The sequence below is a fragment of the Culex quinquefasciatus genome, chromosome 1, assembly GCF_015732765.1.
Source record: "Culex quinquefasciatus strain JHB chromosome 1, VPISU_Cqui_1.0_pri_paternal, whole genome shotgun sequence".
Lineage (NCBI taxonomy): Eukaryota > Metazoa > Arthropoda > Insecta > Diptera > Culicidae > Culex > Culex quinquefasciatus.
In genome coordinates, this window is record NC_051861.1 from 111,094,033 (window position 1) to 111,238,211 (window position 144,179).

The 144,179-nt window shown below is 33.4% G+C and overlaps 2 protein-coding genes and 1 long non-coding RNA gene across 3 annotated transcripts; 1 reads left to right on the plus strand and 2 right to left on the minus strand.

Annotated features, from left to right (window-relative positions):
* Positions 1-12,768: 12,768 nt before the first annotated feature.
* LOC119765379 lies at positions 12,769-20,184 on the plus strand. Its single transcript, XR_005276683.1, has 2 exons — positions 12,769-12,807; positions 19,479-20,184. It is a non-coding gene; the product is annotated as an uncharacterized LOC119765379 (long non-coding RNA).
* A 3,409-nt stretch (positions 20,185-23,593) lies between these two features.
* On the minus strand, positions 23,594-32,484 carry LOC6052107 (activating signal cointegrator 1 complex subunit 2). The gene is made up of 5 exons (XM_001868396.2): positions 32,284-32,484; positions 32,144-32,221; positions 31,929-32,086; positions 30,622-31,874; positions 23,594-24,296 (listed from the first exon to the last, which is right to left on the minus strand). The coding sequence occupies exons 1-5, from the start codon at positions 32,302-32,304 to the stop codon at positions 23,647-23,649; spliced, it is 2,160 nt and encodes a 719-aa protein (XP_001868431.2). The 5' UTR covers positions 32,305-32,484; the 3' UTR covers positions 23,594-23,646.
* Positions 32,485-40,581: 8,097 nt separating this feature from the next.
* On the minus strand, positions 40,582-111,995 carry LOC6052104 (probable G-protein coupled receptor B0563.6). Its single transcript, XM_038266627.1, has 9 exons — positions 111,170-111,995; positions 72,939-73,707; positions 72,721-72,874; positions 45,020-45,169; positions 44,691-44,935; positions 44,409-44,601; positions 41,419-41,513; positions 41,197-41,349; positions 40,582-41,141 (listed from the first exon to the last, which is right to left on the minus strand). Exons 2-9 carry the CDS (start codon positions 73,092-73,094, stop codon positions 40,740-40,742), a joined length of 1,548 nt encoding a protein of 515 aa, XP_038122555.1. The 5' UTR covers positions 73,095-73,707; positions 111,170-111,995; the 3' UTR covers positions 40,582-40,739.
* Between the last annotated feature and the right edge of the window lie 32,184 nt (positions 111,996-144,179).

Consider the following 144,179-nt stretch of genomic DNA (forward strand, 5'->3'; position numbering starts at 1 on the left):
TTTCATTGTTTTCGATTTTTTGTTGTGTTTTGTTCGATGAAGGGTCGTAAATAAAGTTCTAATCCAGTTTAAGGTGTTTTGTTTTTCAGCGTGTACCGTTGACAGCTACACTGTTAGACAAGATTAATGAGAAATGATTACAACTCGACTCTTCTATCAATAGAGCTTTATGACGTTTCGCATACACACACTAGCGCACCATTTGATTTTGCTGTCCGTACAAAATTTAACCTCAATCTTTTTCGTGTACGTACACGCAATACATGCGCACGTAGATTACTCTATGCTCAAATTATTGTTTTATTTGGCAATTTAAAACACAACAAAAACCATCTATGAGGTGCTGTTGGTGGCACCGGAAATGGTCCGGTTGGCGACGTCCTGGGCCGTGTTGATGGCGTTCTGGGCCGCCTGCTGGAAGGCGTTGCTAGCGCTGCCGAAGATGTCCCAGATGTTGAGCAGCTGCGGGAACAGCTGGAAGATGCTCGGAACTTGGCCCGACGTCTGGGTGGTGCTGTTGAACAACCGGCTCCCGACACTGGTTCCGAAGCCCCAGCCGAACTGGGCCTGGACCAGGGCCACCAGCTGGCAAAGGGCGAGGACGGTGACGATTTGCTTGAACATTTTGTGTTTGTTGAGCTTTGCTGGCGTTGAAACTGATGGGTTGATCAGCCAGAAGGTGCTGCATTTATAGTGAACCAGTCGTGAATAGATTAAATTTGAGCAAATATTGTTTGTCTCATTTCCTTGCACGTTGACTTATTCAGAGAAAAAAACATGTGACCAAATTTGAATTTCCAAACAACTGCTTTTACAAGAACAAAAACAATATCTGTTGGAATGAATTAACTTCTCATTTTATTTGACATGCATTTCCACAACTCAACATTTTGTGGTCATTTTATTTGTTTACAAATATTTTTTATAAATTGTTTTTCAGACTCTTGCCCAGTGCAGCACTGTAATTCAACTCAATTTTGAGTACTTTTTACTTAAAATCAAGACTTGAATAAAGTTGGTTTTAAAACATACATGTTTATTAAAAATTCAAAATTGTCTGAGTAATTTCCACTCATGTAAAATTATCTACAATTTCTAACTTAAAGCGATCAAAACATTGTGCAATATACAGATGTTTGAATACAAATGAATTCCGATTTTCGTAAAGAGTATCCAGTATCCAGTTTAAAAAAAAACACTCTGATCTGAAATCAAAATCTCATGATATTCTTCCACTCCTTAATGAGGAAAAGATTTCTCAAAATTTAATAAAATCATCTCAAAAGTGAGAATTGAGTAAAATGCCCCATAAGGCTTTCTAGTCAGAAATTTACCAACACATTCAATGTATGTTTACATGGCATCTGGACGTTTGTTTGCATCAGATTTCCTATCTCTAGCAAAAGTTTGTGGTTTTTTACGAATTTTGGACAGTTTAAATTGTTTTGATAGATGAATATTATCAATCGGCAATAATGAAGTTGTCAATACTTTTTATAAAAAAAAAACTCTGTTCTCTTTTCAGTTGTATGTGTAATTATTCAATTTAATTGATCGACATTTTTTCTGGTTTGATTTAACACACGTTCACAACACGTTGAGGACACCTCGGCCGGATATCGAAACAAATTCAACGTCGAGGTGCAGTCAAAGAGGACGATTCCATGCAGTCACCAGAAGTATTCTGTGAATTGTAGAAACATTATCCGACGCGGCTGGATGGTTGATTAACTTACGCTACAAATCCTCTGAGATTTCAACTCAAGTTCTCTGCCATAATCACACAGATTCAACCAGTATTCCAGTGCAAAACTTGCCGAAACGTTTCAGCCGTTTTTTTACCAAAGGACTTTTTGTTTACTTTTTTCAATAATGTCAAAGTCACGCAAAATTTGAACATTTTGCAGTGTTGCCGAAAATTAGATGAAACGAAACGAAACTATTGGCACTACGCCCCCCGGGGCATGGCCTTCCTCTAACGTGGGATTTCTGCTCCAGCGCCTCTGACGAGACAGGAGAAACGAAAATTAGATATTTTTGGTCAGACAAGGCATAGGTTGCCAAGCCGATTCAAACTGCATCGGCCAATCTGTTGAACTTGACAATCTGTAAGCTTTATGACGTTTCGCGTACGCACACTACACTCAAAATCAGAAGTATCCCTCAAAAGAATACTTTCTATCGTTTTTTCAAGTTCACCCGGCGTCACCCTTTCAAAAGGGTATGTCAAAATCAATACAATTTCGATACCCTTTTAAAAGGGTGACGACGGGTGAACTTGAAAAAGGATAAATACTTTTGACTTTAAGTGTAGCGCTCCATTTGATTTTGCTGGCCGGACAAAATTTAATCTCACTTTTTTTTTCGTGTGCGTACACGCAATACATGCGCACGTAAATAACTCTATTGACACTGTGACGAGCAGTTCATAATTTTTGGGTTAAATCATTTTTTTTTCACTGGTCCTCGATAGTCTTATTCGAAGTAGCGACTAGATTTTTTTTTTGTGACTAAAAAATTCATTTGAAAATGTGCGAATCACTCCCGAGTATTGTCCGTTTCTCTCGAAGGTACACGCCGCGCGACATTTCAGAATGTGCCGCAGACATTGTTGCCAGCGATTTTCTGCCCTTTTGGTGCAATAAAAATCATTCCCGGCAACAATGCCATGCAATTCGAAGAAGAAGATCAACAAAAACAAAACGCGCAGTATGGGATTTGACAGCGCGCATTTGCCGAAAGTGCGGCGCGTCGTTTTGAGGCTGGTATGCCGCGTTCTTTTTCTTGAAAAAAGGATACTTTTTACTTTGAGTGAAGTAGCGACTAGATTTTTGCTATTTTGCTGAGTAAATAGTGATTATCAGTTACAGTGTAGGTTCGATTTTGACGTAAACTGCTCGATTTTGAATTTGAGTATAAACAAGTGAACATAACCCGAAAATGTGTTATTCCAAACGAGCGTGTTACGTAGAAATGAACTTTTTGGATAAACGTGTGAATGACAGTTCTCGTGTCACAAAATCTCAAATCAAATCGGTTTGCTGGCAGGAAGTGAAAGGTAATGTTTTTTTCCAATATTTATTTATTCAGTTTTAAAACTTTATAGGGTATTTTAACCATTAGTGGACCCCCTAGTAGAGCCGAAGCACATTTTTCACAAATTTTCAATATTTTAAGCACTTTTTCATAACCCTTTGAACAAAATAATGGAATCTGAAGTGTTTTGAATAATATTGATTATTTGTTTCATCAGTTTTTTGTTTTTGAGCAGAAAAATAGCCATTTGAAACAAAAGTTTTTTTTGCCTGTTATGGACCCCCTTTTCCTATAGTGGACCCGGGTCCATAATCCGATTGTGGACCCGGGTCCACTATAGGCAAACTGTTATTTTTATACCTAATTTAACCGATATTTGATGTTTTGATGCATTGTGTAGGTCTAATGATAGATATAATGAATAAAAGATGGATTTTGCTCACTTTTCATCATGAACAAATATGTTTTGTTAACAAATTTGGCTTTAAACAACAAAAAACCTAACAGACATTAAAACACATTTATTTCCGAAAAAGATCAGAGAAAACGTTTCAAAAACCACTGTAAACATACAAATCAAGCAAAACAATACCAAAGGGCCGTTGTGGGTTTGTAAACAAAGAGTGTGTCCTGCTCACGCTAGAGGATGTTTACATCTGGCATGAAAGGGATACACTCTTTGTTTACAAACCCACAACGGCCCTTTGGCATTGTTTTGCTAGAAATAATTAAAAAAAAGTAATTTTGATGCATTTTTTTTCCATATTAATTTCATAAATGATTGACCGAAACTAAACAATAGATTTGTTTACAGTTGCTGATAAAACCACGCCTGTTTATTTAAAAATAATGTTTTGTTATTGATTAATTATTATAAAATATCATTTCAAACTGCAACTATGATGCTTCAGTTAAGTACCATTAACTATAGTTAAGATTAATTATAAATTCTTTCAGCTTCAGCATATTTGGTACTTTTAACATGAAAACAGCTAAATTTATACTCATAATTGAAAAATATGTGTTTAGATTGATTACAACAAACATTTATTGTATGTTTAAGAGAAACTTTTGCTTAAATACACAGTTTTCTTTATTTTTGTAAGTTGAATTAACAGGGGTCCACTTTTGGAAAAGTTTGGATTTTCGTTGTCCTATATTGGACCCCCCCTAATTTTTGCTCGAAAATGAGCAGTTCTTCGCTTTATTTTAGTAAAGTTCCTTAAAATAACATTATTTCGACTTGCTGAAGTTAAATAATCAGTCAAAAAATGATTGAATAGTTAATTCAATCATAAAATATAAATGCAGTTTTGTTGTGAAAATGCTAGTGGCCATGACTGATTTCAGATATCGAACTCAAAACACTTATTTTGGCTGAAAGGACACGTCAATGTCAGCCAACATTGTTTTAAATTATGCTGAACATGCCAAATAAAAGATTTGTAGACAAAAACACGCTTGAAATTGTGATTTTATTGATTTTTTCATCAAAAACCCTTCAGAGGGTCCACTATAGGAAAAGGGTCCACTAATGGATAACGTACCCTAAAACAATATCCAAAATCAGCATGCCCTCCAAATCCTGCAACGCCGGCGGTGGCGGCGTCATCCGATGCTGCGGCCCGTGCCGCAAACGGTTCCGTTCCGAGCTAGTCACCGCGGACCGTTCCGTCGCCAGCGTGCTGCTCGCGTCCGACCCCACAGAATCCGGACTTTTTTGGTTCTGTCCGGGGTGTCGACCCAGGTTGACCGTCGAATCGGGCGAAGATGAAGACTTTCTTCCGCCGGAACTTTGGCTGGAGATCTTCGAGCTGCTGGACGGGGCGTCGGTTCTGCAGGTGCGGTTGACCTGCCACCGGTGGAGGGAGATTGTCGATGGGTCGCGCTGGTTGCACGACCTGTTCTGGGTTAACATTGAAACGATGAAATTGGATTGGTGTCACGAGCCGGATAATCTGCCACCGGCAGCGAATGTAACGATGCATACGGTTAAGATCTTGAAGGTCGACTCGTGGTGGCCCTGGTTCGGTTCTGGACTGCTGAGTATAGCGTTGTACGGTTGCGAAGTGGCGCTTTCGACACTTTTGGAGATGTTGAGGGGGGCGCCCAACCTGAAGTGGTTGAATCTTGGTGACACGGTTTACAGTTCCGTTGAAGCGGGCGTCGTGGACTTCCGGCTGGAAAGGTTGACGCATCTGAGCTGCCGGACGGTGTTCAATGTCTTTGGACAGATTTTTACGGGATTGGAGGATCTTGATGTGCAACCAGATCAGGAGATCTTCAACGAAGAAGCGCTTTGTCTTGTGGTTCAGTCGTCCCAGAGAACCTTGAAGCAGCTGACGTCCCATCTTACGCCGTACATGCTGAACCAGATCACCGGAATGAGAGAGCTAAAGCTGGACAAATTTGACCAGGTGGGAGGGCAAGCTTCGGCTGCTCAGTTTAGCCAGATGCAACGATTCATCAAAGATCTCACCATCATTGCCACCGGCGAGGAACTCAACGAAGTCGGCACAAATCTTCCCCGACTTGAAGATATCGATGTTACGTTGAAGTCAAACGGGACAACGGGGAATACCTCCTTTCTGGAAGGAATGCCGCAGCTAAAACAACTCACGATAAGATGCAACCAGCAGGAGCTTATTTTCGGCCTGTGCAAAAGTCCACACTTGGAGTTTCTCTGTCTTACAAAGCTACGAATCGGAGTAGATAACATGCAGCGCTATCTACAGAACTGTCCAAACATCGACAGTCTCATTCTGAGCATCTGCACCCTGAGCAGTTGGTCCGACCTCTTCGCGGCCCAGATTCCAACACTGCGAAGTCTACAGCTAACAAGAATCAAAGTCCTTCAAAGTTCCACCAACCTGAACAACCAACTCAACCTCACCGAGCTGGACTTCTACAATTGCGACATCCCCGAAGACATCCTGAACCCGCTGATTCTGCAGTGTCCCCACCTCGCAGAGCTATCGTTTCGGTACGTGGCCACGCTCACCGATCAAACGATGGCCATCGTGTGCCAAGAGCTGCCCCTGCTGCGGCAGCTGACCGTGATTGACTGCTGTTCCATAACGGACGCGTCCGTCGAGTTGATCACCGCAAACGGTGGCCAACTGAGTAGAGATCCTAAATAGGGAGACTGGTCGAAGTGAATTTGACGTACCCAAACAGACACGAGTTTGACGTATCCAAACGAGCATTTGCCTTTACGCCCAGCAAAACTTATCAGTGTTGCCAAGCTCAAAACATACGTTGCCAGATCGATTTAGCAAGCTTAGACCAGTCTCCCTATTTAGGGTCTCTACAACTGAGCTGGTTGATCTTTTCCGGCTGCGAGCGAATCTCGAACGCGGCCCGCAAGCAGATGGAGGAGTTTGAACGATCGCGCTGATTTGCACTGAACTAGGACGTTTAAAATAAAGTTGAGTTGATCGTTGAAAGAAATTGATGTTTTTATTTCAATACAAATCCCGGCCTCGGCATCGTTCCTTCGATGGCACCGTCGACGAAGTGTTGAATAAAACCGGGGGATGGCAACCCTATTCCGACCAAAGCAAACTGAAAACAGTCGACATTGGCACGGTTGTCAAATGAGAGCCCACAACAAAAGCACCAGCTGTCAAATGGTAGCCCATAACAAATTGGTCGTCAAAACAGTGCGCGCCCGTACACTGAGAATCGGCATTACACATTTTCCAGTTTGCTTTTACACATTTGTATGGTACTTTTGAGTTCAACCGAGATAACACACTTCGTGTAACCATAGTAATATGTGCAATACTGATTCTCAGTGTTTATTTTCTGAACTCCCAAGATGGCGTCTTCTTCGCTACCCCTACTAGACTTACTAGAATTTAACTAGAATCTAATGGCCTATCTACAATCACTTAGCTTAGAAAATTTCACTTAGCTTAGGAATTTGAATCAATGGAAATGAATCTGAGTTTCTACAATGGAAAAGTAATCAAATTAGAAACTGACGTTTGGTTTGGAAAATTTCAAAATCTACGGTAAGTTGACGTTTCCATATCAAAGGTAAACAAACAACTGCATAGCAACGTATATCAGCCCAGCAAGTTTTCTAAGTTGATTGTGGATGACGAACGTAAGTTGCAGACTTTCCTAAGTAACTACTTTACTTAGATGTTCTAAGCTAAGTGATTGTAGATAGGCCATAACACGAAAAAAATAGTTTCCCGTATATATATACAGCAATTCCATTTGAAAAGAGCCTAAACCAAAAAAAAAGTTCTCCGATCGGGCTCAAAATTTTTCTGGGGGTTCCTTGGCCAAAATAATTAGACCCGTATTTTTTTGTTTGGCCATTAGGGTGGCCTACATCGTGCTAGGGTGGTTCAAAAAATGGCAATTTTCGTCATTTTTCGCAAAAACCACTTTTTTCTAAAAATCATATCTCCGCGCCATTTCATCCGATTTTAGCTGTCTTAGACGCAAAAGAAAGGTGATGAGTTTGGCTATTTGGGAAAAATAGTAAAAAGTTCCAAAAATCTAGCTTAACTAAGCATAAGCATAAGCATAGGTGCCCACCCGCAGTTGCTACTCCGTTATTGACCAGGACCTCCAGAAGTTACATCCACGAGCCGTGGAAGATAAGTGGGTGCTATCTTTCCTCGCTTCGCAACTTCTCAAAGGCCCCTATCATGCTGATCAATACCGGCGCCGGCCACGACCAGTGGTAGGGTCACGGGGAAGTGGATGGGAATGTTAGTCCGATACTTGAGTGATAGAGACCGCCCAATCGACTGCTTCTCCGACAAAGTATCACATGAGTTTTGAGGGGTTAGTAGATGGGTATGAGGTCAGGATTCACGAGTGGCAGTGATGTGACCATGAGCATTTTGTTTATCGGTTGAAATTTTAAATCTTAGGCAGCCGGCTGCGGAAAGATAAATAATTGATTATTTAAAAAGTTTGTTTTAATCGAACGCGTGCCAACCGAGCGGTAGTGCTATGGGCTGGACTTATCAGTATATTTTTACTGTTGGTACAATTAAGATAACGCGAGCAAATGTCAAAAATAGTAGATGAGTTAATACTAAAGCTGCCAGTTGGAATAAATTATTACGATCAACGAATATAAACGAAAAGAAAACAGGACACCACGTAACCGATTGTAATGAAATTAAAACAATAACTTAAACGAACTTAACCGGCGGCGTGCCTTCCTATCAACGATGATAAAAGAAGGACTTATAAATTTAAAATATAAAGACTCCAAAAAATACGTTGCATAGTAACCGCGAAGTCCCGCTACTCACAATCGAATCCGAAAGATAGCTATCTAGAATTTTAAATATAGTATTAATTCGACCGCGATCCTCCAGAAATTCTTCGTCGGCGTGCCTTCCGATCAACGGTGATGTAATAAGGGCTTTATTCATTAAAATGATTTTATATCATAAGCCTTAAAACATATTCGTCGGCGTGCCTTCCGATCATCGATGATATAGAAAGGACTTAATCCAGCAATACGACTTGCTTGTCTCGAAAAAAAAAAATCGGATCGTTTCTATCGAAAACTATGTAAAGAGAACAAAAATAAACTCATTGACCAACGAACGCGCGAACTAAAAATAAAGAAAAAAGAAGAAGAAGAAAAAGAAGACCAATCACCCCATGCACACAAACAACGACACAAAAGAGATGAAAACAACACGAATCAGAAGAAATCCAATCACCCCATGTACACAAATAGCGACACAAAAGAGATGGAAAATAACACGAAAAAACAGGACTGCGCGTCCACACAGGCACCGCACTACTGATGCCATTATTTAATTATACTGACCAATCACCCCATGCACTCGAACAGCGACATAAAAGAGACGGAAAATAACACGAAAAAACAGGACTGAGCGTCCACACAGGCACCGCACTACTGATGCCATTATATAATTATAATGACCAATCACCCCATGCACTCGAACATCGACATAAAAGAGACGGAAAATAACACGAAAAAACAGGACTGAGCGTCCACACAGGCACCGCACTACTGATGCCATTATTTAATTATAATGACCAATCACCCCATGCACTCGAACAGCGACATAAAAGAGACGGAAAATAACACGAAAAAACAGGACTGAGCGTCCACACAGGCACCGCACTACTGATGCCATTATATAATTATAATGACCAATCACCCCATGCACTCGAACATCGACATAAAAGAGACGGAAAATAACACGAAAAAACAGGACTGAGCGTCCACACAGGCACCGCACTACTCGATCATATTCCCGGCAGTGTACATGCGTTTTGTCTACACGGACAATATTTCGAAGTTATTGGAGAAAGCAGATTGGACCAAAATACTGCCAGCAATGAAGGACAACGGGTCCGACGGGATTATTCTGTGGGGAAGCTAAAAAATATATTGATGACATATTAGGACCGATCCTCAAATCTATTCAGGAATAATCGTCTCTCTAATAAAGTATAAACATATCTCAAATCTACAGGTCCTCTCCAAACAAGAAAATACACCTATTTATCCCAAACTCCACCATCAACCACCCAGATCGACTGAACTCCGGTCATTAAATCACGTGCCCAGAGAAACCAATGGCAACCAACCAACCTTCCAAGTGCTCAACCGATTAATTGCCACTTACGCATATAGACCAGGGAATGCCCCCACGAAGCAGTGCTGCCTGCCAAAACTTATCGAGTCTATAAATAATCACTTTCCCCCAACCTCCAACCGCTAAGAACCCATATCTCACCCAGTTTCCGATGGTCGCACTATAAATAGAACTTCTAGCCGTGGTAAGACGACTCCGAGCGCTCTTCTTACACGCTCCAGTTCCAAAAATCTAGCTTAACTATTGAAAAAGTCGTATGAAAACTTAAAATGGCGTTTTGACCGTGTCTGGACCAAAGAGCCTATGTCTGAAAATATTTTTATCGGATTCCTCGGAAAATTTCACATAACATATCAAAAAATTGGCGATGTCGAACCGTACGTTTCCGAGATATGATTTTTTGAAAAAAAAACTGCGTTTTTCGACGCGCCACGCGCAAAAACGGGAAAATGACGAAATCGGCAAAAAATCAACTTTTTCCACTAAAACTGCGATAACTTTAAAATTTCAGCGATGACCTATAGATGTTATGGTACCAAAAGTTGCGTCTCTCAATTACGAAAATTTTGGTACCCAGACATGTATAGGTCATCGCTGAAATAAAGTTATCGCAGTTTTAGTGAAAAAAGTTGATTTTTGCCGATTTCGTCATTTTCCGTTTTGCGCGTGGCGCGTAAAACGCAGTTATTTTCAAAAATCGTATCTCCAAAACGTACGGTTCGACATCGCCAATTTTGATGTTATGTGAAATTTTCCGAGGAATCCGATAAAATATTTTCAGACATAGGCTCTTTGGTCCAGACACGGTCAAAACGCCATTTTAAGTTTTCATACGACTTTTCAATAGTTAAGCTAGATTTTTGAACTTTACTATTTTTCCCAAATAGCCAAACTCATCACCTTTCTTTTGCGTCTAAGACAGCTAAAATCGGATGAAATGGCGCGGAGATATGATTTTTAGAAAAAAGTGGTTTTTGCGAAAAATGACGAAAATTGCCATTTTTTGAACCACCCTAGCACGACGTAGGCCACCCTAATGGCCAAACAAAAAAATACGGGTCTAATTATTTTGGCCAAGGAACCCCCAGAAAAATTTTGAGCCCGATCGGAGAACTTTTTTTTTGGTTTAGGCTCTTTTCAAATGGAATTGCTGTATATTGATATATCAATGAAATAACCAGTTATATTGAGGTTTTGCAGCGCTCCTGTGTTTCAAATGTAGGTGGCGCCAAAATGAGGTGACTTACCAAAAATCGTATTCCTTTCTGCTGGATTGAAGAACAAAATCGCTTATTTCTCATGGTTCCTTGCATCAATCTTAATGAAACTGGTTGCAAAAGACGAGAATATTTTTTTGAAAAAATGTGTGACCTTTTTCTTTAAGGGGTTACATACATGTATATCGGCAAAAAAGTCAGAGGTTAGTATGAGCACACACTTCAACTTTTTTTTAATTCTTTTTTCAGGGCATTATAATATACATTTTCACCTACTAGCAAAACAAATTTGAAGATATTTGGTTGCATCATTGCAGAGTTATAGCAATTTAAATTAGCAGTTTCAAAAAACGGGTGCCACGATATCTCAACACTGTCTTGACCAAATCGGCTAAAAATTTTGGTGAAGACTCGTTAAACCGATTCTGTGTGCATGATGCAACGACCTCAAATTTAAATCATTAAATTTGTCCAATTTTCGAACCTCACCACAGTTCTGACCATGCGCGCTTACGCAAGCATAAATAATTTTACCCGTCGACTCGCGTTGCGCGACAAATAATTAAGCTTATGTACAGGTGTGGATCATGAGTCATCCTCACCTGAAAAGCCCTTTATTAAATTTCGCCAATTGTTAGGCAATCAAAAAAATGGTTAAGCATTCAATTATGAATGTGCGATGTATTTCCACAGGGGAAATTGAGGGTGTGGCTTAACCAAATTCATTGGCATGTTTGTTCCATGGAGAATTCGACCTTCTCATTATTGACCAACATTTTTGAGAATGTTTGAGGAACATAATTTTGATATTCCAATAACATAATTTAAAGTTTCACGACAATGGTTCGAACCCATGACTTCCGATTTTGAGGTGTACCCACTACACCATACGGAAAGTCATGAAGAATTGCAGAGGTCTGCATAATTTAATTCATGAGGTTCATCGATGCTTCTCATCGAAACGGACCACTTTTAGTAGAACAAAATTTAGTAGAGTTTTCGGGGACTGACTATAAAAACCCCAAAATTCTTGAGGAGGGCAGTTAGTTCCAGTTCGTGTTCCAGTCCAGTTCCAGAAGACGCCCCAGACCAGCCAGACCCGCCAGCAGCCACCAGTAGCAGAGGCCCCAGTCCAGCCGGACTTAGCGGTGGAGGCCGCAGTCCACCGGGACTTAGCCGCTGTGAGCAGTCCGCCGGGACTTAGCCGCTGTGAAGAGTCCGCCGGGACTTAGCCGCTGTGAAGAGTCCGCCGGGACTTAGCCGCCGTGAAGAGTCCACACGGGACTTAGGAGTTCGGGTCTGGCATGGCTCGGCGAAGAGGTCTGGAGGACAAGTCTGGCTTCAACGTAGAGAATTGGCTTGACGAAGGTCTTAATGAAATTAGCAACAAAAAGTTGAGTGATGTGATCGTGCGCGTAAAAGTTGAAAGTGTTACCGCAAAAATGTAATCTTTAAAAAGTGTAATATACAAATAAGTGAAGTTTACTGATCTGTTTTGACTCTACAAGTAAATATCACAAAAATCCTGAAAGCCTAAACCGCTCGGGCCGTTCAGGTGGTGACTAGCGGAAAGCAACGCTGTGTGTGTTTGGAATCGCCATTATGATTGGACAGAACCGAGAGTTGAAAATGTGACTATGTGTGAAAGCTAATGAACAAAATGATTTCGCGAAGTAACAAACGGTTAAAATAGTGTAAAAAAACGTTAAATTGAAGAAAATGTTATGTGAGGAGTTCTAAGATGGAAGCAAATGTGCAGCAGTACGAGATGGAATCAAAACGGGCTCGACCAATGGCAGAAGCATCGAAAATTTCAAAACCGGCCAACGATGGACAACACTAGGGATTCAACAATGACGAGATCATCTGGATCAACTGGAGACGAAATTCAGCCGCATCGAACACCCAAGAAGACGACCATGGAAATCTGGCAGTTTAGGGTGAGTAAACAAAAGTTATACCGAAATTTGATGTAAATAGTTAAAAACACGCTTAAAAGGGTGCACAGCAACCAAGGAAGTTGTTGTCTTCTTATGCCAAAATTGACAAACTTACGGACCCAATCCTGCACAAATCTGATTGTAAAAACAGGCAAATTTTGTTGTAAATCACTTAGTAGACAGTACTTTAGTTTCGAAAATACTAAAATATCTGTAACAAAAATCTTGGTGCAAAAGCTCTTGTTGATGTGCACCGTTAAAGATGGCGAATTTGGAGATGACGGATTTAATCCAGCTTATTCCAGAATTTGATGGGTCATTAGACTCACTGGAGCAATTTGTAATATTAATAGATTATTATGCTGATCAAATTCCTGAAGGCGAAGATCAGAGTAAATTTTTAAATATTGTTTTTATGAAACTAAAATTTAAAGCAGCAGCACGTATTAACCGAATTTATGCAAGCACTTGGGAAGAAACCAAGGCAAACTTAATTAGAGAGTTTGGTATCAAAACTACTTTTGGTAGTATAATTGAACAAATTGAAACTCTGAAACAAGGACGGGATGAATCATTTAAATCATATGCAGGAAGAGTTCTTGACATAAAATACGAAATCATAAAAATTGATCAAAGTTACAACGAAAATTCATTTACAGCTTACTGCTTAAAAGCCACTTTATAGTTGGAATTATAAATAATGAAATCAAAGCAATTGCCACTAATAACCGTCATATGAAGTTGGAAAATTTGCTAGAATTTTTAGAAAATGAACGAATTGACAGAGAGTCTTTAAGAACTCTCGAACAAAGGTTACTTGCTAGTACTGAAAATTCAAACCTTAATTTTGACAGAAAAAACAGAAATTTCAGATACAATAAAAATACAAATTTTTATCAAAGAAATAATTATCAAGCTAACAAATTTTATGAATGTTATAAAACGAATACTGCAAAGAACACTTTTAAACGAACTTATACAAATAGTCGACGCAATAAAAATCAAATTCCAAATAATTTTAAAATGCAATTTAACGAATACATTCCACCACATGAAACATTAAAAATCAATTTCAATAATGATTCAATATTTTATGCAAATATTGCTACCTTGGCAAGGCCAACAAAATTTCACAAATTTATAATTGACTCCGCATCATGTAACAATTTTGTAAGATGGGATGTGGTTAGTAATATGCGTTTAACTAACATTGATTTCAACGATAGAATTTCCATTAGAGGAGTTCATGGAATAGCAGAAGATACAGTTGGATCTGTAAATATGATTTTAATTATAGGAAATTCAAAATACGAGGAAAAGTTCTACATTTTGAAGCATTTCGCTGATGATGCAATTCTTGGAGCACATTTTCTAAAGAAATACACCTTATATATTAGTCAAAGTTTCGACAACATAGTTTTACGAACGCCTGATACAAATAATATGCAATATAATAATCATGAAATGACCAATTTATATAGAATCAATGACATTGAAAATATAAACAAAGTAAATATGGCAGGTATTGAAGCAAATAGTTATGAAAATTTTAATACAAATTATGATGAAAATAATGGAAATAATTATGATAATGACAATCGCTACAATGGCAGAATCCAACCGTGCATTGAAGAGTATTATGACGATCAAATTGAAATTGATGATGATAACCAAGATTACCCAAAAGAGATGAATTTAGAAAATGATCGGGATTATGATGTGATTGAAAACATGAAGCATGAGAAACTTACAGGCAACGAAAGAATGAGAAAAATTATGAATTGGTTAAAACAGACCACTTGAAAGGTGATATCAATCAAGAAATTAATAATATTTTACATGATTTTAATGAAATATTTTATTTAGAGGGTGACGAGTTGACTTATACCAATTTAACCATGCATGATATTGAGACAACAACTGAAATTCCAATTAACAAAAGACAATATAGATTTCCTGAAGCCACCAAGAAACACGTTGAAGAGCAAGTGGAAGAAATGCTAAAATTAGGGATAATACGCCCAAGTAAAAGTCCGTGGAATGCACCGGTATTATGCATCCCAAAGAAAGACTTAGACGCCGAAGGCAACAAACGCTACAGAATTGTAGTGGATTTTCGAGACCTAAATACAATTACTAAACCATTTGTGTATCCTATACCGCTTATTAGCGAAATTTTGGACAGTATTGGAGAAGCTCGATATTTCTCAACCATTGACTTGAAATCAGGATTTTATCAAATCCCAATTAACCCGAAGGATGCTGCGAAAACCGCTTTTCAACATTTCTAGGACATTATGAATTTTTAAGAATGCCAATGGGACTGAAAAATAGTCCAGCAACATTCCAGAAGTTTACATTCACACTTATTTATGAAATACAACCAGTTAATGCGTTTGTATATTTGGATGATATTATTATATTCGGTAGAACTATCAAAGAACACAATGAAAATTTATATAAAGTTTTGAATGCATTGCATGAACATAATTTAAAAGTTGAACCATCAAAATGTAAAATTTTACGCAAAGAAGTCAGATATTTGGGTCATATTATTAATGAAGAAGGTATTCGACCAACTAGTGAAAATATAGATACAATCAAAAACATGAAAAGGCCGCAGACGATTAAAAATGTGAGATCATTTTTGGGAACTGTTAATTTTATGGAAAATTTATTCCAAACATTGCAGATAAACGTAAGCCACTTAATGCATTATTAAAGAAAAATGTGAAACTTATTTGGACAGAAGAATGCGAAAATGCTTTTGAAGAATTAAAAAACTATTTAATTTCAGAACCAGTTTTAGTTAGACCGAACTACAATGACAAATTTGTTTTGACAACTGATGCTAGCGATTATGCTATCGGGGCAGTTCTTACTAATGAGAAATCAAATGATCACCCCATCGCTTACGCAAGTCGTGCGCTTATCGGGGCTGAAAGAAATTATTTTACTATCGAGAAAGAACTACTAGCTATTGTTTGGGCAGTAGACCACTTCAAACATTTTATTTATAACCAAGATTTTATCGTTTACACAGATCATAGACCATTGGTAGCTCTATGGCATTTGAAGGAAACATCACCAACTTTGACAAAGCTTCGTTTGAAAATCCAAGGCATTGGATGTGAAATTCGTTACAAGCAAGGAAAGGAAAATGTGGTTGCGGATTTTCTCTCACGTTTAAATAATGATGAAGATCATGCAGATGATAAACAAGCATCAAAATTAGTAGCAATTACAACTCGTCAACAAGCAAAACAAAATAGACAAAATATTTCAGATAATCAAAACTCAACAAATACTCCAAACAGACAGAATTCATCTAGAAACAATACTAATTGGAATAATAATATGAATGGACTTCAACAAATTGACATAAATTTAGATAATGACGATGATAGCAACGATAAAACATTTACCTACAAGGATTTCCAAGATACAGATATCGATTTTAACGTTTTAAAATTTTCTAAAAATATTATACCATTTGAACAAGCCGAAGCTACATTTATGATATTAAACAGTGTTACGGTACACAAAGAATTGAGTAAATACATTGACCTTCCACATGGTATTAAGGATTACACCAAAGAAAATATATTTGTATTCCCGCAAAAGAAAATTTGGGGTTTAATTTTGAATGGAACATATCGTTCAGCAGTTAAGAATGAAGAATTTTTCGATGGTTTATTTGAAAGCTTTAAAGATTATCCTGATTTTGCTAAAGATGCATCAGTTATACAAATTATTTCTCATAGAATATTTAAAACAGAGTTGGAACTAAACTTATTACGATTTTTTGCAATGAAACTTTCAAAGTCATTTACACTATATGCAACAGAAAATGAACGAATTTATGTAAAGCCAGAAGACAGAGATCAAGTGCTTAACGATTTTCACGACGCACCGTTGGGTGGTCATGTCGGAGGTAAACGAATGATTAAAAGAATGAGTCCTCTTTTTACATGGGAAAATATGCGAAGAGATGTTTTGAATTATGTAAAGCAATGTGATTCTTGTCAAAAGAATAAAATATGGCCAGCAAATAAGATGCCAATGAAAATTACGACAACATCGTATGAACCCTTTGATAAAATTTATATGGATGTGGTTATGTTACCGATTTCTAATAATGGAAACAATTGTGGTCTTGTGATACAAGATGATTTAACAAGATTTTTGATTGTAGCTCCCATGGAAAACCAAGAAAGTACTACTGTTGCTAGAACTTTTGTCGAAAACTTTGTTTGTAAATTTGGAGCTCCTAAAGAAGTTGTAACCGATCGAGGTACAAACTTTGTAAGCAAATTATTGCAACACACATGCAAAATATTACACATTAAAAAGATTGTAACAAGTGCATATCATCCTCAAGCGAATTTAGTAGAGAGATCAAATAGAGAGTTGAAAGTTTATTTACGAAATTTTATTGGCAAAGATCCACAATGTTGGGATGAATTAATACCATATTTTATGTTTGAATACAACACTACAGGAAATTCATCAACTGGATATTCTCCCTATGAACTTTTGTATGGAAGAAAAGCTACTATACCAAGCACAATTTATAAAATCAATGATTCAGATTTAAATTATGACGACTATATTTGTTCAATGAAAGATATATTCAAGGATGCTCATGAAACTGCTAGAAACAACTTAATATTGTCAAAAGAAAAAGAAAGGAAATTTATGACAAAAAGACAAATGATTGGGTACCAATGTGGGGAGATAGAGTTTTGGTACAAATGGTACAAACAGGAATTGGTCAAAAGTTACAAAATAAGTGGCGAGGCCCTTATGATATCGTTAAATTTAACAGCGATCAAACGACCACTATTAAAAATGGAAACAAATTTGAAGATGTACATAATAATAGACTAAGAAAATATAATGATTAACATAACACTAAATGATAGTTCAGAATGTACCCGTATTAAAATACATTTAACATGTTTTTAACAATATACAATTAACATAATTTAAAATTAAATGCTCCAATACTAGATAAAATATTTTAAAATGACAATTACAGTACAATTAAATGGAATATAGATAAAAAAAATTACGATGGATGAAATGAATGACTTAGTATCATTAAAAACGATTATTAACAAAAGACTGTATGAATCAAAAGATAGGTTATAAACACGGGATTTTTTATGTATATTGAAAAAAAAAATATATGAAAAAAAATATATTGAATTGATATGATTGATGAAAAAGTAAAAAGAACGATGATTATCAAGAGAATTTAATGAATCAAAATATGTGATACAGAAACCCGATTTTTAGAAAAATAAACATGAAAAATATATGATTTATAGGTTGATGAATTAGTTGAAATAAATAAATAAATAAATGAATAAAAAGATTATTATCAAAGAAATGCGCAAACAAGATGAATGTTATGAATTGGGGATGAAAGATATTTTTTATAAATGATTGAATTGATGGGGTTTAAATAAGGAACAGATTATGAAAAGTACGAGTACTGAGCTTATTTTTTTTCAAAAGAAGCGATTATGAACAAATATAAACAAAATAATGAAGCAGTGATGAATCACGTAAAAACAATTAAGAAGCTGTTGGGTTGCAATTTTTTTGGGAATATACTAAACTGAGCTGATATGGGTTAACAGAGTATTAGAAAAACAATGACGAAATTTTTAAACTACAAAAAAAATAACACGACTAAGCAATAATGAAATGCAACGACAAGCAAATGAAAAAAAGTATGATTATTAAATGTTTCAAAAACAACATGTATGCAAGTAAGAGTGTGTGTGAGAATAATTGGACAAGGGAGGTGCACCCCAGAATGAATGTTGAATGTAAATATGTGTTTTAAAATTTACTTAACAAAGTATTAAGAATTTATTTTCAGAATGTTTTATGCTTATACGAAGGATTTTCAGGAAACCAATGGAAGACGATCAAGTAGACAACAAATTTCAACAAGGACGAATATGGAATTCAGCTCAAGGAAGGGTAAAATTTGTGAGTATATAGTGGGGAATCTAAAAAGATCGAAAAGGACGGTAAAAGTTCCGATCTAGGGATACAGAAACTGATAAAGCAACGCCAAAGGGATTAAAAAGTAGACAATTGTACTCTATGGGGAGAGTTTTATGTCGAATATAGCTTCAAAACAGTTGTAATCCATGGGGGGATTCAATATGTTAAAAACATTTCAAAACATTTGCACTTTACGGGGATAGTCAAATGATAATTAAAGGGAATGGAAAAAATAATGCTTCAAGGGAAAATCAAGGGATAAATACTGCTTCAAGGGAAAAACAAATTTAAACTGATAAAATTCAGTGGGAAACAATTCAAAAACAATTCAAATTCAAAAATTTCTACATAGATTATTGAACCAAATACTTTCGTGCAATTTAAAACACAAAGTGATGTACAGGTTTCATAAAAAGTTGGAAGAACAGAAAGGATATTTTAACATACGCAGTTTTGCAATGACAAGATGATAGGGTGTATAGATCAATGAAAAACTTTATAGAGTAATTTTTTTATTCAAGTATAAAAATAATAGTCGATTAGAAATGATTTTTTTTAAGTATTAAAAATAATAGAACTGATTTCATATAAAAATATCAACAAGATTTATAAAATTGTAAGTAAATTTGAATTTCAATTTTGCACAGAAATGAACTGATAGATTCCTGAAAATTTTAAAATATTGTTCATACGAAGAAAACAAGTAAGACATTTTTGTGGGAGAAACAAAATTAGAAACTGAAGTAAAATATGACAGAGACGGGAGACGAAACACAAGGATGATCGACGCGTTCGTATGCTGAGAAGTTCTACGCGTTCGTATGCAGAAGTTTGTGATGGCAAGATGGTGAGTGGCAAAGTCATGCGGGAAGTTGAACAGGTAACGGTGTTGATGTTGTTGTTAAAGGTCATATCAATGAGGATCAAGTCGAATTAAAACGCAATTTTTGGTAACGAGACATTCACGTAAAACAAATTACCAAATTGAAATGTGGAATTAAGCGAAGTAAAGATGATCGGAATGAGAAACATCAATTATGGAACAAAATTGCAAGTTGAGATCATACTGCACGTCTGAAACTATGGAAAAGGAGAATTTCATGATAAACAAATGATAACATCATCCGATGTCATTAATTTACAAAACCAAAGTTGAAAATTACACGAAAAGACAATTTCGGACAAACGACATTTCCTAAACATTTGGAAAAAGAATTACATCAACCGATGTCAATAATTTGAGATTGTCAAAGATACAAAGCATCCGGAAAAGTCAATTTTGGACAAAAAAAATACTGGATTTACGAACAATTCACAATACTCAGCAAGAGAGAAGTCAATGCACTCTCAAAATTGACCACAGTCAACTCACAGTTGAGTTATGAAGCATAATTCATGATGGAAACGACAATTGCACTAATCGACGAAATTCAACACCTTAGCCTCGAAAACTGACCAATTGACCAAGTCACTGTGGAATGAATAGCCTCACGATATAGACGATTGTTGATGGAAGACGACGACGATAACAACCAGCCGATCAACACAGTTCTACAACAACAACAAATTTTGCTTACAGTGGGAAAAATGCAATGATTTTTTTTTAGGAGAGATAATGAAAATTAATTTCAAATGCAAGTTTATTTAAATCAGTTTCAATGAAAATATTTTTACAAGAGAAGTTCAAAACAGCAAAATAATTTTACAGTAGAAAAATCAAAAGAACAATTATAATTATAAAGCAATTTACAAGAAAGCACAAGAAGAACAAATTGTAAACCGCGCGATCACTACACCCGACAATGTTCTTTCCATAGATGATCATTTCTTTCAGACGATCATCTAGCTGATAAGTGTGGGGGAGATTAACCGAACCAATGTTTTTTTAAATCAGTTTTTTATAGCCAGCCATTTATATTTTTTTATGATTTTTTGCAAAGTATTTTTTTTTTCACAAATCAAATTATTAATTTTGGGAATATTCTTCCAACCTACAAATAACTTTCGATAGATGTTCTTAATGCTTTTCAAGAATACAAACATCTAGCTGGTAAGTGTGGGGGAATGCAACGACCTCAAATTTAAATCATTAAATTTGTCCAATTTTCGAACCTCACCACAGTTCTGACCATGCGCGCTTACGCAAGCATAAATAATTTTACCCGTCGACTCGCGTTGCGCGACAAATAATTAAGCTTATGTACAGGTGTGGATCATGAGTCATCCTCACCTGAAAAGCCCTTTATTAAATTTCGCCAATTGTTAGGCAATCAAAAATGGTTAAGCATTCAATTATGAATGTGCGATGTATTTCCACAGGGAAATTGAGGTGTGGCTTAACCAAATTCATTGGCATGTTTGTTCCATGGAGAATTCGACCTTCTCATTATTGACCAACATTTTTGAGAATGTTTGAGGAACATAATTTTGATATTCCAATAACATAATTTAAAGTTTCACGACAATGGTTCGAACCCATGACTTCCGATTTTGAGGTGTACCCACTACACCATACGGAAAGTCATGAAGAATTGCAGAGGTCTGCATAATTTAATTCATGAGGTTCATCGATGCTTCTCATCGAAACGGACCACTTTTAGTAGAACAAAATTTAGTAGAGTTTTCGGGGACTGACTATAAAAACCCCAAAATTCTTGAGGAGGGCAGTTAGTTCCAGTTCGTGTTCCAGTCCAGTTCCAGAAGACGCCCCAGACCAGCCAGACCCGCCAGCAGCCACCAGTAGCAGAGGCCCCAGTCCAGCCGGACTTAGCGGTGGAGGCCGCAGTCCACCGGGACTTAGCCGCTGTGAGCAGTCCGCCGGGACTTAGCCGCTGTGAAGAGTCCGCCGGGACTTAGCCGCTGTGAAGAGTCCGCCGGGACTTAGCCGCCGTGAAGAGTCCACACGGGACTTAGGAGTTCGGGTCTGGCATGGCTCGGCGAAGAGGTCTGGAGGACAAGTCTGGCTTCAACGTAGAGAATTGGCTTGACGAAGGTCTTAATGAAATTAGCAACAAAAAGTTGAGTGATGTGATCGTGCGCGTAAAAGTTGAAAGTGTTACCGCAAAAATGTAATCTTTAAAAAGTGTAATATACAAATAAGTGAAGTTTACTGATCTGTTTTGACTCTACAAGTAAATATCACAAAAATCCTGAAAGCCTAAACCGCTCGGGCCGTTCAATGATTATTTAAAAAAAAAGATAAAAATATTTTTGTGTTTTTCATATAAAAACCGTTAGTTTTTGATTTTGGTATTTTTTTAAAAAGCAAATTTTAAAAATTGGGCTTCGTCATGCACACGGGATACATCTTGAGAGTCTTCACCTAAAATTTCAGCCAATTTGGTCCATCCCATCTCGAGATATCGTGGCACCCGTAAATCAACTCGGGGATTAAAACGCGAAAAACGCCAACATAGTTAGCGGCTCGCTTTGCGCATGGCAAAATTTATAACTTAAATCGTCTCTTACTCAGTTAATCATGAAATATCTTCATGAAATTTTTAAGAGTGATTAATAATCATCTTTTGAGTGGATTTAACAAATTTTCTGTGAAATAAAATTTTCTGATTTTCTACATGTATGTAACCTCTTAAAAAATATGTTTTGGAACACGACAAAAATAGTTTCCCCGTATGTATCAACGAAATAAACAGTTATATAGTTGATAACAGATGTGTTAACGTATATTCAACAATTTTTATTGATTTATGACAGACTTTCTTGGCAAATAGTCCAAACTACTATCTTTTTTCTACATTTACAGTTTTCTCATAGAAAAATCAAACAAATATGGGAAAGTAGTACAGTCATCCCACATATTCGGAACGGTTTACAGATCGACCGATGGTCAAAAAATCATAGAAAATCGATAGTTGAACATAGTTTCGCACGAGTTTCGCCGCCATCTTGGAACTGATGGACGCAAGACTTGAAACTGTCTTTTACTAGAGACCCTAAATAGGGAGACTGGTCTAAGCTTGCTAAATCGATCTGGCAACGTATGTTTTGAGCTTGGCAACACTGATAAGTTTTGCTGGGCGTAAAGGCAAATGCTCGTTTGGATACGTCAAACTCGTGTCTGTTTGGGTACGTCAAATTCACTTCGACCAGTCTCCCTATTTAGGATCTCTATCATTTACACGTTTATCGAAAGCAAGAATACATTTCAGAGTGTTTTTTTTAACAGATTGGAATTCTGGAGCGGAATTCAATTCGGATCGTTTACATATTCCGTTTCGAACGCAACAATCGATTCCGTGTACGTAAACGATTCGAATTGGATTCCGTTTTAGAATTCCGATTGGGTTGACTGGGTAGCTTTGAACGTAACGCCTACTCGGAAAAATACTTTTGCTATCAAAACAGAGATGGCGCACAAGCCAGAGTGGATCACGAATCAACTGTGGCAATTTGGACAGAAAACCTGCCGAGGGGCGAGACACGTCTAATAATTTGTTGTTCATCACTAATCAATCAACTATAGTCTGTTAAATAACGCTGATTTGACATTTCGCTTCCCACCTATCGTGAAATGATCTTGGTACTTGAAGAAAAGCCATTTTGACGGTTGCTTATTGGGAAAATGGCTAAAGAAAATGGAGATAGAAGCTTTGTGTCAATATTTTTCATGAAAAATATTTATTCAAAAATAATTAGCTAAGTCTTGCTTGTCATTTCGGATAATTCCAAAGCTTCAAACGGACCTGACTGAAGTTTTCAAACCCCTAGTTGCCCAACGTCACGCCAAATAAAAACACAGATATTCAATTTGACATCAATACGTATTTATTACAAGCAAACTTTCGCACTTTCCTCTTACGACGGAATCATCCCCTTGTTCCGCTTGAAGGTCGCCCCCGCCTTCCGGTTGTGATTTCCCTTGGCCGCCTTATTTTCATTCTTGTGCTTCCGGTTCTGCAACACGGCCTTATCCTGGCCCTGTCCCTTGGCCTTCCCCACCACATCCCTCTCCGGAGCTTGCTGACCTCCACCACCCCCACTTCCGGAAGGCCCTCCCGCACCTCCTCCCCCCCTAGCCTGCTGCTTGCTCCTCCGCCTCTCCTCATACCGCGCCCTAACCACTTCCGGATTCTCGCAAAAATCAAGCGGCTTCTTGCTCGGCTGAAACTCCCCCTCCTCCTCCCCCCCACCTTCCTCATCCTCCTCCTCCTCGTCCACCAGCGCGTTCCGCATCTCCTTCGTCAGCCGGATCTTCTTGGACTCCGAGTCGGCCATCGCGTCGAAGCTGTCATCGTACTCATCGTCGTACTCGTCGCACACGATCTGATACTCCTGGTAGCGCGTCCGCGTCTTCATCTCGCGCACGTGGCTTTTGTCGTCCAGCATTTCGCGCATGTTCCGCGGCTGCCCCGGCATTCCCTTGCCCCGCTTGATGACGCCGCGGACCGTGTCCCGCGTCAGCACGTCCAGCTCGTCGCCGTCGTAGATGTTGAGCCGTTCGATGCCTGGAAATTTCGGGAGGAGAGAAAAAAAAAGTTTTACTATGGACCATGTTCCGGGTTCACCGATTCTAAATGGCCAATGTGGCCAAATGGCCTCGGACACAAATTTTAAGGGTCGTAATCAACTTTCCGGCACGAGTAGGTGTACTTTGACACGTCGAATCAAATCTGGCACCATTTTTCAAGCTATGGACCATGTTCCGGATTCAACGGACCGGAACCAACGGACCAACTGGCCAAAATGCCCAAATGACGTCGGATACTAATTTAGGGACTAGAAATCAACAATCTAATCAGTAGAATTTTTCGATATGTCGCACTAATTCTAGAATTTTTTTTCATTGATGGACCATGTTCCGGATTGACAGGTTCCAGGTGTTCCCGGCCTAAAGTGGAGTTATCAACTTTCTCAAGTCAGTAAACTGATTCGATTCCACGCAGAAAAAATAAAGGTAATCACAACATTATGAATTTTATTTCGTGAACTTGATTCATGATTTTCGTAACAATGTTCATGATTTCATGAATCACATTCACGAGATCGTCATAAACATATTCATGGAGCCATGATTTATTTGTTCAAGAGTCTACAAACTTTATGAATTTTTGAGGAAAAAAAATGTTCATGAAACCAATTTTTTTAATTTAATTTTAACAATTTTGTTAAGTTTGACAATTTTATCTTTTTTTAATATTAAAAATGTTGACAATTTAGGAAGTTTTGTCCCTTATTGAATTTATGTCAATTTTGTAAAATTTCCAGACATAAATTTTCAAATTTTGGCAGTTTTGTAAATTTAGTAAAATTTTACAATATTGACATCACTGTAATTTTTTTCAAGTTTGTTAGTTTTGTCAATTGATGATTAATTATTTGATAAATTTGTCAGTTAAGTTCATGTAGACGAATTTTGATAACTTCGTTTATATTTTTTTTTAAATTTTGTTAATTGTGTCGATTCGGGTAATTTTGACGATTTTGAAATATTTTTTAATTAGTTTGAATTTGATTGACATTTTCATCAACTTTATTAATTTCGTGAACTTTGTCAAAATTATCTAAAGTCTCGATTTTTTCTAATTGATTCATTCTGAAAAATTTATAAATTTTGTCATTTTTGTCATTTTTATGTTTACAGTTTTGTTAGTTTTTTTCAATTTTTATTAGTAAGCTGACTCGATTCCACGCAGTAAAAATAAAGGTAAAACATTATGAATTTTGTTTCGTGAACAACTTCATTCATGATTTCTTGACAAGGTTCATGATTTCGTGAATCGCTTTCACGGGCTCGCTAAAAATATATTCACGAAGCCGTGATTATTTTTTTCCATGATCAGATTCTATAATAACTTTATGAATTTTAGAACTAACACTTCCATGATGCCATGAACATTACTCATTGTTTCCTGAAAAAATCCGATTTAAAAATTCCAGTTTATTTTTCTATTTTGAAAATATTGTAAGAAATTCCAACAATGTCAAACAAACAAATTTTATCAAATTTTAACAATTTTGTCAATTCTGTAAAATTTAAAAATGTTGACAATTTAGGGAATTTTGATGATTTTGTGAATTAATGACAATTTTTGTAAATTTTCTAGACCTATTTTTTTAAATTTACAGTTAAACCTCGCATAGTGCGCAGGCGCTACGCTTTGTATTTCTTCAATTACTCTGAAACGACATAATATTTTTGCAATCTTTTTCAAGCTGATTGGATATTGGAACAAGATGAACAAATTGCTTCAAAACGAATGCAAAAATATTATGCCATGCTTGAGAAATCGACGAAATACAAAGCGTAACGCCTGCGCACTGTGCGAGGTTTAACTGTTATGTCAATTTAGTAAAATTTTACAGTATTGACAGCACTGTTTTTTTTTCATGTAATTTGATAAATTTGTCAGTTTTGTCAATTTCGTCAAATTTGATTAATTTGAATTTTTTTTTATTCTGTAAATTTTGTAATAGTTTTCAATTTGGGCAATGTTCTCATTTTTGTCGATTCGGGTAATTTAAACGATTTTGGTATATCTTCTAATTTGTCAATATGTGATCAACTTGTCTATAATCTATGCTATGACATTTTTTTGCTAATTTTGTCAATTTTGTAAATTCGGAAAATTTTATAAATTTTGTCATTTTTTATCATTTTCGAAATTTTGTAAATTTGTCAATGTTGATAATTATGTAAATATCAAGTATATTTTTTTTGGTAAATTCTGTTAATTTTGTCATTTTTGCATTATTTTTTAAAGTTTGACAATATTGTCAGTTTTATCAATTTCGTGAATTTTATCAAATTTGTCTATACACTAAAACCCCCGATTACGCTCAGGCGTTACGCTTTGTATTTCGTCGATTTCTCTGAAACGACGAACATTTTTGCATTATTTTTTAAAGCAATTTATACGTCTTGTGCAGATCTACAAATTGATTTCAAAGATTGTAGAAACATTACATTGTTTTCGAGAAATCAACCTAACAAAAAGCGTAACGCCTAAGCGTAATCGGGGGTTTTAGTGTACAATCAATTTTAATTTTTTTTGTCAAATTTGTTGATATTGTTTCCATAGGTTTTGTAAATTTGGACATTTTTGATATTTTTTACAGTTTAGATTTTTTTATTTGTAGATATTTGGACAATTTTGCAAATTTAGAAAATTAACAATTGTTTTTTAATTTTGACAATTATTACAGTTTGGTAGATTCTGTCTTTTTCTGATATTTGGAATTTTTTATAATTATCCTAAATTGCCATGACAATCACATTTTTTTTAATTTTAGTAAATTTTGACATTTTTTCAGTTCTGCGATTCAGTCAATTTTGAATGTTTTTTTTAGTTTTAATTTTTCTACTTTCGAAATTTTGACATGTTTTCTAGTTTTATTGTTTTTGTTAATTTCTTAAATTTGTCCTTTCTTTTCAATTTTGAAATTCGTTCAAATTTTTTCAAATTTGGTTGATTTAGTCCCGTTTAATATTTAGTCTGCCAAGACGGAGTGATTGTTTTTTCATTTTCTAGTATTTTTTTTATTTTGATATTTTTGTCAATTTTAACAGTTTGCTCAATCATGACAATTTAAAAATTGCGTCAAATTTATCAATTTAGTTTATTTTTTTAAATTCGCCATTTTGTTCATTTGACAGTTTTGACAACGTTGAGAATTTCGTCATTTTTGTAAATTTGCTCAATTCGGCATTTGCGTTAATTTCGTCAATTTGAACCATGGCAGAGCTTTGCATGGTTTTTTGATCTTCCATTTTTCCCAATTTGTATTTTTTCCGTAAAGTTTGACAATTTTGCTATTTTTATTTTTTCGTCAATTTGACAACTTTTTTAATTTAGAAAATTCTATATTTTTTTCAAGGTTCTATAACTTCTGTTTTGAAGCCTTTTCAAATAATACTCTTAATTTTATCAATTTTGACAGTTTGAAAAAAAATATATATTTAATTTATTTTTGGTTAGTTTTGTCATTTAGTTTAGTAATTTAGTGACTAGATTTGACCATTTTGTCAATATTGTCATTTTTTAACCGTTTTGCTACTTTTGACAATTTTGTTTTTTTTTTGTCATTATTGTCAATTTTTAAAATGTAGACTATCTTGAATTTTTTTCTATTTTTTATTAGTTTTCTTTTTTTTTTTGGTAGTTTTGTGAATTGAGAAAAACTTTACAATTTTCACAATTTTTGTTTTTTTTTCTTCAATTGTGTCAATTGTGCTTTTTTGTGTTTATTTTGTCTATTTGTCAAGTTTGATAACTATGGCAATTTTATATTTAAAAAAAAATTGTATAATTTTTAAGTTTTTACAATGTTGTCAATTTGAAAAATTATGACACTTTTGGTATTTTTTTAATCTGTCAGTTTTGTCAATTTTAATTATGATAATTGTGTCAACTAATGTTAAATTTATCAACTTCTTCTTTTAAATTAATTTGACATTTCTTTTTAAATTTTAATAAGTTTTGTCAATTTTACTTATTTTTTAAATTTTAATGATCTTGGTTATTTTTGTACAGCCCAGTCACCGAATGCTGCTCGCTGGGCTAAAAAATTACGAGGGGACCACCGATGCAAAATATTTTCCTGATGAAATTTAAAAATAAAGGTTCCTCAAATTTATTAACCTTGCTTGCTATTCATATTTCTTTTATTGTGACTGGTAGTTAAATGAAATTTTGAAAAAAAGTTTGTTTATTCATTGAACTTAATTTAGCATCCATTAACCCCTCGATCATTTCGGTTTGTTTTGGTTTTTTGACGTTTGTCTGCTTTTTAACTGGGCTAATGCCCAGTTATCGAGCGCCCAGTTAAACAACGCCCAGGTACCGAACAAGTACTGTATTATATTTCAGATTTAAAAATTTTGATCATTTCGTCAGTTTTGTCAACTTTGATTTTGATAATTTTGACTCTGTTGGCAATTCAGTCCATTCCAGGTCCATTCAGAACCTTTTGTTAATCTGGATTTTTTTACAGTTTTGACCATTTCGCAAATTTTATCAATTTTGACAGTTTGAACAATTTTGACATTTTATTTATTTTTGGTTAGTTTTGTAATTTAGTTTAGTAATTCAGTCAATTTCGACCATTTTGTCAATGTTGACAATTTTGAACCGTTTTGCTACTTTTGGCAATTTTTTATTTTGTCATTATTGTCAATTTTGAAAATGTAGATGTAGTTTTTTTTGTTGATTTTGTTTATGTCAAATTTGATAATTATGGAAATTTTATATTTAAAATAAATAAATTGTCGGTTTTGTATAATTTTTCAGTTTTGACAATGGTGTCAATTTGGAAAAATTTGGCACTTTTTGCCTTTTTTAAAAATTTGTCAGTTTTGTCAATTTTAATTAATTTGGCATTTTATACCTATGTAATAAATTTTGTAAATTTTACTATTTTTGTCGATTTTGTAAACTTGAAAATTTTATGAGTTTTGCAAATGATGTCAATATTGCCAATTTCAATATCACAATTTAGTAAATTATTTTTTTTTGTAATATTGTCCATTTCGTAAACTTTCTCAATTTAGAAAAAAAAGTTTTGACTTTTTGTCAATTTTGACAATTATAATTATTTTGAATGTTTTGACAATTTTGACCATTTGGAATTTTGACAGTTTTTTTTTTTTCTATATATTGTCAATTATGACAAAGAAGTTGAGAATTTGGTATTTTTTTAGTTTGGTAATTTTCGATAATTTTAAAAGTCTTGCTATTTTTTTGTATCGATGTAGGTATTTTGTCATCTTGTTATAATATTTTTCAGTTATGATAATTTTGTTAATTTAATTAAATTTGAAAACTTCAACATGTTTTTTTTTAATTTGTCAGTTTTGTCCCTTTTGAATTTGATAATTTTGACTTTTTCAGACAATTATGTTTTGTTTTGTCAATTTTGACAGCATTTAAAATCTGGACTGTTTTTTTTAATTTCTTTTTTTGGAATTTTGTTCAAATTTCTTTTATTTTTTTCAACTTTGTAATTTTTATATGTTGTGACAAATTGACAATTTTACATCGTCGTTTGTGTGCTATCTTGAGACAGGTGTGCAGTATAAAGATAGAATGATAAGTTTGAATTTTAACAAAAACTGTTAATGTTGACATTTTTTTAATCTGGAATTATTTTTTAAATTTTAACAATTTTGTAAATTTTGGCAATTTAGACCATTATGTAAATTTTAACAGTTTTGATAATTTCGACCTTTTTTAATATTGTAAATTTTGACATGGTTGACATCTTCGTATTTTTTTCAATTTTACATTTTTGGATGTTTTGAAAATTTTGACAATTTTGAAAAATTTCACAAATTTTCAAATTGGATAATTTATCATCGTTGAAATTATGACATGAATGGTACACAGTAAAAAAAATCATGGTAATATTACATCTGGGAAGGGGTAGATCTTAAGTGTCAGTAAAAAGGTGTAATTTTACATCTGAATATGTGTAATTTTACCACTTTTCTGGTGTAATCCACTTTTTCAGTCTACATTGAGGTAAAATTACATCATAAAAGAGGTACCTTCAAAAAATACATCGTCGAAATTTACACAATTTTTTACTGTGTAGTTTTGACAATTTTGTCAATATGGAAAATTTGTTTATTTAATCGTTTTTGTCAATTTGGAAAAATTTTACCATTTTTTTAATTTTATCAATTTTGACAATTTATCCAGTTTTTTTAATTTTAAAATAGTGTTCATTTTTTTTTTAAGAATTCGAAAATTTTAATCTTAAACTGTATGTATTTTTTTTTAATTTCATGAATCTTCAAATTTCCAAATTTTAAAAATTCAATTTTCCACTCACCCGTCTCCACAAAGAACCGATCCTTGACGTCCGGCGGAATGTACGGCTCGGCCGGGTCGGCCTCCGCCAGATCCGGCGGCAGATTCCCCTCCAAAATCGCCGCAATCGCCTGCTCCGGATCGTCCCCGTATCGCAGCAGAATCTTCCTCACGTACCCATCCCCGAGGTGGGGCAACACGTCCAACACCTTCCTCACATCCGCCTCGACCTTCTGCTCGGGGGTCAACTCCACATCGCTTCGCGCCGCAGCAGGTTCCTTCGGAACGACGACGTCCTCCTCCTCCGCGTCACTATCGCTGCTGGCGTGCCCGATGGTCAGTTTGCCGTTTTCCTCCCCGCCGCAGTAAGCGCTCGCGACGAAATCCAGCTTAAAGTGGTCCAACCCGGACACGGTTTGCTTCAGCTCGTCCAGATCTTCGTCGAGTGGGTAGTGGCGTTGGTAGTCGCGGACGAAAATCGGTTCCGAGAGACATTCCGTAAGGATGCAGAGGAATTTATCGGCTGGGTTGAGCGAGTTTGGACCACCTTCGCGGACTTTTTCCAGCTGCAGCTGGACGATGGCGCGGAAGGCAGCTAGGAGGTCACGGCGGGCCGCGTTCAGGTAGGTCAGATAGGGTGACTCGTTGTCCATGGTGAAGACGTTTTTGAAGAGTAGGACGAGCGTGTTGTCGTAGAAGCCGCTGATGGACTGCTCGAGGCCGAGGTCGGCGCAGACTGGCCGACAGTCCGGGTAGAGTTCCACGAGGAGGGCCAAGGTCGTGCAGCAGTCCAGCGTGTACACGGCCAGGTCGTTGAGGGTGGCCGCGTTCGCGACCTGGCCCTCGATCCGGTCGGACTCGATTTGGCGCTGGATGGTTTTGAAGGTCTCCTGCAGGAACTTGACCGCCACGCTCAGATCCTGCACGTACTTTGGCTGCAGCTTGAACACGGTCTGGAGCAGGCGCGCGAGCAGCGGTTTATTGTCCGGGCAGCCGTAAACCGGAAGCAGCTCGACCAGCAGCGGAACCGACACCAGATAGTGCCGGTACAGCAGATCCCCGAGGAACTCTTTTGCGAGCCAGCACTGGTCGGACTCTCTCTGGGTGACCAGCCGGCAGATGACCTGGATGGTAAGCCGGTGCGCTTCCGAGTAGAGCGGATAGACGGTGGCCGCTCCGCGGACCACCCCTGCCAGGTAGTACGGGATGGCCGTTTGGGTGAACGAGATGACGGTTTCGATGGCGCCCCGGTTGTGGACCATCGTGGACCAGAAGCTACAAAAAATTTAAAATCTTAAATCTGACACAAACAAATTTCAAAATACTCACCGAAAGTGCTCCAACCCAAGCAGCCACCGGAGGTCCTTGATGAACCAGCCGGTTTCGGCGATCCACTGCTCCAGGGCGGGCCCCTCCTCGACCGCGCCCGCCTTGAACGGGAAGGGCACGTACCGGGTGAAGACCCGCGGTTCGGACCACTTTTCGTGCTGGGAAAAAAAAGAGTTAATTACTTTGTTGAAACAAAAGAATTTCAGAAATCTTACCAAAGCCGGGAGACTACGCTTGGAACCGCCCTCCTCCAGCTGCAGCGTCAGCTCGTTCAGTGGAAGCTTCTTTTCATTCTAAAAAAAAGTTAAATAAGTCAAACCCGGCATTGAAAACGACCTCCAAAGGATAAGATTACCTTAAACACTGTGAAAGCCATGATTTTATGCTGCAAACTTTCGCTCAATTCAATTAACACCACTTCATTGGAACGTAAGCAATCGCGGAAGCCAAAATCACCGACTTTTCATGAAAATTACGGCCACTTTTCACCTAAAAAAAATCTCAAAACTTCAGACAAAACCGCTTTTGTTTACGTTTTCCACCACGCAAGCAGAAAATTGCGAAACAGCTGATTCGGCAGAAAAGGGAGAAACGTCAAAGAGCCTAAAAAATGCCACAGTTGATTTTTGGGCGTTACGATACACTCTTTGGTAACGCTTGGTTGGAAGCGCGCGCCGCGCACAGGATTTTGTAACTCCTTCGCCACGTGGTCGCATTCACGTGCACGCTTACCAGGCGATCGCAATTTTTGAGATCGATGTCGCAAAAAGGAGTTCACTTATGTCATCTCAATTTTGAGATCAATTTCTTTTGTTTACATTCGCAAATTTGAGTCGGAGAATGTGCACGCAAAGCCGACATTAGTCTTTTAAGACTTCAAATTAGGCTTTATCGAACCTAACCGTCTTTTTAAGCCTAATGATGGGTTAGTCTTTAAAAGACTAGTTTCGTTTTAGTACGAAAAAGCCTAAATTTTAGGCTTTAGACTAGTTTCGTTTTAGTACGAAAAAGCCTAAATTTTAGGCTTTATGTTATCGTCAAAAAGCCTAAATTTTAGTCTTTTTCGAGAATGCAAGGGGATCAGAGCGGACATAATCCAAGATGGCGGTACTTGATTAAGACTTATTTTTAGGCCTAAAAAGACTTATTTAAAGGTTAAAAAGACTAATTTTTAGGCTTTTGCTGGAAATGGGAGGGGTCAAAGCGGACAAAATCCAAGATGACGGAATGGCCTATCTACAATCACTTAGCTTAGAATAGTTAAGTAAAGTAAAACTTAGAAAATGTACACAACTTACGGCCGTCATCCACAATCAACTTAGAAAATTTGCTGGGCTGATATACGTTGCTATGCAGTTGTTTGTTTACCTTTGATATGGAAACGTCAACTTACCGTAGATTTTGAAATTTTCCAAACCATACGTCAAGAAAATTACGACGCCCCATGTCAGACGGTGAACACGTGGCTGAGCATCTACTCGAGTTTTGGCTCAGGAACATTCTTTAAAGTACTAAAATTATAATTTTTGATGTTCCTGGAAGAATTTCAACTATTCTAAATAAAGTAAAATGATGATTTTGTGTTAATAATGCAATCGATGCCTCTCCACGTGATCACCGTCTGACATGGGGCGTCGTAATTTTTTCCTAGCCGTCATAGCATACTAAGGACAATGCGTACATTTGAAGGGTGAATCGATGATTCTGGAGACACCGGACGTCGATCCAATGCGCACCTTGGGGACAGAATGGACAAGCCTAATTCCTTCTGGAATGTGTTCATTGGACCATCCCCTACACACCTGTCTTTATTCCGAGTGAATCCATGTTGTCCCAAGACCTGTAGGAACGATTGAACGAAAAGCACAAAAATCCCATAGTAATTTACATGTAAACTTTGAACCGCTGGGGACAGGCCAATTCTCAACCAAATGGGCTGATATTTGGCATGAGAGTCCCTATGGGTATCCTCTACAAGGGGAACCTCGGTTTGCCTGATTCTGAGAACTTTTGGTTTTGGATGAAACACCCTAGTATATATGTATTTAAATATATTTAAATTTATTAAAATGAAAAAAAAAATGTTCAGAAAATCTAAAATTGGAGAATTCCAAAACCATAGTTCTAGCAATCAAAAAAATTAAGCTTAAATAATAATATATTGTTAACAAGTTTGCAGTTTTTTTTGAAAAGGTACAATAAACCAAATTTTCAATTTTTGCTTTTTGGGTGTTTTTTAATACCCCTGACTCAAGGCGGTTCCAAAAATACCCAAAAAGCAAAAAACTGGAAATTTGGTTTATTGGACTCCAGAATATAACTCCAGAAGTGTTGAATTTTTAAATTTCCAAATTTTTAAATTCACAAATATTTCTAATTCTCCTAGTTTGCAATTTTTGAAAAATAGTTTTGAGTTTTTTTTTTATTCATAACATTTTGAATTGGCTGGTACAAACGAGGGTACAAATATAGTTTTTTTTTGTTTTTCGCTAAAATTTTTGGTATGTTCAATTAGATTGGTGCGTTGGAAGTGGGAGTCGTGATTATTCAGGTTAATTTTTTGTGTGTGCTTTTGTGTCGCTATTCGTATGGGGTGAGTGCATAGTTTGTAAAGGTGGTGTAAACAATATTTGGAGCGAAAAGTGGTATTTTGTGTGTGCCTTTGGTCGTGAATTGTGTGTGTCTTAATTTATTGTTTTGTGATTTTCAAAGCCCTTCCTATATCATCGTTGATCGGAAGGCACGGCGTCGGGTGAATTGTGTTTAAATTTTTCGATGTTTTATTTATTTGCGGTGAAAAAGCCATTTCTATATAATGATCGAAAGACGCACTGACAATTTGGATCGTCGAGTTAATAGTGGAGCAAAATAACTGAGTGTGAGTGATTTTGTGTGCTAACCAGAAAGACCTTCCCATAGCACCGTTGCTCGGAAGGCTCGGAAGTAGGGATCTTCAGAGATTAAACAGTGAACGGATGGTTGGCTCCCACTGATCATTTTTGATTCATTGTTTAACTTCAGCTGATCTGTCAATAACGGAGTAGCAGCTCATTGGCAGTCAACCATGCTCATACTCATGCTCATGCTCAAAATTTTTGGTATGTTCTATTTTTTTTAGGCTAATGATTGCAAAGCAACTGAACTAGTGTAAAATGCATAGTGCGTCCATCCCGAGAATTCCCGGGATTTTTCCAAAACCGGGAAATCCCGAATCCCGGGATTTTTTAAATTTGGTTGTGGAAATAGATCAACAGTTGAATACTTAGTAATCGATACGAATTTTAAAGCATTAAAATTTGTATTTGACATATATCAGCATTAATTTGGCTTGTTAGGGAAAAATGTTAATGCTTTGCGCCTTAAATATTTTCTATTTAATTTAGAAAAAAGACTCAGTCTGTGGTATTATATTCACATATATTTATGTCTTTAAACATGAAAAAAATATTATATAAAAAAATAACTTTAAATCAATAACCGGCATCTGAAGCAAGTCAGGACAAAAACTAATTAAGACAGTTGTTTAAGCTATTTTTTTTGATAATGTTCTGATTGTTTTGATTGATTTCAACAGGAACACCGATTTCCAAATTCTCTAAAATTTCCTGTAACTATTAAGTCTGCAGTCCCTATTATCCCCACTTGGTGGTAGTGATTTAAATATATATATTTTTAAAATGTTTTATATATAAAACATAAAATTCTAAACTTATCCAAAGTGTTTCATTGCCCGGTATAATTTTTTTTCTTGTTGTTTTAGACAGTTTCAATGAAATTGTTTAAGCTTTTGTAGTCATGTTTTATAAATAAACAAGCTCTTCCCGGCAAACTTCGTCCTGCCTTTTTTTGGTTTCCTGACGTTTCTTGCTTGTTTGGTAATTCAGCCTCCTGTGATTAAAATTTAATTTCACGCAGCTTTTCCCATACAATCTGCAGATTTTCTGGAATCGGTTCCAGAGTGGCCAAAGTTGTAACTTTTTGGCGTAAGAACCTTCCTTGGGTTACGAACTCAACGCAACAAAGAGCACCTCGATCCGACGCTCCGTACGCTCCGTATTGAACTGATTCGCGTTCGAACAAATCGTCGAAATTTTATATATATATATATATATAGATTGGAGATAATTTTAATTATTTAATTTATTTGCCCATTCCTCAACTTTGACCAGAGCCGAGGGATACAAACTTTGAAAAATATTTGCATCGGCCTTATTAGTATCTTATCGTAAAAAATATTTTCAGATCTTTAAATTTTCGATTTTTACATGTTTAACCCTCTACAACCAAACCCGCCTCAAGACGGGCTTCGATCTAAAAAATCGCCCAAAATCCATTGATAACCATCTTTTGATCTTTAAAAAGCATTGAAATTAAAATACTTAAAAATAAAACATGAGATGTAAAGTTTGTCGTAGAACGGGAAAAATAAAATTTAAAAAAATGAGCAGTAGAGGGTTTAGTTTTAGCGTTTTTAGAATTATTGAACATTTGGCCTGCCGCGAGAAAAAAATTGGTCTCGTCCAGCCAAAAAACGTCGGAAGCTTCCAAATTTTCTGCAATGACCAGCAAATTAAATGTTCTAAATATTTCATGGGTAAAATTTACAGTTTTTTGAATACATTTTCAGCTGTAAAAATGGCCTTTCTGCCACAGCAACAAGAGCATTTGATGAGAGGTGGGAAATTAAATGTCAAATTAGCGATAATGAACAATATTGGTTCATGTACGCAAAGATTTGTTTCCTTTGCTCGACTCTCCCCGCAAACGTCAAACCATACAAAATTTGTACCATAGATGTGTCTTGCCCCTCGGCAGCCAATTGCCACAGTTGATTCGTATACTTCGCCGGCGTGCGCGCCATCTCTGTTTGGGTAGCGAAAGTAGATCCAAGTAGGCGTTACGTTTAACGGATTTGCACGTTCAAGAGGCTTGAATGAGTTTAGTGGAGCCTTTTACCTTTAAAGTGACATGCCGTAATACAAACACAAATTTAGTTGTTTAAGACGAATTTGCGAGTTTTTATTTGTATAATTCTAAGGGTTCATGCTTTTTGTTTGCAGTAGGTAGGATTAAATACATCGTAGTTTTACTTCTTCATCGAATTTCGCTGGGGACGCGCGCGCTATTTACATTTACATTTAATTTTCTCGGTTTTGTTTTGCAGTGTTAATGAAATTAAAATAATTCAACAATTCCTCTTATTCTCGTACCAATCAATGAACCGTCTTGCTTAGCGTCGAATATTTCTACGGGGTTGTTCAGAATTTGATTCTATGTGTTTCATTCATTGGTTTTTGTTGGGTTTGCTGTTACTTTTTGTTGTTTTGTTTGCTCCGATCATTAAGCTTGTTTTATCCTAACGTCAACGACGACTCCTTCTTCATTCTATTCTATAGAGCGATGAATTGAGAAATGGCACCATTTATAATTAATTTTATCTGTTTTGCTTCCGTTTCTTAATATATAATTTTCACTTAAATATGCGATGCTTCGCATCGCCATTTTTTCAACTTTATTTTCTCTTCTTTTTTCTGGGTAAATGTATAAATATATGTGTATGTAGAAGGTAAAATTTTGCCTCTCTCTTTGTTTTGCTTACTTTCTAAGAGTGTCGCACGTTTATTTTCATTTATTTATCCTTTTTTTCGTATAACTAACACGAGTCACTACTTTGAGTTACTTTTCAATGTTTCGACACTATTTACACAACACCGCCTTTTTAATACTTGGTACACTTTTTCGAGATCACTGCTAATTTCACACGATTTTAAATGCAATTCGAGTTTCGTGTGCCCGCGGGAAGCATTCTAACGCCAACTTTTCCCGCAGTTTGCTATGAGCGTGTAAGTTTTGTCCGTCGGTAATGTACACGCACATGCAAAATTACTCAGATTTCGTTGGAAACAAACCTACTCAACGATTAAGTTTGTTTGGCAGATGTCAGATTTGGCTGAATTTCAGCCGGTTTTCATTGGAAAAATACCTAAATCTGATTACTTTTGACCTTTTCAACTCGATCCTGAATAGATATGATTTTGACGAAACATGATTGATTTTGAGTGTGCGTGTAAAACTTTGCTGTGGCGTTTCGTTTGACAGCTTGCAGAAAGGGAGAGGAAAATGCAAGATGGCCGCCTATTAAAAACTAAAATTTTGAATTTCCTATATTACCATATTACAAAATGACGTAAAATAAAAAAAAAACTATCAAAATTTACTAAATTGTCAAAATTGTCAAAATTGTCAAAATGATCAAAATTAATAAAATTGACAAAATTGTAAAAAAAATCAAAATTGACAAAATTGTCAAAATTGACAAAATTAACAAAAATGACAATATTGACAAAACTGTCAAAACTTAAAAAATTGTCAAAATTTACAAATTTCACAATTTAAAAAAAAAATGCTTGATTTTCAAAATGGACAAAAATGACAAAATTAAATAATAAATTAATATTAAATTAAAACTGAATAATTTTTTTTTTAAATTGAATAAAATTTAATAATAAAATCATAAAAACTGTTTAATTTTTTAATAAAACTTGGATAAAAAATACATAAAAATTGAATAAAAATTAAATCAAAATTGAATAATGATTGAATAAAATTGAATAAAATTGAATGAAAATTCAATACAAAATTCATTAAAATTAATTTAAACTTTAATAATAGTTGAATAAAAATTAAATTAAAATTATATTTAAAATTCAATAAAAATTAAAATAAAAAATGAATAAGAATTGAACAAAAATTGAATAAAAATTCAATAAAAAATCAATCAAATTTTATAAAACAAATAATAAAAATTGAACAATACTTTAATAAAAATTTAATAAAATGTAATTAAAATTGGAAAAAATTAATGAAATTTGAATAAAAATTAAGTAAAAATAAACAAAGGATTAAAAATTTATGAAAAATTTAATTACAATTGAAAAAAATATTGAATTAAAGTTGAATGGAAATGTAATAAAAATTGGATCAAAATTGAAACAAAATTGAAAAAAAAAAATAATTTAAATTTAATTAGAATTGAATAAAAAATAATAAAAATTAAAAAAATCGAATAAAAATTTAATTAAAATTTAAAAAAAAATATAAATTTTATAAAAAATTAATAAAAATTAATTAAAAAAGGTTTTTTATCTTTTAACATAATTTGTTAATCTATAATAAAAAGTAAATAAAATTCGATTTTTTTTAACAAAGGTATGCTAAAAAAATAAGAACAGAATTTACAAAATTGATATACCCAAGTAAAAAAACACAAATAAAAAAAGGCAACATAAAAAATCTTAATTGATAAGAAATGTAATTAACTTAAATTGTCAAATTTACAAACATGACAAAATTGATAACGCTGAAAAAATTGACAAAATTAAGAAAATTGTGATAGTTTAGAAAATTGTCAAAATTTAATATTAAAGATGAAATTACAAAATATGAATAGATAAAAAAATACTAATATACTTGAAAGAATCAAAATAATTAAAATAATAGCATAAAACTAATTTGTAACATGACAAAATTGATAACGCTGAAAAAATTGACAAAATTAAGAAAATTGTGATAGTTTAGAAAATTGTCAAAATTTAATATTAAAGATGAAATTACAAAATATGAATAGATAAAAAAATACAAATATACTTGAAAGAATCAAAATAATTAAAATAATAGCATAAAACTAATTTGTAAACAAAAAAGGTAAAAAGGTTAAAAAAACAGCGCTGACAAAATTTACATAACTGACAGCATTGACCAAAATTGACACAATTAAAAGATATTACCAAAATTAAAAAAATAATAAACAAATTGGGAAAATGTTAAATATCTGAATAATATAAAAAAGAATTTAAAACATAACAAGATTAGTACAAAAAGCAAAAAAAAATCAACAAAAATAATTTATAGTAAAAATAATACTCAAACATCTCAAAACTCTCAAACTTTTCAAAAAAATCTCAAACTTTTCAAAAATCTTCAAATCTTTAGAATTTTCAAAATTCTTAAAATTTTCAAGTTTAAAACTTAAAGTTTCAAACTTCTCAAACATCTCAAAATTCTCAAAATACTTCAAATTTTCAAAATTCTTCAAGTTCTCAAACTTCTCGAAATTTTCAAGATTCTCAAAATTCTCAAAATATTAAAAATTCACAAAATTCTAAAAGTTGGCAAAATTGACAAATTGATAAGATTAACAAAATTTACAAATAGGGTCCTAAAGCCCTAAGTAAATGTTTATGAACAACGATTTAAAAACACGGTTAATACTATTCCAATCACTTTTTGTTATTTTAAGGCAAATAAAAAAGTTGACAAGTCTAAAATGTATTCTAAAAGTGGGTTACGCGGCGAAAGCGTGTAGTTTGACAGGCCGATATAGATTCTACGGTGAAAACGTCAGTCTATTGACGGTCGCGCAGTAGAGATAATATGTCGTTTTGAAGACATTTTTTAGTTGAAAAGTAAGTAAAATCGACAACATTATGGTTCTTTCAGCAGCTTCCGGGAAATCAAAATAAGGTTCCAAGAGAATTTAGTGTTGCAAAGTTGAAACATAAAGGAATTGACAGAAACAAATCAGTTCGTCGGCCATCTTGCCCTCCCCCAATCCCCCCCTCCCCTTTTCATCACATAATCATTGGTCTATCTACCTTCCCCTCCTCCCCCTCCTCCTCCCTCCGGTCAAACGCTAACCGGCTCCGGTCCCGCCCCATCCACCAAAAACCCTCCGTCGAAAACCGTAACCAACTCGCCGCCGTTCCCGTCCGGAAGTTCCCCACTGGAAACACTCCCGGACCGGCTGATGTGTCAAATGCTCGACGATCTCCCGTTGATGCTCGACCCCCCGGTACAGAACCCGGACGACGATCCGCCGGAGGTGGTCGTCGTCGTCGTCGTGGTCGCAGCCGCCGTCAACGTGACTTGCAGATGGTGCTGATGCTGGGGCGTGCTGCTGGCCGTGGCCGTCGTCATCGTGGTCGTCGGAGTGGCCGTCAGAAGGAGCTGGTGCTGGAGGTGGTGGAGGTCGGCGGCGCCACCACAGCCGGACGCCGGCGACAGGTGCGGACTGTGCAGGTTTGAGGAGGGGTGCAGGAGGGAGCCGTTGGCCGGGGAGGAACCGTTCGCGAGTCGGCGCTTCCCGTTCGATTGGCGGTGGTGGTGCAGGTGGCCGTTCAGGATCGATCCGGACGCGGGGTGCTTAAGGGGGAACTGAGGAATTTGAGGTTAGAGAGATTGGAAGAGAGTTGTTTTTGGAGCGACTCACCTCGGTTCCGCGGTTGTAGAGCGGCTTCTCGAACCAGGGCCACCGGATCGTCCGGAAGAGCGTGTTCCGGAAGTCCTCGCTGAACAGGCAGTAGATGTAGAACGTCAGCGAGTAGTTGATCAGCTCCATCAGGTTGGCTAGGGCTCGGAAAAGCTGGAGGAGAAGGAAGAAAAGAAGGTTAGCACAAGCTTCCGGGGAAACGTCAAATTCTGCGCTTCGAACCTGGAAGGAATAGCTGGACAGATGTTCCGGCGAAAGTGTCACGTGGAGAAGTGCCATCGGAGAGACGCAGATTAGAAAGAGAAGCGAGGTGCTGCCTACATAAAAACAAATAGATAACAATGGTCAGTTGGATGGTGATGCAATTTTGACATTGTTGACAATGTTGACAATTTTGTTTTTGTCAATTATGCCAATTTTGACAATTCTGACAATTTTGTCAATTTTGTCAATTTTGACAATTTTGACAATTTTGACAATTTTAACAATTTTGACAATCTTGACAATTTTGACAATTTTGACAATTATGAAAATTTTGACAATAGGGTCCTAAAGCCCTATTTAAATTTTTATGTGCAACGGTAAAAAACACGATTAGAAACCACTTATGATCACTTTTTTCATTCTAATGCAAACAAAATAAATTGACAAGACAACCTTTTTTTGGATGGATCAACTATGGTCCCTTGGAACAAGCTGTCAAGTAGAACCTTTTTTGTCAAGAAGAACCACGAGGTTATTTTTTAAAAATTGATTTAAAAACCATTTTATACTCTTTGTGGTCGTACAAAGGGTCATTGTACTCAGAAAAATAAGCTTTATCGTTGTGAACAAAATTTTACAAAATTGAAAAAAATAAAATTGTCTCAGTTGAAAATAAAATCAAAATTGCAAAAAATAGAAATTAGGCAATATTAAAAAAAATGAAATAAAAATAAAAAAAATACAAAGTTGAAATAATTGGCAAAGTGAACAAAACTGAATAAAAATTTAAAAAAAATATAATTAAATAAAAATACATACAAAAAATATTAAAAATTGAATAAACTTGAATAAAAAAATTAATAAAATTTTTATAAAAATTGAATAAAAATTTAATAAAAATAGAATAACATTTTATGAAAATAGCATTAAGGCCGTTGCAAATATTTTTTGAAGTTTATTTCCCTCGACTTTGATCAAAGTCGTGGGGGGGGGGGACTTAATTGATTAAAAATTGAATTTCAATTGAATTTTAAATAGAAATAAAATTGAATTTCAATTGAATTGGAATTGAATTGAATTTAATTTAAAATTTAAATTTAATCAAAACTAAAAAAAAATAATGAAAATTGAATAAAAATTGAATAAAAAATTATTTAAAATTTTTTAAACATTCATTAACCATTGAAAAAAAAAAATTGAATTAAAATAGAATAAAAATTTAATAAAATTTAAATAAAAACATAACAAAATATGAATAAAATTTTAATTAAAATTTAATTATAAAATGAATTAAATTCAATCAGAATTTATTTTAAATTGAATTAAAAATTTCATTAAAGTTCGATAAAAAATGAATTGAAATTGAATAACAAATTCATTTAAAATTGAAATTGAATAAAAACTAATAAAAATTGTATGAAAATTTAATAAAAATCAAATTAAAATCAATAAAAATTGAATAAGAATTTAATTAAAAATAACTGTAAATTTAATTAAAAATTCAAATTGAATTTAAAACTCAATTGAAATAAAATTTAAATTTAATTAAAATTCAATTAAAATTCAATTAAAATTCAATTAAAATTCAATTAAAATTGAAATTAAACTAAACCTAAAAAATGAATGTAAATTGAATAAAAATTAAATAAAAATTTAGTTAAGAATTGAAATTTTATTGAAACTGAAAAAAATGAATGAAAATTGAATAAAAATTAAATTAAATATTTAAAATTTAATAAAATGAATGAAAATTTAATAAAAAATAAATTAAATTTTTGAAATTTGATAAATATTAAATAACAATTTAATAAAAGTTGAATAAAAATTGAGTAAAAATTTAATAAAAAATAAATAAAAATTAAGCAAAAAATGAATAAAATTTTAATTAAAATTGAATAAAAAATTAATAAAATGGATTCAGAATAGAATTCTTAAATAAGTTATAATTGATTTAAAGTTTAATTAAAATTGAATTGATTTAAAATTGATTTAATTTAAAATTGAAATTGAATAGATAATAAAAAATAATAAAAACTGTATAAAAATAAATAAAAATTGAATAAAAATTATTAAAAATTGAATATAAATTGAATAAGATTCGAATTAAAATTGACTATGAAATTAATTAAGTTGAATTAGAATCTTGAATTGAATTTAAAATTCAATTGAAATAAAATTAAAATTGAATTGAAATTTAATTATGGTGCAGGGTTGTCTTCTTATTCCAAAATTCTGAAACAATCGGATTGTAAAAATAGTCAAACTTTGTTGCAAATAACTTTGAAGATAGTATTGTAGGGGATGAATAAAAAATAATGTCAAGAGTTCCCGTAGTTTTGAAGGTACTAAAATGTCTTTAACTAAAATTTCTGTGCAAAAGCTCTGGTTGATGTGTACCGTTAATTTTTTTTTTTAGATTAATCAAACCATTATTTAAAATCAATAAAAAAAATGATTAGAACTTATATTTGATCAAAAAAATATTTTTTATGCATAAAAATATTAAAATTAAGAGCTTTTATTTTTTTTCTTCGCTGGAAAGAATTTTAAAAACTGACAAAATTGGAATAAATAAGAAAATTAATCAATCAAGTAAACAATACTAAAATTATGATACCCAAATTACAAAATCTGTGAAATAATATTTAAAATTGAAAAAATATAATGTTGATAAAACCAAAAAAAACATAGATGACAAAATTTACATAATTGATGAATGAATCAAATTGACCAAATTTATATATAAACTTGCAAAATTGATCAAACTATCGATCACAAACTTAAGCTTAATTGTAGGACCCAATTGACAAAAAATTATAAAGTTGAACAAAACAAAAATATTAAAGAATCAACAAAAAAGACTACAATAGGCAAAATTTAAAAAATCAAAATGAAAAATCTACAAAACAGATAAAATAGACAATTTTTGACAAAAATTAACATATTTTTGGCAATTTTGACAGTTTTGACAATTTTGACGATGCTACCGGGCATTGGGTCAGTCTTACCAAGAAGCATCATGAGCCGCCGCTCCTCGGCAAACTTCCGCGGATCCTCGTCCTTGGTGTTGATCCGGGACAGCGTCATGCGGCGGCGCTTATCACAGGTACGACGGTACACGATCATTATCCTTAGGTTGAAGCCGGCGATTAGCACCGTCGGCGCCAGCTTGAACACGATCTCCAATATCACCTTGTAAATCTGTGGACGGAAAAATGGTGACGTTTCGTTACCTCTATGTTGACTTACCTTGGCAGTTCAACTGTCAACTGTCAAACGTCAAAGCTTACCGAGTAAAACAACGAGTCTAAAAACTTCATATTATCGCGCTTATGATACATTATTGTTCCATCGGATTGTAAGACACATTTGACGATCTCGCCGCGCAGCACCGACGGCAGGTAGATCAGAAAGGTGAGCACCGGGATGAGCACGACCGTGACGCGGGGCGGACAGATGCGCCGGATGTGGCCCGGGTGGCACACCGACACGTACCGCTCGATCGTCAGCACCAGCAGCATGATGACGCCGACCCCTGAAAAAAATTTCAAAATTTAAGTAAACATAAACAAACGCCACCAACCGTGTACGAGTGACAGCTCGCAAACGTCACTCTTACCCAGACACCCATTCCCGAGGAACAGCTCCAGGTGGGCGTGGTAGAAGGCCGTCCCAAAGTTGCGCCACCGGCCCGAGTCCCGGTGGATCAGCATCCGCATGCCGAACGGAATCGCAAAGATGATGGCGAGCAGGGCGGCCGCCGAGTAGCCTGCAAGAACAGAAGGTAAACAAAACAAAACAAAGCTTGAAATGGATTCGCAAATTGGCTGCTAATAATCTCCCCGCACCGCAAACATATTATGATTAATGGAGGCCCGATTCCTAACCTCAAACTGTAATCAGAGGGAGAGAGCTAATTTGTTTCGCAGGAAAATAGGAGAAGGAAATAGAACCCAAACAAGGCGCGCAAAAATGACAGCTAATCAATTCGATTCCGCGTGATAATCCGATTCCAAGAATTCCGTGAATTCATATTTTCATGGCGGCGGAGTGTTATTTGCTCTCGACACCTACTCTGCAAAAACGATGGGGCTTATCATCTTGCTTTTTATGAGTTTCTACTAGAGTGGAGAGGGGAAATAAGTCGAAAGTTGTGGGGCTTTGACATCTCTTGAAAGAGTTGAATTGTCAAAATTGTCAAAATTGTCAAAATTGTCAAAATTGTCAAATTGGTCAAAATTGTCAAATTTGTCAAATTGGTCAAAATTGTCAAATTTGTCAAATTTGTCAAAATTGTCAAAATTGTCATAATTGTCAAAATTGTCAAAATTGTCAAAATTGTCAAAATTGTCAAAATTGTCAAAATTGTCAAAATTGTCAAAATTGTCAAAATTGTCAAAATTGTCAAAATTGTCAAAATTGTCAAAAATGTCAAAATTGTCAAAATTGTCAAAAATGTCTAAATTGTCAAAATTGTCAAAATTGTCAAAATTGTCAGAATTGTCAAAATTGTCAAAATTGACAAAATTGTCAAAATTGTCAAAATTGACAAAATTGTCAAAATTTTCAAAATTGACAAAATGACAAAATTGTCAAAATTTGTCAAAATTGTCAAAATTGTCAATTTTGTAAATTTTGTAAATTTTGTAAATTTTGTAAATTTTGTAAATTTTGTAAATTTTGTAAATTTTGTAAATTTTGTAAATTTTGTAAATTTTGTAAATTTTGTAAATTTTGTAAATTTTGTAAATTTTGTAAATTTTGTAAATTTTGTAAATTTTGTAAATTTTGTAAATTTTGTAAATTTTGTAAATTTTGTAAATTTTGTAAATTTTGTAAATTTTGTAAATTTTGTAAATTTTGTAAATTTTGTAAATTTTGTAAATTTTGTAAATTTTGTAAATTTTGTAAATTTTGTAAATTTTGTAAATTTTGTAAATTTTGTAAATTTTGTAAATTTTGTAAATTTTGTAAATTTTGTAAATTTTGTAAATTTTGTAAATTTTGTAAATTTTGTAAATTTTGTAAATTTTGTAAATTTTGTAAATTTTGTAAATTTTGTAAATTTTGTAAATTTTGTAAATTTTGTAAATTTTGTAAATTTTGTAAATTTTGTAAATTTTGTAAATTTTGTAAATTTTGTAAATTTTGTAAATTTTGTAAATTTTGTAAATTTTGTAAATTTTGTAAATTTTGTAAATTTTGTAAATTTTGTAAATTTTGTAAATTTTGTAAATTTTGTAAATTTTGTAAATTTTGTAAATTTTGTAAATTTTGTAAATTTTGTAAATTTGTAAATTTTGTAAATTTTGTAAATTTTGTAAATTTTGTAAATTTTGTAAATTTTGTAAATTTTGTAAATTTTGTAAATTTTGTAAATTTTGTAAATTTTGTAAATTTTGTAAATTTTGTAAACTTTGTGAACTTTGTAAATTTTGTAAATTTTGTAAATTTTGTAAATTTTGTAAATTTTGTAAATTTTGTAAATTTTGTAAATTTTGTAAATTTTGTAAATTTTGTAAATTTTGTAAATTTTGTAAATATTGTAAATTTTGTAAATTTTGTAAATTTTGTAAATTTTGTAAATTTTGTAAATTTTGTAAATTTTGTAAATTTTGTAAATTTTGTAAATTTTGTAAATTTTGTAAATTTTGTAAATTTTGTAAATTTTGTAAATTTTGTAAATTTTGTAAATTTTGTAAATTTTGTAAATTTTGTAAATTTTGTAAATTTTGTAAATTTTGTAAATTTTTTGTAAATTTTGTAAATTTTGTAAATTTTGTAAATTTTGTAAATTTTGTAAATTTTGTAAATTTTGTAAATTTTGTAAATTTTGTAAATTTTGTAAATTTTGTAAATTTTGTAAATTTTGTAAATTTTGTAAATTTTGTAAATTTTGTAAATTTTGTAAATTTTGTAAATTTTGTAAATTTTAAATTTTGTAAATTTTGTAAATTTTGTAAATTTTGTAAATTTTGTAAATTTTGTAAATTTTGTAAATTTTGTAAATTTTGTAAATTTTGTAAATTTTGTAAATTTTGTAAATTTGGTAAATTTTGTAAATTTTGTAAATTTTGTAAATTTTGTAAAATTTATTAATTTTGCAAATTTTCAAATTTTGTAAATTTTGTAAATTTTGTAATTTTTTTGAGAGTTTTGATAATTTAGAGAATTTTGAGAAGTTAGAGAATTTTGAGAAGTTTGATTTTTTTTAGAATTTTGACAATTTCAAAAATGTTGAGAGTTTTGAAAATTCAAGAATTTTCATCTTTTTTCCCCAAAACATTTTTCTATGGACGCTCTAGAATCCTTCCTGCTCAATCAACGGAACCCAATATAAATAAACAAAACTAGAGGAGGAGGGTAGGGTGGGTCTCGATGGGGTGGTGGCGTCGTTGATATCAATGAAACCGTCAGTGAAATAGTAGAAACAATGTTGTGACTCCACCATCACACCACTACATTTATCATTGTAAATATTCATAAATTACCCATGCGTCCGTTTGTTATCTTTTTTTTATTTTTCTCCCTCGAGATTTTTGTTTTGTTTTTCGCTTTTCCGATTTGGTTGAACTTAGGTCAGTATCCGTCCGTTTCGGGTTCAGTTCATAACAAAAAAAAAAGTTGTATAACTTTGAATATTAGTGTAAAGTGACATTTCGTTGGAGATTTTTTGTTGCACACGCCTAATTGAAATAACAATCTTTTTACTACTGTTTAGTAGTGTGACCAATTTTCAGAAGAGTATTTTTTTTTGTTTCTTGTTCCAATTCAATCCTATATTCATAAAAATAGCAGCCTAAAAGTAAACAAACCTCCAACTCGCACTGTTCTTTAGAAGTTCACAGCTCAATCAACTTTTGAACTTTGCGGGGCACTCTGAATCTACCAATTCAGAGTCCATGTCAATAATCAGGCAGGCCTTGACTTGACCCTTTTTTTGTTTACTGCCTACTTGATTGCAAGAACACAGACGTAAATGTACACACGATAATTGTTTATTAGCTGAAAACGAGGCTTTATTGTTTGACAGGTTGGACGCCATCTTGAAAGTTGGGTGCTTTTCTAACTTTAAATCGCTCGACATGTCACTTTCGCTACCATGTGAGCTTGAACCTTATCCGGTTTTGCGTTGCAACCTTCAAAAAGAAAAACTCTCCATCCAGCAGCAGACGGTAAATATTTGTGTTCAATAAAAATGAAGAGAAACAAAAAAAAAACGCAATAAAATTCCGCCCTTCAACAGTGTCGCCTTCTTGCACTACAAGTCTCGTTACGTTTAGCGTGTAGCAAGTGACAGCTGCTACCCGCCTGCTGTGATCATCATCGCCGTCTCGACCGACTGTCAAAGCGAGAGGAGGGGTGGACGCCGTATCATCGGACATCTTATTGCCTGTGGCCTAATAAAAATAATAAACATACGTGGACCAACATCCGTTCTTGAGGCTTTTTCTTCGGTTGGACTCTTTGTGGACGTTGAACAAGAAAGGGCACACACACTATTATTGACAGTTGTGTGAAAATTTCAAGCTGTCACCTTCACACTCGAAAATTTTGGTTTGCAGTTTGACATAACGCTACACGCTGAAATTAAATTTTGACAGAAGGCAACAATTGGTCACACTCCCGTGTCCAGATTAGCCCTTTTGAATCGTAAATTTCGCCACCAAACCAAGCCGAAGGGTGGACAATTGTTTCAAACGCCAAAGCCAACCATAATTCGTTGCGAGAGTTTTCGAGATCGTAAATACATTCCACTGGACGCCATATTTTCCAACACTATCTCCACCACTGCACCAGCTGAGGAAATTGTAGCAATCAATCACTGTTTTACGGTTCCACTCTCCCGCTGTTTACAAGTAGGGGTACAATTTACCCATCGATGAAGTGGGTAAGAAGCGTGATAATTGAGGGTAATCAAATTACTTTTACTCCTTTTTTTTCCTCTTGTCCACTTCCGATGGAATTTTCTGGGCGCTATATTCTTCAATAAAGTAGTATCGATTCAATCAGACTATAATACAATACAATTTTTGAACCAGTCCTGATATTAAAAAATAGACTTCACTTGTCCGGAGACAACTGTCAACAAAAAAGTGTGCCGACTAAACCGGCGCCAGCACCAAATTTTACCCACACATAACCTTAAAAACACACACATTTTTTTGCACCCGAAACAAGCAGGTCCCGCATGACACAACAGTCATCATCACAGTAGGCCACGGCACGTCAAGTAAGAAAAACCAACTGATTTTGAAAAATGGCGGTGCGACCGGAATTTTAAGCAGCCTACTACAGCGGAGATTCGCTGATTTGAGTAGAACTGGATGCGAACTCACTAGTTGTAAGGACTGGCAGCTGTCAGAAGTACAAAACCACGTGCTCGGAAATTATCGAACAAAGGGGGTTTGAAATGTAAACAACGGTTTAACAAGCAGTGTTGATGTTACACGCACGATCAAAATCACTTAGTTTTCGTCAAAACCGAACCTACGCAGAAATGAGTAAATGGGACATCTGTCAGATTTGAGTGAATTTTACGCAGAATCCAACAAAAACGGAGTAAAATTCACTCAAATCTGACAGCTGCGAGTGCGTTCGAAATGGAGAGTTTTCGAACTAGAGATTCCGCTCTGTACTGTTGCTGCTTTGCGTAATTGATATTGTCTCGTCGATGAAAAATATGCTCGTGCCACTTTCTTTAGACACGCCAAATTGCTGTAGGTTTGTTTTCTTTCAAGAAAATTGGGTCACGTTTTTGTGGGTACTTTTCAGCAAGATAAGTAAAAGCAAAACATACACGTTTGTTGACTTTAGTGATTCCACTGAAAAGAAAACGCGTAATTTGACTACATTTGGAATTTTCCGCTTTCGTTTTTGACGTCACAATAGATATCGAAAATTTGAACAGTTAAACTGCGAAGTCAAACGGAAATATTTTGGCCATAAAACATTGTAAATGAAAAGGGCCTAACTCAAGTTATTATGTTTTAAAAGTTTTCTGAAAACTACAAAGAATTTTTTGGGCTGTTTTTTTAACTTCAAATTTTATTCAGATATCACGGAAAAAACAATGTCAAAATAAATTAGCTTTAGCCCCTTTACAAAAAATCCTCCTAACCGTCAAAACAGTTGCCAACAACCTTTCTTTGAGGGTTTTCCCGGAAAAAATCACCTCCACAAATGAGAGTGAAACCTTAGACCGGATTTTTTTATTGGTTGCTACAATTCCACCTCAATCAGTGCTGCACACGTCGGAAGCTGGAATGGAAATTTCAAACTCCAGACAGCAAGAAATGATGTGGGTTTCCCTTCTCGTTCGACGTGGTGTTCCATGCAAAGACCCTTCGGTGAAAGAGGATTGCTAAAAATATGTATGATGCAAAACAATTGCGTTGCGGAATCGAAGCCGGCGTGGAAAGTTTCCGCAGAACCCAAGACATCAAAGGAAGCTGGTGAACTTTGAACGGTTGGCAATACTTTCATTCATTTAAAAAATCTTTATAACATTCTTAAAATTCTTAAAATTCTTAAAATTCTTAAAATTCTTAAAATTCTTAAAATTCTTAAAATTCTTAAAATTCTTAAAATTCTTAAAATTCTTAAAATTCTTAAAATTCTTAAAATTCTTAAAATTCTTAAAATTCTTAAAATTCTTAAAATTCTTAAAATTCTTAAAATTCTTAAAATTCTTAAAATTCTTAAAATTCTTAAAATTCTTAAAATTCTTAAAATTCTTAAAATTCTTAAAATTCTTAAAATTCTTAAAATTCTTAAAATTCTTAAAATTCTTAAAATTCTTAAAATTCTTAAAATTCTTAAAATTCATAAAATTCTTAAAATTCTTAAAATTTTAAAATTCTCAAAATTCTTAAAATTCTTAAAATTCTTAAAATTCTTAAAATTCTTAAAATTCTTAAAATTCTTAAAATTCTTAAAATTCTTAAAATTCTTAAAATTCTTAAAATTCTTAAAATTCTTAAAATTCTCAAAATTCTTAAAATTCTTAAAATTCTTAAAATTCTTAAAATTCTTAAAATTCTTAAAATTCTTAAAATTCTTAAAATTCTTAAAATTCTTAAAATTCTTAAAATTCTTAAAATTCTTAAAATTCTTAAAATTCTTAAAATTCTTAAAATTCCTAAAATTCTTAAAATTCTTAAAATTCTTAAAATTCTTAAAATTCTTAAAATTCTTAAAATTCTTAAAATTCTTAAAATTCTTAAAATTCTTAAAATTCTTAAAATTCTTAAAATTCTTGAAATTCTTAAAATTCTTAAAATTCTTAAAATTCTTAAAATTCTTAAAATTCTTAAAATTCTTAAAATTCTTAAAATTCTTAAAATTCTTAAAATTCTTAAAATTCTTAAAATTCTTAAAATTCTTAAAATTCTTAAAATTCTTAAAATTCTTAAAATTCTTAAAATTCTTAAAATTCTTAAAATTCTTAAAATTCTTAAAATTCTTAAAATTCTTAAAATTCTTAAAATTCTTAAAATTCTTAAAATTCTTAAAATTTTAAAATTCTTAAAATTCTTAAAATTCTTAAAATTCTTACAATTCTTAAAATTCTTAAAATTCTTAAAATTTTAAAATTCTTAAAATTCTTAAAATTTTAAAATTCTTAAAATTCTTAAAATTCTTAAAATTCTTAAAATTCTTAAAATTCTTAAAATTCTTAAAATTCTTAAAATTCTTAAAATTCTTAAAATTCTTAAAATTCTTAAAATTCTTAAAATTCTTAAAATTCTTAAAATTCTTAAAATTCTTAAAATTCTTACAGAAACAAAATTGTCTAATTTGTGGTTTGGCCTGAACATTCAATCCTGAGTATTTCAAATTGACGGTGTAAATTTAATTTTTATTTTGATTGAAATTTATTAGGCGTGTTTTCTGTCAAAAACTGACAGTTCCAAAACACACTGTGCAAAAGTTTCCCATGATGTTTCCTAGATCGAGTTAAAGGATGCTCAAACTTCCTCCAAACTTCTTGGAAGGTTCCCAAACCCGACCGTCTCGGAATGTCGACCCCAAGGTCGACCTTCAAACAAACCAAGCAAAGAAAAAAAGCACAGTAAGGTTATGTTTCGCCACGTGTAGGAGGTGTTTTGCACTCAGAGGGAAAAAGCACGTCGCATTTCGGCACACTAGATTGCTGAATGGTTGCTTGGATTTGAATTTCTGCACCCAATTTTGAGCTTATTTCGGTCGACATAGCTTTGAAGAGGGGGAGCGATTTGTGCAAGGTTATGTCCCGTGCCAACTTTCTCAGAGGGAAGAGGGGAGTTGGACTTACAAGTGAGTTAAAGAGACGTAGTTTGCATTTTAAACGAGTTTACTTTGAAGATTTCGCCGGCGGCGGAAAGTGAACCCCTTTGGTCGACCCCTCGTGACGAACGGTCGTCGCAGCTTCCACCGCGCTGTGTAGTTATGCAAATTTCTGAAGGGGGTTCCGGGATAAAAAGCAACAGGAAGCTGACTTACGAGAGCGAGTGTAAATTTGCTTCTTTGCTTCCAGCTTAAGGGACTGAGGTAATAACTTTAAAGTTGACTGTTTGTTGAGTCGGTGTAAGGTTACAATGGGAATCGATTTTGCTGGAGTCGACGAAAGCGTAGAACTTGATTGTTTACTTTTGAAAAGGCGAGCTTCCGCACTGAAAATGTAAGCAAGGCTTTAAAATTTGGTAATATTCAAGGATAAACAAGAAGATCAGAGATAAATGAAAAGATTGGAAGACCCCCCGATCTGAGGTCAACGGAACAAATGTCAAACTGACAGCTGATTTTGAACTGGTTTCAAACTTCAAATAAGTATAAAACTGACAGCACTGACGTCAAGTTGACAGCTGAAAATGCACTGAAAATGATGTACACTTTGAATTTCCATATTTTTTCCTTGAAAAATTAACAAAACATTCCGGAAATTGTGTCAACAAAGGGACGTCGCTATTTCCCTTAAGCGATATTGCGTATATTTCAGCACCCATTTTCTGTTCCGGAAGCTGCCACACGGACCGTAGTTAAGGTCCGTTGCCAGCGTAATTTGTGCAAGGTTATGTGTTCGTTTACGCTCGTTGTTGGGCACATTATTGAGGTTAGAAATTATGACGATTTTTTTTGCGGGCGGATGAATGAATCGTAAAGTAGCGACCCATTAATGTTCGCAATTAGGTTGGGTTCGGCGAAAATTGCTGATTTTTTTTCTCCTGCTTATTAAAGCCGAACCTAACCTCAATTCCTTCAATCTGATTGTGTTCAAGTGTGAAAAGAAGATGAAGAGTGAATTTTTCCCACCGCATCGTCAATCAGTCACGAAATGAGATTAAATTAATTGCATTTCGCAAACGAGAGCTCGTTTCCTGGACACGAGTCACAGCAAGTCATGGAAGGGGGAAAATCGTTACAGCAGCTGCTGCCCGTAGTTGTCAACTGGGGAAAAGACAATCTCTTCTTACGGGTGAACGGAAATTAAGCGAAGAGTCATGGTTTGAAGAGAGAGTGTAGTAAGCCATGACATTAAAAACTACAATCAATTCGCCTTACAATTCAATAATAATAACAATATTTATCTTTTTTGACAGTTCTGCTGTCAATTTTCAGAATGGCATAACCTTAAAGCTTAACTCACTTTTTTTGCTATTTTCTAAAAATTGTATGAATTTAGTATTTTTGTATTTTTGTGTTTTTGTATTTTTGTATTTTTGTATTTTTGTATTTTTGTATTTTTGTATTTTTGTATTTTTGTATTTTTGTAATTTTGTAATTTTGTAATTTTGTATTTTTGTATTTTTGTATTTTTGTATTTTTGTATTTTTGTATTTTTGTATTTTTGTATTTTTGTATTTTTGTATTTTTGTATTTTTGTATTTTTGTATTTTTGTATTTTTGTATTTTTGTATTTTTGTATTTTTGTATTTTGTATTTTGTATTTTTGTATTTTTGTATTTTTGTATTTTTGTGTTTTGTATTTTTGTATTTTTGTATTTTTGTATTTTTGTATTTTGTATTTTTGTATTTTTGTATTTTTGTATTTTTGTATTTTGTATTTTGTATTTTTGTATTTTTGTTTTTGTATTTTTGTATTTTTGTATTTTGTATTTTTGTATTTTTGTATTTTTGTATTTTTGTATTTTTGTATTTTGTAATTTTGTAATTTTGTATTTTGTATTTTGTATTTTTGTATTTTGTATTTTTGTATTTTTGTATTTTTGTATTTTTGTATTTTGTTTTATATTTTGTATTTTGTATTTTTGTATTTTTGTATTTTGTATTTTGTATTTTGTATTTTTGTATTTTTGTATTTTTGTATTTTGTATTTTTGTATTTTTGTATTTTGTATTTTGTATTTTTGTATTTTTGTATTTTTGTATTTTTGTATTTTTGTATTTTTGTATTTGTATTTTGTATTTTTGTATTTTGTATTTTTGTATTTTGTATTTTTGTATTTTGTATTTTGTATTTTTGTATTTTTGTATTTTGTATTTTTGTATTTTTGTATTTTTGTATTTTGTATTTTTGTATTTTTGTATTTTTGTATTTTGTATTTTTGTATTTTGTATTTTTGTATTTTGTATTTTTGTATTTTGTATTTTTGTATTTTGTATTTTTGTATTTTTGTATTTTTGTATTTTGTATTTTTGTATTTTGTATTTTTGTATTTTGTATTTTGTATTTTTGTATTTTTGTATTTTGTATTTTTGTATTTTGTATTTTGTATTTTTGTATTTTGTATTTTTGTATTTTTGTATTTTTGTATTTTGTATTTTGTATTTTTGTATTTTTGTATTTTTGTATTTTTGTATTTTGTATTTTTGTATTTTGTATTTTTGTATTTTGTATTTTTGTATTTTGTATTTTTGTATTTATGTATTTTGTATTTTGTATTTTTGTATTTTGTATTTTGTATTTTTGTATTTTTGTATTTTTGTATTTTTGTATTTTTGTATTTTTGTATTTTTGTATTTTTGTATTCTTTATTTTTGTATTTTTGTATTTTGTATTTTTGTATTTTGTATTTTTGTATTTTGTATTTTTGTATTTTTGTATTTTGTATTTTTGTATTTTTGTATTTTTGTATTTTGTATTTTTGTATTTTGTATTTTGTAATTTTGTATTTTGTATTTTTGTATTTTTGTATTTTGTATTTTGTATTTTTGTATTTTTGTATTTTTGTATTTTTGTATTTTGTATTTTTGTATTTTTGTATTTTTGTATTTTTGTATTTTGTATTTTTGTAATTTTGTAATTTGTAATTTTGTATTTTGTATTTTGTATTTTTATTTTTGTATTTTTGTATTTTGTATTTTTGTATTTTGTATTTTGTATTTTTGTAATTTTGTATTTTTGTATTTTTGTATTTTTGTATTTTTGTATTTTTGTATTTTTGTATTTTTGTATTTTGTATTTTTGTATTTTTGTATTTTTGTATTTTTGTATTTTGTATTTTTGTATTTTGTATTTTTGTATTTTTGTATTTTTATTTTTGTATTTTTGTATTTTGTATTTTGTATTTTGTATTTTGTATTTTTGTATTTTTGTATTTTGTATTTTTGTATTTTTGTATTTTTGTATTTTTGTATTTTTGTATTTTTGTATTTTGTATTTTGTATTTTGTATTTTTGTATTTTGTATTTTTGTATTTTTGTATTTTTGTATTTTTGTATTTTTGTATTTTGTATTTTGTATTTTTGTATTTTTGTATTTTTGTATTTTTGTATTTTTGTATTTTGTATTTTTGTATTTTTGTATTTTGTATTTTTGTATTTTGTATTTTTGTATTTTGTATTTTTGTATTTTTGTATTTTGTATTTTGTATTTTTGTATTTTTGTATTTTTGTATTTTGTATTTTTGTATTTTGTATTTTTGTATTTTTGTATTTTTGTATTTTGTATTTTTGTATTTTTGTATTTTGTATTTTGTATTTTGTATTTTGTATTTTTGTATTTTGTATTTTTGTATTTTGTATTTTTGTATTTTGTATTTTTGTATTTTTGTATTTTTGTATTTTGTATTTTTGTATTTTTGTATTTTTGTATTTTGTATTTTGTATTTTTGTATTTTGTATTTTGTATTTTTGTATTTTTGTATTTTTGTATTTTTGTATTTTTGTATTTTGTATTTTTGTATTTTTGTATTTTTGTATTTTTGTATTTTTGTATTTTTGTATTTTTGTATTTTTGTATTTTTGTATTTTTGTATTTTGTATTTTTGTATTTTTGTATTTTGTATTTTTGTATTTTGTATTTTGTATTTTGTATTTTTGTATTTTGTATTTTGTATTTTTGTATTTTGTATTTTGTATTTTTGTATTTTGTATTTTTGTATTTTGTATTTTGTATTTTTGTATTTTTTTGTATTTTGTATTTTTGTTTTTGTATTTTGTATTTTTGTATTTTTGTATTTTTGTATTTTGTATTTTTGTATTTTTGTATTTTGTATTTTTGTATTTTGTATTTTTGTATTTTGTATTTTTGTATTTTTGTATTTTTGTATTTTGTATTTTTGTATTTTTGTATTTTGTATTTTTGTATTTTGTATTTTGTATTTTTGTATTTTGTATTTTGTATTTTTGTATTTTTGTATTTTTGTATTTTGTATTTTTGTATTTTTGTATTTTTGTATTTTGTATTTTTGTATTTTTGTATTTTTGTATTTTTGTATTTTGTATTTTTGTATTTTGTATTTTTGTATTTTTGTATTTTTGTATTTTGTATTTTTGTATTTTGTATTTTGTATTTTTGTATTTTTGTATTTTGTATTTTGTATTTTGTATTTTTGTATTTTTGTATTTTGTATTTTTGTATTTTTGTATTTTGTATTTTTGTATTTTTGTATTTTGTATTTTGTATTTTTGTATTTTGTATTTTGTATTTTTGTATTTTGTATTTTTGTATTTTGTATTTTTGTATTTTTGTATTTTTGTATTTTTGTATTTTTGTATTTTTGTATTTTTGTATTTTGTATTTTTGTATTTTGTATTTTTGTATTTTTGTATTTTTGTATTTTTGTATTTTTGTATTTTTGTATTTTTGTATTTTGTATTTTGTATTTTGTATTTTGTATTTTTGTATTTTTGTATTTTGTATTTTGTATTTTGTATTTTTGTATTTTTGTATTTTTGTATTTTTGTATTTTTGTATTTTTGTATTTTTGTATTTTTGTATTTTTGTATTTTTGTATTTTTGTATTTTTGTATTTTTGTATTTTTGTATTTTTGTATTTTTGTATTTTTGTATTTTTGTATATTTGTATATTTGTTATTTTTTCCTGAAATTTTTACATTCTGATTGTCTCTGTCCGGCACTACCTTTCGGTATTTCCTTTTCCACATCCACTTTAACCATATTATCTTGTCGGTTTGAGAGGGTGAAAAGGCTGGATGATCAACTTCACCATGGGAAAACCTCCCATCTTTTCTAGCGAAAGATGTTGTACTACACAATGTACCAGCAACAACAAAAAAGCAAGAATGAAATTGGGTTACCCCCGGCAGCACGGTTCCGGGTGTGTCTCTTCCCTTTTAAACGACGACAATTTAAAGTTACATTTGGCTGTAAATTGAGCATTTTTTGTTCTGCTTTTTAGCGCAGTTGACCGGAGGAAGTTGCGCCCTTCACGGTTCGTAAATTGCACTGTTTACGAGTGGTGTTTTGAAGCGTGACAGTGTTGAAAGTCGAACTATTTTGTAATTAGTGCATAGGTAAACAATACACGCAAAAATTGACTAATGAACTTATTGCTCTAATTTCAGACCCATGCAGCAAAAGCGCATTAAACTCACAACAAGCTTAATTCCGTTAATCGTGCAACTTTTTCCAACCTCTTTTGACAGCGAAAAAAGAAAGTTCGTCCAACGATTCCGCCATAAATATCTTTAATTGATTTGAATTAACATTAAGTGGATTCAATTTCTCTTCGACCCTACTAACATCAATGCGAAACTTTGCTCCAAATGCGTTTCTTCGCAGAACCATTCCATCCAAAACAAAGCAAAAAACGAAAAAAAGGAAAGGTCGTTCTGCGTGTTTTCGACATTCCTCTTCCGTTTTTTTTGTCGGAACTGTTGTCCAACACCCACAACCACATCCTTCCGAAATTCTTTTGAGCAGCTCATCAAAGCAGCCAAGTTTCGATTTCCGGACCACTCTGCGTGGCTTACTTTCTTTTCTACCCAAAATCTGACAGCTGGCGAAAATACACCGTTATCGAGGGATAAGTACTTTGTCGAAAAAAATCGAAAGCTGCATACGCTATGAGCTGATCGTGATGCAATCCCTCCCTCTCTCCCTCGTGCTGCCACTGGATTTGCTTGCAACCCAGCTAACGGTGTATAGCTTTGCCTCTTGATTGCAAATCCGCCCCCTGTTCTCTTTTAGCGTGTATGCACGAAGGATGCACACATTCCGGTGAAACTTTCAACAGATTGCATGCACTTTCCACACACGTTTTCTCGTTCGTTTCGAGGGGGCGGGGAAGGGTGTATCATCTCTTTCCGTAAGTTGGAGTATTTTTTAGGATTTTGTTTTGTAGGAAGGGATGCTCAAGAAATTTACAAAAAAAACCTTAATTTCTTGTAATTTTCAATTTCAATTTTTCAGATTTTTCTATTTTTGTAAATTAGTATTTATTGTCTGATTAAAAAATCTTTTACACTAAATAATAATTAATTATTAATAATTATTCTTCACTCGATAACGGAAATAAGGCTTTCTAGCCAGACATTCATTTTTTATTACCATTTCAAAGTGTGTTTTCAAGACAGCTGGGCGTTTATTTGCATTAGATTTGCTAACAAAATCTTTTTTGTCAGGCAACTTCTAGCTGATTTTTTTTAATAACCGCCCGATATGTCAGCCAACATAATTCGCAGGGCTGTGACAGCTCAAGTTCATGATTGTTTGCATCAGGACACTGTGACGAGATGTTCGTATTTTTTTGGGTTAAACAAATAAATATGAAACTTACTCCAAAAATAATTACCAGGTCAAATGAAAAATATGGGTTGATTTTACCCATTCTTTATTGAAATTGACATTAAAATAAATGTAATGACGAGTGTAAAATTTGCAGTTGCAGACTTGCCTAGATTTTATGTAAATAAGTCTAAATTATTTTTCAAGATATGAAATAGATGATAATTTTGCTTTACTGTTGTTACTTTCATCAACATCTTATTAAAATAACACATTTTTCATGACATATAATTATTCATGATAGATTAACAATATTGTGTGTGTTCATTGTAATTCAGCTTTATGCTTAAAATTCATATAAAAATAAAAAGTTTCTTATTATCACCAATCATTTAAGAAAGCAAATTTAAATTTCACTACTTTAATAAATACTATGGCTTAAACATTTTAAATATGCAAATTATTCGATATTTTTTGCGGGATTTTTGATAATTTTCAATACACTAAAATTTTTTAAATAATGAAATGAAAATATTCATGAGGAATTTTCAAAAACTTTTAACGGGAAGTTTCACAAATTGCTTTGTACATTATTAAAGTTATAATCAAACGTTTGCAAAATATTAATGAAATTACGAAAAAAAATATTTTTTTCGTCTGTGGTCCTAAAATTAAAATTTGTAATATGAATAAAAAATCCTTATTTGAATAAAAATACGTAAATCAGCATTATGCAATGCATCCTTATAAGATTACAATCGATTTTACAAGTTTTTTCTATAAAAATGTAAAAAAAAAACTTCGCCCCCCCCCCCTGATTTTTCAATAAATTTTTTAGGGGAGGGGCCCCCACAAAAGAAATAAAAAAAAAATTGCAATGGTCTTACTGTAGCTTAGTGTCTCTGTAAAAAAACTTAAATTTGTAAAAAAACATTGTATTTTTCTATTTTTTTATACTCAGGCCATTGCAAATATTTTTTAAAGTTTTTGTCGCCTGCCCCCCTTACCCTCAAAATTGGTCCGAAAAATAAGGGGCAAAAAAAATATATTTTTTTTTTCAAAACAAAATCAAAATGTTAATGAAAATAGAAGTCAATTCAACTAAAAACACTCTTAAACGCATTTTATCTGCATTGATAATCATATTTAGCATATTTGGGCTAGATTAAAAATAATTTGAATTTTCAAGAAATTTCAATGTACAGCACCGCATTATTTTTTTGGCAAGAAACACATTTTCGTCAATAATAAGGTATTTTGGATATCAATGATTGCAAAAATAACGGGAAAGGTGTATAATGCATTTTTAAACACTTTTTTAATAATTTTCCAATTCTTTCCAAGACTTATAAAGCATAAAATTAAAAAAAACGTATTTTAATTAAAGGTTTACTCAAACTTCAAACATAAAACGTCGAACGTCTTGAATTCCTATAGATTTAAAAAAAATATACAATATTTACTAAACAACAATACTCAAATTTTGAAGAAAAAAAAATAAAGTCAAAATAGAGCAATTCCAGCTCAAATTAGGAATTTTTCTGGTACTTTTATACCCGATTTCAATGAAACTTTGTAGACATGTTATCCTAGGCCTATATAAGCCATTTTTGTGTTTATGGAGCCAATTGTACTCGGAAATAACATATTTTTGTATTTTGCAATTTAAAAATTACAGTATCTCGAAGCCGTTGCATCGTATCAAAAAGTGATCAAAGACAAACTTGTAGAAAATTGGACGGGTTTTTTGAAAAAAAAAAAAAAAAAAATACACTGAAATAAGAATACACGCCTTCTATGAGATTCTTTTTATTTTTAAGTTTAAAAGTCAAATTTTTAGTCGTTGTCACGATTTTTTTCGTTCAAAATTTTTGAGGAAAGAGGCTAAGATGTTACAAAAAGACTGACGAAAAATGCGAAAATTTTTATTTTTATAACCGCTGTTTCTTCCCAAGAATTGTACATAGGATAATGGTCAATATGGAGACTTTTATGTAAAATTGTCTGGCAAATCGATTCTCACTATCGGCATTTAAAAATTTTGACGTTTAGATCACTTTTCAAAAAAAAAAAAACAGGTTTAGTAAATGATTTTCATCCATTCATCCGCATCCTGCATTTTTCGTCAGTCTTTTTGTAACATCTATGGCTATTTGATAAAAAATTTTGAACGAAAAAAAAATCGTGACATCACCTTAAATTTGACTTTTAAACTGAAAAATCAAAAAATCTCATAGAAGTGGCGTGTATTTTTATTTCAGTGTATTTTTTTCAGAAAGCCCGTCCAATTTCCTATAAGTTTGTCTTCGACCAATTTTTGATACGATGCAACGGCCTCGAGATACTGTGATTTTATTTTTAAATTGCAAAATAAAAAAAATATTCAAATAACTTACGCCTTTCTCAAATGTTATTTTCGAGTGCAATTGGCTCCATATACACAAAAATTCCTGATTTGAGCTGGAATCGCTCAATAGAGAAATGGGAAAATAAAAAAAAAACGAATTAAAAATAGATTGATTTTTAAGCAAACATCAAAATAAAAAAATACATCAAATTATTTAAAAAAAACATAAGTAAGAAAACAATCATGCAAAAATACTTATAAAACCCGTATATATCTTAAAGAATTAATATTTTCATGAATTGAAATTTGTTGGTAAAATATTTTTGGTATCAATAATTAAAATTTTCTAAAACCTCCTAATTTTTAAAATAGATGTCAGTATAAAATTTTTAATGGACTTAACAAAACTATTTTTTTCAAATTAAACACATAATTTTCCTGAAATATCGTTGAGGCTTAAATTCTTCAAATCTTTCAAATTCTTTAATATCTATATTATGGTAAATAACGGAAGCCAAATATTAGATGAAAATTACAGTTTAAGGTGTTAAAATGTCAAAATTGTACTAAATCAATAAAATCCATATTTTAGATACCGTGATCAGGGGTAACATTGGGTGAGAATAGGTCATACAAAAAAGCAGAATTTTGTATGATCCAATTTCACCCCCGATGACGGTAATGGAATTTTAGCCTTCTTTTGAAACATGGTGTTTTGTGAAAACTCATCTATTTTATGCAATCGACTTAATTTGATGCTAAAATTTATGATTTTTCAATATTATATAACTAAAAATATTTTAGAAATTTCCAAATACTGTTTTTATGTGAAAATGCGACCAAACATTTGCGTCGTCAATATTTAAAATTATAAAGTTTGAAAAGAAACGTTTTTTTTTATAATTCAATATCTTTTAGAAAAAAATGTAGAAAATTAGAGAAGAAATTGTTTGTTATGAGTAATATTCAAAATTACAAAAAAACTTGAAGCTATTTGAGAAAAACTTAATCTGAAAAATTGTTTTTAAGTTTCTTGAAAATACCCAGGGTTTCGCCCTTTTGAAAAGTTACCTTAGATATCATGCAAGTTGAAATATGATTAAAAATCTCGTAAAATGGTACAAATAAACTTTGGAAATTCGGAAATATATTTTGCCTGAATTTTGTCCTTAAACAAGCAAAATGGCGATGGCAGATTGTTTGAAATTGTCATGTCTATATTCTGACGTCAAATTCGAAACGCAATAATCTTGTGCATCCCTAACCTCAAAAAAACCATAAAACCGGAAACTGCAAATTCCCTCTCATCCTTGCACAGTTTCGACGTGTGACGTAACCGCTCACTCACTCGGTAAACTAGTTTTGCAACAAAATCTCCCCAGTTTTTTTTTTGCACTGACATTTGCGGACACAGACGAAAGACGACACCTCCTTCTCCAAAAAACAGAGAGACCGAGACGAGGAGATAAACTTTTCCATCAACGAGCGTAGAATTGCAGGGCAAAATAAATGTAAATCTTCCCCATATCAGAGCAGCGGAAAATGCAATTTAAATCACAAACAGAGTGTGCCATGCGTTTTCAGAAGTTAGTGTCATTTTGTAAGTGCTTTGCACGAAAAACAAAAATGGCGCGTCAGGAAGCGGGACGGAGAGAGGGGGAGGTCCTCTGTCAACAAAACGTTTTCCCGTAATTAGATTTAAATTTAAATTTGTGTTGGAAATTAATACGCACATTAGCGGGAATGTCACACACACTCTTAGGAAGTGGGCGGATTAAACTGTCAGTTATGGTAATTTCTGGGAAGGTCGACGAAGAATTTTTAAGTGTGTAAACAAAGAAATGTGGCAAATAGACCCTTTACGATTTTCAGCCCAAAACGTCAAAGATCAGCTAAACTTTTACAAATGATAAACTTGTAACGATTAGGCCCTTTTAAAAGTGATTCGCTTGATCCAAATGCAAAACATTAATGTCAGGTCCCTCCTCCACAAAAAAAAACAGAGTCGTTAAGCCCTTTAAGACGATTTGGATCGAAATCGTGTGAGGGTGACGAAAAAATAAAAGTATTTTCTGCGTGATAAGAAAATTCAGCCTCTTCTTTTCGGTATCAATTCCGCCGGAGACATGTCCAATCTCGACCATCTTTGTGAGTGTCACATGGATTGAGTTGTGGAAAAGAAGAAAAATCACATTTCCCCTTCACGCAACGTATTTTTTGAGTGATGACAGAAGGGAGCGAGTTGTGGATGAAATTCAAATTTGTTCAGAGAAAAAAAAAGTTGAATCATGAAAAATGTGGAATTTATTTCAAAATTTGCTTATTTTTACCCAAACATAAGTCGTTTTTGGCTAGCGTGCATTGTTTTTGATTAGTTTACGAACAGCTGTCACTTCGAAGAATCCCAGTAGAAAAAGAAACTTCCAGGTTGCTCGATATCGAGCATCTTATCTTATTAAATTTGAAATAACTTTGTTTTGAACGATTTTTTTTAAATTTACTCACTACTAATCACAATGTTTATTTTGGCTTGTAGCTTGACATATTTTCGAGCATCTTACACGCACACCCAAAATCACTCATATTTTTCAAAGCCAAACATTCTCAGTAATGAGTTTTTTTACTAATGTCAAATTAGAGCAAAATTGAGTAAATTTTATGCAATTATGACATTTGGTTCGAGTTATCATTTCTGGGTTGATTTGAATAAATCAAAATTGGGTTAGTTTAAAATTTAGTAAAGAAAATAACCTAAATTTAATCCCATAACCGAATCCGCAGCCCCATTTGTCTGTGCCCTCATCCCGTTCATTTGCCTTTCCAGCTGAGTAAACTGCTCCACATTTTCGCCTGTGTGCCTGTGTTTGTTCGGCACAATTTTCATTTCGCTTTAAAAACCACACCAGTTTCGGGCGGAAACCCTGGGAAAGTGCCAATGGCCGATGCCAACAACCATTTCGCCTCTTGCCAAAATCTCTTGAACCGGAAAGGAAAGGAGAAACAAAGGAGGCCGTTGAATTTGGTTAGTTGCGTTTTTGTTGAAAAGGAAATTGCGTTAAAAGAAGGCAAAGCCTACGTGACTGAAAACCCTTGTAAACATTGAGTGGGGACGCGTCCGACGTAAACAGACAACCATCTGTCAACTGTCAGACGCGCAATGTTTACGCTTGTTTTAATTCATGCTAACCTCGACACAAATCTTGTTAATTCCGTTTGCGCCGATCAAACATTTATCTTGTGCGTCCGGAACAAAAATTCGTCCGAGCTGGCCAAGAATTACAACCCGAGCGAGGGTGGGGGTTCCAAAGTTGACACATGGCCGGGCATTAATCGGATTTCGCATCGAACAAGAAAATTGGAAGCGCCCGTGGATGACAATTTGTACCCTTTTCTCCCGCTAGTTTGAGGGAGGAATGGACCTATTTTGGGCCTATTTAGAAATATTCAGCGTCCAGTTTGATTTGTTTACAAACAATCAACAAAAAAGTAAGTTGACAATCGAGTTGACGTGCGTTCTGAAATAGGTCCAAATTAGGTTCAACGTCTTCACATACTTGCTAGTCGATTCGGTCGGCCTACTTTGGTCCCACAAAAGTCGCATAAAACAAGGATCGTTGTCGCCGGTTGCTACACGATGTGTGAAAAATGGCCGCCGAAGCTTCATAAATCAAAGCAACTTTTGGCTTCGCCATTGATCAAAACTTTTACTTTTCAAATTATTTGTTTCTTGAGAAAATTCACGCACGAAGGTGTTTTGGCTGGCAACCTCTTAGAAAAAGAGCACGTCTTGGGATTACGATTCACTTAGGCCGAAAAGGAGAAATAAAAGATGGCCGCCGGCCATTATCTGTCAGTGCCATTGTAAGTGCGGTGTAACATCCCTTTGTTCCCATTGTTATTGTTGCGCAAAGATGAATTATCATTTAGCGTGTGACGTGACTGTCCCGCTAATCCCCACCAGCTATGTTGCCATCATCATGGAGCACACGTGTCCATCAAGTAGGAGCCGTGACCGGATCAAGCGCCCGGAAATTGAATTAACCTGGAAATTACACCGCCACGTGTTTACCTAACTTTCCGTTACTGACAGATCAAACTTTACGGCCGTGGGCGGCAGTTGTGGGAAACTTGGTCCTAACCCGGAAATTGGACAAAACTACCGCGCGGTCCAAATAATCGCAGCAATCATCGACTTTCATCACGGCTTTACGCCGTTAGGGTGACATTAGAGGGAAACGGTAGCTGTCAGTTTGCTGTCATCCGAAAGGGTTGGTTACGCACTAAGCCGTCGTAATTCCAGATTTTTTCCTCTGGGTCTTGCCCATTCCATTAAGGTTAGGATCTTTTTTATGACAAATAGGCCCGCACCATTTGAGGAAATGGAACGAATCGCAATCTGATTTTCTTCTTTAGCGTGCGAGTGTCAAACATAATCGTAGAATGTCATGAGCTGTGAAAGTGAGTCGTGACGAACGCATGGTTCACTCGGATACGTGAACTGTCAAATGGGACGTGCGTTAATTTACTCTTGCAAACTGAATCGACTGAAAAATCAACTGGATCCAATTTGACGTGTAGAACTGACAACAATCAATTGTGTCAATTTGACAGTCAGATGTCAAAAATTCTTAAAATTCTTAAAATTCTTAAAATTCTTAAAATTCTTAAAATTCTTAAAATTCTTAAAATTCTTAAAATTCTTAAAATTCTTAAAATTCTTAAAATTCTTAAAATTCTTAAAATTCTTAAAATTCTTAAAATTTTAAAATTCTTAAAATTTTAAAATTTTAAAATTCTTAAAATTCTTAAAATTCTTAAAATTCTTAAAATTCTTAAAATTCTTAAAATTCTTAAAAATTTTAAAATTCTTAAAATTCTTAAAATTCTTAAAATTCTTAAAATTCTTAAAATTCTTAAACTTCTTAAAATTCTTAAAATTCTTAAAATTCTTAAAATTTTAAAATTCTTAAAATTCTTAAAATTTTAAAATTTTAAAATTCTTAAAATTTTAAAATTCTTAAAATTCTTAAAATTCTTAAAATTCTTAAAATTCTTAAAATTCTTAAAATTCTTAAAATTCTTAAAATTCTTAAAATTTTAAAATTCTTAAAATTCTTAAAATTCTTAAAATTCTTAAAATTTTAAAATTCTTAAAATTCTTAAAATTCTTAAAATTCTTAAAATTCCTAAAATTCTTAAAATTCTTAAAATTCTTAAAATTCTTAAAATTCTTAAAATTCTTAAAATTCTTAAAATTCTTAAAAATCTTAAAATTCTTAAAATTCTTAAAATTCTTAAAATTCTTAAAATTCTTAAAATTCTTAAAATTCTTAAAATTCTTAAAATTTTAAAATTTTAAAATTCTTAAAATTTTAAAATTCTTAAAATTTTAAAATTCTTAAAATTCTTAAAATTTTAAAATTCTTAAAATTTTAAAATTCTTAAAATTCTTAAAATTTTAAAATTCTTAAAATTCTTAAAATTCTTAAAATTCTTAAAATTCTTAAAATTCTTAAAATTTTAAAATTTTAAAATTCTTAAAATTCTTAAAATTTTAAAATTTTAAAATTTTAAAATTCTTAAAATTCTTAAAATTCTTAAAATTCTTAAAATTCTTAAAATTCTTAAAATTCTTAAAATTCTTAAAATTCTTAAAATTCTTAAAATTCTTAAAATTCTTAAAATTCTTAAAATTCTTAAAATTCTTAAAATTCTTAAAATTTTTAAAATTTTTAAAATTTTTAAAATTCTTAAAATTTTTTAAATTATTAAAATTCTTAAAATTCATAAAATTATTAAAATTCTTAAAATCCTTAAAATTCTTAAAATTCCTAAAATTCTTAAAATTCTTAAAATTCTTAAAATTCTTAAAATTCTTAAAATTCTTAAAATTCTTAAAATTCTTAAAATTCTTAAAATTCTTAAAATTCTTTAAAATTCTTAAAATTCTTAAAATTCTTAAAATTCTTAAAATTCTTAAAATTCTTAAAATTCTTAAAATTCTTAAAATTCTTAAAATTCTTAAAATTCTTAAAATTCTTAAAATTCTTAAAATTCTTAAAATTCTTAAAATTCTTCAATTTCAATACAATAGTGTTTTTATTAGAATTTAACTGTTCTGCTCCAGGATGTTACATTTGCAATTCAGAGATTTGGAGAACCTTTCAACTGAGATCAATTCATAAGCCTTTGCAGGGAGGATACATATTTCTACGTTTAGATTTTGCTAACTGGGTGTTCTTTTAGGGAAAATAATTTTTGAGAAAAAACCCTAGATCTATGTTTGGCTTAAAAACTAATATCACAGTTGTTGGCGGAGGAGTGCTTCGATGAGCGGATTCGTTGACATCCCACACGAAGTCCTGAAGGTTCTCGTTGCCCTTTCGATGCTTGCGTCAACGGTGTCGACGCCGGCCAGCTTGTGTAGATCGTCGGTCGGGTACCACGGGTCCAGGTTGTGCACCATCTTGAGCAGCTTATTCTGCTTCACCTGGAGTCGCTTACGGTGCGATTTGGCGCAGTTGCCCCAGACCGCAGCAGCGTAGGTCAGCATTGGACGGATGATGCACTTGACCACGAGCGACTTGTTCTTGATGCTCAGCTTCGACCGCTGATTCAGCAGGGAGTAGAGCGCTTTGGTGGACCGATCCACCTTCCCGATGATGTAGTTCACGTGCTTGTCGTACTTTAGCTTCTTGTCATGCACCACTCCCAGGTACGTGACTTCGTCGTCCCACGTTGCAGGCTGGCCGTTGACGCTGATCGATCTGCGGGGAAGGTGCCGAGCAGCACGCCTCCTGGTGAAGAAGATGGACTGGGTTTTCCCAGCGTTCAGCTTGATGCGCCACTTCCGCTGAAACTCCTCGAGGTTGTTCTGTGCCGCTTGTAGGTGGGTGACGACGATCTTCGGGTCCTTGTCCGATGCCAAGTATGCAGTGTCATCCGCAAAGAATGCGTACGACACTCCATCGATCATCGGCACGTCGGAGGTGAGGATGTTGTAGAGAGTCGGGCTCAGCACTGATCCTTGGGGCACGCCGAAGGGGATGTTGTGGACGGAAGAACGCTCGCCATTCACCGTCACCGTAAACGAACGATTTGTCAGGAACGACTCGACGATCTTGACCAGGAATGGCTGGAGGTTCGAGCGGAAGAGCTTGTAGACCACGGCGTCCTGCCACACGGAGTCGTAGGCTTTTTCGACGTCGAGAAGGATCATGCCGGTTGACTTCCCGCCAGGAAACCGCGCTTCACCATCTCCGAGATACGGGCGAGTTGGTGCACCGTTGAGTGCCCCGGCTTGAAGCCGAACTGCTCGTGTGGAATGAGTTGCTCCGTCTCCAGGTGACGGTTTATCCGGACGAGGATCACCCGTTCCAGGAGTTTGCTCAGGCTGCTCAAAAGGCTGATCGGGCGGTAGTTACCTGGATTGGTTATGTCCTTGTTCGCCTTTGGGATGGCGATCACGTTCGCGTGTTTCCAGCCGGCCGGAAAGTAGCCCAAGGCCAGGCAAGCGTTGAAGATTTTGGTCAGGACGACCAACCCTTTTCTTGGCAGCTGCTTGAGGCACGTATTCCGGATTCCGTCTTGCCCAGGAGATTTCCGGTTTTGAGCGTGCGGATGATCGCCTTGACCTCTTTCGGTTTGACAAGGGCGGCCGGAGGCACGGGAGGAGTTGTCGCTCGGATGTGGCCAAGCGCGTTCTCCACAGCAGCCGATGTTTCGGGATCACCTGGTTGCTCGTTGTTGTGGGCAGCGGCGAATGCACTAGCGAGCGCTTCGGCTTTCGCTGAAGGGCTCGCTACGAGGTCTCCGTTGACGTTCAGCGGGGGACTGTACTTGACCGTGTTCCGGAGGTTGCGGGTAAGCTTCCAGAACTTGTTGCTGCCGTTGTCCAGCGTCCTTAGTAAGGAGCCGAAGTTTTTGTAGCGGTGTTCGGCGCTTTTGGTGCTGATGACGTTGTTCAGGTGGGTCACTACCGCTCCGATGAGCGGGTCACGTCTTCGGATGAACTGCCTACGCCGTACGTTCCTCAGCCGGATTAGCAGCTTCAGCTCGTCGGGAATGTCTTTCTTCTGAGGTAGGATCCTACGCGAAGGGACAGCGGATTCCTCAGCAGTTTTCAGGATGGCGGTGAACTTGTCGATGGCGTCGTCGATTTTCTCCGAGCGTTCCAAATCGTTGATCCAGCTTGCGTTAAGGTCGACCTCCCGCTCGATCGAGCGAGCAAATGTACTCCAGTTCGCTCTGTCGAAGCATCGGACGAGTCTTCCAGCCGGGGCGACTGGAACGTCAGCGTCGATCTTAAAAGTGACCGGCAGATGGTCCGACGACAGTTCGACGTGCGTTATCGGCTTCGACATCTGCACCAGGTTGTTTGAGATGACCAGGTCCAGCGTGGAAGGCCTCCCTCGTCCAGCGGGGCAGCGGGTGGGAGTATCCGGAGCGTGTATGTAGATGTCCTTGGACTCGTACTCTTGGTGCAAGATTTGTCCTGCTTTGTTGGCCCTGGCACAGTTCCACATCCTATGTCGCGCGTTCAGGTCACCCACCAGGAAGACTGACCCATCGATGCTGCTGAGCTGCCGTATTTCGCGTCGGAATTGACAAAGCGTTGCCCTGCGGGTCGAGCCAGGGTAGTAAACAGCAACGATGTTCACTGGTGCGGGATCCACATTGATCGTGACCCCAACGGACTCGATTGCCCGGGTCGAAGTTTCGAGCTTGGAGTACTTTATCCCGTTACGCACCAGAAGTGCAACTCCTCCCCCTCGAGCAGCATCCGGTGAGTTACGGTCCGCGCGAACAATGGTGTAGCTTTCGTGGTACACCGAGTTGTTGAGCTGCAGCCAGGTCTCCGTGATTGCAGCGATGTCGATTTCGTGAGCTTCGAGGAAGTGGAAAAATTCCACAACCTTGTTGCGGATGGAACGGCAGTTCCAATTCATCACCTTCAGCGAGCTAAGGTTGGCCATTATAAACAAACTTGATAATGAGCTCGCTGAGGGCGAGGAATTGCATGGCCTTCGACTGGCAATTCGAAAGCCTAGTGAAGAGTTCACTGGCTAGGCACATGAACTCCTCGACGGTGAACAAGGTTGACGACTCGGGCTGGCCCTGCACTGCTTGCGAGTACGAGACCCCAGGATTCGCGATGCTGCCGAGCAGCTGGCTCAAGTCGCCACCTTGTGGCCTGGGGGCAGGCGCAGGAACTGCAGACACCTTCGGAAGGTTACTTCTGCTGGCGGGACTCGTTTTCTTCTTTGCCTTCAAGTCCTGCAGGTACTTGAGGCGGGTGGGGCAACCCTTGTAGTTCGCTGTGTGATTTTGGCTGCAGTTAGCACAACGGATTTGTGAGCGGTCGTCGTTGACCACGACGTCGGCTCGCGCGGGAGTGCGCATGCGGTCGTCTGGTGGCGCTCACCACACTTCACGCACTTGGCCTCCAGATGGCAGTTTCTCATCCCGTGGCCGTACTGCTGGCACCGGAAACACTGGACGACGTCCGACTTCTTCTTGGAGTAGTGCCTCCAACGGACGATCACGTTGAACAGCGCCTTGATTTGTTGCAGCTCCTGAAGTTTCACGGTTCCCTTCTCAAACTGCAGCAGGTATAGCGCGTAATCACCGTGCTTCGATTTCCCCATCTGACGCACACTTGTGGGACGAAGAAACACATCTTCGAGTTCCCGCCTAACTTCTTCTACCGGAAACACTGGCAATCCGGAAAGGACGATTTTCACCGGGGTTTCATCACTGGTCCCGTGGGTGTAGAACTGGACATTTGCCTGCTTCAAAGTACTCACCACAGAAGTAAAGTGGGATTTAGTCGACACCCTGATCTGGATGTACCCTTTGTTTACCCGCAGGTGATAATCGTCGGCGCCCAGCTGGGTTGTTGACATCAGTCGATTAAGCGCTGGGACACTGGAACCGTGGACGAAAATCGGCGGACAGCGTATTTTTGCGGGAGCAGGAGGCGGATTTTTCACATTACTACCAGCAGCATCACCACCAGCAGCACCATCACCAACGGCAAAAGTTCCACCACCGCCGCCATTGTTTACGTTTTCTGCCTCATCGCCGGAGATGTCGAAGTCCAGCATCTCGAACTGATTCGCCGTCAGGAATCTCCCGGAGGACCCCGGGTTGGGTCAGTGGCCGATGTTCGTTCAGCTGGTCCGAAATCAATGAGATACCGCCGGTCGAATTTCTTCGGTGGCGTCTCGAAGATGGCGGCGTCATCACTTTTTCCTTCTGCTGTTTGCGGGCCTTCTTGTAGTCCACCCGCTGCACGATCTGCGATGCACTATCCCGGCCGGAATCGCCTTCGCCGGGCAGCGGCGGCGGCTTGGGCTGCTTTCGTTTCCCCAGGGTGCTGGGTAACACACCGGGAGCACTAATAAATTAAATTTCGCGAGAGCTACAATTCGACGACGATGTTTACGCGCCGACGGTGACAGCTCGAATGCCTTAAAATTCTTAAAATTCTTAAAATTCTTAAAATTTTTAAAATTTTTAAAATTTTTAAAATTCTTAAAATTCTTTAAATTATTAAAATTCTTAAAATTCATAAAATTATTAAAATTCTTAAAATCCTTAAAATTCTTAAAATTCCTAAAATTCTTAAAATTCTTAAAATTCTTAAAATTCTTAAAATTCTTAAAATTCTTAAAATTCTTAAAATTCTTAAAATTCTTAAAATTCTTAAAATTCTTAAAATTCTTAAAATTCTTTAAAATTCTTAAAATTCTTAAAATTCTTAAAATTCTTAAAATTCTTAAAATTCTTAAAATTCTTAAAATTCTTAAAATTCTTAAAATTCTTAAAATTCTTAAAATTCTTAAAATTCTTAAAATTCATAAAATTCTTAAAATTCTTAAAATTCTTAAAATTCATAAAATTCATAAAATACTTAAAATTCTTAAAATTCTTAATTTTTTTTTGATTTTGTTGCCCTAAACCACTAATTTAAAATTGATATTTAATCCAGCAACAATTTGATATCCTACCCCTCGGCACCTGTCAAACAATCAAAACAAACCCCCCTCCACACTCACCCCGCATGTAGATGTACGCCGTGCCGCGCATGTTCCGGCGGGTCAGCACCACCAGGTTCAGCACGTTCCCGACGATGCCGAGGGCGCAAATGATGGGCAGCGCCACGCCGTACGAGATCTTGCGCAGGTTCTCGATCCGTGGGTCCTCGTACAGCTGTCAAAGCAGAACGAAAAGCGTCAGAAAATTTTGACAGCTGCTGTCAACCGCTCTAACCTACCCCACTGCGTAGCGTCCCATCGTAGTTGATGCTGGCGGGCGTGATAAAGTCGCTGGTGCTACCGGCCGTCGCCGCCGCAAGGGTGCTCCCGTTGAAACCGCCCCAGTAAAATGAACAAAAATGTGGATGCTCCTCCAGTGGGTACAGATGGATCATACTTTTCGGCGGATCCCGACGGTTTTTGCTTTGCTTTGTTGGTGACACAAGTGGTGCAGGCGTTTTGTTTACGTTTTTTTGTTTTGACAGATAGAGCGCGCGCGGGGTAAGACAGTTTGACAGTTTTTTTACATTGTTTTTGTTCGAGTTCACCGCGGTAGGGGAATGTGACGAAGGAGTTGGATTTTGCTAGCCTACTTTGACCAGTTTTGGAATGCCGCGGCTGTCACATTTTAGTCCGTTTCGGGCAGAAACTTTACAGACACAACAACAACAACAACAACAGCAAGGGGTAGGACACCGGTGTCCGGAAGGGTTGGCGGGTGGTGACGTTCGGGGCCGGTAAGCACCGTCCTGGCGACACTGTCATCGTTGTGGCCACGTCAGCAGGGTTTGATGAAGACAAATGACCACTTTCATCGGCGGCGGCGGCGGCCGGTCCGTTACTGGTGCTTCCGGCGTCAGTGATGACGATAATTTTGCCACTGTCAGCTTCTCGTCGTCGTCGGTTGCGGGTCGTTCCGGTCGGAGATAAGCCGGTGTCACTCATTGCGGGACGGGGAGTTGATTGTCGCACGACGGCGGCAGTTAATTAGTAGTCGGCCGGGTAGTCCTGAAAAGGGGAGGGGAAAGGGAGAAAAGACGAAACGATTAGATTTAATTAGTTAAATTTCGCCTAATTTGGAAAATTAAACGCACCAATGAACGCTTGGCAATGACCGCGAAGCGGTTCGGGGTGGTAATTTGTCAGTATCTTAAATTTTACTGCTTGATTGCCGTTTCTTTGAAATCCTGAAGAGTCCCTCGGTATCTAGTGACAACTGTCAAACCGAGGGGAATGACAGTTCCATATTTCCCAAATTCTAAAATTTAAAATTGTCAAAATTGTCAAATTTGTCAAAATTGTCAAATTTGTCAAAATTGTCAAAAATTGTCAAAATTGTCAAAATTGACAAAATTGCCAAAATTGACAAAATTGTCAAAATTGACAAAATTGTCAAAATTGGAAAAAAATGTCACAATTGTCAAAATTGTCAAAATTGTCAAAATTGTCAAAAATGTCAAAATTGTCAAAATTGTCATAATTATCAAAATTTATTAAATTGACAAAATTTATTTAATTAAGAAAAAAGTTACAAAATTGTTTTAAAAAAAATTCAACCATTAATTATGAATTACTTTTCTTTTATTTGTTTAATGTTTGGATAACTAGTTAGTATATTGTAGAAAAAGTTTAATGCAAGTCAATTTAAATTTATTAGCTGACAACAAACAGCCAACTAAGACCGCGTTTGCGTTTGACAGTTCTTATCTGATCTGCCATCTTTTCTGCTTACAAAACAACAAACCGGAACAAAACGCGTGTACTTTTCCTTCAAGAAACGTTTCTCCCCAGCCAGCCAAGGTCACAAACTTTTTCGATTACCCGGAAGCTTTATTATCTTCCGGATGGCTCCGACTGGTCAGGGAACTTTAAGCTTTTTTTCGCTCAACACAAGGACGCATCCGGGCGTAAACAAACCAATACAAGGTGCAGCTTTTTGTTTCGTTTCGGAAAGAAGAGATGAGAAAAAGAAGCTGTTGCGAATCGGATATACCTACTTTCGTCGTACTTAAGCAGTTTAAATCGCGTCTGAAACTTTGTTTTGTTCCGTCAGAGTTAGCTGAGAAAGTGGGTAGAAAGTGGAAACTTTTTCGCTACTTTTTGTTAAGCGTGTAGCACTGACGTGAGCGGTTCGAGGGGTGCGTCGATGTTTGCTCACGTAAATAGCAGTTTCCATTTCAATAATACATTTTCTCGCTCGAAATATATTTATTTTCTTCACTTTGATATCGCAAGTCCATAAGGAATTTCGAAATTCTCGACCTCTCCCTCAAAAAAAAGAAAAACTAACTAACTTTGATACCCAAAAATGAGCTGACGAACGTGATCCTGGTGTTCGGGGAAACACGCTCGAGATGGATATTCCGAACGACCTTCGATTTTGCCCTTGTTCACAGAATCACGATTCATGATTTCAATTATCGCCGCCGACGCCGTCGGTTTTGGCCAACAGTTCCAGAAAAAGGCACCCAAGGGGAACAACTTTCTCCAGGAGGCGCTGGAAAATGGGGCGATTTGACAGTTTCGAACCCAAATTTGAGTAAAAGTCACACAAAAATTAGGCCCTTGCAGCAAAAGCTGCTTAAACTAAAAAAAACGAGTTCTTTTCAACCGACGTGTAGTTTTGACAGCTGCCAGTGTTGCCAATTTGCCCTTGCAACTTCGATGCAGCAAAAAAGGCACAGTTGTGGATTGTGTGCAGACGTGTTTGTTTACACTCACACACACACGCATACTCCCACGGGGCGCGGAGAGCACGTGATAAAATTCCCAAAGTGGGTTCGAAGATCAGGAAAAAAACTGGAAGAAAATACAGACCATATTTACAAGCGGAAGGTACCTGTCGCCGTGGCCATAATATGGTCTAGCGTGATAATCAGATAATGTTTTCGACCATTAAAAGTTGTCTGAGGGAATAGAAAATTGGGTTTGGAAGTTAGTGGGACAATATGGTTGGGGAGAAAATTAATTTCATAATTTGTGTCGAGAAATGACTGAAATTGAGTTTATTTACATGCGATTTCAGTTGAACAAAATTTTGATTAGTTTTGCGAGATCGTGCATTTTGACAGATAGTCTACACAAGCTGAATGCCCGTTTTAAGGTTTGAACTATTGAGCTATCAAATTCAAATCCTGATTATTTAATTGACTTAAATAATCAGGATTTAAATTTGATAACTCAAAAGTTCAAACCTAAAAACGGGCATTCGTGGCGCAGGGGTAGCGGCTTCGGCTGCCGATCCCGATGATGCTATGAGACGCGGGTTCGATTCCCGCCTTATCCACTGAGCTTCTATCGGATGGTGAAGTAAAACGTCGGTCCCGGTTTCTCCTGTCTCGTCAGAAGCGCTGGAGCAGAAATCCCACGTTAGAGGAAGGCCATGCCCCGGGGGGCGTAGTGCCAATAGTTTCGTTTCGTTTCGGGCATTCTTGTCAATATTTGCCAATATTTGTTGATATTTGCCAATATTTTGCAATATTAGTGATTTTTTGTCAATATTTGTCAACAACTGTCAATATCTGTAAATACTTGACCCTTCTGGGTCAATGTAGATTCGAAAAGTACATTAAATTAAAACACGTTCAAAAAAAATTTACAGTCGAGTAACGGAAAATAAGAAATTTTTAAAACTTTTTTAGTGTTTTTTCGATGAAAGAAACTTTTTTTAAAATTTTACAATTTTGACAATTTTGTCAATTTTGGCAATTTTGACAATTTTGACAACTTTGACAATTTTGACAATTCGACGGTAACATTTCAAAAGGCATCATGTACATTTTGACACTTTCTGGGTTATTGTATATTCTGAAAGTACTTCTAAAAAGCTACCTCTCCACCAAAAATGAGCAAAAGTTACTTCAGTAAAGTCTGTTTAATCATGATTTTAAATAAAGTAACATAAACAAAATCTCTGCCATCAGCAGTCCCTGTTTATATAGCCCTGTCAACCTGTCAAACAAAAGGCTACATAAACCTCGTGACGAAAAAAAAGCAACATGAAAAAAGCGCCATGTACATTCGGCGAAGAAAAACGAATCATAACAAAGCGCCCCCCTCAGTGACAGCAGGGTGATATCGACGTTGGTGATTTCAAAAGAAGTTATGTTTGTTTTTCTCAAATAAAATTACGGAAATAATGTTTTGTTGAATATGGATGATCAAGTATCAACAAAAGCAACGTTTTTCATCGTTTGTTATCATTAGAACATCTTATTTTGATTTTATATAAAAATGGTAATTGAAAATGGATGCTCAACATTCAAATGCGTTTTTCTCAAAACGCATGGTTTGTACATGATGCTTTTTGAAATGTTGGCATCGAATTTTGGCAATTTTGACAATTTTGACACTTTTGACAATTTTTAACAATTTTGACAATTTTGACAATTTTTAACAATTTTGACAATTTTGACAATTTTGACAATTTTGACAATTTTGACAATTTTGACAATTTTGACAATTTTGACAATTTTGACAATTTTTAACAAATTTTAACAATTTTGACATCTTTGTCAAATTAGCTGGCAAGCATCAAAACGCGCTCGCGCTCAGATTATAACAGATCGTTCACCTCGCTCAATGCTTTGACCTGTCAGCGCTAAAAATAAGTTTGTTTTGAAACCGCGAAAGCCCACGCATTAATCCAATCAGTAGCCTGCTGCGATCATGGCTTCCTTCGATTGAACGGAATTGAGATGTTCAATCGAAGAAAATTTTCCTTTATTCATGCGAGGAAAAAAATGCAAGGAAATCCAATTGAAACACGATACAGCTTCTGGGAACGGCGAACAACGTCCTGTGGTTTAGCTTTTTGAACACGAGGGGGAGCAATAGCCTCTATTGCTCCAAGATGTTGGGGACATTCCAGGCGACAATGGCAATCGTATCGCAAAGAATGTATCTCTCTTTATCGAAATCTTTAGTAAGGTGACAAGTTATATCTTGCAATGTTTATACACGTTGAACTAAAATTATTTAAAAATCGAAACAATAGAAAAACTGACAACACTGCCGCTTGACAATTTTGACAGCTCCCAAACAAAAACACCCAAACTGACAGCTCCCTTAAATTTAACAGTGTACCCAGTCGGAACCCAAGCTGTGCGTCCGTCCACACAGTCTGCCAACGGCAGGAATCACTGAGTGTAATCAAACATGATTGATATCGCATTGTTTACACACACGCACGCACCCACTCACAATGTGATGGCAGCACTGGTGCTGCCGGAACGACAACAAAGCAAGCATCCATGCCGACTGGAAAAGAGGGACATGGAGTTTTCCACGCCTGCTGCTGCCACCGGATTGCTCGGATGGCCAGGATTTTTATTGACGTATTTATGGCGGAACAAAAGCCAGTGGCAGGAAAATTCCATTCCCAATGGCTTATCACACACGGGAAGGGTTGCCAGACGGCGCAATTTTATTTTCGACATAACGCGCCAACTTTGGCTATTTAACAAAACAAAGCGTTTCGCCCTTTGTTTCGCCTGACAGCACGTGTCAACAGCGTCAATCCAAACTTTGCGGAATTGACGTTTCGCCGGGGAAGGGTTGTTTGTTTTTAAATCGATGACAAACAATAACAAAGTGGTCTAGCGCAGAACTTTCCGTCTTGCTATAGCGGATGAATGGGGGACAAATCTCGGTGGAGGTCTTAAAGCTTTGAGCAAATATTTTTGTACCGTGCGATTGTTCGCGGAAATTGAACTTTGTGCCGCGAGCGGAAAGTTCCATTTTCGGGGGAACTTTTGTTGACTTTTGGTGACGCAGTAGGCGTCGCTTAAGTGGTTGATCTATTTTAAAGTTCAACTTGAGGTTTCCTTAATTTTGATTAACAATTGATAGAAGTAGGGCTAACGTTCTAAAATTCCAACAACATTCTAACAAAATTCAAACCAAATTCTAACGAGGATCCAAAAACATTCTAACAAAATTCTTACTAAATGTTAACAGAATTCTAACAATGTTCTAAAAAAAATCTAAAAAAAACTCTTACAAAATTTTAAACAAAATTCTGACAAAATTCAAACTAAATTCTGACAAAATTTTAACCAAATTCTAAAAAAAATCTAACAAAGTTCTCATAAAATTCTTAAAAAATTCTCACAAATTTCTCCCAAAGTTCTGACTATATTCTGACAAAATTATGACATAATTCTGACAAATTTCTCAAAAAATTCTGACAAATAATTTAAAAATTAAAACAAAATTCTAAAAAAAAATAACAAAGATTTAAGAAAATTCTAACAAAATTCTATCAAAAATCTAACTAAATTGTAACAAAATTCAAAAAAAAAAACAAGCAAAATTCATACAAAATTCAAACAAAATTCAACAAAATTCTAACCAAATTCAACAAAATCCAGATCAAAATTGTCAAATTTGTCAAAATTGTCAAAATTGTCAAAATTGTCAAAATTGTCAAAATTGTCAAAATTGTCAAAATTGTCAAAATTGTCAAAATTGTCAAAATTGTCAAAATTGTCAAAATTGTCAAAATTGTCAAAATTGTCAAAATTGTCAAAATTGTCAAAATTGTCAAAATTGTCAAAATTGTCAAAATTGTCAAAATTGTCAAAATTGTCAAAATTGTCAAAATTGTCAAAATTGTCAAAATTGTCAAAATTGTCAAAATTGTCAAAATTGTCAAAATTGTCAAAATTGTCAAAATTGTCAAAATTGTCAAAATTGTCAAAATTGTCAAAATTGTCAAAATTGTCAAAATTGTCAAAATTGTCAAAATTGACAAAATTGACAAAATTGACAAAATTGACAAAATTGTCAAAATTGTCAAAATTGTCAAAATTGACAAAATTGACAAAATTGTTCAAATTGTCCAAATTGTCCAAATTGTCAAAATTGTCAAAATTGTCAAAATTGTCAAAATTGTCAAAATTGTCAAAATTGTCAAAATTGTCAAAATTGTCAAAATTGTCAAAATTGTCAAAATTGTCAAAATTGTCAAAATTGTCAAAATTGTCAAAATTGTCAAAATTGTCAAAATTGTCAAAATTGTCAAAATTGTCAAAATTGTCAAAATTGTCAAAATTGTCAAAATTGTCAAAATTGTCAAAATTGTCGAAATTGTCAAAATTGTCAAAATTGTCAAAATTGTCAAAATTGTCAAAATTGTCAAAATTGTCAAAATTGACAAAATTGTCAAAATTGACAAAATTCACAAAATTTACAAAATTTACAAAATTTACAAAATTTACAAAATTTACAAAATTTACAAAATTTACAAAATTTACAAAATTTACAAAATTTACAAAATTTACAAAATTTACAAAATTTACAAAATTTACAAAATTTACAAAATTTACAAAATTTACAAAATTTACAAAATTTACAAAATTTACAAAATTTACAAAATTTACAAAATTTAAAAATTTACAAAATTTACAAAATTTACAAAATTTACAAAATTTACAAAATTTACAAAATTTACAAAATTTACAAAATTTACAAAATTTACAAAATTTACAAGATATACAAAATTTATTGTTAGTTTTTTTAAGACGTTTGACAGCTACAGGTTGTCAAACATGAAACCGATTCAAACCGACTCATTTCTGAGTACACGCAAATTCAAAATCACTTATTTTTCGTCAAAACCGAACCTTCTCAGAAATGAATAAATGAGGTCATCAATAAAGTCAGAATTGTGGAAATTTCACTCAGAGTAAAACAAAAATTTGAGAGAAATTCACTCGAATCTGTCAGATGCTTTATTAACAAAATTGTTTGTAGGTTTGATTTGGACAAAAAATGAGTAATCTCAAATGTGCGTGCACAACTTGTTGCCATCAAACGTCAAACGTTGTGTGTTTGAAATGAGTAGTTTTCCTTTTTATAGCACGACCGCCATTATGGCATCGATTAATTAATCTAACAACCGTGAAACTTGCGCAGACCAAAGCAATAAAAACAAAACTTCACCAAAACAAAGCGCGATTCCTGCACTCTTTCTCTCACGCGGGACCAATTAACACTTGGTGAAACTTTTTTTCTGCTCCTTCGTCGTAAATCTTGCAGCACGTCCGTGAACAACACTTAAAAGTTGCTCCTCTCGGGGTTCTGTGGAACTGCAAAACTTTTTAAACGGCGTGTGGGCTCACAATCCTCCTCCCCCGAAAGGCTGCAACACGCTTGCTCTCGACCGTAATTGGTAAATAAATAATTTTACTTTGGCTCGCCGAAAGTGACAGTTCAATTTTGGTAAATTTGGTAAATCATAGATGAGAAATTAAGATGAAAATTGCAAAATTGGCAGCACTGATTCGTTCAAATGTCAATTTGACAGCAGGGTTGCCATTTTTCATGTCTGTCAGAAAATATGAACTTAAATATAAACAAAAGCTATGTTTAACCTAATTTACACAATGAATTACTCAAAAACTCAACAATTTGACAAATTTATTACCCCTCTCAAGTGTCCTAAGCGTCGAAATTGCACGTGTCAGGCAAGCTGATGCATTTTCGGTCCGAAGACCTTGACTGAAAATAAAACCTAGACTGGTGGCTCCAGCGAGGACCCACTTTTTGAGGTTATGGGAGCTTCCTTCCAGTTGATTGACTGACTGATCGAAGTCGGCGACGACGTCGTCGTCGACTGACACGATTGACGAGGGTCGTGGCATGCTACGTTGGTGTGTCAACTTTTAATGGCGTCTGAAACGTTGTTGCGACTCGTTACCGGGAATGCTGGGATTAGGGAATCGCCTGCTTTTTTTTGCAGACAGCGCTACAAATCAGGACTTTTTCGAGTTGATTGGAAGGGGTTTGTGATAACTCGATAACGTGATTGAGCACTTTTAAAATTAGCTGTAAAGTGTTAATTCCTGTGGAAATTCGAGAAGAGTTTACGTACAACAGCTGCAGACAAAAATAACTCAAAAATTTCAATGGTTTCTATCTGGAATTGAAAAATTGGAAAAATTAAAAGTTTTGATTTCTGCGAAATTCGTGAAAAGATTTAGCGTGTACCCTGACAGCTGCAAACAAAAACAGGCTGAACAATTAAAAGGGTCTATCTGAAATTTGACAGTTTGGACGTGTATCGCAAAGGGTCTATCAATACGTTTTAGCTATCTGACAAATGTCAAAGACGTTGCATTTTCACCACCAAACCGCATCATTTTTCTTCATTAACACACACTCACAAGTAACAACAACGCCAACTTTGTCCAATTTTCTTGCCACTCTCGCAAACAGCCAAAAGCAGATGTACTACTGCGCTTAACCAACAAAGTTATCTACTTAAGGGGTAGTCGCTCACCCGCAAGAAGAAGCTTAAAAAAAGCTGTCGAAAAATGCCAGCAAATAAATAGAACCATTCCGACACCACCACCACCGTCATGTTTTCAAATAGACTGGCAATAAGAGAGTCCAAGACAGAAAAAAAAACAATAGTGGAAAGAGAAACATCGTCGCGTCAGAGTCTGCACAAAAGATTAAGACAGTCGGTGTGAAGGAACGAAACTACGAGAAAAGCAATGTTTTTCTTCGTGATGGCTTTTCGGGGTGATTTTTCTTGCTTTCTTGCGAAAAGATAGTGTGAAAGTTTGATTTCAAAATTTTAAAAAAATATTTATTTATTTAAAATCCGTCAAATTGGCAACGCTGCCAAACAAATTTCGTTTGACGTTTCATCACACGCTAAACTGACTCTACCCAATTTTAAACACTTTTTTCACCCATTATCCAAAACAGCTGGCGGCGTCCTTCCCAACGTGTACATTTTTCACATTTCAACCGATGTTACACGGTTGAATTGTGTTTTGCTTTTTTCCCCATTTCGCCACAAACAAACATCCCTTCAGAGTCTTTATTGACCCTGGGAATGTAATTTTGGTTTGTCCACCTGTCACCGCACAGAACAAAAAAAACAACAAAACATTACTCCTCATTTGACAGCCATTTCGCCCCGAATTGACAGTTCTTGCAGCAGGGACGGCACCGAGAGAGATAGGATAGGTTAGGTTATGGGACAGCTTTCCTTGAAATAATGCAGAAGACTTTAACGAAATTGGAAAATTTAGCTTCGCGAAATGACCGGCACCATAATTGGGAGCCCAAGGCGGTGCGGCGAAGCTGGCATGTTAATCTTGGCAAACATTTCACCCAGTAGGCCGTGGGAATTTAGAGACGGGGCCCGTTGGCGATTTTAGGAAAATTAAAGAGATAGAACATTTTAAAGATAATATTATTTCGGGTAATGAAGTGAGAATTTGTAAGGCTGCGATAAGCGTGTAGCAAACTCACGGCGTGTTTTCTGGGCAACCTTAAGGAGAAAAAATAGTCATCGCTTCTTTTAAATGTGTCTTATAGGAAATTTTCTCAGCTTTCCAATGCTTCTAAGAGCGAAATGTTTCATCGGGAAATTTCTGAGATATCTCTATTTTAAGTTTTTTCTTTTAAAATCCTTAATAATTTATTGGAAACTTTAAAATAACAGTCCAGGAAACTTGTCATATGATGTGTCCCATGTGTCTTTTACTCATCAAAATGTGCAAAATAAGACAAGAAACAACTTTGTAGAAGGTTGCAAACCGCTAAACATTTTGAAAATTAAGTTGTAACCGATTTTTTGATTTTTTTTGATTTTTTCAAATATTAAAATAATATAACCGCATTGAAATATTATTTTTACAAGAACAAATAGATTATTACATAATTGTTGTGTACATATAACACCGGTCTGCTCTGATTCAGCTTGGAATTAGCTGATACAACCGAAATTTCTACAGGTTTGAGATTGATAGGGTATTACAAGATTTTTATGAATAAATATCATATTTCCTTAATCAAACCCTAACTAATTGCAAGGGTACAAAACATGTTTAAAACTCGAAATTAAACTGCAAATTACTGTTGCTAGCTTTAGGAGAAATACTTTTCTTTAGTATGAAATGATTGTTTTAGTTTTTTTTTGTATTAAATGATCAAGGAATTAGCAATATTTTAGAAGTTTATGGGACTCTCATCTTCAATCTCATCTTAAAAAATATATATGTCTTGATTTTTGTTCAAATAGTTTGGAAAAAAAATTTCTGTTTGTTTTTTTTTTTTGTTAAAATATTATTTAATTTTTGCTCAAACAAAAAAAAAATGTTTGTGACGGTGTTTTCAGCATTTTGAATTGAAAGACTCGAGTTTTATTGCTACTTTCAAGTGCATTTTCAACAAGAAACATTTTATAAAAATGTATCTTTATTTTATACTCATGAAAATATGACTTTTGAAGCTTGCTATAGTAATATGTAGTACCTTTTCGATTTCAATTCATATTTGTATTTATGTTCCTGGTTAATGTTTGCTTAAGAAAATATCAAATTTATTCATTAAAATTCAATAATACCATTAACAATCACAAACCTGCCAAAGTTTCGGTTGAACAAGCGAAATCAGAGTAGACACGTGATATTTGTACACAAAAAATATGTAATTATCAAATAATTCTTGTAAAAAAATATATTTTTACACTATTTTATGATTTTAATTTCTGAATAAATCCCATATATTCCAATACTTAGACAACACATAATTTTCAAAATGTTTAGCGGTTTGCAACCTTCTACAAAGTTATTTCTTGTCTTGTGCAAACATTTTGATGAGTAAATGACTCATGAAACCCATCATTTGATAAGTTTTCTGAACTGTTAGTATATAGTTTCCAATAAATAATAAAGAAATTTAAAACCAAAAACCTTAAAATAGCGATATCTCAGAAATTTCCCGGTGAAACATTTCGCTCTTAGAAGCATTGGAAAGCTGAGAAAATTTCCTATAAGACACATTTGAAAGTAGCGATGACTATTTTTTCCTGATAAGGTTGTTCTAGAAAACACGCCGTGAACTGTCAACTTAACACATACAGAATAATTCAAATCTTCGCCATAACCGAACCTGCTCAGAAATAAGTAAAAGGGGCAAATGTCAAAATTATCACAATTGTCAAAATTGTCAAAATTGTCAAAATTGTCAAACTTGTCAAAATTGTCAAAATTTCAAATGTTGGGGGTTGGCTTCGAACCTGGGTCGTCTTCGATGCCATGGACTGTAAGACGGCAGCCACCTCCAACACGCCAGGGTAGAGACCGGGATGGAACCTACCTCAGGTCCAGATAACGCCATGTATCGCCCGACGGCCGACCCGGCTGGTATTGGATTATTCCCGGTGCACAGTAAAACTCGCGGTTAATGTATAAATGCCGAATTATATTTAAATTGACAAAATTGTCAAAACTGTCAAAATTGTCCAAAATTTTCAAAACTGTAAAAATTGTCAAAATTGTCAAAATTGTCAAAATTGTCAAAATTGTCAAAATTGTCAAAATTGTCAAAATTGTCAAAATTGTCAAAATTGTCAAAATTGTCAAAATTGTCAAAATTGTCAAAATTGTCAAAATTGTCAAAATTGTCAAAATTGTCAAAATTGTCAAAATTGTCAAAATTGTCAAAATTGTCAAAATTGTCAAAATTGTCAAAATTGACAAAATTGTCAAAATTGTCAAAATTGTCAAAATTGTCAAAATTGTCAAAATTGTCAAAATTGTCAAAATTGTCAAAATTGTCAAAATTGTCAAAATTGTCAAAATTGTCAAAATTGTCAAAATTGTCAACATTGTCAACATTGTCAACATTGTCAACATTGTCAACATTGTCAACATTGTCAAAATTGTCAAAATTGACAAAATTGACAAAATTGACAAAATTGACAAAATTGACAAAATTGACAAAATTGACAAAATTGACAAAATTGACAAAATTGACAAAATTGACAAAATTGACAAAATTGACAAAATTGACAAAATTGACAAAATTGACAAAATTGACCAAATTGACAAAATTGACAAAATTGACAAAATTGTCAAAATTGTCAAAATTGTCAAAATTGACAAAATTGACAAAATTGACAAAATTGAAAAAATTGACAAAATTGACAAAATTGACAAAATTGACAAAATTGACAAAATTGTCAAAATTGTCAAAATTGTCAAAATTGTCAAAATTGTCAAAATTGTCAAACTTGTCAAAATTGTCAAAATTTCAAATGTTGGGGGTTGGCTTCGAACCTGGGTCGTCTTCGATGCCATGGACTGTAAGACGGCAGCCACCTCCAACACGCCAGGGTAGAGACCGGGATGGAACCTACCTCAGGTCCAGATAACGCCATGTATCGCCCGACGGCCGACCCGGCTGGTATTGGATTATTCCCGGTGCACAGTAAAACTCGCGGTTAATGTATAAATGCCGAATTATATTTAAATTGACAAAATTGTCAAAACTGTCAAAATTGTCCAAAATTTTCAAAACTGTAAAAATTGTCAAAATTGTCAAAATTGTCAAAATTGTCAAAATTGTCAAAATTGTCAAAATTGTCAAAATTGTCAAAATTGTCAAAATTGTCAAAATTGTCAAAATTGTCAAAATTGTCAAAATTGTCAAAATTGTCAAAATTGTCAAAATTGTCAAAATTGTCAAAATTGTCAAAATTGTCAAAATTGTCAAAATTGACAAAATTGTCAAAATTGTCAAAATTGTCAAAATTGTCAAAATTGTCAAAATTGTCAAAATTGTCAAAATTGTCAAAATTGTCAAAATTGTCAAAATTGTCAAAATTGTCAAAATTGTCAACATTGTCAACATTGTCAACATTGTCAACATTGTCAACATTGTCAACATTGTCAAAATTGTCAAAATTGACAAAATTGACAAAATTGACAAAATTGACAAAATTGACAAAATTGACAAAATTGACAAAATTGACAAAATTGACAAAATTGACAAAATTGACAAAATTGACAAAATTGACAAAATTGACAAAATTGACAAAATTGACAAAATTGACAAAATTGACCAAATTGACAAAATTGACAAAATTGACAAAATTGTCAAAATTGTCAAAATTGTCAAAATTGACAAAATTGACAAAATTGACAAAATTGAAAAAATTGACAAAATTGACAAAATTGACAAAATTGACAAAATTGACAAAATTGTCAAAATTGTCAAAATTGTCAAAATTGTCAAAATTGTCAAAATTGTCAAAATTGTCAAAATTGTCAAAATTGTCAAAATTGTCAAAATTGTCAAAATTTAAATTTTCAAAATCCTTCATAAAAGGAAGAAACAGTTGAAGTTGACTCAAAACTATTGAGGCCAAATGTAAACATTTGGGTGAATTTTACTGGGAATTCAAGGAAAAGTAAAATTCACATAGAATTTTGTAAATTTTGACCATTTTAATAATTTGAACAATTTTGACAATTTGAGTGAAAAGAAAACATCCAAAACATATTCTGAGTGAAAATATCTCAGAAATGAGCAATTTCAAATAAGCACGTGTAAAGACAGCTGTCAGACTACACACTCAAACAATAGTACTAATTTCTCCAAACTACCTAAAAAAAGGGTAAACATTCCTTTCTGTCACTTCCCGTCTAACCAGCAGTGCTGCCAACTCTGATTACCCGTCGACCTGACTTAAACAAATCGCAAAGGGGTAAACCCCAAAACTCTTCCGACACCTGTCGCAGGTTCCCCCTCAAATCGCGCACCCCGGGCACGAATTCAATCAAACCTCCATCAAAGTTTTGCATGCACGACTCCGCTTCGGTTCGTGACACTTTGCAGGTTAGGGTTTTGCGACGACAAAAAAAGAAAACATTGCAAAATGATTGATTTTGTTTGCCAATTATTTGCCGCGTTGACAGCAGTAGGCGGCGGCGACAACGCCGAAGATATCCGAAAACGTCAACTTTTGACAGGTGGGCGTAACAAAGTTCGGAACGGCGCTTCGACCGTCTTTGTCGCGACCGTGAACTTGGCCGGAGATTTACGGTTATGGCGGAGGAGGTGAAGGGGCGTGTGTTGAAAAATGGCTCTTTTTCCCCCTCGATTTTCTTAGACTGGCCAGTGTGGCGATTACTCGGACGATTGCCGGTGTCGGAACGACACATGCCACAAGTTGAAGGACTCGGACGAAAGAAATAGGATAAAGTTTAGGGTACTTATGCCCGCTTGATAAACGAGGGAAATTAGTCTGGACTGGGATTTGTCAAAGCTGGTTTCTGGAAAGTGCTTTTCAGAGGGTGTGGGAAAATGGCGGCCATTTCTTTCCTTCAATTGCTTTATTCCAATCGTAGTGAGCTGTTGTTATACCGGCTCTGCATTTGACAGCTTAAGTTTGACAGAACTGCACCTTTAGCAAAGTCTACCTTGTTTTTGTTTCAAGGTAAACAAAGCGCAAGGTTGGACGTTTACCGAAGCTGTCAAACGCAGCAAACTGAAGTTTAAAGCGCAACCAAACTCGAATTACGCCAAGTTGGGGATTAATTACCATGTGTGGAAGTTTTTGCCGAACTGTGCGCTAAAATCTCATTAATTTGTCTGACAAGCCGGAAACACATTTTCTCGCAATGTGTAATAAACAAGTTGTCGGAACTTAATTCGACGTTCGTGTGTACACTTGCAAAAAGCTGTAAACAAAGAGCACCGTTTGCCATAATGGCGGCTGCTATAAAACCGCGCAGCTGTCAAATAGTCATAAGTTTGACAGTTCTCACCCAAAACAACTGAAATATTTTTACCGTGCAAAGCGATGAATGGGTTGTTAATTGTGGGCCGTATCCGGGGGTGGCAGATGAGTCGGTTCATGGCCAACTGTGTTGCGTCAGCTTTATCCTCGGGAGATTTATTCAAGGTCGTGAACCGTTTTCATCAGCTTGCTGGGATTATTTTTGTGGGATTTTTTTTTTATTGTTTTGCGATTGACAAGTCGGAGTTGGAGTCAGCTAACTATCAACAACTTTGTATGCGTTTTGTTTGTGGAATCGAAGTCGTAGATTTTAAAAAAGCTGAAGTCGGAATAAAAGTTGGAGTCGGAAATGTCAATAAATCTTACCTAACTTGATTTTATGTTCCAACTCATCAAATATTGAAGTCTTCATCAAAAATTTAAAGCACCACCGAACTTATCGCGGAAGAAAATTTAAGTTTGATTGCCCTTCTCTTCCTGAAACTGAAATCACGCAGCCTGCTGTGTTTTCTCTTGGCCCAAACAGCTGGCAGATAAGACCCTATTTTTTCCTATAAAATCATGTTTTTTCTTTCGAGCACTGCCTTCCGGCAGCCGACACGTGTACCCTCGAAATAACAAGCTTTGTTATTGAAAAAAAAAATCGATTCCAAATGTGAAAAGGGCGTAACATTACAGCTGTCAAAATTGAAAATGTCATTGGTATGTTCAACACACCTGACAGCACTTGATGTGCCGTCACTTTGACAAGTCAATCATTGTTTACAACTCTCTGAAAAGGAAAGCCCCTTTTCACTGGATACGCCCTTCCGAGAATACCCAAAAGAGTAGCCAACGAACCAAGAAGATAATTTACATCGATCTCACGCAGCCCACTTGGATTGAATTACCTACTGTGATGGGAAGGGGGCAACGACCTTCGGTAAAATTCCATCGGAGGGCCCCCCTCCCGTCGCACGTCACATTTTGACAGCTTGTACTATTAACAAACTTGTAAAACACAAGCACCAGGACGTGCGAATCGATTTCGTGTTGATTGCCGAAGAGTTGCTTCTTTGAAGTTTGAGCGGCCCTCGAGAACCTTCAATCACAGCAGTTCTGATCAAGGATGTTTTCGAGAGGCTTATTTATGGGAAGGTGAACAGATCCTTTAAACTGGTTGTTTGCGAAAAGAAAATGTCAAACAGCACTTGAGTTGTTATGAAATAAAAATATTTTGAAATACTGGCAACACTTCTTTCTTTTTGACGTTTGACGTAAACTTACATTGTTTGCACTCTAATTTTTAAATCACACAGTTTTCGTCGAAATTTAACACACTCAGAAATGATTTTTTTTTAAACAAACCTCAGATTTCAGTACAATTTCTCTGATTAGGATGAAATTAACTCTCTTTTCGTTCACACACATTCGAAGTTTATCCTCATAACTAAAATTTTAAGGATTTTATAAAACGTTAAGAATTTTAAGAATTTTAAGAATTTTAAGAATTTTAAGAATTTTAAGAATTTTAAGAATTTTAAGAATTTTAAGAATTTTAAGAATTTTAAGAATTTCAAGATTTTTAAGAATTTTAAGAATTTTAAGAATTTTAAGAACTTTAAGAATTTTAAGAATTTTAAGAATTTTAAGAATTTTAAGAATTTTAAGAATTTTAAGAATTTTAAGAATTTTAAGAATTTTAAGAATTTTAAGAATTTTAAGAATTTTAAGAATTTTAAGAATTTTAAGAATTTTAAGAATTTTAAGAATTTTAAGAATTTTAAGAATTTTAAGAATTTTAAGAGTTTTAAGAGTTTTAAGAGTTTTAAGAATTTTAAGAATTTTAAGAATTTTAAGAATTTTAAGAATTTTAAGAATTTTAAGAATTTTAAGAATTTTAAGAATTTTAAGAATTTCAAGATTTTTAAGAATTTTAAGAATTTTAAGAATTTTAAGAACTTTAAGAATTTTAAGAATTTTAAGAATTTTAAGAATTTTAAGAATTTTAAGAATTTTAAGAATTTTAAGAATTTTAAGAATTTTAAGAATTTTAAGAATTTTAAGAATTTTAAGAATTTTAAGAATTTTAAGAATTTTAAGAATTTTAAGAATTTTAAGAATTTTAAGAATTTTAAGAATTTTAAGAGTTTTAAGAGTTTTAAGAGTTTTAAGAATTTTAAGAATTTTAAGAATTTTAAGAATTTTAAGAATTTTAAGAATTTTAAGAATTTTAAGAATTTTAAGAATTTTAAGAATTTTAAGAATTTTAAGAATTTTAAGAATTTTAAGAATTTTAAGAATTTTAAGAATTTTAAGAATTTTAAGAATTTTAAGAATTTTAAGAATTTTAAGAATTTTAAGAATTTTAAGAATTTTAAGAATTTTAAGAATTTTAAGAATTTTAAGAATTTTAAGAATTTTAAGAATTTTAAGAACTTTAAGAATTTTAAGAATTTTAAGAATTTTAAGAATTTTAAGAATTTTAAGAATTTTAAGAATTTTAAGAATTTTAAGAATTTTAAGAATTTTAAGAATTTTAAGAATTTTAAGAATTTTAAGAATTTTAAGAATTTTAAGAATTTTAAGAATTTTAAGAATTTTAAGAATTTTAAGAATTTTAAGAATTTAAAGAATTTTAAGAATTTTAAGAATTTTAAGAATTTTAAGAATTTTAAGAATTTTAAGAATTTTAAGAATTTTAAGAATTTTAAGAATTTTAAGAATTTTAAGAATTTTAAGAATTTTAAGAATTTTAAGAATTTTAAGAATTTTAAGAATTTTAAGAATTTTAAGAATTTTAAGAATTTTAAGAATTTTAAGAATTTTAAGAATTTTAAGAATTTTAAGAATTTTAAGAATTTTAAGAATTTTAAGAATTTTAAGAATTTTAAGAATTTTAAGAATTTTAAGAATTTTAAGAATTTTAAGAATTTTAAGAATTTTAAGAATTTTAAGAATTTTAAGAATTTTAAGAATTTTAAGAATTTTAAGAATTTTAAGAATTTTAAGAATTTTAAGAATTTTAAGAATTTTAAGAATTTTAAGAATTTTAAGAATTTTAAGAATTTTAAGAATTTTAAGAATTTTAAGAATTTTAAGAATTTTAAGAATTTTAAGAATTTTAAGAATTTTAAGAATTTTAAGAATTTTAAGAATTTTAAGAATTTTAAGAATTTTAAGAATTTTAAGAATTTTAAGAATTTTAAGAATTTTAAGAATTTTAAGAATTTTAAGAATTTGAAGAATTTGAAGAATTGTAAGAATTTTAAGAATTTTAAGAATTTTGAGAATTTTAAGCATATTTAGAATATTAAAAAAAAATATGTTTTTTTTTGTATTTTTTGAGTGTTATTGAAAATAAGCGTGTACAGTGACGGTTGTCAGACTGCACGCTTATGACAAGATGATCGATTTTGAGTTTGCAACAAATGTTTGAGGGCAAACGGACCAAACATCATTTCTAGTGTGTTATAAAAGCATTAAATTGACATAATGACATTCCGAGAGCACTTTTTATCGCTCTTTTGAGCTGTTTACAGCTGAAGGTGTGCTGTTAAAATTCACCCTTCTGAATCAACAATCACTTTGTTGAGTAAATTCATCTGCAAGTGAGGTGAGCGGGATGGGGCAAGATTTATTGTCCGCCATGATGGTTGGCCTTTTCGAGAGTGACATTTGCTAAGGGCTCAACATTATTTTGTTTTGCCGTTTTTTAAAAATACCAATAAAAAGGTGTTTTAATTTTTGTTTCGCTATTTTTTTTTTCAGAAATTACGTGACAACACCAGCGAAAGGTGTTTCTTTTCACGTGCCAAAATCCACCAGGGGGATTACGATCTACCCCGGCTGGTTATTGTGAACCAGATGGTGCCACTGCAGGGCCACACGTGGCCCCGCCACGTACGAATGTGACGCGGATGCTAATGAGCTACCCGCACACACGTGGAAAAGATAATTTAAGAGCGCGTCGATTAACTTTTCACCCGTTCCCGGACGGTGACAAATTTTCCGCCGTGGAGGAAGATAAATTGCACCGTTATCTGGGTGGTTCAGCTTTTTAATGATAGAGGTACTTTGAAATTGTAATTCTAAAATGATTACAAAGTTGGCGAATAAATTGCGAAGGTGACGTTGCAAGGCATGTATTATTTATTCAGGGTAATTTTGACTCACTTCTGAGTGCTTTTGGTTGAGCGTGTAACTGATCATCATCACAGCTGTCAAAATTTGAAATCGTAAACAAGGTTACTCTATTTTGAGTACTGAGGTACTTATTCAAACTTCAATTCGGAACACGTTCACAGAATAACAAACCTTCTTGAAAAGCTCAAAAGTTTCCGGAATCACTCTCGCAAAGTAGGCCTTGCCTTTTTTTCACGCGTCGCTGCCTCCCAAGACTCGATTTGACAATTACCAGACCCCCGTCCAAGGTTGACAAGAGCGCCTTTCCGGTGGTCATTTATCAAGGCTGGCCAACCGGAAGTAACCTTCCCGAGTCGCCGAACCTTCAAAGCTACTCGAGCCAAAAATTTAACCCTCAAAAACCAATTTGCAAGATTGTTTTCGGAAGCGATTTTGCGCTCACTCAAAATCTCGCAGCCCTCGAGTGGCCTCCGCCGCAAATTTGACTCGAGTATGAAACAACCCCATCGCAAGAGTCTGCCGTGATGAATTCCACTCATCAGCTGTCAGTTCGGTACGGAACACAAAGTAGGCGGCGGCGAAGCCACGAAGGCAACGGTGAACGTACCCCACCCTTTCTTCCGAGAAGGGCTCCGTACTTATTTGCCCGCAAAAAAAGAAGAAGCGAAAGTCAGAAAAGTGAGATTTATTTGCGGCACGGTTGCGGTGGTTGGCCTTACTGGCCGATTTGTTCCGGGGAAGTCCAATAAGTTTATCGGGATTCAACCTGGGAAGCGATTTTTAACATTATTTCGCTATTTGGGGCACGTTCGCGGAAGTGTTTTGGTAAAAAGGAAATTTCCCGCGAACAGATCGAAAAATCGTTGGTCACACTTTATATGGGTCACTTTCTCAGAAGGGGGACGCTTTGAAAAACATCACGAAAGCAAAATAATTAGATTGATTTTTGGAATTTGCCAAATGAACGTGACCCTCGGTGGGACGATTTTGTCAGGAGTTGTACTTTAATTTATTGGCTACAATTTCGGAAACTACACGGAAAAAAAATCATGGTAATATTACATCTGGGAAGCGGTACATCTTTTATGACAGAAAAACGGTGTAATTTTACATCTGGAAATGCGTATTTTTCCACTTTTCTGGAGTAATGTCAGTTTTTCATTCTAAATTGAGGTAAAATTACAACTTTACAGCTTCCAAATTAGCATTATTTTTTACTGTGTACACAGAAAACATTATGTAAATTTGGAAGGTTGAATATTACCTCTTTAAAGTTGTAATTTTACCTCAATTTAGACTGCAGAAAACTCATGAAAAAAAAAAAACTTCATGAAAAACTGACATTACTCCAGAAAAGAGGTAAAATTACACATTTTTTTCTGACATAAAAAATGTGCCCCTTCCCAGATTACTGTGGGATTCGGCCAGCCACCAGAGAGAATCCCCAACACGGGAGTTGCATCCGCACGCTGCGACTGCGGAAATGGACTTGTCGCTGCACGGTTGTTTACTGCGCTGACAGCTAGACCAAGCGTTGCGCGCAGTGTGTTCAGCCCTATGTTCAGCCCCAACCATTACAGCGACAGACATTACAAAGGGTCTATTTCATTATGGCAATCTAGTACCTCACAATTACCATGATATTTTACTGTGTAGGCCAGTTAGTTATTGCGTATTGATTTCAAAAATTCTATCAAAGAAAATAACCAAACATTCGAATTCCTCGGTCTTAACAATTTGTAAAACCCGTCGTCAAAACCAAGTCGTTGCACGAAAAAGTAAATTGAGCAACTATCAGATTTGAGTGACAGTTACTGACAGTTTCTCGATTTACTAATTTCTGAGAAGGTTCTGTTCGGGATCGTACTCATAAAATGAATACAACAGGTAAAAGTGCATGGCTACAAATAGCTTTCAGTTTTCAAAATTTCAATATCTAAACTTGACAAGTATTATATTCAGGCCAGGTCGCTTAAGTCCTGATTCGTTCTGTTTCAAGGAAATCTACACGCTGATTTGAATACATTAATTTCTGAGTTATTTTCATTCAGATTTCGGCAAAACCAAACCTTCACAGAAATTAGCCAAGGCCATTGCGTCTGGGGAGTGAGATTGGGTCAAAAAAATTTCAGCATTTTTTATGACCCAATCTCACCCCCTAGACCCAATGTCAACCCTGATGACGGTATTCGAAATGAATGTGTACGTGGAAATATCTCCAAAGTAAGATATTTTGGTTATGCGATAAAACGTTCAAAATTTACAAACACATTTAAAATCACTCAGTTTTTGACAGAACCAAACCTACTCCGAGATGAGTAGTTTGGGTAAATGTTTTGAGTAAAATTCAGTTTTTCGTCAAAACTGAGTGATTTTGACTGTGTGTGTATAAAAGTTGTAAAAAGGATAGTACATATTTTATTCAAAGTACATGGGTCATTCCAGTTCAACTCGGTTCACTTTTGGACTCGACATTCACCGATTTGGACCAAACTAGGAGGGAACGTTCATCCATCGATAGTTAACAGAAATCCCAAGTTTGCTGCTGATTGGACCATCCCTCTATTTTTTGCACCAACCTATTTTTTGACGATTGCATTTTATAGACAATTGTCCAAGAAGTTCGATAAAAATAAAATTTTAACCCTTAAATGCCCCTCATATTAAATTTGAACGTTTTAAGTATTAAAATTTAGTTTTGACCCATTCCTTATATTTTTAATTGTTTTATATTATCACCATCGTGTTCCACGGACAATTTTACATAAAAATCAATGTAAACCTCAAACTAAAATGAACTGTTGGCGAGAAACAGCGATTTTACTGAAGAAAGTTTGATTTTGCGCAGCACTCTATCCTATGAATTCAAATCCGAAATAAGATTCTCACGTATAAAAACCGAACTATGCGGGATCATCTCTTTTTGTTGAAAAGTACACCATGTACTTCCGAGTGCTGCGCAAAATAAAAACTTTTTTCAGTAAAATCACTGTTTCTCGCCAATAGTTCATTTTAGTTTGAGGTTTACATTGATTATTATGTTAAATTGTGTGGGGAACACGATGGTGATAATATAAAACAAATAGCAATATAAGGAATTGGTCAAAACTGAATTTTAGTACTGAAAACGTTCAAATATAATATTAGGGGGCATTCAAGGGTTAAAATTTTATTTTTATCGAACTTCTTGGACAAATTTCTATCAAATGCAATCTGTAGAAAGACTTTTGCTCAAATAGTTGCAAAGTTATGCATAAAAGAAAAAAAAAGTTTTTTAGAAAATCGTCAAAAAAGAGGGCGGTGCGATAACCATTATCGTTATCGTTATACGATAATATTATCGACGACCAACCGAGTAACCAATTTTTCTAACCTACAACTTTACCGAACACATCAATTTGATCATAAAATTGTATCGCAAGGTATAGATTTTTGAACATTTGCATAGCAAACTTGAATGCATAGTTTGAGGCAAATCAACGAATATTCATTATTTACCAAAGTCCAACATGATTTGCAAAGCTGTATTACGGAACACGTTCACAGAGTTTGTTTTTTTGCAGACTAAGCTATCTGAAAAAAAATTGACAATATATATTTTCTCAAAATCATTTAAAACAATGTCAAGAACGTGTTCTTGGTACTTGCCTGATTGGTATTCATCGTTCTGTGAACGTACTCTCTAAAGTTTGATTTGTTAATTGCAATGTGTGATGTTTAGCTGCTTCAAGGAACACGTTCACAGATGTCTTTTGGCTGATAGTTTTACATGGTTCTATGAACGTACTCGCAAAACATTGACATATTTCAAGTGTCAATTCTGTTTAGCTGTATCATAGGGCATGTTCTCAGAGGTATTCTGAATACAAATAGACATTTTCTCTCGTGAATCTGTGAACGTACTCACAAAACATTGATATATTTAAAGGTGATTGATGTATGTACTTTGGGGCACGTTCACAGGATATTTAGACTGCAAATGTACTTTGTTACATTTAAAAATGGCGAAAATTTGCAATACAATTACCTCAAAATTATTCACATCACTTTTAAGAGCATGTATCCTGCATCAGTTCTGTGGACGTACTCTTTTTTAGAATTGATGTACACTGTAGTGATACCTACTGCAGACTATTCTTTATCTAAACAGTTTCTGTGAACGCACTCCATGCTATTCTAAATTGCACATTTTGACTGATCAAATCCGTGAACGTACCCCAACGCTCCAGAGCGCCCGCAAACCGCTTCATTTGCGAGCATCTTTCGCCAGATTTCACTAATTCCACCCTCTGAAACTCGATATTTCCGCCACGCTCGAGCACTCCTAATCGACGCTAATTGAAAACTAATTGCGCTCGAAATAGGTTCGTCTAGTGTTCAGTAATTTATCCCCCGTCCCCCGCCACCTACCTCTTCAATCTTCCCCGGATGTTACGCAAGAACCACTATAAACTGGCGTCAAGGTGCTTTCGCCTTCCAGAAAATTTGCTCTCAAGCCTTTCAGCTGGAAAATCACCTCTTCGTTAGTCTTTTGGCCACGCCGTGTCGAAATTTGGCACCAGACTAAAGCTCCCCTTACCAGGTAAGCCTAGTCTAGTGGATTTTCGTTTCTTTTTCTGTACCATCCGCATCCCGTAGATTACGGGCAGCTTGTGTGTGTGGTTCAGCGATTAAGCTCCGCAAGCAGTGATGGAGTGCGTTCACAGAAAACTGGACCAAAACGTGACCCGCAAGCTTGATGCACGTCTGGCCGTAGTAGGCGATATTTCATTTCAGAGTGACGTTTACACCTTCTGACGGCAGCGCTGTGAACGTGCCCCAACCCTTGCGTTGAGGCTTAATTTATTCACGAGCCTGCTTCGATAGAGTGTGGCCGTCAGGTATAATCCAGTGTCGGCGCCTATCCGGATGTCAACAACGGTTGTAGGGCAACGAAAAATTAGCACCTGTCAGCTGGAAACGGTAACCGCGCGACATTGTTTAAACGAACCCGGATTGGTGGCAGAGACAAGCAGATCTGCCTCTTTGATTTAGTGGGGTACGTTCGCCGGAGTTGCTCTACTTATCAATCAACGCGCTGTCACTTTTACACGCTAACTCCGGACGACTCAATCAAACGAATTACCCAAACAGTGACGTCCGCTAACGTCTGATGACTCCACGTTGACAGACGACCTTGCCCGGCCAGCTGCTTCCGAAAGCAATCCAAATTATTACAAACGTGCGTGTGGTTAACTTTCCCCCCCTTCCCCTTGGGTTCTCCGTAAGCTCCACTTCCGGGTAAAATTGGAGCTTAACAGACGTGACGAACGAGATAAGGCTGGGGCACGGGGAGTATTTACGGAAAACATACACGCACCCGTGCACACAGAAGGCCATGGCTTTTATCGCCCATAGTAAGCACAGCATAATGTACTTCAAGGTTGCTATGGTGAGGTTAGGTTAGGTTGGGAGGGAAAGCAGGTGGTTTAATTTGATCCCACCTCAAAATTGGGACGGCAAGGCAAGCTTGATTTACGTGGCTTTCATTCGCAAAAGTGCTCCGTGACAAATTTGATGACGTGTGGAAACTGTCAAGTTTGTTTATGCATGCAGACGCGCGGGGGGGACCCGCTAGGATGATTTTTTTTGCAAATTCGAAAAGACAGCTGTCAAGCTGATGTTTCCTAACAGATTTCTCATTTAATTTTACAACACACACGTTCAAAATCACTCAGTTTTCGTCAAACTCTAAACTACTCAGAAATGAGTTAAAAGGTCAACTGTCAGATTTGAGTGAATTTCCAGTTAACTTTTTCAAAACGGCCAACGCTCCATTGATTTTTTATCTACACATTCAAAAAAGTAAGCGTTCACTTAGAATTCAACGTTTTATTTGGCGAAATTCACTTAAATCTGACAAAAGTCATACTAAATCATTTCTGAGTAGGTTCGCTATTGACGAAAACTGAGACAATTTTGTAAATTTTGTAAATTTTGTAAATTTTGTAAATTTTGTAAATTTTGTAAATTTTGTAAATTTTGTAAATTTTGTAAATTTTGTAAACTTTGTAAATTTGGTAAATTTTGTAAATTTTGTAAATTTTATAAATTTTGTAAATTTTGTAAATTTTGTAAATTTTGTAAATTTTGTAAATTTTGTAAATTTTGTAAATTTTGTAAATTTTGTAAATTTTGTAAATTTTGTAAATTTTGTAAATTTTGTAAATTTTGTAAATTTTGTAAATTTTGTAAATTTTGTAAATTTTGTAAATTTTGTAAATTTTGTAAATTTTGTAAATTTTGTAAATTTTGTAAATTTTGTAAATTTTGTAAATTTTGTAATTTTTATAAATTTTGTAATTTTTGTAAATTTTGTAAATCTTGTAAATTTTGTAAATTTTGTAAATTTTGTAAATTTTGTAAATTTTGTAAATTTTGTAAATTTTGTAAATTTTGTAAATTTTGTAAATTTTGTAAATTTTGTAAATTTTGTAAGTTTTGTGAATTTTGTAAATTTTGTAAATTTTGTAAATTTTGTAAATTTTGTAAATTTTGTAAATTTTGTAAATTTTGTAAATTTTGTAAATTTTGTAAATTTTGTAAATTTTGTAAATTTTGTAAATTTTGTAAATTTTGTAAATTTTGTAAATTTTGTAAATTTTGTAAATTTTGTAAATTTTGTAAATTTTGTAAATTTTGTAAATTTTGTAAATTTTGTAAATTTTGTAAATTTTGTAAATTTTGTAAATTTTGTAAATTTGTAAATTTTGTAAATTTTGTAAATTTTGTAAATTTTGTAAATTTTGTAAATTTTGTAAATTTTGTAAATTTTGTAAATTTTGTAAATTTTGTAAATTTTGTAAATTTTGTAAATTTTGTAAATTTTGTAAATTTTGTAAATTTTGTAAATTTTGTAAATTTTGTAAATTTTGTAAATTTTGTAAATTTTGTAAATTTTGTAAATTTTGTAAATTTTGTAAATTTTGTAAATTTTGTAAATTTTGTAAATTTTGTAAATTTTGTAAATTTTGTAAATTTTGTAAATTTTGTAAATTTTGTAAATTTTGTAAATTTTGTAAATTTTGTAAATTTTGTAAATTTTGTAAATTTTGTAAATTTTGTAAATTTTGTAAATTTTGTAAATTTTGTAAATTTTGTAAATTTTGTAAATTTTGTAAATTTTGTAAATTTTGTAAATTTTGTAAATTTTGTAAATTTTGTAAATTTTGTAAATTTTGTAAATTTTGTAAATTTTGTAAATTTTGTAAATTTTGTAAATTTTGTAAATTTTGTAAATTTTGTAAATTTTGTAAATTTTGTAAATTTTGTAAATTTTGTAAAATTTTGTAAATTTTGTAAATTTTGTAAATTTTGTAAATTTTGTAAATTTTGTAAATTTTGTAAATTTTGTAAATTTTGTAAATTTTGTAAATTTTGTAAATTTTGTAAATTTTGTAAATTTTGTAAATTTTGTAAATTTTGTAAATTTTGTAAATTTTGTAAATTTTGTAAATTTTGTAAATTTTGTAAATTTTGTAAATTTTGTAAATTTTGTAAATTTTGTAAATTTTGTAAATTTTGTAAATTTTGTAAATTTTGTAAATTTTGTAAATTTTGTAAATTTTGTAAATTTTGTAAATTTTGTAAATTTTGTAAATTTTGTAAATTTGTAAATTTTGTAAATTTTGTAAATTTTGTAAATTTTGTAAATTTTGTAAATTTTGTAAATTTTGTAAATTTTGTAAATTTTGTAAATTTTGTAAATTTTGTAAATTTTGTAAATTTTGTAAATTTTGTAAATTTTGTAAATTTTGTAAATTTTGTAAATTTTGTAAATTTTGTAAATTTTGTAAATTTTGTAAATTTTGTAAATTTTGTAAATTTTGTAAATTTTGTAAATTTTGTAAATTTTGTAAATTTTGTAAATTTTGTAAATTTTGTAAATTTTGTAAATTTTGTAAATTTTGTAAATTTTGTAAATTTTGTAAATTTTGTAAATTTTGTAAATTTTGTAAATTTTGTAAATTTTGTAAATTTTGTAAATTTTGTAAATTTTGTAAATTTTGTAAATTTTGTAAATTTTGTAAATTTTGTAAATTTTGTAAATTTTGTAAATTTTCTAAATTTTCTAAATTTTGTAAATTTTGTAAATTTTGTAAATTTTGTAAATTTTGTAAATTTTGTAAATTTTGTAAATTTTGTAAATTTTGTAAATTTTGTAAATTTTGTAAATTTTGAAATTTTGTAAATTTTGTAAAAAATTAACCTACTCAGAAGCGGGTGATTCAGTCAAATGTCAAAGTTTGGCAAAATTGAGTGACATTCAGCCAGATCTGAGTTGAAATTACTCAAAACTGACATTTGCCTCATTTACTCATTTCTGAGTAGGTCGGTTTTGTCAAAAACTTTTTAATTTAAAGTGAGGACTTTCTAGGGCCAGTGGAGGAAAAAAATATAATTTAACTCAAAATTGACGAACTCCTCGTCAGTGATGCACGATCGAGCTCGAGCTGTCATCACAACCGCTTGGTGCCGAATAAAAAAATCGTAAGTTGCATGATAAACAACTATTAACAGAAAGAAACGGAAGATTTTTGATGCAAAAAAACAGCTGTCAAAAAATCTGACCACGTTCTACGAATCAATCTCAATTAGGAAGTAGAGATTGATAACACGAGACATTCAATCACCTTCCAAGCCTCATCAGTAAACATAACCTCACAAAACACTTCTGTCACCGCCTACTTGGACCAGTGTCCGTCGTTCAGGTGCATCCAGTTCCGTGTTGCCAGAGCCTTTTCCCGGCGGATACTCTTGTTCCCAAGACACGGAGAAAATTACTTTTTAAACTGGGTCATAATCGCAATAATTTCTTTCAATCTCGCCCCGGACCCAGCAGGCGACACCTTGGCCAAGGTGTGAATGATGTAACCTGGTCCTCCTCCTCCAGCGTGCAATCTCTTAGGGTGGAAAATTTTATTTTTCTGCAACGTAAACCCTTATTTTATGCATTATTTCTTAATGCGTTTTCTCGTCTCCTTCCTCCCTACACTGTCACTAAGTAAGCTATCTCGCTCTCGCTCCAGCGGATCTCGGAATCGTAATTTATTTTTATTCGAAGGTTTACCGGTATAAAATGGGATTTTCCCATCCGCCGCCACCGCTGACATAACCTGCAAAACAACACACAAAAGGTCCAGCGCGGCCATCTTTTATCTCGCTCTAGTCCGATCAAGACGACGTAATGTGTATTGCTTTCCTTGTTCTTCCCTCCAACCCTCCGCTCTCGATTGGGTGTAAACCGATAAGGGAATAACAGATGTCGTTACGCAATCTTTCATCTCATTCAGTGTGTGTGTGTTTACCATGGTGCTGGCAACACTGGAAAATGTGGTCAAAGCAGGCTGGTAATCGAATAAAAGTGGCCTACTGTTGCTCGGTTGAAGTGAATTAATCAATCATCTCCGATGACAACGAGCAGCAGCAGTTTCAGCAAAAAAGGGGGTCATTCAGCTGTCAAAAGTGCACGCTTGCGAAAGGTTACACAACTTTGCAGGTGAATCCAGCGAATTTGGTTCAAATGACGAAGCCTACTGTTTGTTTACATCTCGTTGACAGTTGGATTCATCTGTCTGTATTCAATGTAAATATAAACACAGGAGTAAGCTGTTTGTTTACATCCAAGAATACGTCCTTTGGAAAAGTTAGCTTTGATCTAGTCAGTCCATTTGGGGTACGTTCACGCGTGTAGTCGCAATAAGTGAATAAATCCAGTTTTGCTTTCTGTTGGGGTTATTTTTAGCGTGTACAAGCAGCAATAACCAAGTATTTAATGTGTTTCATAATCAATCAACGAAAAGAGAGCCGAGTTTTGGTTTCAAGGATTCGTGTAGGATGACGGCTCTGGCAGCTTTGATTCGAGTATATGTCAAAGGGTTGAGGATCTCGTTGATGAATGACGAAGGGGAAATTTGGGTAATTAATGCGAGGAAATGCGTGGTCTTGAATTTCGAGTGTAGTCACGAGGCGAAATTGAGTGACGTGCAGATTTCACACCGAAAATCAAGCAACATACTTTTTCATTTCAATAAGGCTTGCTAGGCCCAGTGTAAAAAAAACATAATTTAATCCAAAAATGACGAACTCCTCGTCACAGTGTCCTGATGCAAACAATGATCGAGCTCGAGCTGTCATGGCCCTGCGAAATATGTTGGCTGACATATCGGGCGGTCAGTCAAAACAAACCAGCTAGAAGTTGCCTGACAAAAAACATTTGCTAGAAAGAGATAGCAAATCTGATGCAAACAAGCCCCCAGCAGCCACGTAAATATACTTTGAATGTTTTGGTAAATTTCTGAGTAGAAAGAAAACATGAAAAATAAAAAAAATACTTAATAAAATTAAAATTTTATTCGAAAGAAATCCATGTTAAAGCAAACAAACATCTTAAAAATTTAGTTTTACAGTTGAGAATGTACAAGAAGGAAGCCAAACTGCGAGTGCTTTGAGGTTTGGGTTAGACCGTCTAGAGGGAGGGCAATCAAATTTGAATTTTCCTCGTTGCTGAGAGCAGCTTATGCTATAATATTTGAAGGGATTTCGCCTCCTTTTTTTAGTTTTGCAGAAGAGGAAGAGAACTGAACAAGGATGGAACAAGTTTATTTTTGCATATTTTGATGATGTTTTGGTTTTAAAGCTAAGCTGGATCTCATTTTACAAAGTCGACAGAGATACTGTATCAATTTAAAATTATGGAGCAGCATGGTTGCTCATGATTTTAAAATGACTTCAAAGAGATGCCATGCGTCTCCTCTGAAGTGAGTTGTTGGAAAATTCTTGGGGATTTTCTGTGGCTATCTTGTAATTTTTATTTGATTTTAACCATACGAAGATTTTTCAATTCTTAAGAGAAACTCAAAACATACTCGTTTGAAGGAATTAAAAAGGTTGGACATCATCCGAGCCAAATTTAGTTTGCAAACAAAGAGTTTATCCTACTCCTATTGAAAATATCCACTGACGTAAGCAGGAAACACTAGTTTTTCAAACTTGCATTGGCCCAAATATATTGTTTTAATTTAACTGCATTTCAAATAACAATCTTATGTTTACAATCCAATCAAATCTAAAGAAAAACTAAATTTTACCTGCTTATTTTAAATCTTTTCATTTAGGCCTTTTTACAATAAAATTCTGGATTCCAATAAAGTTTAGAAAAAATATTTGAATGACATATAAAATTCACCTGATTTGAATTATCAATATTTTAAATTGAAACAAAAATAGTCGAGCCATCCGAATTTTATCGTTGTTACTTTCTTTTAAACATGAGCAATTTCATACAAAATCGGCCTATTTTACGCATTTTTTGCATTTTTTATTTTATATTTGGCACAGCGAAAAATCCGATGTAAAATCGCATGCAAAAGCATGCACATCACCTTCGTCAAAAAATACACTTAATATTACGCACTGCATGTACAATTTTCGTTAAATAAAAAAGTTGCAACCGACGGGATTCAAACCCAGCACCATTAGTGAGGACTGGTGCCTTAGCCCGCTCGGTCATCAGACCGATGAAGAAAGGGAAGGAGTAACGCATATATGAGCTTGACATTTCGGTCAAGTAGGTTTCCCATACTGAGGGGCTTCATATATCAGGGTGTAATATTACATAGAATTTCATAAAATAATGCGAAATTTATTTTACACCCAGGCCTTTTACACGCAGCTGGATTACTACTTTTTTAGCTGTGTAGTTCACCCATACAAGTCTCCATAAAATTTTGGCAGCACCCCATACAAAAATGGTACGAAATTTTTCGAAAGTCTGTAACTTTTGAAGGAACTTCCTGATAGATTTCATAGCAAAACAAAAATTGAATTTTGGAATGTTGAAAATTTGGTTGGTTGAATATTACTCATTTTTGAGTAATATTACTCAAAAAATGTGTAAAAATGTGAACTTGATAAATATTCATCAGAAACTGATGAAAATTCACCACTTCCTGATGAATGTTACAATTTTTTTTTCTTTGTTGGTGTCTTCGGCAAAGTTGTTGGTTTTGATGAGGACTATTCAGAAGAAATATTTACATAATTTTTTTCCGGTTTTTAATTTTTTTTAAATCAATTTTCTTAAAACCTGATATTTTAAGTTTTTGATTTATTTTTTTATGTTTTAGAGGACAAAAAATCGCATCTTTTAAGCCAAACGTTCGGCCAAAAATGTTGCAGCCTAATTAAGATTTAAATAAAAAATTTGTTTTGTTAAATATAAATCCTACCCAAAAAAAATTTTGGCTGTACATTAGAACACTAACAATTCGCAGAAATTTTAAAGTGCACTGTTAGTTTTCTCTCAGTGTATGTGTACATACGTCCTTTTGGAAACTTATTCGAGAATTGTCCCTAACTTTTAAAAATAACTACGTACTAAAAAAATGTAAATTTAGAAGGTGCATAATTTTCAGTTATAATGCATGTAAAGTTACATATTTTAAGATGTTAATTTACATATTTTTTTCTGACATAAAACATGTACTAATTACCTGGGTGCTGAAAAGACAGAATGCGTAGCGTGATTTTCGAAAGCTCCCCACTGCTTCCCACTAATACAACTGCACTACAGCTGTAAACATAGACAAATTAGAAGGCTATGTTCAAGCTCAAGCGTGACATATTTTTTGCTACTGAAGTGAATTGTTTTGAAACATTTTGAATATGTTGATGTTAAAGTTTTCGCTGAAAAATTAAATGCTTGCGCTTTTTTCTTCGTTGGCTGAAAAACAATATATTTTTTTATTCATAACTTATTTTTATTAGGTCCTTTAAGGTGCTACGACCAGGTTAGGACCGAGGATCAGTTTACAATCAAAATATAAAAAAATAAATAAAAATAAAACCCATTACACTCCATACTTGGAGATCATGTAACTGACAAGGGTTACTTGGTCCAAGCGGGTCTTGCAGGTTTTGAATCTGCCGATGTACTCGGAGAAAATGCCCCACAGCTCAGAATATAAATTATAGATCGATCACAATATTTGCTACTTGTTGGTCGCATTTTGCAAACAGTAAATTGGTTCTGCTTTGACAGATCAAATTTGAGGCCGCTTTGCGAACCACTATTCTATTTTTTGGCTGTACATTAGGACACTAACAATTTGCAGAAATTTTGAAGTGCACTGTTAGTTTTCTCTCAGTGTATGTTTATAAATGGCTTATATGAAATGTCCCTAATTTTTAAAATTATCTACGTAGTAATTTTTTTATTGTAAATTTAGAAGGTGCTAAATTTTAAGCTTTTATACATGTACAATTACACATTCTTAGACGTCAATTTACATATTTTTCTTGCATAAAAGATGCACTCATTACCAGGTATAATCTCTCCATGTTTTTTTTATTTTGCATTTTCTCTCAATAAATGATTTACCCTTCTTTTAGTTCTTTTTTTTTAATTTTGGATAAAAAATTAAAAGGACTCAAAACATTTAATTTGGCTCTTGTTTTGCCAAAGACAACAGCGACCAGAAAACAGAGACAGAGATTTGCAAATATTTCCAACAAAGAAACAATATTTTTTTTGTTATTGTTTTTTTTTATTTCTGACAAACATTCAATTTTAAAAAAGAAAATTTATATTTCAAAGTTAAAAATGTTATGGCAATATTCAACCCCTCTTTTTCGATATAAATTAACATCAAATGTAAGTGAAAAGAGTGTAAATAAATTTACACATTTTCAGAAGCAATATTACATATTTTTTCTGACGCAAAATTGGTAGATATTCCCCGGTGGCGTTACATGATACATGTTTTTTACCGCGTGAAATGAAATAAATTTCTCCACTGATGTAACTCTACACAGCTCTTGATTTAAAATTACTACAGTTTTTCTTGTCACAAAATCTGTCTGATTTTCGTTAGTGAAACCTAACCTGGAATGATTTTTGACAGTTTTCGCTCTATTTGTATGCAGGTCTCGTGGTTTTGAATAAAAATTATCCAAATTCGAAGGAGGGTCACAAAAATAAAGTAAGAGTTTACCTCTTTTCAACTTAATTTTTTCATAAAATAATGTGTAAAAGATAAAATTACTGAGGAAAAACACGAAAATAAACTGTGTCAAAAAGATGTAATTTTACATAAGAAATTCGCAAAATTGAATTCCTCAAATTTTGCTAGCATTAATTCGTACATGAGACCGAGTGTGAAACTGAATTGCACAACATTCCTACCACAATTTCAACAACTCTAGCATGATTCAGTCGGCAAGGCCACTCATATTCTGAAGAAGTTAAATTTTTGCGCATCATCTGATTCGTCTCATTCCGCATTTGATTCGAAAGTTTCCATTTTTTCGATTTTTTATGAAATGCTCATAAATGACCATCTTTCAAAAAGAAAAAATCGAAATCTTTAGAAAGTTTCCAAAATTTTATCCATGAAACATTGAAGATTAGGTTGCTAAGAGTTTTTGAATTCTCACAAAAATATTTTTTTGATATTAGAATATTTTTTTCAGTTGTTTTCGACATGAGCAAAAAAATAAAAACAATTAAATTACAAGCCATAGTCTCAACATTTGAATGCAAAAGGGTTTTAAAATGTTTAAATTTAAATTTTACACTAGTTCAGTTATTTTGAAATCATTAGTTTTCAAAAAATTTCAAATTGACGAAAACAATTTTTTGCGAAAAAAAAACTTTTTGCGATACTAAACATCGAAAATTTTAAAAAAATTCAGAAGATTCCAAAATCAACCCAAACATGCCAAACATAATTTTAAACACAAAGAAAAGCATTATATATCGATTTCAGCTGATTGTACTTAAGTTTCCATTGAAATTTTGAAGTTTTATGAAACAAATTTTTTTTGTGTCCCCTAATTTTTCGGGCCAACTTTGAAGGGGGGAGGGGGGTGGGAGACAAAAACTTTTGATAAAATTTGTACCAGCCTAATAGCTTATTCAAAATTGATGAGTTTTATGAGAAAAATTCTGTACTCAAACATATTTCGAATTATATTCAAATATTGTTTCAAAATAATGTATTATGGTTCAGCTTTTTTTAGTTTTTTCCAATCCTTCACAAAAATCTTAGAAAAGTAAATAAAAAAAAGTTTGATATTCAAGCATATTTTTGATTTGATTTAATTTAATTTGAGTTCCATGTAGTGAATTGACTTACTGTTCAAAAAGAAAAAAAACTAACTTAATCCACCTATGTGGTTGGTGCCTTCTCCTCACTCTTTTCCAACAATGGGTGATATGTTCCGGAATACAAAAACCTACATATCACTCAGGGGCTCATAAATGACATCATAAGTGGTCAGAACTCGAGACAGGGTTGCCAGATCTTCAATTTTTTGGACTCATTGGATAGGTCTTTTGATAACCTAACCAACGGTGGGTCGGATGGTGGATCCGGACATGGTTTACATAAATTTAAGTGAGATCCGGCTACAAAAAAGTACATAAATATCAGTTAAGAGGTTAGAACTCGAGACAGATTTGCCAGATTATCAATGTTTTAGACACGTTGGAAAGGTCTATCGATTACCTTACCAACGATGGGTCGGATGATAGATCCGGACGTTGTTTACATACATGTAAGTGAGATCCGGCTACAAAAAAAAAGTACATAAATATCACTTAAGTGGTCAGAACTCGAGACAGGGTTGCCAGATATTCAATGTTTTAGACTCGTTGGAAAGTTCATTCGATTATCTAACCAACTATGGGTCGGATGATGGATCCGGACATTGTTTACATACACTTAAGTGAGATCCGGCTACAAAAAAGTACATAATTATCACTTAAGTGGTTAAAACTCGAGACAGGGTTGCCAGATTATCAATGTTTTGGATTCGTTGGAAAAGTCTTTCAATTACCTAACTAACGATGTATAACATGATGATGTTTGGTTCAGTTTACTGCCATTTATTCAACTTCCGAAAATATGCGAAAACACATTTTTATACATAACTTTTGAACTACTTATTGAAACTTCAAACAATTCAATAGCACCGTATGGGACCCTAAACCAAGTCGAATGCGACTGGTTTGGTTGAAATCGGTTCAGCCAGTGCTGAGAAAACTGCGAGACACTATTGGTCACATACACACACACATACACACAAACATTTGTTCAGTTTTCGATTCTGAGTCAATATGTATACATAAAGGTGGGTTTTCGAGCTTTAAATAAAAAGTTCAATTTTAGAGCAGGAGCCTTACCTCAGTGAGGAAGGCAAAAACTGTTGACGTTTTGCTTGTGGAACAGAGTCAAAAAACCACTTTTTGAACTAATTATGTCTTTTAACCTCTTGTCATAAACTCAAGTCAAAATGATTTAGGTTTAGGGGTAAGATTCTTGTAAGAAATTCAATTTCGGACAAATTTGTCAAAGGGTGAAAAGCGATAAGAGTTGATACTGATTTTGTTTAGCAAAAAACATGGAGGCGCATGATTGTTCATGGTTTTAAAAATAAACCAGATGAAATACCATGCATCTCCATTGAAATTAACAGTATGGCAGTTCCTTAAGTTTCAACCAATAAATGTTACCATAAATAGTTTGCAAATATTAATTGAAGATACCATCAAAATAAAAAAAACCTGATTTTCTCGCACAGTAAAAAGAAATTAAAACTAATTGTTGAGTATTTATTGAAAATCATACTTTTTTTTATTTTTTTATTATCTGATCTTTAAATTAAGTTTTGGAAACACTGCCAACGAAGCCAGAACCAAGAGATCTTGAGGTATTTTTTGACTGTAAATTGTGATAAATTTAATTGAGTAATTCTTCAAATGTTTATTTGAATTTGAAGTTTTGTATTAAAAAAAAGCTATTTTGCATCGTTGGATTGCCCATACAAGTCTCGTCCATACAAAAATGATATGTTCGAAACCCGAAGGTAGTTAAACTGTAAATAAACCATTAGTTTTGATTGACATTAAATTGCTTGTTATTTAATTAGAAAAATTCCGTCATTTCATATTTTTCAAACTTTTTGATTTATTTGAATTAAAAAACGTTACTTAATCCACCTTTAGGTGGTTGGTGCCTTCCTCCCATTCATAAAGTAAAGACACTACACATCCTCAAAAAAGTGTATAAATAACACTTATTTTTTATCAAATTATCTGAGATCCGGCCTCAAAAAAGTGTATGAAAAACACTAAAATACTTATAACTTTTGATAGGGTTGTCAATCTTCAATCTTTTGGGCTTGTTGGAAAGGTCTTTTGATTACCTATCCAACGATGGGTCGCATGATAGATCCGGACAACTTTTTCATCAAAATATTTGAGATCCGGCTTCAAAAAAGTCTATAAATAACACTTAAGTGCTCATAACTTTTGATGGGGCTGTCAGATCTTCAATCTTATTAACGCGTTGGAAAGGTCTTTCAAATACCTTTCTAGTAATATATAGCATGACGGGTTTTCTTACAAAAACCACCCTTTTTACAATCTTCCGAAGTTTAGCTAAAATCGTTTTTTTAGCATAACCTTTGAAGTACTTTTCTAAACTTCATAATATTAACTAGGGTCTTGTAGGACCCCAAGACGGATCGAATGAGACCAAAACGGTCCAAATCGGTTCAGCCAGTCCGGAGATAATCGAGTGCATATTTTTCGGTGCACGGACTCACATCCAGACACACGCACAGACATTTGTTTAGAATTTGATTCTGAGTCGATAGGTATACGTGAAGGTGGGTCTACGAGGTCAAATAAAGAAGTTCATTTTTCGAGTGATTTTAAAGCCTTTCCTCATTGAGGTGAGGAAGGCAAAACGTATAGCATGACGGGCTTCCTTACAAAAACCACCCTTTTTACAATCTTCCGGACTTTATTCGAAATCGTATTTTAGCATAACTTTTGAAGTACTTTACTAAACTTCATAATATTAACTAGGGTCTTGTTTGACCCCAAGACGGATCGAATGAGACCAAAACGGTCGAAATCGGTTCAGCCAATCCGGAGATAATCGTGTGCATATTTTTCGGTGCACGGACTCACATCCAGACACACGCACAGACATTTGTACAGAATTTGATTCTGAGTCGATAGGTATACGTGAAGGTGGGTCTACGAGGTCTAATAAAGAAGTTCATTTTTCGAGTGATTTTATAGCCTTTCCTCATTGAGGTGAGGAAGGCAAAAAATCTGTGAAATAATATGGTAATTTTCCAATTAAACATTATATTTGCCACCAAAAATCACTTGAATTTCTTTTTAAGCTAAACTAGTTTTGAGTTTTAGCCACTTTAAGATAAATTTGTGAAAGAATGATGTTTTTTAAAGATTTTTTTTTTCAGACTTCCGTCTGAAAAATGAAACAAATAAATTTTTACTAGTTTTTGAGAATATTCTTAAAAACTCATTGTTTTGTTTTTAATCATGAAGGGACAGTATAAGTGATTTCAAATGAAGACAAAATTCCAATCCCCCCGATAAAAGTTTATCCTTTAAATGTTTTTTCCCTTCCATCGATACGCCGTCCTCAGTAGCGACCTATTTCACCCCTCAGGGGGGATAAAACAAAGATTATGATATTCCCAAATTGCAGAAGGGGACTAGCTTTTCCAACGCTTTTCCTCGCCAACCATCTGTTTGCCCTCAACAAACCCACCCAAAATGAAAACTAATTATTCTCCGATTTCCAGTTTACATAGGGTGTCCCACATCCCTTTCCCCTCTTGAAAAGGCAACCCAAATTAATGGACAGCATCTCGAACCATTAATTACACGAACCCCCTCAAATCGTATCCCCAAAAGTTAAGCAAAATTCGACTTACCCTACACGCTCGTCCTCGTTCCAGTAAATCCTTCCCGTTCCACTCCGAAACAAACCGCTATTAAAATAGTTTCACTTGCCGTTATCACACGACACACGACACGACATATCCCCTTCAGAAAAAAATTACACTCTTCTTCTTTTTTTCCCTCTTCTTCCTCGTAATCCGATATCCTTAAACTGGCCCAAATTTCACTCACACTTGTCGCGCGAACGCGTCCCTCTTCTTCCCTTGTTATCACTCCAACTTTCCCTTCTTCCTTTCTTCACTCTCACTTTCCCCCCTTCACAATTCTTCCTTAACGATCGGCTAATAAATTCCGTTTTCAAGCACCTTGGCGCGATAAAAATTCATTAGTCTCTCCCTCGTTCTCTAATCTCGCCGTTTGCGCCTGCAAGTGCTGCAGCCCGCACGACACAGCGCCTCAACTCCGCGAACGAACCCCAAACATGCAACATCCAAGTAAGCGCTGAATAATTAAGCACACCCCCCTGCTCACACCACTGTTCCAGCTAATCGCTTGTCCGCGCGCAGAAGGCCTTGCCTGCGTCCTCCTCCTCTCTTCACCTGTCAACCCATGCTGTCAGAGTGACAGGTGTCAAGGTTGGTGAAATGCAGCAGGTGCACACGAATCCCCTTTTATAAAGAAAGACTTCTTCAAGAAGCGCTTCACCGAAGAGTCCAAAAAAACGCTTCAAGTTCTGCCCCTGGAAGGTAGACAACCGTCCCGTTCGACTGACAGCTGCAGACTGGCCGCGGTGCAGCAGTAGGCGCGTTACTTTGTACGCGGGCACTCGCCCAAACAGGATCGTCGTTCGTTTTGTGGGCGCCTGCTGGGATGTTGTGTGCAGTTCGAAGGCTGGGTGTTTTATTTTGCTGGAGATTGAGTGAGTGGAAAATGAGAGAGTGAGAGTGAGAGAGCGAGAGTTGAAAAGCACATGGTCGCGATTGGAAGTGATAACACGAGGGGGGGCGAACTCATTGGAGAGTTGGAAATGTCAAGGAAGTGGTAGGGTTATGGTTTCAATTTTAAATCAGAAATAAAAAGAATCAAATATAAAAAAAAAATCTAATTTTGAATCTTTTTTAATTATTTTTAGAATTTTGTAGGATATTGAAAAAAAAATAAAATTTTCAAAATTTTAAGAATAAAAAAAAGTTAGGAAGTTTTAATAATTTATTCGAACAAAATAAAAAAGAAACTATGAATTTTAGAATATTTTATGATTCTCAAAGATTTTGAGATTTTTTTTTCGGAATTTGAAGGAATATTCAAGAATTTTCCGGTATTTTAAGGAATATTTAGGAATTGCAGAAAATTACAAGTATTTATTAGGAGTTTTAAGAAATTTTCAGGAATTTTTAGGAACTTTGAAGAATTTTCAGGAATTTTAGGATTTTTAAGGAATTTTTAGGAATTCATATGTATTTTTTGGAATTTTAAAGATTTTTTAGGATTTTTTTAGATGTTTAAAGAGTTTTTAGGATTTTTTAAGAATATTTAGGAACTTTTAGTAATTTTTAGGAATTTAAGACTTTTTCGAAATTTTTAGGAATTTTTTAGAAATTTTTTGTTTTTTTTTTAACTTAAAGTAATATTTATAAATTTTAGGTATTTTAAGGAATTTTTGAATTAAAAAAAAAACAGGTAAAAGAATTTTTAGGAAAGGAATCTTTTTTAGGATTTTTTTGGAATTTTTATAGATTTTTCAGAATTTTTTGGATGTCTAAAGATTTTTTAGGATTTTTAAAGAATTTTTAGGAACTTTTAGTAATTTTAAGGAATTTTAAGATTTTTTCGGAATTTTTAGGAATTTTTTAGAATTTTTTTGTTTTTTTTAACTTAAAGGAATATTTATAAATTTAAGGAATTTTTGAATTAAAAAAAAATCGGTAAAAGAATTTCTTGGAATTTTTCGACTTTTTTAAGAAGTTTTTGGAATTAAGACATTTTTTTTAAATTATGAATTTAGAATTTTTTGATTATTTTTAAGATTTTTAAGGGAGTTTTAAAAGAATTTTTAGGAAATTTTTGGAATTTGGAAAATAATAATTTAAGATTTTTTAAAGATTTTTTTGATATTTTTCAAACAGATTTTTAAGAATTTTTAAGGCCGTTGCAAATATTTTTTGAAGTTTATGTCCCTTGCCTCTGACCAAAGTCGAGGGAGGGGGTAGGCAAAAAAATAAAAAAAAAGTTTAAAATTGAATTTACGAGCCATGGTTACAACATGTGATTGATAAAAGTGTTTTAAAATGCATTATACACCTGTCTAGTTGTTTTGCAATCATTAGTCTCCAAAATATCTAAATATTGACGAATTTTTTTTTTGCAAAAAAAAAAAATTTTTTGCGTTGCTGTGCATTGGAATTTCATAAAAAATCCAAATATTTTTAATCCAGCCTAAACATGCTGAATATGATTCAAAAAAATGAATTTTAGATTGTTTTCAGTTGATTTAACTTCCTGATTTTTCGGACAAATTTTGAAGGGGGTAGCACATAAACTTTGAAAATAATTTTCAACGTTCTAAATGAATTTTAAGGAATATTTCAGAATTTTTAGGTATTTTATTTATTTATATTAAGGAATATTTAGTAACTATAGGAACTTTTTAGGAATTTTTAGGAACTTTAAAGATTTTTTACATTTTTTAGGAATTTCAATAAATATTAAGAAATTTTAGGAAACTTTTGGAATTTTTAATTTTTTTTTTCAGGAATTTAAAGGAATTTATATGAATTTTCTATGCATTTGAAAGATTTTTTCAATCAATTTTTTAACGAATTTTTAGGTGTTTTATGATTTTATTTTGAAATCATATGATTTTTAAAAAAATTTTTTTGGAATTTCTAAATGTAATTGAGGATATTATTAGGATTTTGTGGATTTTTTTTTTATTTTTTTTTATTTTTTTTTGTAATTTTTTTTTTGAATATTATAATTTTTTTTGAATATTTAGGAATTGTTTTGGAATTTTTTAGGTTTTTTTCAGGATTTTTTAAGGAATTTAAGGAACTATGATGAATTTTAAAGGAATTTTCTGATTTTTTTTGGAAATTTCAGGAATTTTTAAGAAATTTAAGGAATTTTAAGAAATTTAATGAATTTTGAAGATTTTTTTTTTATGATTTTTTTATGAATTTTCTTGACTGTTTGATACATTTTTATAAATTTTTAAATGAATTTTTATGATTTTTTATGAATTTTTAGGAACTTTTAAGAATTTTTATTATTTTTTATAAATTTTTATTAATTTTTATGAATTTTTAGGATTTTTGAATTATTTTAAATCTTTATGAATTTTTATACATTTTTAAGAATTATTATGAAATTTATTATTTTTTTTTTTGAATTATTCTGAATTTTAAAAATCTTTTATGATTTTTTGTAAATTTTTATGATTTTTTTCAAATTTTTAGATTTTTAGAATTCATATATGTATTTTTATGAGTTTTGCGATTTTTTTTAAATTTTAATGATTTTTTATAATTTTTTATGATTTTTTAAAATGAATTTTTATGAATTTTTATGAATTTTTATGATTTTTTATGATTTTTTATTAATTTTTATGATTTTTTATTAATTTTTATGAATTTTTATAAATTTTTAGGAATTTTTATGATTTTTTATGAACTTTTATTAACTTTTATGAATTTTTAAGAATTTTTATGATTTTTTCTGAATTTTTATGAATTTTAATGATTTTTTCTGAATTTTTATGAATTTTTATGAATTTTTATGAATTTTCATGAATTTTTATGAATTTTTATGAATTTTTATGAATTTTTATGAATTTTTATGAATTTTTATGAATTTTTATGAATTTTTATGAATTTTTATGAATTTTTATGAATTTTTATGAATTTTTATGAATTTTAATGAATTTTAATGAATTTTTATGAATTTTTATGAATTTTTATGAATTTTTAGGAATTTTTAGGAATTTTTAAGAATTTTTATGAATTTTTATGAATTATGATTTTTTTATGAATTTTTATGAATTTTTATTAATTTTTATTAATTTTTATTAATTTTTATGAATTTTTATGAATTTTTATGAATTTTTATGAATTTTTATGAATTTTTATGGATTTAAAAAAAAATTAATTATAAGATTTTTTTTTGAATTTTTAAGGAATTCTGAGGAGAATTCCTTTAAGGACTTTTAAGTATTTTTTGATGATGAATGAATTTCTATGAATTTTTTATTAGTTTTATTGAATTTTAATGAATTTTAATGAATTTTAATGAATTTTAAGGAATTTTAATTAATTTTAATGAATTTTAATGAATTTTTATAAATTTTTGTTTTTGAGAGTTAAGAGTTAAGAGTTAAGAGTTAAGAGTTAAGAGTTAAGAGTTAAGAGTTAAGAGTTAAGAGTTAAGAGTTAAGAGTTAAGAGTTAAGAGTTAAGAGTTAAGAGTTAAGAGTTAAGAGTTAAGAGTTAAGAGAGAGCAGAGTTAAGAGTTAAGAGTTAAGAGTTAAGAGTTAAGAGTTAAGAGTTAAGAGTTAAGAGTTAAGAGTTAAGAGTTAAGAGTTAAGAGTTAAGAGTTAAGAGTTAAGAGTTAAGAGTTAAGAGTTAAGAGTTAAGAGTTAAGAGTTTAGAGTTAAGAGTTAAGAGTTAAGAGTTAAGAGTTAAGAGTTAAGAGTTAAGAATTAAGAGTTAAGAGTTAAGAGTTAAGAGTTAAGAGTTAAGAGTTAAGAGTTAAGAGTTAAGAGTTAAGAGTTAAGAGTTAAGAGTTAAGAAACAGGAGAAAAGAGTACAAAGTTGAATGTTTAAAAGTTATGATTGCAGAGTTGATAGCTAATCGATGCCTCTGTGTTCTCTTATGCTAACTAGATAGGAAAACCAGCAAACTAAGAACAAGAGAGCACAGAGGCATCGTAATGTTTTGATTTTTTTTCATGATTTTTTTTTCTGACAACCCTACCCAATTACGTCACACCTCCTAATCAACCCCGCGCGGAACGCATTCCTTATTGCGGCCTTGAACACCCACCTCACCTCTCTCTCATTTCCTCTCCCGCTCACCCTCTCTCACGCCTACTACGATGCAATTGATGCTTGTCTTATTTTGTTTCTGATTTTCGTAACAGTTTTTCCCTTGTCGAGCACGCTGCCTACCTTCTAGGCGCTCACTCTCCAAATCTGCTCCAAATTGCTCTCTTTCTCTTACGTCAACTTTACACGCTGAGCGTGAGTTACTCACGCACTGTGGGTTCATTGAAACTTTACCCCTTGCGGGAGCCCGCTCCGTCCGATGACGGGGTCTTTCACTTTTCACAAACGCGGACGCACCAAAAACGTCATTGCATTGCTGTTGCGGTGGTGGTGTTGGTGACAGTGCGGATTACGAGCGTGGTTGTGTGGGTGCGAGAAAAAGAGTAGGCCCTGGGGAGAAATCTGGGGGTGGATTTGGGGTAGGCCCCCGGTAAAATGCACCTCTTTGGGATGGTTTTGACATAGATAAACAAAGATGGCAGTTTTAGAACCAAATTGTTATTTTCTTAAAATGACATTTAGTTGGTTGTCAATTGTACACGATGATTTTGTTCAACTCAAAATTGGGTTAGTTATAAATGAACATTTTCAATCTGTTTATCGGTTCTGCAACCATGAATAAATTTTTCAATGGAATTTGTGTGCAAGTACCATTGTCTGTTCGAGTGTGTGAGTGTGTTTGTGCAAACAATAGGAAAGCTCTTTCTCTACGTGTGTAAATTCGTGTGTGAGTTTGTGTGCCACCTCAATGTAATATTTAAATGGGGCAACTGAAATTAATTAATTTACCATTGTTGTGTGTTGTGTGATTCGCCTTCCGGTTTTATCCTGTATTTCAGGGAAATTCCACTCCAAGCTGGCAAAAATGTGCCGCAAGTCATGTGCAAATGCATGTGTGAACGTTGTGGTTGTTGTCCTTAATTAAAATGGGTGTGTTGTGCGCCTCGTATCGTAACCAATTTGTGCGAAAATAGAGATAATTGAAACGGTGACGGTTTGGGTAAATTTACCGGGTTGTGTGACGTAATGACTTGATGAATAAAATTTCCATAAATTTGATTTGTATTTTGAATGAAGCTGAACCGAAATCGAACTGTCAAAACTGACCTGAAACTCAGCCCAGTAGGCACAGAACAAGTGCGAGAAAACCTAATCAAATAATCAAACCCCCGCAGTAGGCATGATACCACCACCGGAAACACCAACTTTTTCGATATGCCCGGTAAAGTTTTGGCCGCATATTCGTTTGAAAGTTCACAGCACAACTTTCGGGCTGCCCCCTTCAACCAGCAAATAAAGTTACTCCACCAGCGTCTCTTCCGTCAGCGTTTGTTGCCACCTTTTTCAAGTTGGAAAGCTCATTTCAAGGTGGTTGAAAAAGTAGGATTTATATTTTTAAATCAACAAGTAAATGATGTAGAGTAAAACAAATGAACTTTTCATTTCTTGAAACAAAAGGTGACAGGTACGACCCAAGGACAAGGTTAAAAGGTGGGAATAAAATCATTTAATTTAGGTTATGATTTGCAAAAAAATACACACACAGTTCACAAAAATTATTCTGCCTCAAATTACAAAAAAAAAATCTTACAATTTGAAGGTTGGTGATTACAAAAAGGTGGGACTATAATTAGGGTTTTCTTTATTTTTTGGAACAAGGTCATGAAATAACTTCAAATAAATATAAACACTACCTTAATAGTCCAGCAAATAAAAAAAAAATTATTTTGTTTTTTTACGCTTTTGTTATTAAGGTGGGATTAATTTTTTTGTTTTGATAAGAAAATGATTACAATTTTTTTTTTGAACATCAATTGAATTATATATTTAATTTAATTTAATTATTATAAAATCAACCTTTCCTAACACTAACAATTTTTGAAAAGCCAGAGTAATTTTTATTTTATTTTTTGGCTCGTTCCAAGGTTATGTTAAAAAGGTAGGATTTATATATTTTCAAAAAACACGAGGTTAATCGTCTAAGCTAAAGCAAATTAAGCATTCAGTTCTTGAAACTGAAAAGTGACAGGTTCGGCCCAAGGACAAGTCAAAAAGGTGGGGGTAAAATTAATTAATTTAGGTATTGATTTAAAAAAAAAACACATACATGGATCATTTTTTTGCCTTAAATTACAAAAAAAAAAGTTGAATGTTTGAAGAATGGTGACTACAAAAAGGCGGGGTTAAAATTAGATTTTCTTTGTTTTGTGCACCAATGTCATGAAATATCATTAAATAAACTACTCAAACAGGCAACTTAAAAAACATCTTTTTTTTTGTTTTTTTTATGGTCTGCATAAAGGTGGGATTAAAATTTAATTTTAGTTATCTTTCTTCTAAATATTGCACACTTTGCACCAAATTCTCCACTCTTGCAAATAATATCTGCACACCAAATATTTGCACACTTGAAATCCTACCCCTTCTCCCTCCCTCTCGCCTAGAGTGGTGCGTGTCTCGACTGAGCTTTGTTGCTTTCGACCACTTTAGAACAGTTTCAAACTAGGGTGTGTGTTTTGGATAGTTTTTTTCTGCTGTAGTACTGCTGTAGTACCTTTCAAGATTTATTATTGGTGATTTAAATTCCAGAAAATCAATTTTATTATTAAATTACCACATACGTACCTTGATAGACTTAAGCCTTTTTTTAAATCCAGAGTTATTGCTTATTGCGAGATAAAATCACGTTTCTTCTTCGCTGTGAGTGACAGGAGATTATTGCCGCCTAACTACCGCAGTGTAAAAATCAGCTAGTTGAACTGAAATTCTGCGTTAATTTAGTTGTCAATTTGGTTTGTTTTGAATGTTTTCGAAAAAGTCAGCTCAAAACTCAAGGCAACCTTTGACAACAGCCAAAAATTTGTTCTGCGGTTGTCATGCGGCTGTCATGCGACCATTATCTTGCGGTCGTATCACCGCGCGTGAACTCTAATTATTGACGCCCGCAGTAATACTTTGATTTGTGAAAAAAATCTTAATTAAAAAAAATTAAATCTAGTCATGAGTAATATAATCTCGTTTGTTTTTCTAAAACAAATAAACCTAGACTTATGAAAAACATAACTCAAGATTGCGTTAAAAAGCTGGGATTGTATTTTTTCCTCTATGTTTTGCTGTCTTTTTGAAAATTGACAGCTGAAATACCAAACAAGTACCCATGAAAGATTCCGACCCAAGGAGGTGTTAAAAAGGTGGGAATACATTTTTTTTTGTTTTAATGAAAAAACAAAAAGGTAACTTCATTATTACTTTGCATCAAAGGAAACACTTCGAATGCGCCAACCTAAGGTGATGATAAAAAGGTGTGCTTAGAAAAAAATATTCAAGACATGCCAATGTAAGGTTTGACCCGAAGAAATGTTACAGAGATGATTGATGTTTAAATTTCTTTGCTAAACAAATAAATCATGTGAAAAAGGTCACATTAATAGGTAGAAAGCGGCTGATAAGCTTTTAGACTTTTAGAAAATATTCAAAACAAAGCAAGTTGAGACAGCCAAATCAACGTAGAATTTTAGTTCAAGTTGCTGATTTTACACCGCGGTAGTTAGCGGCTTTAATCTCAACCATATGTTTGAAAGATCCAACCCAAGGTATTTAGCAAAAGATGGGATTGAAGTTTTTTTTTATTTTTCTGTAACTTCCATAAAAAAATACAATCAGAAATCATCTACCAAAATAACATAATTTTTTTTTGTGGTTATAATAAGGTTGTGACCCAAGGTGCGTTTAAAAAGGTGGGCTTACAGATTGTTTCTATTTTACTAAGTAAAAAAACAAATCTACTTCAAAATTTTCAAATTATGCTACAAACAATTCGTTTTTCAACTAAGGACATTGTCAATTAAATTGTTAAACAATTAGCCTTTAAAAGTTGGTCCCAAGGTAATGTTAGAATGCTTAAATAACCGATCGAGGACCAGGGAGAGAGGAGGGCAGAAATAAAAATTTAACATCATTTTTTTTAAACAAACTCTATAAAAAAATCATTATAGATTATTACAGTTGTGCTTTTAATTGCCAAATCACTTCAAAATATTTTTCCCATGTATTCAAAATTTATTCCGAGCTCAAAATGTGTGACCTGTTCGATGAAAAACGAAAACAAACGTAATACATTTATCATTATTAGTCATTAAAAAGGAGGAGACTAGTCTTAGAAAAAGAAAAAAATATGCATCGGTTTTTTAAATATTAAAATTATTGTACACACAACCTTAAAACATTATACCCAAGTTGATGTTAAAAACATGGGATTAATACTTTAATTATTGTTTTCACAAAAATTAAAGAAACAATAGATTTTATTGCATCAATAATCCATTTCATTCCAACTTACATTTTACACTCATTACCAATTCAAATCATGGTAATGTCAAAAAGATGGGAAAACAATTTCAATAACTTTTTTCTCAATTACAAATAAAAGCAAATAACAAACACATTTTTAACTTTCAATTTCTCAACACATCACTTTTAAAATCCGGTCCAACCCAAGGTGATGTTAAAATGATGGGATTATTATTTGAATAATTAGTTTCACAAAAATAAAAAAAAAGACTGCTTAGTTTTCCAATTCAACTAAAGATTATGTTAAAAAGGTGGGATTTCAATTTCATTGCTGGTTTCCTAGCAGAAAAAATTACAAGCAGGTTCTAAACTTCGAATATATCAACACATCACTCTGGAAATCCCGTTCGGCTCAAGGTGATGTATCAAAGCTGGGAATATGTTTAAATTATAGTTTTCACTAAAATAAAAAAAAACAAGAGATTTTTTTTAATTTAAAAATCCAATTAAACCCAACTTACTTAACCAATTCAACTCAAGGTAATGTTAATAAGATGGGAAAACAATTTCAATAACTGTTTTCTCAACAGAAACAAATAACAAGCAGGTTTTAAACTTTAAATATCTCCACAAATCACTTTGAAAATCTCATTCAAGCGTATTGGTGATGTTAAAAAGATAGGATTATTATTTTAAGTATTGAAATCGCAAAAATAAAAAAGCAAGATTTTTTGTTTGCCTTAAAAATCCAATTTACCACAACTTACTTTTTACTTACTTAACCAATTCAACTCAAGGTTATATTAACAAGATGGGATTACAATTTCAATTTTTGCAATACTTAGAATTACCTTGCAACTTTTTAACTTTAAATGACTAAAAACATTACTTCGAAAATCCCATTTATCCAAGGTGATGTTAAAATGATAGGATTACCTCTTTACCTTCTTTATAAATTAATCAGCAACAGAATTTTAACTTAAACTTCGTAGCAAATAAAGCCACTTTCAACCATCAATCTCTTAAAAATAAAAGCCTGCTACGATTCACAGCAAGTCAACCTACGTTACACCACTTTGAGCCTCAAACCAAAAACCGAACGTGGTCGAAAAAGGTTCAAAACTCACTTTTGCCAAAAATAATCCTCGTACTCATATGCAACCCCAAACGCCAACCTAAAAATGCACACACACTCCATCGTGTGCTCACATTCACAAGAAGAAGAAAGAAAAAGTTCCCTCCGTGCACCCGTTCCCACCTATTTACCCCTAAAAAAGAGTCTAGTAAAATTACGAGAGTGAGGTTAGCTTTCCCAACGCTTTATGGGTGACCAAAATTTTACATAATTTTCGGTCGTGCCATCTAAAAATCGTATAAATTTTCACTCCCTCACATGCACGGAGGGAAAAAATGGAAAAAAAACGATGTGACTTTTTTTCCTTCAGTGTCGTAAAAAGCCGTCGGCTCGACCACCAAAAAAAAAGGCTGCGGTTTTGATGGCTTATTAGGACTTTCAGGGAGGAGAAGGGAAGGAACTTGAGACACAGAAAGTCGTAATCTTTAGCGATGATGTCGGTTTTTTCCACTCGAAATTCCCATTGGGGAAGTTTTGAATTTCATCGGAGCACTTGACGGGGAATGATGGGTCATAAAAGATGCATCCGCCAGCTTGATTGAAGCGATCAGTCTAATTTCACTCAATTTGTAGCCGCGCAGAGTTTGATGGATGAATTTAATTTGAATTCGATTGGCCTCAATTTGGTTTGGAACATTTTTTTGAGTGTGAAATTTGAGGTTATGTGCAACCAAGCGAAATTTGAGTATGTTAAATTCAGAGTGTCAAACGAACTGTCACAATTTTGTTTATATTACTCAACTTTGAGTTCAACCAAATTAAAGCAAATTTTGACAGCTTAAACATTTCGTCGCTTGCTACGATCCAATCCGAAATTGAAATTCAACCCGGGTACCCGACATGGTCCAGACACACCCTCCGGGGCTGCTCGAGGAGTTGCAACCATCCTCCTCCCCAGAAATAGGGTCATTCTGCATAATTTATGATGGCGCATCGCACGCACTCGTCCCTATTTGTCTTGCGATGCTTTGTTTTTATCTTGCTGATGCTCTTAAAACGATGGAATCAAATTTGAATGGCTGCTCTCCCCTCCATGGAATGTGCAACGATTTTGATAAGTTTACTCCAGTAAAACAATCAAAAGCGGTGCCCCCTGGCGGGGAATTTGAAGAGCGTGGGGCGCGACTGTTGAAGATTGGTCGAAACACGGGAGGAGATTTAAAGTCCCGTGCAGCAAAGGTAGCTTGAACTCAAAATTTAGTGAATTTTGGTGGTAGCGTGTAACGATACTGTGAGGTAAACAAAGTTTTGACAGTTCACCATCGAGCGAAATCTTAACAAAATTGGACCAAATGTTGACTAATTTACCCAAAGTCCAAGCAGCAAAAGTAGCTTCAACTTAAAAATGAGTAAATACTGATGAGCGTGTAAAAAGCCTGTGAGGTAAACAAATGGTTTGACAGTTAACAATTGAGCGATTGTAACAATTTTAACAATTTTGTCAATTTTGTCAATTTTGTCAATTTTGTCAATTTTGACAATTTTGTCAATTTTGTCAATTTTGTCAATTTTGTCAATTTTGTCAATTTTGTCAATTTTGTCAATTTTGTCAATTTTGTCAATTTTGTCAATTTTGTCAATTTTGTCAATTTTGTCAATTTTGTCAATTTTGTCAATTTTGCCAATTTTGACAATTTTGACAATTTTGACAATTTTGACAATTTTGTCAATTTTGACAATTTTGACAATTTTGACAATTTTGACAATTTTGACAATTTTGACAATTTTGACAATTTTGACAATTTTGACAATTTTGAAAATTTTGACAATTTTGACAATTTTGACAATTTTGACAATTTTGACAATTTTGACAATTTTGACAATTTTGACAATTTTGACAATTTTGACAATTTTGACAATTTTGACAATTTTGACAATTTTGACAACTTTGACAATTTTGACAATTTTGAAAATTTTGACAATTTTGACAATTTTGACAATTTTGACAATTTTGTCAATTTTGACAATTTTAATTTTGACAATTTTGACAATTTTGACAATTTTGACAATTTTGACAATTTTGACAATTTTGACAATTTTGACAATTTTGACAATTTTGACAATTTTGACAATTTTGACAATTTTGACAATTTTGACAATTTTGACAATTTTGACAATTTTGACAATTTTGACAATTTTGACAACTTTGACAATTTTGACAACTTTGACAATTTTGACAATTTTGACAATTTTGACAATTTTGACAATTTTGACAATTTTAATCAATTTTGACAATTTTGAACAATTTTGACAATTTTGATCAATTTTGACAATTAGCATTTTGACAGTTTAACTGTTTATTTATTTTAAGGCTAACTTTTTCTTTTCCAACTAACTCGAAGTGTTTAGCAATAGCTGGCAATCCCTGCTTCCTTTTAACACTGCGGGTTTTGTTAAATAGTAACCTGTTGTCTCTGAATTTTCAAAGTAGTTCCAGCTGTCCAGAATTGAGTGATTTCAAGCCAAAAATGACCCGATAATTAACCTAGGTTGCACAAAGTAAACACAGCAAAGGTGTAAATTGGGTCCTAAAATGAAGCTTAGATTGCTGATATTATTGTTTACCGCGATAAAGCTTATTTTTCTGAGTACAACGACCCTTTGTACGATTCCAAAGAGTTTAAAATGGATTTTTAAATCAATTTGGAAAAATTAACCTCGCGGTCCTTCTTGACAGAAAAGTTCCTACTTGACAACTCGTTCCAAGGGGAACATAGTTGATCCATCGAAAAAATGTTGTCTTGTCAATATTTTTTTTTACATTAAAATGAAAAAAAGTGAAGAGAAATGGTTTTTAATCGTGTTTTTTACCGTTGTACATAAAAATTGACATAGGGCTTTAGTACCCAATTGAGTATAATTCGGTAAGTTTTTGACGATCCTGTGATGCAAACAAACGTTTTGACAGTTTACCATCCAGACTGACTGTCGACCCAACCATCAAACGTAGTCCATGCAGCAAAAGTAGCTTAAATTTGCAATTGGTCTATTGTGAAAGCAAAAATCAAAATAAGAGCGCAACCTGTCAATTCGGATGCGCCACAGGCTGATGTATACGCTAACGACAAACCACTTCATTTTTGTTCGGCGCAACAGATTTCGCGCAACAATTTTTTATGGTTTGACGTTTGCGGAGTGTACCAAAACAATGTAAGCAAATCACTTCGTGCATCGGCCAATTAAACTGTAAACTGAGTTAAAATTGCTCAACAAGCATATAACCTTTGTTTACTTGAGTTGACAGTTCAGATGTAAAACCAGCTAAAATGGAGCACTTCCATTCGAGCAGTTTTTGCTTTTTTCTACAATGTATTTCTTATGGAGCGAACTGTCAAAAACTGCTCGACTGCGGGTGCTCCATTTTGACAGTTCGCCAACGAGTGATATCGTGCCCAAATCTGCCCGACTGTCGACCTTACTAACCCATGCAGCAAAAACAGCTTTAACTCAAAATTGAGAACAAATTGGTAAGGGTGCAACAATTCTGTGATGTTAACAAAACTTTTGACAATTCATTGTCGACCGATTTCGTTCCGAAATCGACCCGAGTGTCGTTCCAACTATCACAACAATGTAGTTTTTTGTTGAAAACAAACAAAACCCCATCCCCTTTAACGATCCAAGTCGCCGTCGAGAGTGAGTGTCAATATTTACACAACCAGTTGGTCGTCATCATCGTCGTAGTAGTCGTCGTTCAACACAAAACTTTGGAGTGGATCGTAGTGTGCGGTGAATGAATTTTAATCTTTTTGCGTGGTGCTTTTCTTTCGACTAGAATGAAAATGTCAAAAGGTACGACTCGTTCCCGGTGTGTTTTACCGGGGTTCCCCCCGTAAAGTGAATGTTTGTACATCTTGATGCAATTTTAATTTAATTGGGTTCTGTTTTGACGTCTGAAAGCTCTTTGGTTGCCAAAAATAAGTGTCTTTGTAGACGGCGTAAGCCGTCTGAGCCCATGCAGCAAAAGCAGGTTAAACTCGAAGTTGAGTGTATTTTTTCTATACGTGCGACCCAAAACAATAAAAACCCACGCAATTTAACCCAAATTAGAGTAAGAACCAAAACGGCAAAACTAGTCCATTGTTTGTCACTTTGTCGCCGCCTACTGATGCGCGCGTTACAAGACAGTAAACAATAAATCCCCCAACCGAAGCACCTTTTAATGTGTGCATGTGCGTGGAGCTGACAGTTCTATGAGGCCATTGTTTTACAAAACATCCCCGGGGAAGGCGAGATCAAACCATTTTATGGCATGTTTGTCCTAGCAGCGGCAGGCTGTCAAATGCACATAAAAGTGACATCCTACAGCGGCCTACTGCGTGTGTGTGAGATATTTATGGCGAACATTACGCCCTCAAAAGACAGAACTGTCAGTGCGCCGTGATTGTTGAATGGAGACTAGACTTGGCATTTATTGACGCGGAGATTAATGGAGAGTTTTATGGCGCTGTTGCGTCGTTTTGGAATTCTTTCAAAACATTAGGTAAACTGTAAATTGAATTGTTTATTTCTTTAAACCCATGCAGCAAAAACTCAGCTCTAAACTCAACGTCAACTCAGCTTCATTTTAGCGTGCACTGACGTTTTGACCTTCACCGTTGATGTTGCTTCCAATCAAATCCGGTTGCGGTTTTCGCCTGTCAGCTGTCAACGCGTTGCACTCTAAATTATTCCCGCCCAGAAGTGGGTCAATTGTATGCGTGTGAGTGCGCCTTGTTTTGGACGCAACAGGAGAGCACTTCTTGTCATCATTGTCCTCCCGGGGGCACGTCGCCGTCAAGGCTTGCTTCGATTGGTTTTGACAAATGTCGACGATGGCGATGATGATGGGGTGCAACCAATCGACGGAATATGGTTCACCAGGACGATTCGTGTATCGGACGAAAAAAAAATGAGCTGGGTCGTCTAGACTGAATAAATTCCCCCAATAAAACAGCACGAAAAGCAGGAGAGGAACGGAGGGAAATTTAGTGGGTAATTGTCAAATTCAATTTTGACAATTTTGAAAGTTTGACAATTTTGACAATGTTGACAATGTTGACAATTTTGACAATTTTGACAATTTTGACAATTTTGACAATTTTGACAATTTTGACAATTTTGACAATTTTGTCAATTTTGTCAATTTTGTCAATTTTGACAATTTTGACAATTTTGACAATTTTGACAATTTTGACAATTTTGACAATTTTGACAATTTTGACAATTTTGACAATTTTGACAATTTTGACAATTTTGACAATTTTGACAATTTTGACAATTTTGAAAATTTTGACAATTTTGACAATTTTGACAATTTTGACCATTTTGACAATTTTGTCAATTTTGTCAATTTTGTCAATTTTGTCAATTTTGACAATTTTGACAATTTTGACAATTTTGTCAATTTTGACAATTTTGACAATTTTGACAATTTTGACAATTTTGACAATTTTGACAATTTTGACAATTTTGACAATTTTGACAATTTTGATAATTTTGACAATTTTGACAATTTTGACAATTTTGACAATTTTGACAATTTTGACAATTTTGACAATTTTGACAATTTTGACAATTTTGACAATTTTGACAATTTTGACAATTTTGACAATTTTGACAATTTTGACAATTTTGACAATTTTGACAATTTTGACAATTTTGACAATTTTGACAATTTTGACAATTTTGACAATTTTGACAATTTTGACAATTTTGACAATTTTGACAATTTTGACAATTTTGACAATTTTGACAATTTTGACAATTTTGACAATTTTGACAATTTTGACAATTTTGACAATTTTGACAATTTTGACAATTTTGACAATTTTGACAATTTTGACAATTTTGACAATTTTGACAATTTTGACAATTTTGACAATTTTGACAATTTTGACAATTTTGACAATTTTGACAATTTTGACAATTTTGACAATTTTGACAATTTTGACAATTTTGACAATTTTGGCAATTTTGACAATTTTGACAATTTTGACAATTTTGACAATTTTGACAATTTTGACAATTTTGACAATTTTGACAATTTTGACAATTTTGACAATTTTGACAATTTTGACATTTTGACAATTTTGACAATTTTGACAATTTTGACAATTTTGACAATTTTGACAATTTTGACAATTTTGACAATTTTGACAATTTTGACAATTTTGACAATTTTGACAATTTTGACAATTTTGACAATTTTGACAATTTTGACAATTTTGACATTTTGACAATTTTGACAATTTTGACAATTTTGACAATTTTGACAATTTTGACAATTTTGACAATTTTGTCAATTTTGTCAATTTTGTCAATTTTGTCAATTTTGACAATTTTGACAATTTTGACAATTTTGACAATTTTGACAATTTTGACAATTTTGACAATTTTGACAATTTTGACAATTTTGACAATTTTGACAATTTTGACAATTTTGACAATTTTGACAATTTTGACAATTTTGACAATTTTGACAATTTTGACAATTTTGACAATTTTGACAATTTTGACAATTTTGACAATTTTGACAATTTTGACAATTTTGACAATTTTGACAATTTTGACAATTTTGACAATTTTGACAATTTTGACAATTTTGACAATTTTGACAATTTTGACAATTTTGTCAATTTTGACAATTTTGACAATTTTGACAATTTTGACAATTTTGACAATTTTGACAATTTTGACAATTTTGACAATTTTGACAATTTTGACAATTTTGACAATTTTGACAATTTTGACAATTTTGACAATTTTGACAATTTTGACAATTTTGACAATTTTGACAATTTTGACAATTTTTTGACAATTTTGACAATTTTGACAATTTTGACAATTTTGACAATTTTGACAATTTTGACAATTTTGACAATTTTGACAATTTTGACAATTTTGACAATTTTGACAATTTTGACAATTTTGACAATTTTGACAATTTTGACAATTTTGACAATTTTGACAATTTTGACAATTTTGACAATTTTGACAATTTTGACAATTTTGACAATTTTGACAATTTTGACAATTTTGACAATTTTGACAATTTTGACAATTTTGACAATTTTGACAATTTTGACAATTTTGACAATTTTGACAATTTTGACATTTTGACAATTTTGACAATTTTGACAATTTTGACAATTTTGACAATTTTGACAATTTTGACAATTTTGACAATTTTGACAATTTTGACAATTTTGACAATTTTGACAATTTTGACAATTTTGACAGTTTTGACAATTTTGACAATTTTGACAATTTTGACAATTTTGACAATTTTGACAATTTTGACAATTTTGACAATTTTGACAATTTTGACAATTTTGACAATTTTGACAATTTTGACAATTTTGACAATTTTGACAATTTTGACAATTTTGACAATTTTGACAATTTTGACAATTTTGACAATTTTGACAATTTTGACAATTTTGACAATTTTGACAATTTTGACAATTTTGACAATTTTGACAATTTTGACAATTTTGACAATTTTGACAATTTTGACAATATTGACAATTTTGACAATTTTGACAATTTTGACAATTTTGACAATTTTGACAATTTTGACAATTTTGACAATTTTGACAATTTTGACAATTTTGACAATTTTGACAATTTTGACAATTTTGACAATTTTGACAATTTTGACAATTTTGACAATTTTGACAGTTTTGACAATTTTGACAATTTTGACAATTTTGACAATTTTGACAATTTTGACAATTTTGACAATTTTGACAATTTTGACAATTTTGACAATTTTGACAATTTTGACAATTTTGACAATTTTGACAATTTTGACAATTTTGACAATTTTGACAATTTTGACAATTTTGACAATTTTGACAATTTTGACAATTTTGACAATTTTGACAATTTTGACAATTTTGACAATTTTGACAATTTTGACAATTTTGACAATTTTCCAGTGTGACATCTATTGCACAACTTCGAAAGGCTCAATTCTGGTACGATGTTGCATTCGTGTCAAATCGAATTTGATGAATGGGAAACCAATTCGCTTCGCTGCATTCTTTCCCTGCCACACCGCAAAACAAGCCTGGAATATCCCGGGGTCGACCCGGGAATCTGGACCATGTTCCACAGCGTCAACCTTGAGAACAACATTGCTACAAGACCCGGGCGCCCGGGTGTGAGTGATGATGATTATTATTTTCCCGCTCTCTCCTTGTGTTTTTCTTCCCAATCGATAAGTATAAATATAAATTTATCGCTTGTAGCAAACATTACGAGAATCGCCTGGAACGTATGCAGCGTGCACTGCACGGCCAGCGAAGCTGCCCCTTGAGGGTAGGCTAAGAAAAAAAGCGACTGTCATCCGTCTCGATTTATGTTCCGCACTCTCGGGGTGTGACCGCGGCCATAAATCCGACCAGGAAGCGACGCGCTTCGCCTGCGAGTTAGGCAGCCCGGTGGACACCACCGGCGCGAGATAAATTTTAATTGCTCGTACGTTATTTTTGATTGATTTGCTATCTGTTTGACTACGCGCACACTCTCACACATGAGTTGGACGGAATGAAAATCTTCAACTTTCCGACTCGTATTGGGAGGAGAGAGTGGTGTGTGTGTCTTATCGGCTTGAAAATCCCATTAAATCTCTAGGTTATGTTCCAGAGGGAGAAAACAACAAACATCGAAGTAGGCACCCACTAGTAATCGTAGTAGGCCATAAAATCCAGAGGCACATGATGGCTTTACGGTGAGGGATTTTGCAGCGACGGCAATAAATCACGGAAATGACAGGACAGTAACGTTGTGGAAGCTAGCCTGGCATCAGGGAGATAGGTGGCAGCACTGGTTGAAGATTTGAAAACAGTTTTGAAATAATTCTTAGGTGCTTACTGTCGCTAAAAAACAAAAACAAAAACGAAAACAAAAACAAAAGCAAAAGCAACAGCAACAGCAACAGCAACAGCAACAGCAACAGCAAACTGTCAAAAAATACATACACTGAAACAAATCTCATTCGGCAATTCAATAAATCTTACGACAATTTTGATTTTTTAAGCTTAAATTGTATTTAAAACTAATCTGAAGATTAAAGAAGACCTCAACCATGAAATCGTATAAATCAGATTTTCTGCATTGCAGTGAAACGACAAGGAATGCATCGAATGGAAGCAGAAAAAGAAGATTTATTGCTGTCAATATTGAAGGCAATGATAGTCGATGCAAGCAACAGCAGAACCCACTTGTTGAAGGAAGCTGTGAAAAATGCATCATAGACTCACTTGAGAGGTATCTTCCACGTCTGAGCCGTCGTCACTAGTTTTGCTTTTTTGCATACTCTCAGGCGCTAGTTCTATTTCTAGCAGCAGCAGTCACGTCTAGACATTTGTTTGAACGTCTTCCTCCTGCTGCAAATATAAATTTTCCGTGCAACACACAATACACCCCGAGGATTGTGTTTGCCGATTTGATATGAAACCTTTCGCTCTTTTTTACACACTGAACAAATCATCCACCTGGCAATAGTTCAATCTGTGCGCGGCGCCATCTTTGTATGCACACTGGGGTAAAAACACACCTGGGAAATTCCTGACCGATCCATGAACGCACGTCCTGTCTCGGAGAAGGCGTCACAGGCCTGAGTTCGTTGACCCCCCGGGTCGTCGTCGTCGTCATCGATGCAGTGCAGTGCGTACTGCCTACCATCCGGGCGCACGCAACGCATATATTTGTTCACTCTTGCATCAGTGAGGAGGTTCCGTGCCGGACACGGAACCGGAGCAAAACTGGAACAAATAGGCGCCAGAGGGACTCTTCTTTTGAGTTTGTCAGTTGGCAGGGGAAGGGTGCGTAATTCTGGAAGAGAAATAATTCAAAACACTGAAAAAAATACAGTTCTGGATCAAACTGATAAAAAAGAAAAAAAAATCCCATGTCTTGATATTTTTTTTTATATAATTCCAGAAAAGAGTAAATTTTAAGCCGAGAACTAAAGTCCTACAGTAATCTTAAGCCGGAGGGTAGAAAAACAGAGAGATGAGCTTAGTTAGTGCATGTTGCTAACAAACACACGTTCGTACACGTCCAGCTTGCTCTCTTCACGTGAGAAACAGGAAATGCTTAGTTCTTTCCTTTATTTTGACTGTTTTCTCTGACTGAAAAGCTTTAAAATTGTCAAAATTGTCAAAAATGTCAAAATTGTCAAAATTTTCAAAATTGTCAAAATTGTCAAAATTGTCAAAATTGTCAAAATTGTCAAAATTGTCAAAATTGTCAAAATTGTCAAAATTGTCAAAATTGTCAAAATTGTCAAAATTGTCAAAATTGTCAAAATTGTCAAAATTGTCAAAATTGTCAAAATTGTCAAAATTGACAAAATTGTCAAAATTGTCAAAATTGTCAAAATTGTCAAAATTGTCAAAATTGTCAAATTGTCAAAATTGTCAAAATTGTCAAAATTGTCAAAATTGTCAAAAATGTCAAAATTGTCAAAATTGTCAAAATTGTCAAAATTGTCAAAATTGTCAAAATTGTCAAAATTGTCAAAATTGTCAAAATTGTCAAAATTGTCAAAATTGTCAAAATTGTCAAAATTGTCAAAATTGTCAAAATTGTCAAAATTGTCAAAATTGACAAAATTGTCAAAATTGTCAAAATTGTCAAAATTGTCAAAATTGTCAAAATTGTCAAAATTGTCAAAATTTTCAAAATTGTCAAAATTGTCAAAATTGTCAAAATTGTCAAAATTGTCAAAATTGTCAAAATTGTCAAAATTGTCAAAATTGTCAAAATTGTCAAAATTGTCAAAATTGTCAAAATTGTCAAAATTGTCAAAATTGTCAAAATTGACAAAATTGTCAAAATTGTCAAAATTGTCAAAATTGTCAAAATTGTCAAAATTGTCAAATTGTCAAAATTGTCAAAATTGTCAAAATTGTCAAAATTGTCAAAAATGTCAAAATTGTCAAAATTGTCAAAATTGTCAAAATTGTCAAAATTGTCAAAATTGTCAAAATTGTCAAAATTGTCAAAAATTGCATGCTGTTGATAAGGGAAACATCATTTGATCGTTGAAGCGTGTGACCGGTTGTGCTGATGGGATATTATGGTCCTGTTCAGCAACGGAGAAGGACAACCATGGGTGGTCTCTCATGCTCATGCTCATGCTCATGCTCAAATTGTCAAAATTGTCAAAATTGTCAAAATTGTCAAAATTGTCAAAATTGTCAAAATTGTCAAAATTGTCAAAATTGTCAAAATTGTCAAAATTGTCAAAATTGTCAAAATTGTCAAAATTGTCAAAATTGTCAAAATTGTCAAAATTGTCAAAATTGACAAAATTGTCAAAATGGTCAAAATTGTCAAAATTGTCAAAATTGTCCAAATTGTCAAAATTGTCAAAATTGTCAAAATTGTCAAAATTGTCAAAATTGTCAAAGTTGTCAAAATTTTCAAAATTGTCAAAATTGTCAAAATTGTCAAAATTGTCAAAATTGTCAAAATTGTCAAAATTGTCAAAATTGTCAAAATTGTCAAAATTGTCAAAATTGTCAAAATTGTCAAAATTGTCAAAATTGTCAAAATTGACAAAATTGACAAAATTGTCAAAATTGTCAAAATTGTCAAAATTGTAAAAATTGTCAAAATTGTCAAAATTGACAAAATTGACAAAATTGTCAAAATTTACAAAATTGACTAAATTGACTAAATTGACTAAATTAACAAAATTGTCAAAATTGTCAAAATTGTCAAAATTGTCAAAATTGTCAAAATTGTCAAAATTGTCAAAATTGTCAAAATTGTCAAAATTGTCAAAACTGTCAAAATTGTCAAAATTGTCAAAATTGTCAAAATTGTCAAAATTGTCCAAATTGTCAAAATTGTCAAAATTGTCAAAATTGTCAAAATTGTCAAAATTGTCAAAATTGTCAAAATTGTCAAAATTGTCAAAATTGTCAAAATTGTCAAAATTGTCAAAATTGTCAAAATTGTCAAAATTGTCAAAATTGTCAAAATTGTCAAAATTGTCAAAATTGTCAAAATTGTCAAAATTGTCAAAATTGTCAAAATTGTCAAAATTGTCAAAATTGTCAAAATTGTCAAAATTGTCAAAATTGTCAAAATTGACAAAATTGTCAAAATTGTCAAAATTGTCAAAATTGTCAAAAATGTCAAAATTGTAAAAATTGTAAAAATTGTCAAAATTGACAAAATTGACAAAATTGTCAAAATGGTCAAAATTGTCAAAATTGTCAAAATTGTCAAAATTGTCAAAATTGTCAAAATTGTCAAAATTGTCAAAATTGTCAAAATTGTCAAAATTGTCAAAATTGTCAAAATTGTCAAAGTTGTCAAAATTTTCAAAATTGTCAAAATTGTCAAAATTGTCAAAATTGTCAAAATTGTCAAAATTGTCAAAATTGTCAAAATTGTCAAAATTGTCAAAATTGTCAAAATTGTCAAAATTGTCAAAATTGTCAAAATTGTCAAAATTGTCAAAATTGACAAAATTGTCAAAATTGACAAAATTGTCAAAATTGTCAAAATTGTCAAAATTGTCAAAATTGTCAAAATTGTCAAAATTGTCAAAAATGTCAAAATTGTAAAAATTGTCAAAATTGACAAAATTGACAAAATTGTCAAAATTTACAAAATTGACTAAATTGACTAAATTGACTAAATTAACAAAATTGTCAAAATTGTCAAAATTGTCAAAATTGTCAAAATTGTCAAAATTGTCAAAATTGTCAAAATTGTCAAAATTGTCAAAATTGTCAAAAATGTCAAAATTGTAAAAATTGTAAAAATTGTCAAAATTGACAAAATTGTCAAAATTTACAAAATTGACTAAATTGACTAAATTGACTAAATTAACAAAATTGTCAAAATTGTCAAAATTGTCAAAATTGTCAAAATTGTCAAAATTGTCAAAACTGTCAAAATTGTCAAAATTGTCAAAATTGTCAAAATTGTCAAAATTGTCAAAATTGTCAAAATTGTCAAAATTGTCAAAATTGTCAAAATTGTCAAAATTGTCAAAATTGTCAAAATTGTCAAAATTGTCAAAATTGTCAAAATTGTCAAAATTGTCAAAATTTTCAAAATTTTCAAAATTTTCAAAATTTTCAAAATTTTCAAAATTTTCAAAATTGTCAGAATTGTGAAAGTTGTCAAAATTGTCAAAATTGACAAAATTGACAAAATTGTCAAAATTGTCAAAATTGTCAAAATTGTCAAAATTGTCAAAATTGTCAAAATTGTCAAAACTGTCAAAATTGTCAAAATTGTCAAAATTGTCAAAATTGTCAAAATTGTCAAAATTGTCAAAATTGTCAAAATTGTCAAAATTGTCAAAATTGTCAAAATTGTCAAAATTGTCAAAATTGTCAAAACTGTCAAAATTGTCAAAATTGTCAAAATTGTCAAAATTGTCAAAATTGACAAAATTGTCAAAATTTACAAAATTGACTAAATTGACAAAATTTACAAAATTGTCAAAATTGTCAAAATTGTCAAAATTGTCAAAATTGTCAAAATGGCCAAAATTGTCAAAATTGTCAAAATTATCCAAATTGTCCAAATTGTCAAAATTTACAGAACTAAATTTATACCTTGAAGTGAATAGATCCCTTTCCCAGAGTCGCCAAGAGGCTGTACCGTATCGCAGTATAATGACCGTGTCCGGCAAGAGAAAAAAAGAAAACCTGGAATGGCCAACCTCGTGTTTATGACCTTCTGCAGCTTCCTTGTTTTTGACGACCGGCAACAGAGTAGGCTCTGGCCCAGAGTGATTAATTTTCAAAACAGTTGCAAACTGAGTATTTATGGGCTGGGAATTTTTGCTGGAAATAAACTTGTAATGAAAAAAGTTTGTGTGCATTTTCAATGATTCATTTCTCGGAACTTTTCGGTTTGCACTTCGCGGCCATTTTCCCCACCCGGAGAAACGTCAAATTACTGTCAACACGGATGCTGCGATGACCACTAGAGAGGGGGGATGAGTTGAAATATATTGGTGTTGTTTCCAACTGTAAAGAAAACTCCAGCCATAAATCACCCCCAATTAAAATGTCCAGCTAGTTTTACACCCACACACACACTCTCAAACACACACTCACAGTCTAGACGCCGAGCTGTCACCGAGATAAAAAATAAATAACAAGTTTGAAAAACAAGCTCATTTCGCTGGGTACCAGTTGACCGTGTAGCTTGCTGTCAAACGTGGAATCGTTACACGCTTAAACAATTTCAATCATGAAAAGGGTTTAGAATAGATTAAAGTTGTGTCGATCGCCAGATGGCAGTAGGCTTGGGTCGCATCCTTGAACCGCTTTGATGGCTTTCCGGATCACAAATTTCGTGGGAACGAACCAGCCAAAAAGTGGGACTTTCATTAGTAAATGAATCGTAAATAGGCTTAGAGACGGAAGTTCTGGGGGTTCACCGTCCCTGTTTGAAAAATGTCGCACGTCGTACGAGTTGTCGCACGGTTTTGATTTTACCGTTTCGATATCGATTGGTCGAAAGGACGACAAACGTACGACAAACACTCGACATGCCCGACGTTGTTTTTTCCATCGATTTACCTTCAATTCGACGTCGATTATCGTCGACGCAAACAGTTTGACAGTTCTCTTCAGTTGAACTTGTTCGGACTTGATTGCAACCGAGTCGAACAAATTGTTGTTGGTTTTAGGCTTTGGGAGGATTTTGGCCAGTTTAAAGGTAAGTTGTGTTCTAGATTGAATTACTTTTTCTGCCGGAAAGTTCCGGCCGGAGGGCGACAACCGAATCAAATTGTCTTGTATTCCAGATTGCGGTCTTCGTGGCGGTATAGGAGGAACAGGAGGACGGGAAATATGGATTACTCGGCGAGCCATTCCGGAAGACGGGACGGGAAGGAACCAGTTTGCGATCGAGGAAGCCGTTAGTGTTTGGTGTTTTACTTTCCGCGGGAGGTTGCCTCCATATCTAATGGAACTGGTGAGTCATGTTTTAGAAACGATGGAGGAGGTGTGCTGGGAGTGCGATTGGACGATCGAAATTAAAAATTAGATGAACATCACAAATTCTTAACTTTTTAATCCAATAATGCTTAAAAAAAACTTCAACGCTGATTTGATTTGATAATTGTAAAATTAAATTATAAAGTTTTTCATTATTAATTTAAAATTCTAGCATTCCAGAACTTAAGAATGCAAGAAATTGAAAATTCTAAATTTATTTAATTTCTTGATATTGTGCAAATTGTTAATATTCTTAAATTATACAATTCATTAATTTAAAATTCTCAAAGTCTTCAAATATTAAAAAAAATTAAACTCTAAAATAAGAAAATTTTAAAATTGACAATAATTTAAATATTAAAATTCCCCTTATTCTTAAATACAAAATTTTTCAATTCATAAATACTAAAAATCCAACATTATAAAGTTCATAAATTCCCAAAACGTTAGTCGCACGAGTTGAAATTTTGAATTCTAAAATTCTAAAAATTATATGTTCTAAAATTCCAAAATTGTAAATTCTAAATATGCTAAAATTCAAATAATTTATATTTTTGAATAAAAATTATCAAAAATTCTATTTGTTATAAATTCTACGCATTTTAAAATTAGTAAGTTTCTTAAAATTCTAAAAATTAAAAAAATCTCTTTTTTTTGCACATCTTAAATTTTTGATAATTTTAAATAAAACAAATTTAAAAAATTCTAAAAATTAAAAAAAAATACAAAAATTTTACAAAATATATTTTTTAAATTTTAAAAATGTTAAAGTTTTTATTTCTTTTAAATATTTTAAACTTTTAAAAATTCTTTTAAAAAAATCTAAAAATTCTTAAATTTTAAAATTGGAAAAAATCTAAAATCTATTAACTTTTGAAATTTTTCAAGGACTTTACAATGTAGAAATAAAAAAAAATGGTCTAATGAAAAATAGGAGTTGAAAATATCACGAATTGAAGTAAATGATTTTGGTATTGAGGTACTCTCCAATTTTAATATTCAGAAAATTAGAATTTTAGAATTTTAGAATTTTAGAATTTTAGAATTTTAGAATTTTAGAATTTTAGAATTATAGAATTATAGAATTTTAGAATTTTAGAATTTTAGAATTTTAAATTTTAAATTTTAGAATTTTAAATTTTAGAATTTTAAATTTTAGAATTTTAGAATTTTAGAATTTTAAATTTTAAATTTTAGAATTTTAAATTTTAAATTTTAAATTTTAGAATTTTAGAATTTTAGAATTTTAGAATTTTAGAATTTTAGAATTTTAGAATTTTAGAATTTTAGAATTTTAAATTTTAAATTTTAGAATTTTAGAATTTTAGAATTTTAGAATTTTAGAATTTTAAATTTTAAATTTTAGAATTTTAAATTTTAGAATTTTAGAATTTTAGAATTTTAAATTTTAAATTTTAGAATTTTAAATTTTAGAATTTTAGAATTTTAGAATTTTAAATTTTAGAATTTTAGAATTTTAGAATTTTAGAATTTTAGAATTTTAGAATTTTAGAATTTTAGAATTTTAGAATTTTAGAATTTTAGAATTTTAGAATTTTAGAATTTTAGAATTTGATGATGAGATGATGATGCTGAAATTTGTAAACGTTTGATCATTAAATATTTTTAGAATTCTCAAATTTGGTACAATTTTTAAATGATAATAATATTGTCGGATTTTTTAATTATTTGCAGTACTTTGAGTTTTATACGTTTTTAAATTTAAATTTTTAAGATGTCTTCAATTAGAATTCTTTTTAAAAAACCAATGCGCTATGGGTTTTCTATGTACATAGGACATTTTGTATAAGTAAGCGAGAATAAATAAATTTAGTTTTTCTTTCATAGTTACAAAATATTTGAATATTTGAAATTGTATTGTTTTAAAATTTTATTATTACTATTATTGAATTCTGAATTTAATTTATAAATTCTTGCCAATTGTTGATTGATGTTATATTTTTCAGGCAACAAACATATTCTGGTCTGATCCTGCCGGAAACCATGCGTCCCCGTGTGGTCCCGCGTGGCTTCCGTAGAACCCAAGGAAGCAGCCTCTCGTACTCCGGTAAACATCAATCCGTCGGAGGTTTAAGATCGTCGCCAAGGTGTCGCATCCGGGTTTTGATCAGCGCGTCGAGGAGCAAAAGTCCAAAACGGCCAAGATGCTGCCACGGCCGCCTCCAACATCCAAGCCGGAAGCTGCGGTCAAGGCAAATCCCGAAGGAAGCCAAGTTGGAGAAGAATCGGCGATCCGCAAGTGAAATTAAGTGAACAAGTAAATATTTTTGTGAAATTTTGACAGTTGAAATAAAAAAAAACAATAAAAACAAAACAACAGTTTTTTTCAACTGCAACATAACCTAAAAATCCGAAATGACAGCACACGACAATAGCACGACATTCTAAATAACAAAACCGTGCGACGTCGGTCGAATGTCGTACGACAATGTCGTACAATTTCGATCATCGATCGCACGACAAATACGACATTTTGGTGCAAAAACGTATGACATTCGCGCGAAAGTCGCACGACATTATCGTGCGACGTCGTACAGTTGCACGGACGACAAACGACGGACGTCTGACGGACTTTTCAGTCAGGGGTGTGAAATTGGGTAAACAGTTGAAGGTCGTGGAAGTTTTGGGCCCGTGGCGCACCTGCTGGAAGTAATTTTGAAAGCACTTTCAGGGACGCGTTTGTTTTTTGAGAGTTGGTGTCAATATTGTTTCCACCTTCATTAAATTGCTTCAAAATTATGCAAAGCTTGCTGAATTTAAATTCAGCGTGTAGTCACGTAAACAAAAACGTTTGACAGTTCAATGTAGTGAATTTTATTCAAATATGACATTTGTCCCCTTTACTCAATTTTGAGTAGATGCGGCTTTGACGTAATCTGATTGATTTTGAATGTGCGTGAAGCTTTCAGCATGACAGTCGTCATTTGTCAATGCTAACGGGCGCCCAAAGCACACTTTGATGACAGTTTCGACCAAAACAAACCCATTAGGGGTGCCTAACCGTAATTATTCCCAACTTTGAAAGGTTTTCGGCTCGAGTCAACAAGAAACTTCCAGGACCGGAAAAAACACAGTCACCAATGGGCATGCTATTAATAAACTAGTTCCGCTGCGACCAATTGTCTGGGCGGTAGTAACTGTCACTTTACGGAAGTATTGTGCGCTGTCATTCCTGCACGAATAACGAAGAATGGGGAAGAAACGGGATGGATATTAATAGTGATGGAGATGATGATCGTGAGGGAATGTATAAATAAATAAACTCCTGAAAAAGAAAAAAACCCATGAAAACAAGAAGAAGAACGAAATTTCAACTTTTTCTTCCCGAATCGGCCCAGCTGAGCCGTCCCTTTTTGCCTGATTGGGACCTGCTCCAGAGAGGGGGGACCCTTCACAGAATCCAACAATGGGCCCCCCTCCGTGGATGGAAAACTTTGGCAATACACACGTTCCGGAATCTAGGTCACCAGTCCTGCTATTTTTCTCCCCGCCGACGGACTCCTTTCATTCATTCAAAACCTCTCGTACACAAACAGATCTTGCTTTGCAACCCGAAGTAGGCTTTGTTGTGGTGACGTTTGCCAAGTAATAACAACCGAGCGGTTAGGTTAGGCCACGCGGTTCCCTTTTTCCCCACTTGGGAATTGATTTACGGGCTTTGAGGAGCCTACTTTGATTGTGGTTTCGTTGGTGGTCAGCGTTATTTTTTTCGAACTTTGAACAAAATTTGTTTAAACCCAAATTTGAGTTTGATTTGACAAGCGTGTAATCGTGCAGCTTTCTGTCAAATTTTGACATTTGCACAAATGTCAATTATTATTGAACAAAATTTCACCAAATGTGTTTTTGTTGTTGTTATCACTATTGGAGTGACAGGGAGTACTGCTGACCAGCCTACTTTGGTGGCCGCCCCCCTCCACCAACTCGTTGGGGCTATTGTCAATTTCCTTCCGCCGGAAGTTGGGATTATGTACATTGGCGGCGGCGGCCGCCTGCTGCGTTGGAGTTCGGTTTGCGGGAATAACCGGGATGATTTTTGAGGAGGGAAAATAAAAATGGCCAAGATATTTTTCCATGAAACGGGAAAAGGGTAAGCACAATTTTTTTAGGGGGAAGGATTATCTATGGAAACTATAGAAAAGGAGGCTATTCAATTTAGAGTGATGTAGTCATGGTGAGAAAAGGTACCGTAAAACGGGGTGACTTTGACAGGTTTGTTATTTTTACGCAAAATGAAGAGTACAAATGAAATACGTTGGAATTGTTTAGTACCTCAAAAAGAACTTTTTATAAAATTTTGAAAAGTTTAAAAAGTTTGTTAACTAAATGTTCGTTAAGAAAATGTTGATGAAAGTCATTATTTTAAACTTCTCAAAGTGTCATGATTTTCTCAATGAACATGATTTTGAATCGGAAAACGGAATTCATTTTCGGATTCTTTGGACAATTTTCCATTAGGAGAAGGGTAAATAAGTTTTTAAATAATAAATAATATGTGTTTTTAAAACAAAATTACAAAAAAAAATAAAAAAAAATCACTCACTTTTTGGGTAAATTCTACTTGAGTATGGTTACCCATAATTCGTGAAATTCTACCAGAATAAGTTAAAAGCAAACTTCCCTAAACTCATTTCTGACTAATTTTGAGAAAATCTGTGAGTAAAAATAATTCAGAAATGAGTAATTTGAACTAAGCGAACGTTTTTTTTTCAAATCCAGCTAAATAACAGAGATTTTGTCAAAATCGTAAACAAAAGTAAGACCAGCAACACAAGTGACGCGAAATTGCTTTTTCTTCTTCTTTTCTTATATTACTGAGTGGTAATATTGAGTTACGATGACGCCACAAACCAAACCACGGCTACTAAAACGTAATTCAACACCTGTCATATAAATGTCCGATAAGAGTTCGTAACAATGAATGAAGAAAGTCTTATCAGATAATGCCTGACGAAAATCAAGTGCATCGCAGAACCCAATCGATTGAGTGCACTTTGTTTACACTTTGGTTTTGGTTTTGGTTTTGGTTTTGGTTTTGGTTTTGGTTTTGGTTTTGGTTTTGGTTTTGGTTTTGGTTTTGGTTTTGGTTTTGGTTTTGGTTTTGGTTTTGGTTTTGGTTTTGGTTTTGGTTTTGGTTTTGGTTTTGGTTTTGGTTTTGGTTTTGGTTTGGTTTTGGTTTTGGTTTTGGTTTTGGTTTTGGTTTTGGTTTTGGTTTTGGTTTTGGTTTTGGTTTTGGTTTGGTTTTGGTTTTGGTTTTGGTTTGGTTTTGGTTTTGGTTTGGTTTTGGTTTTGGTTTTGGTTTTGGTTTTGGTTTTAGTTTTGGTTTTGGTTTTGGTTTTGGTTTTGGTTTTGGTTTTGGTTTTGGTTTTGGTTTTGGTTTTGGTTTTGGTTTTGGTTTTGGTTTTGGTTTTGTTTTTGGCCGAAAAAATAAAACAAGATTTCCACCGGTTGTTCGAAAAAAACGTTAGACAACTTAACGAATCCCAAACAAAATAGAGAAATCCTTAAACAATAAACCAATTCCCCCGTTCAAGGCAACCGTCGTCAGACGTCCAAATTAGCTGCCATTATGCAAATGGCGCAAAAATAAACTACACAACTCTTTCCCATCAAAAAAAAAAAAAAATCGCAGCCATCATAACGAGCCAACATTCACCAAACGTGAAAGTGAAAGTGTGGTGAGAGCCAAAAATCACTGCGCCCGAAAGCTCGGCAACCTGCACCACACCAGCCCTAGCTTGTTGCAGCCCGGGGATAATCCTCCTTCGCTCTCTTAAGATTCAGACCTTCTCTAGTAGGAGACGCGATAAAAAGAAGCGACGTGAAAGTGAAAAGAAATGTGCACTTTCTCACTTTTTTTCGACTTTGACTGGCTGAAAAGAAAGCTTGGAAAACGCTTCAAACTTACGCCTCAGCAAGCGGTGGATTGAGGTGGGATTGGCCCAATTTTGGGTGCCCTTTGGTTTGTTTGGTCTTGCTGTGTAGTGAACGTACGTGGTTGCGCCCGAAAGTTATGCAACACGAGCGACACCACCCCTCGATTGGTGGAGACGACGACGCAGCAACAGATAAATTGAGGCGTTTTATTGAAAGCTGAAGAGAAAAGGGCGTTATGATTTTTTTTAAAGTGGCGTATTTTGAAAAACAGAAATTATTTAAAGAAGAATAAAACAAACAAAAACTTTTAAAATTAATTTATTTTAATTTATCACCAACACCCTACACATTTTTAAAAACTGTGCAAAACAATTATAACAAAGTTTAATCCATAGTCTATGGTTTAATCTAATAGTTCTGCATACTTCCCTCTGGTTTGTTTAAAACAACACTGATGCTCTTCAATGATGAATCTGAAGAAACCTGAGTTTCATTCAATAAAAAATTACCAAAATATTGAATCCTATTTTGCAGCAAACCTTCAAGTGTTAAATTTGGATTGGTATAAAGAATAACATTTTCCAGCAAATAAACGCTATTTAAAATTTGTGAACTTTGCCTCAGAAACGTGGACAATATGTCAATTGGAAAATTACACTTTTTAATTTTTAAAACTTCAAGATTAAAAAATCTCTTTGTCACAATATTTATTTCTGTTGCACGTGATAACACATTATTCATTTCTAAATAGCGAAGCATCCCCAGTTTACTAATCTGATTGACAACATTGAACCAACCGTCTACAAAACAGTCCGTCAACGTTACGCATTGCAGATGTGGGAATTTGGCGAACCAATCAAAAGAATTATAACTTAATTTACTTTGTGCAAAGTTTTCTAAATTTAGTTCTTCCAAATTACAATGCTTTGGTTCATAAAAATTCAACCAGTTGTATCCACCTGTCGAGCCGTAACTTCCATCTGACTTTAACTTAAGGTGTTTCAATGTCGGTAGCCCATTTACGAAACTTATATTCTGGTATTCTCTCTGCTGAATTGTAATTTGGAGGGTTTCCAGTTGTGTCAGGTTATTTGCGATTAGTACCTGGTCCTGGAACGACAAAAAAATAAAAAAATTGTTTAAATTATACACGCACGTTCAAAATCACTCAGTTTTCGTCAAACCTACTCAAAAATTAGTAAAGGAGAGTTACACTCAGATCTGACAGATGCACCCTTTACTCATACATTTCTGAGTAGGTTTGGTTTTGACGAAAACTGAGTGATTTTGAACGTTCGTGTAGTTTAAAAAAAAAAATCATGTTTCACCTCATTTGACAGCGCAGTGTCAAGTATTTTCAACGTTTCTATGTACGGGAACCTCTGGCAAATTTCTGTCAACTGCTTGAGTTCGACTTTGCGAAGGCAGATTTGCCTCAGTTTATTTCCAAACACCCCTAGTGATAAATCCTCGAAAGCGGTTTCTTCGCATTCAAACGCTTGCAAACTAAACGTAGCCATCTCAGCCTCGTACCATGTCTAAAAGTGCACTGAAGTGACGCCACAATTCACATTTTACCCACATTCGATAACAACATCCTGTCGCGCGCCTTTATTTGTTGATAACATTTGCAAAAAAAACTCTTAATCGCTGTTGTGTCCCGATTGCCAACCTTGATTATGGACAACCAAGAGGTACGGGGAACTAAC

Bases quoted from the DNA above. Each gene is read 5' to 3' on its own strand.
- LOC6052107 (XM_001868396.2), bottom strand. From the start codon at position 32,304: ATGGCTTTCACAGTGTTTAAG. The intron at 32,087-32,143 runs GTAAGATTTCTG...TTTTTTTCCCAG, and splicing joins AGCGTAGTCTCCCGGCTTTG to CACGAAAAGTGGTCCGAACC. The intron at 24,297-30,621 runs GTGAGTGGAAAA...CGAAATTTCCAG, and splicing joins TCGGTTCTTTGTGGAGACGG to GCATCGAACGGCTCAACATC.
- LOC6052104 (XM_038266627.1), bottom strand. From the start codon at position 73,094: ATGATCCATCTGTACCCACTGGAGGAGCATCCACATTTTTGTTCATTT. The intron at 45,170-72,720 runs GTGAGTGTGGAG...CTGTTCTTGCAG, and splicing joins GGCGTACATCTACATGCGGG to GCTACTCGGCGGCCGCCCTG. The intron at 41,142-41,196 runs GTGAGTCGCTCC...CAAATTCCTCAG, and splicing joins TCTACAACCGCGGAACCGAG to TTCCCCCTTAAGCACCCCGC.